General features: G+C 52.3%; 2 protein-coding genes across 4 annotated transcripts; both read right to left on the reverse strand.

Moving 5' to 3' along the window:
- Nucleotides 1-7,189: 7,189 nt before the first annotated feature.
- Nucleotides 7,190-74,558, reverse strand: MLLT1 (MLLT1 super elongation complex subunit). 2 transcript variants are annotated; one of them, XM_041762066.1, is made up of 12 exons: nucleotides 74,346-74,558; nucleotides 65,200-65,380; nucleotides 57,585-57,667; nucleotides 27,852-27,995; nucleotides 24,024-24,149; nucleotides 19,450-20,004; nucleotides 15,246-15,333; nucleotides 13,329-13,437; nucleotides 11,005-11,104; nucleotides 10,550-10,621; nucleotides 10,277-10,348; nucleotides 7,190-9,994 (listed from the first exon to the last, which is right to left on the reverse strand). In XM_041762066.1, exons 1-12 carry the CDS (start codon nucleotides 74,355-74,357, stop codon nucleotides 9,866-9,868), a joined length of 1,671 nt encoding a protein of 556 aa, XP_041618000.1. In that variant the 5' UTR covers nucleotides 74,358-74,558; the 3' UTR covers nucleotides 7,190-9,865. The 2 variants fall into 2 exon arrangements, with proteins under 2 accessions (XP_041618000.1, XP_041618001.1); XM_041762067.1 differs by lacking the exon at nucleotides 24,024-24,149.
- Nucleotides 74,559-82,465: 7,907 nt separating this feature from the next.
- ACER1 (alkaline ceramidase 1) lies at nucleotides 82,466-101,184 on the reverse strand. 2 transcript variants are annotated; one of them, XM_041763929.1, is made up of 6 exons: nucleotides 101,035-101,184; nucleotides 87,968-88,077; nucleotides 87,747-87,888; nucleotides 86,784-86,921; nucleotides 83,796-83,933; nucleotides 82,466-83,512 (listed from the first exon to the last, which is right to left on the reverse strand). In XM_041763929.1, the coding sequence occupies exons 1-6, from the start codon at nucleotides 101,175-101,177 to the stop codon at nucleotides 83,347-83,349; spliced, it is 837 nt and encodes a 278-aa protein (XP_041619863.1). In that variant the 5' UTR covers nucleotides 101,178-101,184; the 3' UTR covers nucleotides 82,466-83,346. The 2 variants fall into 2 exon arrangements, with proteins under 2 accessions (XP_041619863.1, XP_041619864.1); XM_041763930.1 differs by having other exon boundaries at nucleotides 87,968-88,082.
- Between the last annotated feature and the right edge of the window lie 504 nt (nucleotides 101,185-101,688).

Below are 101,688 nucleotides of genomic sequence, written 5' to 3' on the forward strand. Positions count from 1 at the left end.
GGGCTGACCTTGAACCCCTGCTCCTTGGCCGGGTGCACGTGGTCACCCTACTCCGTTCTTCCCCCACCACGGAAGGCATATCCCAAGGAGTGAAAGCAAGTGAACCCACGTGGGGGGGGGGGGACCAGAGGCCCTTCCGATTCATTTTTTAATTTGCAAACTGTTTTTACTAATGGCCGATGATTTCGGACACCCTGGCCCCTCGGGGGAGAACACATTCACAGCTGCGGAGACATTACCCTCAAACTTAGCCCCTTGGTACAACAAACAGGAGTTCCTGGTCTCTGTGGGTCAGGAGTTTGGGAGCTGCTCCTGCGGCTGCACGGTCCTGGCTGGGAGGCCCTCACCGGCTCGCCCCCAAGCTGTGGGCCGGGGCGGCCTCATCCGAAAGCTCAACCAGGGCTGGAGGAGCCACTTAGAGGCGGGCTTCCTCCAAGGCTGCAAGCAAGAGGCCTCAGGTCCTTGGGGCTTTTTTTTTTTTTTTTTAAGATTTTATTTATTTATTCATTCATGAAACGCACACACACACAGAGGCAGAGACACGGACAGAGGGAGAAGCAGGCTTCCTGCGGGGAGCCCAAGGCGGACTCGATCCCGGGACCCTGGGATCATGCCTAGAGCCAAAGGCAGGCGCTCACCCGCTGAGCCACCCAGGCGTCCGCCCTCCTGGCTTTCAGCAGGAGGCTTTGCTTCTTGGCTACACCAACCCATCCATAGGGCCACTTAGGGGTCCCATGCCATGGCTGACGGCTCCCCCCCATATAGGAGACCCCAGGGAAGCCACACTCTCCTTTAGGACTAGGATGGCCAGATTCAGCAAATAAAATACAGGACACCCAGGGAATTTGAATTGCAAACAACCCTTTTTTTTCCTTAAGCATAAGTATATCCCTTGCAATAGCTGGGATATACTTACACTAATACAAAGATTTGTCATCGGAATATAACCAGGCATCTTATGTTTGATCTGACAACCCAATTATGACCTAACCTCAGAAGTGGCACTTTATTATTTCTGCCACATCCGACGGGTCAGGCCGTCCAGCCCTGCTATTGCCGCCACCGATGCACTGATTTATACCTTAGTTCAGCCCCTCCCCCATTTCCCAGGAGACTTAGCATGTTGAATAAAAAAGGACAAAACAGGGGACCTGGATGCGTCAGGGCCCTTTTGGTGTGCTGGCTCTCTCTCCTGCCCTCGGTCTTCTTAACCTGGGGCTCACCTCTCCGCCGACGACGCCGGGGTGACCATTTTCAAAGATAAAGCCAGACACCACTCAGAGCGATGGGGACCACACTCTGATTTTATCCACAACCGCTCCTGCAGTGAGAAGGGCCCAGAGTGACCCAACCTCCCCTTCGGTTTGGGTCGAGGGGTCAGGGCGGCCTCGAGGGGTCTGCGGGGGTAGGGGCGGCGGTGGGGGCCTGGGCGGCCTGGGAAGTGGCAGTTACGCAGAGCGGGAGGGCGGGAGCTGCACTAACCGAGCCCATCGGGGCCTGTAGGCTGGAGCTTCTCCGTGTTTGTGGCAGGAGGTGGAGGCCAGAGCACGCTGCCCTCCGTGGGGGGAGGGGGGCCCAGGCCTCCCAAAAGCACAGGAGGAGAGAGCCAGTTACCTCCCTGGATGTTTCCTTCGAGAGAGGAGCCGGTGCCGGGTGGTAGGTGCCGGGTGGTGGGTTTGCATCTCAAGGGCCAGAGAAAGGACTCATCCGCAAGCCTGCTAAAGTAGCTAGTAATGGGGTGGTTGAAGGGGCGGCTGGGAAAGTCCCCGGCAGCTTGGAGCTTTCCCAGGCAGGGGTGTCAGGGGGCCCCAGCCACCCGGGGAGGCGGCCGGAGCGTGCCGAAATGCTGACGTGTTCCCAAGTGTCTCCGTGGGAATGGATGAAAGGCTTTTCGCTCAGAGCCTGCAGTTCTCAAGACCCGGGCCGAGGGCTAGCGAGAGCAGGCCCAGGGTTTGGTCAGGGAGACCGCCCGCGTCGCCGTCCTTAGAGCGCCTTGGCTTTGGGGGGACGGGAGCGACTTTCAGCAGAGACCGGATGGAGAGCCAGGCACAAGGCACGGCGTCTCCTCAACCCCCAAACCCAGGGAGGCAAGGGCAGAGGGTGGACGGGCATGGAGGCTGAAGAGAGGACAGGGGACTCGGCCAGAGCCCTGGGCCGCCTGGGTGGCGGTATGTGGAGTGGCCAGCCCACGGCTCCGCGATGCTCTTCTGGGGAGCCCACTCGACGCGGGTCGGGTGGACACTGCGACGCCTGCTGGTGGTGCCCATCGCTGGGGTTAGAGCAGGGAGCCGGCCGGCAGGAAGCCCTGCCACTCGGGCGTCGGGCTTGCCATCAGAGCAGCCCTGGATGCTTCCAGAATAAGACAGCGGGGAGCCTCTCGATTTTCCATTCTTCGTTGGGCACTTTGCTCGTTGCGGGAGCGTCTGACCGTGAACGAGGGGCTGGGCATGGGCTCTCACGGAGTGGGTCTCAGTTCCTGGCTGTTGCTGACAGAGCATCACAGGCCAGGGGCTTTAAAAAAGAAAATTAAATTAAAAAACGCACAGAAAAAAAAAAAAAACATTAAATAAAAATAAAAAACCTAAAAAAATAAAAAGCGCACAGAGCTTTAGTCTCAGTTCTGGAGGCTGCGAGATCAAGGTGTCCCTTGACTCGGCCGTGGGCGGCAGGGCCTCTTCCTGGCTCGTTGCGGCCGGCCGGCTTGTCTCCGTGTCTGCACGCCGGGGAGGGACAGCAAGCCCCCTCTGGCGCCGCCTCCTAAAGGACATCAGTCCCACCACGAAGTTCCCTCTCTTGGGACCTCACCCAAACCCAACCATCTCCAGATACCAACCCATTGGGGCTCAGGGATTTTTTTTGGGGGGGGAGGTGACCCAGTTCAGTGCATGCAGGCTGCGTCCTGGGTGTGGGCCAGGCTGGCACTGAGGCCCTGCCCTGAGCCTCCAGACAGCCCGAGGAGAAAGCAGGCAAGGCCCCGGGGCGGGGTCCAGGTGCCTGGCTGGGAATCTCCAGCTGTGAGAGGTGAAGCTCCAGCCCGCTCCCCCCCAACCCCCCCCAACCCCCCTGGGGGGGGGGTCAAGGAAACACGCCGGGGGAGGAGGCAGGTAGATGCCTCATCCTTGCCTGGGTTGTACGGTTTCCTCTCCTGCCCAGGTACCTTCCACGGCAACCAGCTGCACCGAAAGGTGTCTTGAGTTTATCTGCCTCTTGCCTTGTCCCCTCTGCTCACCTGTGGGCTCCCTGCCAGCTTGGCTCCAGGTCAGGGCGGGCAGAGCCTTCCCTCAGCCTAGGGGAGCACACCCCCTTTCCCTTCTGCATCTGCCCCCTGCTGCAGATCTGCAGGGTTCTGGAAGGCCTAGGATCTGAGCAGTCGGGTGCCTGGTGGAGGAGGAGCACGGAGCGGGGGCGCCCCTATGCCAGGGGGCATCTCTACCCGGAGTGTCTGTGACACCCCTTCCCTGTCACTGTCCCCAGCTGTGGGAAGTCCCTCCCCAGCACCCACACCAAGATGCAGAGCGAAGACGAGGAGGGCATTGGGGACATCCACATCTGGGGCCGGAACATCTTCATGGGGTATCTCAACGACGAGGAGAACACCCAGGAGAAGATTGATGTCCACGGCTGGCTGCACACGGGGGACCTGGGGTTTTTGGACACCGACGAATTCCTCTACATCATGGGCAACGCCAGAGGTGAGCCAGACAGGGCTGCCAGGTGCTGCCTCCGACCAGGCCCCACAGGGCTGCTGTGGACAGCGGTGCAGGTTGCACACAGCACAATGACGGGGGGTGGACTAAAGTCCCGCTTGGAGGAGGGCCGGGGAGGGGGGGGGACGCCCTTGGTGCGCCTGAGCTCTGCTTCTGTGGTTTTGGAACACCAAGGGGTGGTCCGGGCTCCAGGAGAGCGGACGTGATATGGCTTTTCAGGACCGCAGCCCCGCTCCCTTTCCCCAACGCAGACATCATCACCCTCAGTTCGGGGGAGAGGATCAACCCGAACCCCATCGAGGCGCGGGTGAAGAGGCACATTCCCATCGTGCGCTACGTCGTGGTGGTGGGTCAGGACGCGCCCTACCTGTGCGCCCTGCTCACGCTGAAGGTACCTCACGGCTGGCCTGGAGCCTTGTGGCCGCCCGGGGGCCTGCCGGCCGGGTTCAGGACAGGAAGCCAAGCCCGGGGACGGGACGGGCCGGGTCCCTGGGGGAGAGGCTCCTGGCCTGTCTCTAGAGAAATGCAGCTGGACCGGAGCCCGGCCCTCCCAGCCCCTCGGACGCAGGGACGTGTAGGGCGACTGTCCCCAGGCTGGGCCTGTTTTCTCATTTGCGCCATTGGGGGCGGGGGGGGGGGGGATGAGGGGTGGGGGGATGGGGACCTGGCCCTTCTGCGGGGGAGGGTCGAGAAGACAGTGACCCAGGAGGGCGAGCCCCAGCCTGGGGAGCTGGGCTTGGGAGTGGGCGCGGGGACAGTCTGCCAGCTGCCAGCCCCATTGCCCCCCAATGTCAGTGCCAAGTCAACACGGACACAGGGGAGCCCCGGAACGCGCTGACCAGTGAGGCGGTGGCTTTCTGCCGGCACCTCAGGAGCCAGTCCACCAGGCTGTCGGACATCATTTACGACGGAGACCCAGTGGTGCTGGAGTTCATCAGTCAGGGGATCGACGCCGCCAACGCGGAGGTCAGCTCAGACAGCGCCAAGATCGTCAAGTGGACCATCCTCCAGACGGACTTCTCCATGGTTGGAGGGGAGCTGGGTGAGCTGGGGCGGCGGGGGGGCAGCCGGCACCCAAGTCCCTGGCCAGCTCATTAAGGGCTGGGATCCCAGCACCCCTGAGGAATGCGGCAGGTCCTAGCGCAGGAAGGAGAGTGTCAGGGCGCTCTGGGAGGGGCCTATTGTACCTCCTCCTTGGGCCCCCCCATCCAAGCCGCCCTCTGTTCTGGCACTGGGTGCCCCCCGTACCCTTAGGATGGATCAGACCCACTAACATCTCATCCTGTGGTGAGGGGGGCCCCTGCGGGGGAGTGGGGACAAGAGGAGGCCCCACCTTGGACCTGATTCTCTTACAGGGGCCACCACCAAATTGAAGAGGGCCGTGGTGGCCAAGATCTACCAAACTGAAATTGAGAGATTTTACGAGGAGGACGAGGAGTCCTAGCAGCCAGGAGAGGCCCCGGGCTTCCTGCTTGGTCACGGGGCTTTGATCCCCCTCCCTCCATCCCCCTATCAGGGATGATTGGGGATGATCGGGATGATCAGAGGATGGAGGAGCTGATTGTAGAGGGAGGGAAGCTGCTCTGAGCGCCAAGTGCCCATCGGGTGGTTTTAACTAAGATGCCCCCCCTCTATGGGGCAGTGTTTTAGATTTAAAGGTAAAAGGGTAATAAATAAGGGTAATAAAATGTGGTTTTGCTAAAGCAGTGGTTCTTACCCAGTGACCCTGCACCCCCCAGGACACATGTGGTGATGTCTGGGGGCAGTTTTGGTTGTCCCCACCAAGGCAGGCAGGTGCTACTGGCAGCTGGTGGGGGGACCCCACAGGGAGCCAGCAGCACTTCCCACACCATGAAAAACTGCCCGGCCACAAAATGTCAATGGTGCCGAGATGGGTGAGGGGTTTCTCTCTGCAGGCTCTGGGAAAGTAAAAAACGGGGCTCATGATGCTCATAGGCTTCTTCAGTTTGAAAACTATAGACACGCTAACGGCGCAGGCACGTCCCCCCCCCAGCTGTTTGCGGGCACGCGGAGACGACGGCTGGGGGTTCTCTGGGAACCCACCTAAACGCCAGCTAAGGCACTTTTTTTTTTTTTTTTTAATTAAAATGAAACCAAAAATGTTAACGGGAAACTTCAGAACGAGATAAAGGGAATGTTCTAGAACTCGAGCTGATGAGGTTATGTGGGAAAGCAAACACACACATGCATCTGGGGACATTCTAAAAAGGGGACGATAATTAACAAAGGGGGGGACTGGTTCTACCGGATAATACAGAAATTACAAAGCAGCAGTAATTGAAAGCTCAGCGATGGGGCATCAGTAATAGATGCACAGAGGAGAGGAGCCGGCACAGAAAAAAAACAACAACAAACCCACATGTGTGCAGGAGTTGAGTGGCCTTTCACGTAAGTGGGGGAAGCACAGGTTCGCCCGTGACCGTGACCGTAACTGCGGACGGAGCCCCTCGGGTGGCTGGGCCCTGCCTCTCCGTAGGGTGGCCTCCAGACAGAGCAAACCGGAAGGTGAGAAGAAGGGAGAGAAAGACAAACTGCTGGAAGCAGCCGGGAGAGAACTTGTGAAACGCAGGTGGTCCTCGGCAAGGAATAAGCCCCCGCCGGGGGGCAACGGCCTGATAGAGACACAAGGCTTCCGCGTGGTGAGGGACGCTGTGCTCAAGGGCCTGATAGAGACACAAGGCTTCCGCGTGGTGAGGGACACTGTGCACAGCACACCGAGGGCCACGTCCATGCTCCATGAGGAGCCCCAGAAAGGTGGGGGGAGGCCAGAGCAGGGCTGGAGGGGTGAGGCGAGCTGGACATCCCCACCCTCCAGGGCTCGCGAAGGGCTGGGTCCTTGGCCCCAGGTGGGCCTTCCCCACATGGTGGGGCTCCGGCAGCCCTGGGCACCCCTCTGGACCCTCCCTCCCTCGCTCCCTGCCGCGGGGGCTCAGATCAGACTCTGCCCCGCAGGACTTGCACAATCTTCCCCTGGTAGGAGAGATGGGGCAGGGGAGTAGAGGTTTTGCCCAAGCCGAGAAGAAAGGCTCCGGGGACGCCGGTGGGGCCAGCTGTCCCGTTCTGCCACTCGGGAGTCCACAGCAAAGCCCTCGGCAGACCAACCAGCTCTCAGCAAAGGAGCACTTCCACGGGTTTCCACCTATCTTGCCCTCTATCACCCCCCCCCCCCCCCCCCCGTTCCCCCATCTTGTGAAGTCAGGCTCCTTTTTCAACTCCAACCTTGCGGCCTGCTTCCAAGGAAACAACACACCATCAAAAAGAGGACCCGAGACCAAACTGTCCACCAGGTTCCTCTCGGGGTTCTAGGCCTGCCGTCCCTGTTCCTCCAGGATGCCAACCTTGCTCACGTGCCCCCGTCCCCGACTCCTGCTGCCCAGACCTGACGCCCGCCCTTCCCCCCCTTTCCTGGTGGTTCAGGGATGAGCCAGGCGGACGCATGAGGGAGACTCCACACGTAGGTCTGCTTTCCCATCTGACTTTATTTCACTTTTTTTTTTCTATAAAACTCCTCCATAATTTCACAATTTAACAAAAAGTTTAAAATCCAGGACAGAAACAATCCTGTAACTTATTACAAACACGATTCTCCTTTATTCCTTTTATCCAGGAGTTGGTCTCGGGCCGATGAGTGTCCTAGTTCCTAGTGAGACACATTCTTTGTAAAAACCCTTATGGGTAAAAAAGGTATTCGATACCTTTTGCTTTCAGGTGTCGGTTTACGTTTTGTTCAGGAGATAGCAAAACACAGGGATTTGCACTGGGGGCAGGGGGCTTAACACTAAACACGCGGCAATCACAAAGTGCCGGCCCCTTCCTATGGAAGTGTCCCCAGAGCCCTCGGAGGCCCAGCTGCCGGGCAGCTGGGGGGCGGGGCGGGGGAGCAGCTGGGAATGCTGCGGTCAGGGCCCTGGTTGCCTGGTGCGTCCATCAGGTGATCGCGGGGCCAGCACTGGGCCCAGAGCAGCCCTGGGGGACAGCGCTGGGGCCTTCTGGCCAGAGGAGGTAACTGAGAAATGGGTTGGTGCTTCCGAAGGCCCCAGAAACAGCAGGGGGGGCCAGACGCTGCTGCTCCTGAGGGCAGGCCAAGGCCTGGCCTTCCTCCAGCTGCTCCCTGGGCACAGCCCGGCTCCAGAGCAGAGCGCTGCCCAAGTCGCCGTGTGGAGCTCAGGAGGGCCTGAGGCCCTTCCCAGGAGATGCTCCCGAGGGGGAAGGACCAGCTCAGGCTCCTGGCCATGGCCCCCAGCAGCCCTCTGTGCACGGAGGGCTGGGCAGCTGCTGCCTTCCGTGTAGCCCATGTCAGGCCAGTTCCTTCTGTCCAATGTCTTAGAGTTTCCAGAGAAGAAAGATGCCCCACTTTGGAGTATTGTTGGCCTGCCTGGGGAAGGGGACGGTGACAGCACGGAGCCTGCCACACAGGCCTGCCCTCTTCCTAATACCTCAAGGCAGTGGGGTCAGGAGAGAATCGGAGCAGATGGCGAGGAGTCATGGAGGTTTCCTCTGAAAAGTTCTCGGGCCTTCCCAGCGAGTTCTGGGGATTTCACCAGGGAGGCTGAAGTTTGGGAAAGTCTTGGAGGCAGGATTCCCCAGGGAGTGTTTAGGGTCTGCCTGACAGACGGAATTGGAATCGGAGACACACACGACAGTTGGGAACCACAGGGAAGGGGAGCTTGGCACTCCCCGCATGGGAACTCATGAACTGGGGGGAGGAGAGGCCCTCTGACAGTGGGCTGGGGGGAGAGGGTGAGCCCACCTCCGGGCCTGTCCTTTCCCCACATCTCCTTCAGGGCAAAGGTTGGTGGGGGGGCAGGGGGAGCCTTGAGTCGAGATCTGGGGAAAAGAGGCTGAGCAAACAGGGTCCCAGCCCCGAGGAGCCCCACCCAAGGTGGGCTCACGCCATGAGGACATCCTGGCTGAGAAGGAGGAGGAACCAGTTTGGCCCTTGGAGAGTCTCAGGCATGCGAGGAGTTGGGTCTCTGGACTGGCGTGACTCGCAGGGGTGGGAGGGCCGAGCCTAAACCAGAGACAGGTGTGCCCAGAAAGGCCTGCCACTGGCTGGGCCCTGGCACAAGGGGCTGGCTCTGAGTCCTGACGCTCCTCAAAAAAACTCCACAAACTATCCCGTCTTATTTGGCAAAAGCTCATTTTTTCAAAGTTCGAAGACTCCAACAACAGAGGGGAGGAAGAGGATCCTATGGAAGGAGAAAGAGGACGAGCCGTGGGGGGCGACACACGTCATGGCCTGTGGCTGGTGAAGGCCAGGAGGTCTGCTCCTGGAGGTGGCCCCCAGTCTGACCAGGCGCCAAGTGCGTGGCAGCCCCTGGGTGCCTGAGGACCTGCTGCCCCATCGTAGTGTTCACTGGCCCTGGGCAGGGCCCTCCGCGCCCCGGGACGACGAGAGCATCCTGGGAACCACAGAGGGACGATTCCTCCACTCGCCTGGAGAGGGCCGGTGGTGCTCCAGCTCGGCCTCCAGCCCAAGGACAAGACCAGTGGAAACATCTTAACCTAAAAGTCCCGCCTTACTCACCCCCCACCCCCCACGTGCACTGCTGCCACGGAAACGCACACCCAGAAACCGCTCTGGTACCTACAGTGCATACACAAGTACACTAGAGAGAACTATACAGACAGAGTCCCAGCACAGTGAGAGCCCGCCGAGGCGCTGCGGCCCTCTGCGCTCCTGGGGCACAGTGGGGGAGGGGGGTGTGAACCGTTTGGGAAGGCTGGAGGCAGTGCCCTGGCTGCTCAGAGAGGCCGGGGCAGTGAAACCAAGCCTCATGCCCCGCCGTGGAGCAAGGCCCCCACTGCCGGCCACATTTCCTCCCCTTCTGAAGTGAGGCCTGGTGCTGCCTTCAACACCAGCTGCTTTCCAAGGGGGGCTCAGGTGACGGCCCCTGAGTACTGGGGAGCAGTGGCGCTGGCCTGCCCCCCCTCAGCCTCAGGGCTCCCGGTGAGGTGGTGGGGAGGGCGGGCTGGGAGCCGACGAGGAAAGTGCAGCTGGCCGTGTGGGCCGAGGACAGGGCGGTCACTAAGGCAGTGCTGCGGGTGGGTAAGTCGAGAGAGAAGAAGGAAGGCGGGGCCCGGACGCGGCCTCCTGGGGCCCCAGCAGCGGAGAGGGCCCGGCACCCGGCCCAGGGTCATGTGGCCACGGCCTCCAGGTAGCTCTGCAGCTTACGCACGGTGGTCTCGTCCAGAGAGAAGAGATCAAAGTCGAAGGTGGTGTTGGTGACGTTGAAGTGGCCGGTCTCCTCGATCAGGTTGACGATCTAGAAGGTGGTGGCAGGGTGGCTTCAGGAGCAGGGCGAAGGTCTAGGGCCGCCCTCTCCCACCATCGGGGAGGGGAGGGGAGGGGAGGGGAGGGGAGGGGAGGGGAGGGGAGGGGAGGGGAAGGGGAAGGGGAGGGGCCGAGGAGGGAGGGGGAGGGGAGGAATTCCTGGCTTGGCAGCCAGGGGTCCAGCAGCGGCAGAACAACACCCCCCCTCAGCCAGGCCCCCTCAGGGGTGGAGGGCAGGGTGGGGGGGCACAGAGGGGCGGGGCGGGGCCAGTACCTGTTGCAGCACGTTGCGCTCCCGCAGCGCCATCAGCCTCCGGTGCAGTTCCACCAGCTCGTCGGTGTAGGCCTGGGGGCGAGGCTGCGCTCAGCGCTCAGCGCTCAGCGCAGGCCTCCGCCCCGCCCCGCCCCGTCCCCGGCCCGTCCCCGCCCGTGGGGCCCACCCGTCCTTGGCTCAGGGCCCTGGGAAACAGGAAGGCAGTCCAGCTGGGGGGGGGCGCGGGGGGGGGCAGGGTTCCCTCCCACCACCTGCCCAGTCCAAGCCCGCCACCTTGTCGTAGGTGCCCCTCTTGAGGATCTTCTCAGGTTTGCTGCAGGACTCGGGGCTCCTCCGGCCTGATGCCTGCAGGGCAAACCCGGGTCTGCTCGGTGCTCTCCCCAGAGTCCCCTCCCCCGTGCCCCCTGCCCGCAGGAGGCTCTCCCACCCCTCCAGGGCCATTTGCCCTAAGCCCTGGACTGCCTGTTCTCCCTCCTCTGATGATGACTCCAAAGGCGGCCCATCCTGGGGAGCAGAGACCTCTCTGGGGCCTGGGGAGCGGGGGGCAAGCCTCCCTCTGCCCCCACCATCAGCCTCAAACTTTGGAGAACTACAGCCCAGGATCAGAGCAAGGCCCATCCCTCAGCCCTGCCTCCAGGACATGAGGGCAAAGGCCTGACCACCCAAGAGATCTCCTCCTCCTCCTCCTCCTCCCCACCCAGGGGCCACCTGTGCAGCCCCCAGCTTACCTTGCTGTTGGGTGGGGGTGGTTTCTTGGAGGGAGGGGGCTCTCGGCTGGGCAGGCAGGAGTCAGCGCTGTTGTCACTCTCACTGTCACTGAAGCTCAACCTGAACACAGAACACAGCACCCTGTCAGGCCTCCACCACCTGCTGCTCCAGGGACCTGCGGTCTTGGCTCCTGCCCTGTGGGAGGCCACATGTTCTGCGCTTCCCTGGACCTCAGGAGACCAACCTCACCCAGTTATAGGCAGCTACTGCCAACCGAAGGCAGCTCTGCTTTCAAGGCACAGAGCCCCAAGGGCAGCTCGCTGACACCCGGAGAGGCTCAGGGGGGACCCCTAGGGCAGGGCTCCTGGGTCAGAACACAACCCACTGGCACTACCTCAGCTCTGCTGCCGGTGACCTCGTAGGTGGAGCTGCCTGTGGAATTTGCCCAGAGCCAACCGTAGCTCCCACCTGACCTGACGCACTCTGGATGGACAGCAGGCTTCCAGGAGGCACACTGGGCACCCTGTCCCCGGGAACAAGCGTCCACACTCTCTCAGAAGCAGAAGAAAGGGCATGATGGCTCAGAATCCCTGGCACACATGAACCTATAGCCACGTCTCTCTCCCTACGTCTGCACAGAACATTCCAGCCTGCTGCCTTCAGCATTCTCCAGAGAGTCTCGAAGCACAGTAAGCAGGTGTGGAGGGAGCTCATCCGTGGGCCAGCCACACACAACACCCTTGGGAAGTCTCTGTCCAGGGCCCCCAGACCCTGAGGACACTGTAGGCTTGACCTAGTGAGGAGCCCCCACAGCCGTGGCTTCCCGACTCATCTACCATGCCATATCCGCCTCCTGCTTTCTCCCACCGGAAACAGGCCTCCCCACGGAACACAGTGCCAGAAGCACTGCGGCACACGTGGCAGCCAGGACCTCAGCCCTGGGGGCTCTGGTCTCACTCCCCCGAGGTCAGGGCTGCCCTGTCCTCAGGGGGGTTTCTCCCTCGAGCAGTATCAGTCCCCAGGGCCTGCTGTCTTCGGGGCAGAGGCTGCTCTCCGCAGCTCCCGCAGCTCCCGCAGCTGCAGGTCATGGGGCTGGGGGGGGGGGCAGGGGGAGACCAGGCAGGGGGGCAGTCTCTGCGTTGCCCGGGTAGCACTATAGCATCATCCAGGCCCACACATGGCCCCGGTGCCCACACACCCTTCTCTTTCCCCGTCTCTGTGGGCCCACCGGGCAGCAGATCCCCAGAAACAGGATGAGGTGGGGTTCTCTCAGCTTATCCCAAGCAGCCAGTGTGGCCCCCACCCTGGCGCCCCCACCTCCCACATCTACCCCTGGAAAGGACACTGAAGACGCTCATGCACATCTGGTCCCTGTGCTACTCTGGAAGCCACTCAGGGTGGGACCCACGTGCGTTAGTGCCCTCAGCCCCCCGCTCCCAGGACCCATCACAACCCACACTGAACACTGCCAGCATCACACTGGGCAGGGCAGGAAACACAGCAGTCACCTCTGCCCCGGGACAGTCCCGATCCCCGCTGGCCCACGCCCCAGCTTCCCCTACCTAGAGGGTGGGTGCTGGCAAATGCAAAAGCCTGTTTAAAGACTCCCTCAGCGGCAGCTCTCAGGACGCGGATCTAACCACCATGGCTAATGCAGCCCCGACGCCCAGCCTATTTTAAAGGGGAGCTGCTAAGATCCCCAGATCTTGGCCTCGTAGGAAGGAGGAGCTGTATTAAGACGGGACCACTGACTCCCAGGTCAGCCCTGTCTGCAGACCTGGAGTGAGGCCGACATTTGCTCTGGGCTGGAGACTAAGGCTCGGGGCAGGGGGTGGGGGGCTCCCAGGCTCTGGGGGTGCCCAAAGGAGGAGCCTCAGCTCGCCCTGCTGAGGTCAGAACAGACGTCACCTTCCCCAAGCCGGTGGGCAGCCACTGCAGCTCCCCATGCTGGGGTGTCTGCAGGGCCCTATGCCACACTTATGGGTGAGGGGGAAGAGGAAGCAGTCCCCTGGCCCAGAAGCAGAGGCACAAGCACTCCTCCCCCCATATATCCTTGACCAAGACTGGCCCTCGGGCTGCCACGCATGTCTCACTCCCTTCTCAGATGGCAATTGCACTTCTTTCCCTGAACACCCTGGGCCCTTCCTGCCAGCCAGCCACCTGAAGAGCCTCAGCTTCATGAAACTGAGAGAGCATGCAGCCCCCAGGTGCGCCTTGGGTGTCCCAAGGACACTCCCACCCTGGCCTTGCTGCCTCGAAGCCCCACAACCGCAGCACAGGCAGGCAAGAGCCACCCTAGTTCACCCCCACGCCCGCCCACCTCTCTCCCCACCGGCCCAGGCACCTGGAATCCCTCCCAGCATTCGTCTTGCCAGAGGCCTCCTCGCCTGATGAAGAGTCGTCCTCATCGGATTCCTCAGACTGCAGGTCCTCCACCATGGAGCGCAGGGGTCCTGGGGAGGACAGTGACAGAGGGAGGGAAGGGGAGAGAAGCCAGATCAGGGCTCTGCCTGGACCCTACCGGTTTCCCTGCACGCCCAGGGCTACACGGAGCTTCCTGAAACCATGGCCCCCCAAACACACCCATGCAAACCTGCCTCAGAGGTCCCTCTGGCCAGGGTAAAGACTGCCACCCACCTCCTAAGGGGGCCGCTGGCTCCCCAGCCCCCTACCTTCCTGGCCCTGCTCGCAGGCCTCTGGCACCTGGCCCTGCTCGCGGGTCTCTGGCCCCTGGACCTGCTCCAGGGCCTCTGGCCCCTGGCCTGTAACAGGACTGCAGGGCCCCTCCATTGCCCAGGCCGATGGGGCAGCCCTCGTCTGCTCTGGGTGCAGGGAGCACAGCCTCTGCCTAGAGCCACGGCAAGCCAGCTCTGGCCAGGGAGGGCGAGGCAGCCAGCCCTGGGGGCTACAGAACCCTCCTGGGCAGACTGCACCCCTGTTCCGGGCTGCCCAGCCCCTTAGCAACCCCCTCCGCTGCTCTGGGCCAACCGTCCTCTCCTCTCTCCAGAGGCTCACAGTTCCAGTCCCCTACAGACGGCATCTTGGTTTATATTCCTGTTACCAAGGCAACAGAGGGACACAAAGCCCTCAATTACCTTGGTCACATGATCCTGCTTGGGCAGGTTCCCCCTCCCTTCCCCGTAGATAAGAACCCTTGGAGAGAGTGTGGGCTTTGAGCATCCCATCCCCCATTCCCCTCAGCGACTGCTGTCTGAATTCCAGGCCAGACCCTCCCCCACCCCCCATCCCCCCCACCCCCGCACATGCTCCAGTCCCCAGCTCTCCCAACCCTTGATTCTAGGCTGTGGGGGCAGGAGAATCTTGGCCCAAGCCACCAGAAGAAATGCTTCCGGTTTGAGGGTGGGCCCCTAGCTGCCCTTTCACACCAGCAGTCGGCAGGCAGGGGCCCCCTGAGGCCCACACAGCACCTAAGGAAGGCCCTCCCTGCTCTGAGGTGGCCAAGTGGCCTTTATGGCTTCTCCCCATGAGATATGCAGGGAAAAGACAGAAATGCAGACTGCTGGGCTCTGAGCCTGAGTGTCAGCCAAACATGCAGCAAGAGCAGAGCATTCCTGCCCCATCCCAGGAGAGATCTGGTGGGGTGGTGGTCGGTGGGGATGGGGGTGAAGATAGAGTGTGGCTGGGTGAGGAAGGGGATGGGGGTGGGAGTGAGGATGGGGTGAAGACTACGGGAGGGGTGAGGTGAGGATGGGGTGACGGGCAGGCAGAGGAAATGAAGCCTCTATCTGCTGGGGGGGGGGGGGGGCGGTGCTGGCAAGGAGGGTATTGGACCAGGCCTGGGCTTCTCTCCAGAGGCCCCACACACACAGCCAAACCTGAGGGCCCAGGAGACTGATACCAAAAAAACAAAAGACCACCAGAAAGAGCAGCACTTCTCATACCCGGCTGGAGATCAGCTGACCTGCTTCTGTTTCGCTAATACAGACTCCCTGAGCTTCCACAGACCTATGGACATGGGTCTCTGTCCAGGGCCAGGCTGCCCCACCCTTCCTGTCATCTATGACCTGCTGTCCCCAGCCCCTAGTAAGGCATCCAAGAACGGTTAGAGCAGGGGCAGCAGCATTCGGACTTGGAGTGTGCTGACGCCCGGGCAGGGAGTAAGCCCCCCTGCAAGTCAACCCCATGAAGACAGTCGTGAAGCTCTTTGATTGGAGCCCAGATCAGAACACTCCCCAGGAGCTGTGACTCTGTCCCCCCCATCCCCCCACCCCACCCCTACCCCCCGCTTTGCACCACGCACCTTGACTGTGGTTCTGGGAAGGCTCGAAGTCCGAATCCGAACTGGAGTCGGAGCTGGAGCTGGAGTTGGATGGGCTCGACTGGGCAGACTTCAGCCCGGGGCAATGCGGATGGGCAGGGCAGGGGAGAGAAAACAAGAATACTCTTTCAGTCCGGAGAAAAGGAGCAGACACTAAATGCCCTCTGGCCGCAGGAACACCTGGCCGGTCTCTGCCCAGATCCCGATTTAAAGGGTCACTGGAGCGCCAGATGCCAGCACCCCTGGCCTAAAGCTCATACAAACTCTGGGTGCATGGGCTGCCTGGCCTCCAGCTCCCCCTGGGTCCCAGGACACCAGCCAGCCTGCACAACGTCACGAAGGACTTTTCTTTTTCCACTGAGAGACTTGAATTTCCTAGCAGTTCCAGGACAAGCTGCATACCACACGTTCAATCTGTCCATACGCCTGGACAGGAGGACAGGAAACTAGTCAAGCTCTTGATGCAGGGCAGGGGGCAGCACCTCTGTGGCTGCCCATCTGTTGGTGGGTCCTGCCCTCCTCTGGTGACAGCACGTGCTGGCTGATGTGGGCAGCGGTGCTGCAGGGTACAGCTGAAGGGCCTAGACAGGAAGGGTGGGTGCAGAGACCCAGGTGCTCACAGCCCATCCCAAGGCCAAGGGAGGACCGAAAGCTGTCTCCCTGCCATGTGCTATCATCCACCAGGTGCCTGAGGTCATGATGAGCATGTGTGCACATGACAAGCAGGTGAGGACAGGGCAGACTGGAGCCTGCCCATGGTGTGCACAGCCAGTCACGCCCACCCCCTTTCTCTTCCTGCAGCCAGCCGCCCCAACTCAGCCACCAGGGGGCAGTAAAACCCAAACGGGGACACCAGACGCTAGGACAGGGGAGGGCAGTGGTTAAGCTACCTGGGGCTCCACATCCTGTGGGGAACACGTGCACAAGGCAGGGACCTCTGGCAGAACAGAGGCAGAGTCTGCTCCTGGACCCTTGGTTTCTGCCAATAAGCTCCTCCAAAGGAGCAGTGCAGGAAGCCATGGGCCAGAGGCACAGGTTCCAAAGGGCAGAGGAGCAGAGTCTGCAGCTCAGGCGGGCTGCCTTGGCCCAGGGTGTGCTCCACGCACAGGGGACCCAGAAAGCTCATCCTCAGGATGGCCTGTCCAGTTCCCTCTGAAGCTTCAACACCGGGGACCCCCCTCACTGCCCCCATCAAAAGGAGGGAGGGGACCAGGAGACAGAGGCACCCTGCAGCGTCTGCTCAGGCCTGGCAGGTGCCGCACAAGAGAAGACCCTGGGAAGAGCCCCTGACCCCTCTGGGGCACAGGATAGCCCCTCTAGATGGTCTGTGGACCAAGGGCAGCGCCCGGCCTGCAGAAGGGGCCCCAGGGAGGCACACATCCTTCCTCACTCCATAGACCCACAGAGTGATCCAGGCTGCTGGCAAACAGACTTTTGGCCCAACGAGTTAAAGAAGTTTCTTCTCTATGGTTTACCATATCCTGCTGGAACCCAATGCAGGCCTTCCCAATGTACGTACCCCTGCTAATGCCCCCTATTCACCCACCGTCACGCTGGCAAATGATGTTCCCCAGAGAGCCCTCCCTGAGAAACCGGGCCTGAACTGTCATCAAACACCAACCACTGAAGAGGTGCCACACAGGCCAGTGTGACCCCCAATCCCCAACAATGGGCCTGGAGCCACATGGCCCCTCTGGCATGCAGACCCCAGAGTTCTTATGCTGGCCCAGGGGTGCTGGGTTCTGACCCTGGCTTTTTCAGTAGCCCCTCTGGGTTTAAGCCTCAGTTTCCCTAACAATAAAAGAGCATCTTGGCTGGCCTGGCCTCTGCTAAATGTGTGTGTGTGTCTGTACCAGAAGCTAGCACACCAAGGTCGAGGCCAACTGTGCCACTGACCTCTGGGGGCACAGAATTCAGACAGAACTGGGCTGGGGCATGGGTGGCAGGGGCCGTGAGGCAGACACAAAGTAGCAGGCCCAAGCACTAGACCAGGGGTGGCAGCAGTGCCTAGCAGGGAGACTCAGGTCAGCAGACTCTGGACATGGGGAGGCCTCAAGAGGCTGGCTTGGGCCCTGTATCAGAAGAGGCAAACACTGGCGTTGTTCCTGCCAAGCAGTGAGATGTGCTTCTCTGGAGGACCTGTCCCTCTTACTTCCACACCAATCCAAAAGGCAGCAGAAGGGAACCCAGAAATGGTTCCGGCCAAAAGAGCCTAGAGGAGATGTGGGTCAGAAAGTGCACAGGAGGTCACTGTGGGTGCTGCCTAAGTGTCCCAGTGCTCAGGCCACATGGAGTGTCCAGAAGGAGGGCAGAGGGCCACCTGGGCCATGACTAGATGGGAGCCACTGGCACAGAAACCCCACAGGCCAGAGACAACAGGAAAGCCACTGGAGCTGCTGGTGAGTTTGGCACAGGGACTGACAGGGAGCAGCCCAGCCACCTCTGAGGTCTCAGGGGACAGGCGACTTGACTCGGGGCCCACATGCAGTCAGAGCTCTCTGGTGGCAGTGCCTCAGGTGGCCTCCAGGGCTGATGGCCAGGGAAGCCGGTGTCTGGAAAGCTATCCGCCACCTCCACCACTGACATCTGTGCCTCACTGATGGCCCCAGGGTAGGCAACTGTTAGCGAGTCACTGTCTGGCATCCTGTTGGTGGTTTGGGTCTTAAATATGCATGGACCTCTTGTGGCTAAGCCTTACTGTTCAGAAGTCTCTCAGGACGCAGGCAGTGCTTCTAGAGTCAGGAGAAACCCCCAGGCTTCCTCGAGCAACTCCAGCCTCAGGACGCGGTGCTCAAGGTCACAGACACTGGCCATCCAGCCAGCCCACACTGAGCAACAGGCCCATGTGGAAGGAGTGTCTGAGCCTCCCGGGTGCTCACGATGATGGCCACACCAGGAAGGCCACGTGGACACCCAGAACAGGGCACACGTGCAGCTCAGGCAGGGAACCAGGGCAGAGACGTCCACCTCTTCCCAAGGCAGGTCCACCAGTCCTGGGCATAGAAAGGCCTTGCCTGAAAGCACCTGAGGTGAGAAAGAGGGCAGGAGCAGACGGAGGAGATGGAGGCCAGAACAAGTGGTGTCAGCACTGGAAGAACCTCCAGCCGCCCAGCAGGCTCCTGATACAGCCCCGGACTTCTAGGAGGCTTCCACAGATCAGGACAATCTCAGGGTCCTCCAAAGTCAGCGCAGACAGTGTCTCTGGCCGTGAAAAGGGCTGGCTGGGCACATGGCATCACCAGCCCCATGTGTCTCCCAAAGCCATTGGGGCATGCTGTCACCCCTAGCTGGCACCGTTGCCTCCAACTGTCTGCCCACGGAAGCCACGCACTCAAGACATTGGCGCTGCTGACGAACCACTTGTGGCTTCGTCTGAGGGAGCCACTTGCCAAGTTCCAGCGGAGCTCTGAGCAGCAACACCGCAGGCAAGGCTTCCGCCTCCAAAAGTGAACAAAGGTTTGGAAACACAAAAAGGCACTGTGGGCTGGGACTGGTGACACAGGTCGGGGGTCACTCAGCCACCCGTCCGGCCAAGCACCTGTTCTCTGACCCCTGGATGCCAAACGGCACCCTGAGATGGGGCTGCTACCTGAAGCCACAGGGAGGTCTGGCTCCCCGGGCAGCAGTCTGGCTACTGGCTGCTCTGTGGCTCAAGCCATCTCTAACAGCGACCCTCAGAACTGCCTGGAACCTCGGCTGCAGCAGGAGCCCTGCACCTCTCATGGTGACAGGATCCAGCTCCCAGGAGGGGTGGGGAGGCTCAGTGGCCTGCTGTAGCTCTCAGAGGAACGGGATGAAGATGCTATGGGATGCCCCGCTAGCAGAGGGAGTGAGTCCCCTGATGGACGGATCCTATGGTGGCCAGGGAAGGGGCAACGGTGACCCACGATCAGCCACCGAGACCCTGTCCTGTGTAGGGGGCTGTCCAAGGAAGAGGGCACTGACCCAAGTATCAATCTAGCACATTCTACCAAAACCATCCTTCCCTAAGCACCATCTCCAAAGTTTCCTGACACAAAGGGAAACTGAGGCTTAGTGAGGTATGGAGGTTCACCCAGAGCTACAAAGAACACTGAGGGCCCTGATCCCAGCCTCCTCGTCTAACCTTCGGGCCGACGAGGCTTCGAGCAGCTCAGAGGCAGGAGAGAGAGAACGAGGGGAAGGTGGGGGGAAGGAGCCACCTCACCTCAGTCTTGAAGGAGGCTTCGTCCTCTGAGTTGGACTCCTCCACTTCCGGGGGCTTTTTGATCTCCCTGGGCTCATTCTCAGCCTTGACTTTCTCCCCTTTGGCGCTGCCCTTGTCCTTGGCTGGCTTTTTGTCCGAGAAGGAGGAAGACGAGGTGCGGGGCGAGGTGCTGGGGGCACTCCTGGACCCCTTGGAGCTGCTCTTCTTCTGCTTTTTGGCGCTGGGCTTGGGTGAGTCGGCGGCGGCTGGCCGCTTGCTGGAAGACTTGGGCGGGGGTGGGGGCGGGGGCCCTCCCTTGGGGGACACGCTCTCCAGTTTGGTCTCCTTCAGGGCCATCTTGGGCTCCTTAAACGCGGCCTTGGCTGGTGGGGCCTTCTCTTCCTTGGGCGGCCGGCCTTCACCCAGCTTCCGTGTGGTGTCCTTGGTGCTCCTGGCCTGCTCGCGCTCTGGCTCCTTGGCTGGGGCCTTGCCCTCGGAGTCCTTCCGCGGCCGCTCCCGGTGCTCCTTGGCCGTCTTGTGGGTCTTGCAGGCCTTGCTGGTCTCCCTGCTGGCGTCCTGAAATGCCAGGGCAGGAGGGGGAGAAACACGGTCACATGGCATCTCGGGGTCGCCCTGCTCCGCCTCCCCCAACCCCTACAAAGTATAATCCACCTGATTCAGACTCAGCTAGAGAAAATCTTCCATAAAGCGAAAAAGTAAGGCAGCAGGTGAGAGTTTTAAATGGAGCTGTCCCTTTAAACTACTAGGAAGTGTCAGCAGGTCCCGGGCGACTGCAGGCTAAGATTCCCCTCTGAATTGAACTGACATTCCCTGAGGGATTCAAGAAGAGTACACGGTGAGTCAGATATGAGACAGGCAAGCCACATCTACCCACTCCCACTCCAACACCTTGCAGCTTCCCGGTGGCCCAGGGGAATGGAGGCTGCGTGTGGTGTTGGGGGGGGCCGGGGGGACTACCAGCAGGCCGGCCCCCCGTCTGTCCCACACAGAGCCTGCGTGCCTCTTGCCCGGTCACCCCCACCCCAGCCCCAGTGCACGCCCAGCACAGCTGTTCTTTGATCCCCACGGTCAGCATTTCTTGAGCACCTGCTGGGTTCCCAGGCACTGTGCAGAACAGCTCCTAGAACTGTCGGAATCAAAGCTACCTGGGCAGTGTTTCTAAAACACATGATTCTTGGGTCTCCACCTTGAAGTTCAGAGGGTTGACAGTGGCACCCAGACTTTGGCGTTGATCAGCCAGGTCATGGAGCTCCCTCTGGGGACAGAGGTAGAGATGGGCTGTGACCCAGGCTGCTGCAAAGGCTGGGTTGGGAACTCCAACTCTGCGTGCCTGTGCTTCTTCCCAACGAGGGCGGGACCACCTACCTCACTGAGCAAATGGTGCAGGGACTGGCAGGCTGGAAGCGCTCAACCAAGAGGGGGCTGCAGCCACTGCCACCCACTCCTAAGCAGCTGGTGCACCCTGCAGGCAGGAGCCCCGTCTGACACCTTGTTTGGGCTTCCTTCCTATGGACACCCCATCATCACCCTGTACATCCAGGCATGACAGGTGCCTGCTGTGGTCAGCTGCTGAGGGCTCTGTCCCTACTCAGTTGGCCAGGTGCACAGCTGGGCCCAGAGGCTCTCCAGACCAAAGCACACCAGGACACCAACAGAGCCAGACCAGATGGTGATCCGCACCACATAGGCAGGGGCTCCCGAGGCAGCCATGCTTCACCAGTTCACCCCAAGGGCCAAAGGGGCAGGCTGTAGGAGGGTGGAGAAGCCAGGAAAACCCCCAGCAGCCAGGCCCCTGCTGCTCTTACAGCCCAAACACAGAACCCTCCCAGCAAAGAGCCACAGGGACAGACGGCGCAGCCTTGACCACCTCTGATCCACTCAGGTCGCCGTCCTCTTGTAAATCCATAACCTATATCAATGCCAAATGTTCGGGCGCAGCTCACATGGCCCTGGGTTGCTGCCGCTTCCGTGGAGAAGCATCACTTGGGTGCCCAGGCCCCAGCTCTTACATTGCTGGAGCAGGGGTGGGGGAATGCTCACGCCATGAGCCCCCAGCAGCCCATCTAATGGGGCAGTCCCCTTGGGGCGAGTTTGCAGAATTAGAGCTCCATTCCCCAGCAAGCTGCTCTCCCAAGAAGCAAACTCCACGTACAATTCAGCCTCTTCTTGCATCGCCCATGTGCCCACTTGGGCTGCAGGAACTGGTCCAAGCTCCAAGAGGCAGGGCAAAGCACACCCAAGAGGCATGCTGGCCAAGGCCTTGGATGTGGTTCCCACTGCGCCATCCACTCCCCACCCGAACCCACCCCACCCTACCCCTGAGCCCTGGGGTCAAGCCAGCCTCCGCTGTTGCCCAGGGCCTGCAAAACTAGCAGCAGCCTTCGGAGCAGTGGCTCTTCACTTGGGGGTCTGCGCAGAGACCGCAGATCGCCGGCTCTCTGAATTCACAAGCTAACTTGAGCATAATGTAGATATTCCCAGGGGTAAGAACTCCTTGTAGTCCTATTCTCAAGCTGTTAATGACCTGAAAATAGCTAAAAACTGAGTTTTAGAGAAAGATCAACCAGGCCAAGAAGCCACCATCAGAGAGAGAATCAGGATGTCCCTGAAGCTACTTGTGGACAGTCCAGGGGAGCTGCCAGGCAGGGGCCAAAAGGAACAACCATTATGGGAGTGTGAGCCTCCAGGGGGTCCCGCCCCTCTCCCAAGAGGCTCCAATCCCTGCCTGCCCTGGTACCCACTAAGGACAGAACCATCAGGGAATATCCACCCAGGGCCTCGACAGCCAGACTCCCTAGCAGCCCCCAGGCCAGAGGGCTAGGCCCTGCAAGGACCCACCCCTTCTCTCCCAGCCCCCTCTGCCTGGAGCATGTGGCCTGGCCAATCAGACCTTTTGGCTCCAGGCTGCAGAGCGCCAATCTAGGAGAAAATAGCCGTTCCCAAAGGAAGGTCCTCAGCTGAAGGAAGAGGATGGTGCACAGGTTGCGCCGTCCAAGGAAAGCAGAATGAGACTGATGGCTCAGAAGCAGAAAAGTTTCTTGGAGAGGTATCAGCAGAGAAGAACCTGCCTTTCACTGCCTGAGAAACCCATGCAGGCACCTCCTCAGTCACTGCCTGGGTGGCTAGAGAGAAAGAGCCTGGGGCAGGGAAGGCGACAGAGAACCATGCCCACCCAACCCTCCCAAACCTGGCAGATATGCCCTTCTGGCTTGGGGGCTCCTGGGGATCTCAAAGACATTGGTGAGAGATGCCACAAGCAGCCTCGGCAGATGCAGCCCTATTGGCCACTGGGGTGTCTTTACCCAGGAGGGCATTTCCTCGTGGGGTCTGGGTGGCTTGCAAGTGACACGTACAGAAGAAATGTCAATTCCTACTCTTCCTATTCTGTAGAGTCCCAGAAAACTCTGGATGGCTGAGAGAGAAGGCACCAAGATCTCCAGCAAGAATTTTTCTTCCTTTTAACTTCCATATGGTTCAGGGAAGGACAGACCCAAGAGACTGGCATGGAGGAGACCCCCAGAGCTACACTCCGTACCTGGACTCTAACCACACGGGTCTGGAGAGCTCAAGTCAGACAAATCTGGGGATGTCAGAGACCCACTGGCCTTGCAGAAAATGCCAGAAAGACCCTGCCTGGGCGATGTGGCTTCTCCTCCAGTGCTGCTGCTGAGTAAAAAGCTGTTAAGACAGCCTGAGAGCTCAACCTGTCCCACCTGGGGTGGCCCAAGCCCACAACACCCAACAGGTGAGTGAAGCAAGAAAAACACAAAGATGAGAAGTGGATAAACTTGTGGGATCAGTGACTGGTGTATAAGCAGCTGCCTGGAGAGCCAGATGAGCTTGGCTCCGGGACACAGAGCCGTGTAGGCGGCTACAAGGGAACAGAACGCACACTCTCGAGTTTATATGTACACCAGGACACTATCTGAAAGGCTCCAGTGACCACTCCTTAACAGTTCAGAGAGAGGTCTCAGGAAGGCAGAGTGCTACCTGCCCAACAGGACTGAGACAAGATGACAAAAACGTTTCTTCTTGGGGGAAATGAGCCTTCTCACCACATCATCCCACTTGGCCCTTCCCCCCAATAAGCCTTCTATGCTGAGAGCTGTTCCCAAAGAAAAGAGGCCAAACCTGGAACAGCCCAGAGAGGAGGCACCCAGCCCTGGCAGATGGGGCATCCTGGCCATGCTCAGGAGGCCTGGGAGTTGGGCAGTCGTGGCTGTGGTGGAAACACTGTCCACGGCCCCCAACCATGTGAGACTCTCAGGGTCCTGTCTGAAGGGACCTAAGGCCCACTGACGTAATGGGAGCGGCGAGGATGGGGCAGGCTCTCTGGCCTTAAGAGGAAGAGGGAGAAGAGCCTGCAATCTCTTGGTTGCTTGTGCAATCCAGCAGGGGCCAACCCTCCTAACTGGCAGGGATCTGCCAGGTGGAGTGAAGAGCTCTAAGAGGAAGATGCCAAGGGAGCGAGTCTGGGAACGGAAGGTCCAGCTCTGTAGAGGGGTTGCCCTGAGCCCAGGACCCACCACTGGGCCCCAGTGCTCCCATGGGACTGGGCCTTCCGCCTCACTAACCTTGGAGCCGTGGGATGGTTTGGTCTTCTTGGGGTCAGAGAAGGCAGAGAGTGGAATTGTGGGTAACATGGGGTAGTCGGGGCTGGGCCTGGACACCGTTTCTGCTCCTTCGGGCATTACCATCACCTAGTGATAAAGAAGAGACAGGTGTTATCAGTGAGCAAGGAGGCAGGCTGGATTTCTGACCGGCAAGAGGAAGTCTGCCTGCAGGAGCTTGGCCAGAGGCTGGGGGAGGGGCAAGGGAGGACGTGAGCACCGTTTTTCCAGAAGAATCAAAGCATGTCCTCCATGAGAGGCTGGGTGCCGAGTGCTTGGAGCAAAGCGGGCTCGAGGTGGAGAGCGAAGAGAAGCCAGGGTCCCAGGATGGCTGGGCCCAGGTGTGGCCACACGGCCTCTGGGAGGAGAGCCTGGAGCGCGGCGGGCAGGAGGGCCAGGCCAGAAGACTCGCGGAGCGTGCCGAGAAGCACGAGAAGGCAGCTGTGGCCCAAGCTGACCTGCACGCTGCAGTTTAGAAGGACCAGAAGCACGGTTTGGAAAGGCGAGAGGCCAGCCAGACACCCACACTGGGCAGCCACGCGGCGGAGCGAGCAACTTCTGACGGCCGTGCGCAAGGGGGACTTTGCCGGGTCCCGCATTTCTGGGCGGTGTGGGGTAGAGGGGACTGAGCCCTCCTCTGCTCTCAAGCAGGTGAAGGTGACTGACTCTGCAGCATGGGAGGCAGAGGCAGGGCGGAACTGTGCGGGGGTGGGCGCAGCTCTCCGCAAAAGCCCAGCACGAGCCTGCGGGGAGGGCAGCGAGCGCCCCGCTTGGTTAGCCAACTGCTGCGAGGAAGAAGGGCCTGGGGTCCTGCCGGGAGGTGCTCCGGGGAGACACCTGCCAGGTCCAGCGCGGCTCCCCGGCTCCTGCCGCACCTGCTGAGGGAGAGAAGGCTTGGGGGCAAGCTGTCCAAATACTGACGTTACAGGTGAATATGACTAGCAGCCAGCCACTCAGAGGGAGCCTTCCAGACAGCAACGAGACAGAACAAAAGAATAAAGCGCACGGTTTAAAAAAAAAAAAAAAAAGGATGAAAAGGGGAAAAAAGCACTTAGCTCAGTAGAACAAGCACTGCTAATAACCTTGAGCCCCTGAGATTCCTTGAAAAGCCACACCCTTCCTCTGAGGAGGCTGGCATCAGGGGACAGCAGGGCTGAAAGCAGGGCAGTGAAGCCCCTCATGGCACCTCGACCCGCAGGCAGCAGAAGCCAGAGGTGCAGGTCGCTGCCCAGAGCCCATCCGAGCACAGCACTCCGCCCCACAGCGCCCAGAGCCCAGCCAGGCAGCCCAGACCTCGGGCAAAGCACCGCACTTGGGGCTCGCAAGGACTCGCAGGGCACGGAGAAGCCACGACAGGTCCCAACTCCTTCACTTGCTCTTCCTTCCACTCTCGCCTTCAGGCCTTCTCAATCCCCTCGAACTAAGGTCCTCGCCTGACCCGGCTCCAGGAGAACGCAGCTAATGCCTCTCCTGTCCCTCTTCCCCGCTACAACAGCCCTCTGCAAAAGGTAAAGTGAACCAGCGGATCTAACGCCACCTCCGCCGCAGTGCCTCACGGGGACCCATCACACCTGATGGGAATACAGACCCTCGGCCGCGGAAAGAGGGCTTCTACTGTGTGGCTCAGCTGCCAGTGGGGCAAAGCACGAGACACCATGCTGAGGAGACGGGCAGCTGCCCTCCTGAGGCTGGCCCCTGACCATCTAGCAGGGAGCAAAGCCGATGTGGTCACTGCTGAGGCAGCGCCTGAAGCTCCAGGGGACCGGCCAGCGGAGGGGCAGCACGGAAGGCAGGGCTCATCGACCTACGGGTCAGGTCGTGACTCCAGTTCTTCTAGCACCAACATCAATACGGGCGGGTCTGCAGTCATCTGCCACAAGATGGCAAATGCCAGCCCCACTGGGGACACTCCACTCCAGAACGGCAAGCGAGAACCACAAGTCACGTGTCGGCAGCTACTCTCCCATAAGGGTCTCAGGCTACTCCTAAGACGAGAGCGCTCTGCTCTGCTGTCATCCCACGGCGAGCCCCAAAGGGTGAAAGTTCCTGACCAACCAACCAGCTCTCTGGATAGCCCTCCCCACGGTGCAGAGCACCCAGCAGAGACCACTGTGCCTCACCCTCCCTCTCCTGCCTCCGGACGGGCCCTTCCCAAATGCTAACTGGACCGGCAATCCCAACCTCTCCCTCTCATCACCGCCTCCAGCCTCCACTTTTATATGCTTTGATGATGCACAGCGAGCCTTCATCTCTTCTTAGCAAAGAAACCCTCCTTACACAGGAGGCAGCAGGGGACAGCCCCTTGGTCCTGGAGCTCTGAGGAGAGGCCAGGAACAGAAGGCTAACTGCACGTGTGTCTCCCAAAGAAACGTGGGATACAGAACCTCTGAGTCACAAATGCTCTGGCAAATGTTGGGCAGCAGAAAGAAGGTGGAGGGGGATCCCTGGGTGGTGCAGCGGTCTGGCACCTGCCTTTGGCCCAGGGCGCGATCCTGGAGACCCGGGATCGAATCCCACGTTGGGCTCCCGGTGCATGGAGCCTGCTTCTCCCTCTGCCTATGTCTCTGCCTCTCTCTCTCTCTCTCTCTCTCTCTCTCTCTGTGTGTGTGTGTGACTATCATAAATTAAAAAAAAAAGAAAGAAAGAAAGAAAGAAAGAAGGTGGAGAAGCAGAGCTGGGGAGGACTGCGGACCCCAGCACCCCTCCCCACTTCCTTGGTTCTTCCAGAAGTCCCAGGCAAACTTCAGGACAAATATCTGTGTAAACGGATTCCAACACCTGTTTGTTCCCATCAGCCATCACATGCTAGGTTATAATCACAGGCTCACTGTGCATAGGGAACCTGACAAAACTTAACTGAATTTTCTACAACGAGTAAGTGACTGCCTTTATTTAAAAAAAAAAAATTTTAAATGTCAGAGGCCCAACTGAATAAGAAAGGACTACTCTGGAGGCCTAAAGAAGCTCAATGCCCACTCCCTATGTTGACTGGGGAGGTGGGTCTGCCCTACCACACACTCACACTCATGGCCCTGACCCGAATCCTCCTGGCTGGCACCCAGGCAAATGCTCAGTGGCACTGGGGCACAGTGGCACTGGTGGCACTGGGATGTCTTGTATCCTCGGCCTGGCCCTTCTTCAGCACAGGAGGTCCAGCCTACAGCCCAGCACCCCTCCTCCTCCACAGCCAGTCATGCCATCCACACCAAGCTGCCCCTGCTCCACTTCTGAACTCTGCTCCAGGCCCTCTGCCACCACACACGGATCCCCAGCCACACGACTCACTAAGAGGCCTAGGTTCTGAGAGCTGATGCTTTTGTCTAGCCTCACTAGGACAAAACCGCCAGGCAACGCGCATCATCAGGGAACCCCACAGAGAGCCACTGCTGTTTCCTCAGATGACGCAGCCCCAGCATAGCCTTGCCAATCCGGTTAAAAGCTGGCTCCTGCGCCTCGCCACGCTGACGGACTGGACTCACGCCCATTCCTCCCACCCCTCCTTCCCACGGAGGAAGCTGCTAATTAACCACAGTCAAGCAGGAAACTATGAGGACAACTAGTCACTAGTCATCAGCAGACAACGCCCCGGCACCTGCTCAGGACACCTGGGTCCTATGCGGTGCCACCAGGTGCCACCCGGGCCAGCTGCCCCTCTGGGTTGCTGGCACCCAATCAGTGCTGAAGAGATGTGCCTGGGAGCCCCTGAGGCCGCTCAGTACCAAGAGCCACGCAGGAGCCACGAGCAAGCTGCCAGCGCCCCCACAGCATCCACGCGAGCAGAGACACACTCACCCCGCCAGCCATCAGGAGCTTGTACCGGAACTCAATGGTGGGGTTGTTGAAGGTGAGCTTCTCACAGCGCAGGTGGTTCACAGGCGGGTTGCCCTCCAGGTTCAGGAACAGGTCATAGGTGAAGCACACCTTCCTCGGCTCCTCCTTCAACAAAGAAAATAAGGAAGTTCACCTCAGAGGGGCGGGCAGGAGCTGTGGGGACAGCCACGAGACTCTCCCCCATGCCAGGTCTCCATTTCTCTCCCCCTCAGCCCCTTACCTGCGTCTCTCGTGTGCCTCCTTCTCGTCTATTCCATTAGGATCCAAAACAAATTAACTTACTATTTGCATTGGACCCAGCAAAGCAGCCTCCACGAGAGAAACACAGATCATTAAGGCTGATGTTCTCAGACGGTTACTGGAAATATTCCTGCTGATGGCACAGACGGCCTGGTGCACACCCTCCCCTTCGACGGAGAGGCTGAGGCTTGAAGGCACGGCTGATCAGTGGCAGTACGGAGGTCTGAGCCCAGGCTCCGAGGCCTATGATTCCACAGTCTCCACCCCCTGTTCCCTTCCTGGAAGGGAGACAGCTTCAAAGACATCCAAATGGCCAACAAGCACACGAGAGATGCTCAACATCACTAATGATCAGGGAACGGCAAATCCAAACCACGACAACACCTCCCAGCCCTTAGTATGGGATTTTTTACAAAGTGAAAAATATCAAGTGGTGGTGAGGATGTGGAGAAGCTGGGGTCCCTATGCAAGGCTGCTGGAGTATGCCATCACCAGGGCAGTCACCCTAGAGTGCTGTCTGGGAGCTCCTTGACATGTTAAATATAGAGTAACCTATCCCATGCATCCCTCCTAATACGTAGCCAAGAAAAATGAAAACATATATTCACACAAAAACTTGTACATCCATGTCCATAGCACAGCATGGTTCACAATGGTCAAAGTCAGAGCAACCCCAGCATCCACTGATGGATGAACATAAGGTGTCTCTTGACCCACAGGCACATCACTTGGCTGCAAACAGGAGCGAGGCTCCCACATGCGCTGTCCCAAGGACAGACCCTGAACACACGACACTCAGGGAAGGAACCAGACACAGAAGGCCACGTGGCCTGTGATTCCACATATGTGACACGTCCAGTGTAGGCTTATCTGTGGACAAGAAGGGGGCTCCTGGGTGTCAGGAACTGGGGCCTAAGGATAAGGAATGACTGCTGATAGAGATGAGGTGGTTTTCTAGGGTGATGGAATATTCTAGAACTAAAAAACTAATAGCTACACAGCACTGTGAATGTACTAAAAAAACCACTGAATTTGTATGCTTTAAAAGGGAATTTTCTGGTACACAATTTTTTTAAAATGCTCTCCATCAGGAGAGAAAACCTTAGGAGTCGGGGTGCTGGTTAAGGGGCCCTCTCACTTCAGGATGGGGCAGTCAGGGGTAAGGAAGGAAGAGGGAAGCACAGAGCCTCCCACACAGGCATGCCCATATTCTTTTTTTACCACCCAGACCAGCAGGGTCACAGTCCTCGGGAGAGAAGGGAGTAGACATCAGGGCTGAGCCTGCATTCCTGCCACTCGGACTGCAGCCAGGAGCTCGGTTTGCCTCACCTTCCTCCTCCTCCATCACCCTAGCCAGCAGCTGCATGAGCCAAGCTGGGTTTTTTGAGCTCCAGTGAGTGAGTGATGCCTGGGATCAGTGTGGCTGTCCCTGTGTCTGCTTCTGAATAAAGGGGAAAGGAGTGGGGTCCTGTAGTTACACATGGACGACTCTGCCCACTCCACCCCCCCATCCACCCGCCATTCAGTCCATAGGTAGAAGATGCACCTGTGAGGTGAAAGAGTCATAGACTTTGCCTTCTGGGAGCCTCGAGTCCCGTGTGAGAGAAGACAAGTAAATAGGCCTTCCCAGGCCAATGCCAACCAGTGAGGTGATACTGGCCTCCCCCTCCCTCTAGCAGCCCTTGGGGTCAGCAAGAGTGGTTTCCACCCCTGACCCATTTAAACCAGACTTGGAGATGGATCCCCTGGCCCAAGGTGGACACATGGCCTAGTCTGAGTGATGAAGGGTAATGAGGTCAGCCTAAGGAGCGCTTTCCTTCCCAAGTCAAACATGAAGTGTAAGCAGAAAGGCTCAGCATCTCTCTTCTTCCTGCCTGGTTGGAAGGTCAGCAATCCCGGGAACAGAGTGGAGGAAAGCCACAAGGATCTCTGTTCCAGGCCATCAGCCAGCTGCTCTCCAACTTCTTGTTAAGGAAGAGAAAGGAGCCCCCTTAGTAAGCTTCTGTTACACCCTTGACTGTGGCTGATGCCTCTCCTCTGTGCCAACCTCATGGAGCCACCTGCCACAGTGGGGATGGGTCCCCACCAAACTGCGAAGCCCCTGGAGGCAGAAGTGGAGGGAATACTCCCCCCCACACACACATACTCAGGTGCTGGCCTAGGAAGGCGCTGCATTTTTGTCAAAAGAATGAAACATTAAGATGGATAAAAGAATGAAGGGATCCCTGGGTGGCGCATCGGTTTGGCGCCTGCCTTTGGCCCAGGGCGCGATCCTGGAGACCCGGGATCGAATCCCACATCGGGCTCCCAGTGCATGGAGCCTGCTTCTCCCTCTGCCTGTGTCTCTGCCTCTCTCTCTCTCTCTCTCTCTCTGTGACTATCATACATAAATAAATAAAAATTAAAAAAAAAAAAAAAGAATGAAACATTAAGATGGATAAGAGCAGACCATGACCCAACAGTGGGGGGTGAAGAGGTGGCCAGGAAGGTTCCCTGGAGTGGTTCCCTGGGTGGGAGGAAGCTGCACAGGCCACAGCACCATTTCTAGAGCCCGGAGAGTCCACATGGCTATAGTGAGAACAGGAGGCACAGTGGTAACAGCAGATGACCTGAAGAGATGGGCCTTGGCCACATCCTTAGGGACACAGGTGTCTACAGGGGGGTTGGGGCTCAGAAAGAACAAGCCCAGATTTGCGTCCCAGGAAGCAAACACCCTTTGGCCTGCAGGACGCCACTACTGGGGGCAGGGTTTGAACCTGGCCAATAAAGGAGTAAAAGCAAAACTAAATAAAACACCACAGCAAAAAAACAAAAACGCACATCAAGAATTTGTCCTGCCTTTCCACGAGGTAACCGCACAAGATACAAGAGGCAGACCGCTACAGATACAGATGTCGTCCGGCTAGTGCGTGCAGAAGGAATGAGAGCACCACGGTTCCGTTCCTCCTAACAGGTCAGTGAGCGGGGCTCTGTCCCTCAGCTACGGCCGACATCATAAACACAGGTCACAGACAAGGCCAACGTGCCACCTGCCACGGAGGACTTCATCTCCAGATTCAAGTTCAAACTGACCGAGAAGATACACATCAGAAGATAGTGCTAAACAACAAGCACTGCGGTACAAAAGCAACAAAAAAGCCGGGTGATACCAGCTTCTAAGGACAAATGATCCAGTTTCCTCAACAAGTAAAGCACAAAGAAAAGCACTGGTAGAGGGAGACTCTTCCCTTCTCTGCTCCTTTACACAGTGAAAGGAACTTACAAAACAAACTCACGAATCACAACGTGTTGGTCTTATCTAGATCTTGACTCAAACAGAAAAAAAAAAACTTTAAACGCTGACTAGATGTTAAGAATTGTTACTATTCAGGTACGATACTGGTATTATTATGATTTTATTATTACAAAGCAGTCCTCATCTTTTAGAGACATATTGTGAACTGGGGACACATGAAATTACAATGTCTAGGGTTTGCTCCAAAAAGACACAGGCCCGAGATGGCCCCGCTCGGCCAAGTGTGGTAAGTGCTGGAACCAGGGGATGGCTCCCGAGGGCTCATTACAGCACTCCGCCTACTTCTGTAGACATTTCACTACGTCCCTGGAAATTCTGCGAGTGGACACAGTGCCACGAGGGAGGAGCTCTGCTAAGGGAGCGTGTCAGGGAGGGGAGGGTGGCTGGGGCGCCAGCAGGAGGCAGGCCGGCAGCTGCACATCGCCGACGGCACCCGGTGAGCACGGGGCTACACCAGGCCGGGGGCTCACCTCTCACCAGCTGCCGGGCCTTGGTCACTAGGCCTGCCTTCTAATTCTAAGCCTCGGCTTCTTCAACTACGAGTGGGAGTATTTGATGAGACAAGGCAGTTAATCGCCTCAGCTTGGTGCCGTCAAGAAAGGGAAGCTATTGCTTTTACAGAAGGAGCTCTAGGCCACAGGAGGTCACCTGGGAGACCCGGCAGACAGATGGTGGCTGAAGCCACAGGATTCGGCAGCAGGAAAACAGTAGCTCACAGGGACGCTAGAAGGTTGCTCTACAGCTTGATCTCCTGAACACAACGGGTAGGGTGGAGTGGAATGGACAGGCTGGTGCCAAGCCTGGGGTGCCCAGCATTCAGCAGCATTCACCACGGTTGGCACTTTTCTAAGCACTTAACACACATAATGATGCCTTCACAGCCCGAAACAGGGGTGCTCTCACCTGCCCCATGTTGCAGATGAAGAAACCGAAATGGGCAGGTAAGCTGCGTGGTGCCACATAGCCAGTCAGCAATGAGTCAGGACTCGCTCTGGGTAGACTGTGTTCTCTGGAAGCCCTGACCCTTGGTGGAGAGCAGGAGGAGTCCTTTAGGACTCCCCAGAGCTAGGCACGGAGCACGTAGGCCGGGCAGGGGCCTTCCCCCGAACGCCCGCAGTGTGTCCTGCTCTCGTGACCTGGGATGGGCCACTGGCAGCTGGTGTGTGCATCACAGCACGCTGAAAACGGCTGATCAGAGCTCTCTCTGGATGAGACTTCCAGCCTGGGCGGCTTAGGAACCGCCGAGAGGGTGACACTCCCTGCCCAGGAACCCAGCCTGCTGCTCAGGAGATGCAGGCAGCACGGCAATGCCTCTAAGAGCCAGCAGCACATTCAGTGAGGAGCAGCCAAGGGTGTGCTAAGCCCACAGTCACAAGGGCAACATCCTTGTCACTCCAGCCAGACTCTACACATGCCACACTCTCCACAAAGGCAGCCGAAGCTGGCCTCAAACATTCTCAGTGCAGGCCATGGGCGGCCACCCCACTGTCCGGGATGCTGGCCACAGGCCAGCGTCTCTCTCCAGATTCAGCAAACTAAGAAGCAGAGGAACTGGCCAAACTGGTGCCAGCGCCCAAAGCTGACGGCACGTGGACTCATCCTCAGCTTTTGGGCAATCCAGGACATGGGAGCCCTGGCCAAGGCCCATGCCTGGCATGGGCCCACGTGAAGGCCAGTGGCCCAGAGCTGTGGGAGCAACTAGCCATACCTGTGGTTTCCGCTGCTGCCCCTCCGCCACCTTGGGCCCCACCCTCTTCTGCAGCTGGCAGGGCTGGCCCTGGAGGACCCTGAGGCTTACTGCCCCACCCTGGGTACAGCCAGACTCCTGGTGGCCCAGAACTCACCAGCTAAGGAGAGCCTCAGGGTTATATCCTTGCCATCTGGGCCCTGCCCACACTTCTCTTTTGGGGCCTGTTTGCCATTCTCCTCTTAGAAGGCCCCAGGGTTCAAAAAACAGTTAAACGTGAATCTGATCGTGGTCCTACATCTAACTGCCAGTTTAGAGGGCTGTAGTCAGCAACATCCCCACAGGACAAACCATACAGCTTCTTAAAATGCTTTGCAAGGGAGAGAAAGGGAGAGAGAGAAGGAAAGAGAGACAAGATTTAAAGAACCTTAAGAAATGCAGCAACCGGCAACAATGCACCAACCTTATCTGAATCCTGATTTAAACAAATTATTAAAAAGAAAAAAAATATATATATATATACACACACAAGCACACATACACACATGATAATATGAAAACTCTGATGTTACTGGATGTTTGATATTAAGAATTGTTCATTTATTAGTTCCCAGCTATAATGACACGGTGGTTAGATACTTTTAAAAAGAGGTTTATCGTTTATAAACACAGACTGAAATATTTACAGATTAAAAGACAGGATGTCTTGGACTTGCGCTTCAAAATAGTCCTGGGGCTAGAAATGAAAACAGCACTGTACTCAAGTGAGTAACTGCTAGAGTGGGGGGTAGGTGCTGTGCCGCACGGTCTGCTCCGCTACTCTACCGTGTATATTTTTCAACATTTGAAAGACTTTTAACGTACAGGATTGGCTCCACCCAGCCCTGCTCACAGCTCTGCACCTGAGTCTCTCCTGGTACCGGGGACAAGATGCAGACAGGACCTCTCAAGGAGCCCAGATGAGGCCAACAAAACTTTCTATCCCTGGATCCCCAGGGATCCTCCTTGGCCCCAAGGTGAATGCAGGTAGACATCTGCTTCAAGTAGCCACCTGGCCACCAGCACCACTTACAGAGCCCTCCCAGGGCCCGGTGCTGCATCACAGGCTTCACCTAGCACCTTACTTGGTGCTTGCCAGTGCTCTGGGAGTTAGTCACTGCTCTCCCCACATATCAGAGGGAAGAGGAAACTGAGGTTTAGTGGCATTTAATCACTGGCCAAGGCCACACAGAACCAACGAAGCTCAGGCCACCGAGCACATGGACCACAGCCTCCAGCATCTTCCTGTGGACCTGGCTACACCGCGCCTGGCTCTCAGTTCCCATGGTGCACCTGCTCAGGACTGCTCAGGACTGCAGCCAGGGTGACAAGGGACACTGCCCCCTGCCCAGGAGGGAAAGAGAGGAAGGGAAGCACTGCAGCCAACAAACACCACCAAATCTGAAATTCCACTTCCAGGATTCCAGAGGCTGAAGGAGGGTCACCAAAGCATTCCTGAAGTGAGAGGCCTAGCGATGCCCAGTGTCCCTCCCCAGGAAACGTCAGGGACTCTACAGCCAGTCTAAGCTAAGCAGTGTGCTACGCAGCTGCATAAAAAACGAGGTAGAGTTAAGGGGACTGCTGTGGGAGGTCCACAGATATTTGTTTAGAAATGCACCTCCCCCTTCCCTCCCTGTCTCTCACACACACACCCGCACAGAAAATAACTGCTTCTGGATGGACTTCACTAACTGCTTATAGTGTTCACTTCAGGGAGACAGACAGGAGAGGGGACTCTGATTCCTGCAGCCCACACCCATCACCTCTGTAGTTAGATGCAGAAAAATGACTTTAAAAGACTTAAGGGGGACACCTGGGTGGCTCAGTGGTTGAACATCTGCCTTTGATTCAGCTCCTGATCCCGGGGAGCCTGCTTCTCCCTCTATCTATGTCTCTGCCTCTCTCAGTATGTCTCTCATGAATAGACAGAATCTTTAAAAAGAAAAAAAAAAAAAAGGCTTAAGGAATACAGTGCAATGTGGGCTGAAAATCGTGGGCTCTGCAGTCCAAGACCTTCTGGATAGCAAAACAGCTTTGCCATCGACTCACTGTATGACCCTGGACAAGCCATTCCACCTCTCTGAGCCTCAATGAGAGGATGAAATAAAACCACAGGGTTCTGGGTGTACAAGGGAAGGGGGAAGGAGAGACTGTGGCTCTGACCAGTAAGGTGGCATCATTCTGGCCCTCCCCCTGCCCTCTCTACAACTGCTCTGCCACAATGAACCCAGGACAACTTCTCTCAATGTCCGAACCGAGGCTGCATGAGCCCACGGCTTGGCCCCAAGTGAGCACAGGGGTGAGCTACGGTTGACATTATGGCTTGTCCTGCCCTCCTCATCTGCACCCCTCCCTCACTTTGTGGGGTGACAGTGCAAATGACTCAGTTACATGATTCCCATCTTTACAGGAAACATATTATTCCGTCCAGAAAGATTCTCAGAGAAGCTGACTCCAGGCAGATTCTTCTATCCCCTTCTCAAGGAGCCCAGGAGAAGGCACTGGCTAGGGAGCCAAGCTGGAGGGTAGACTGTCCCTCCTGGTGTCCGGGGGTCAGGCTAAGTCTCTTCTCACGCACATTTGCTCTTTCCAGGTGCTTCTCTGCCCCTCTCCAGACACTGCCCTCTAGAAACCAGGGGTGCTTCTGGGGTCCCATATGGAGGAACAGAAGGATGCTACATTCTGCTACATAGCAGGCTGGCATTCACGCGGCTTGTCACAAGTTGGCAGCTCCCTGACCTTTCCCTGGGTCTCTTAGCACCACATCCCTTCCTGTTCTGGTTCCTCAGCAATCCCCCAGTTAGGGTTGGGCCCATGGGCTGCATCAACCAGCCAACTGTCCCTGTGCAGAGAAACTACCAGCAGCTGGCTCCGCAGAGGATGCCTGCCTCCTGAGCTCTGCAGAGCCCCAGAAGCTGACCCAGGTTCAGACAGAGCCAAAATGGTGGTGACCCTAGAAGGGACAAGCTACAAGAGGTGAACATGAGTTCCCCACCCAATCATTCCAGACTGGCTCTCACAGACCAAGCCTCAGCCTAAACTGAGAGCAGGTGGGAGAAGGTGTCACAGGCCAGGACCCTTTCCACTCCAGAGAGGGTGGGGAGGGGCAGAAGAGCACAGGGTTCCGTGGCCCTGGGGGCCCCACCAGCTTGTTGCCAATCCTACCACACTGTCTACATGGCTGCTTCCCCAAAACACAAGTCAGCCAAGATGTGTCCAAGAAGATGCCTCTGAGTAGGCTCGGAAGCTGGCAAGCACGGTTTTAACTCACTTTAAAACAAAACAAAACAAAACAAAACAAAAAAACCCCTTCCAAATAAAACCATGCAAACCTCCAAATCAAATGTACCAAAATGCCCCTCCTGTGACCTCAGATAATAGCATTTGAGTAAAGCCATGGAGAGTTAGTGACGGCTGGGGCTCACTGTCCAATAATAGCTTGTTATAGGGGGTGGGGGTGGAGGGCAGGAAGGATGTCTAATATTAGCAGCAAATAACCAAAACAAACTTTATACTTTACCACTTCTGAAAATTGGGCTATCTCTTAAAGTCAGCGTGCACACCTTTTCCTCCTCCCGGAGTGTGTTATTACTGTGATGGTACATCTCACCATGAAACAGCCAAGCTGCAAATTCAAAACCAAAATGTGCCCAGGCCAGCGTTCACTCCCTGACAAACACCCACAGGGTGCAGGCGGGGCCGCTGGCCTCAGGCCCGGGCACCATGAGAAATGAAAGAGCAGTTGCTTTGGGCGTAGAAAACCTCTTGTTCCCATTTCACAACTGATTCCCTTCTCTCCTCTTGGTTTTGCCAATCACTCCAAGCCAGAAACTCAGGACTACGAGAAGCCAGCTTGACTTTGAAAAGGAAAAAATCAGATCTAAGAGGATTCCCGGGGAAAATGAAGTCACATCAAACGACGCCTTAGATCTAGAACTACTGAGTCCAGCCGCTGGCCTCAGCTAATGACTCAAAACCAAACCACAACAGCAATTCCCATGCCAAGGTCAAAGTGCCATGAACACTAGCAGGTATATCATGGGGTTACCAACTGGCAAAACTGAAGGAGCTCGTAAGAACTGATCTTAGCCCAGAGAGGGAGGGGAGTGAGGGGTGCAGATCGCATCCTCAGGGGTCACACGCTCAGGGAGAGGCAGCAGCCCCCAGGTCCATCCCACACCTACTCACTATGCCCAAGACCAAACCCTGGAGCCTCCCTCCAATGAGGACACTTTAGGGCCCCAACTCCCCAACCCCACCTCCCATCTGGGACACAGACAAGTACTTCCTGTCGGGCAGCCACTGAATTACTTCCGGAAAACATTGAACCAGATATGCTCTGTAATGTGACCATGCCACCACAAAGCAATCTGGGATGGGCAGGAGATGAGTGCTTTGCTGGGGATTGTGGAGCCCTGGCCAGAGGCAGATGAACCCAGAGGCAGCAGAGGGATCAACCCTTCACCAAGGGTCTAACAGCACACCTACTCCCCACATACAGGTCTGAGAGGGCTTTTTATGAAGGAAGTGCTCCCTTTCCCATCAATGGCCAGCACACTCCAATGGCTTCCCAATGTGCCTGGGCTGAGTTGCCCTGCCAATCACCAGCCTCCCTTCTGAACCCAAGTGCCCCTGACTCGCCACCTACACAGTGTGGCTGCTTTCACCTAGAAGGGTGTCTCCTGGTCTTCTCCATCCCGCCGACTCCTACCCACCTGCACATCTCAGGGTAAACCTGGCTTCCTAAGGAAAGCCTTTCCTTACACATTTCCCCTCTCTTTCTGAATGAGTCCTCCATAATACCCTCACAGTATTAAGATAAAGATACTTGTATCCAAAATATATTGTCTTAAAACTCAAACAACAAGAAAACAACTAACCCAACTAACAACAACAACAAACCTCTAAAGTTCTGAACACTTCACCAAAGGAAATAAAGGAACTGCAGAGAAACACATGAAAAGATGCTGTCATTAGCCAACAGGTTAATGCATATCAAAACCTCATGATTTAGATTTAGTTTTTTTTTTTTTTAGATTTATTTATTTAGGGCAACCCCGGTGGCCCAGTGGTTTAGCGCCACCTTCAGCCCAGGGCGTGATCCAGGAGACCCAGGATCGAGTTCCACGTCAGGCTCCCTGCATGGAGCCTGCTTCTCCCTCTGCCTGTGTCTCTGCCTCTTTCTCTCTGTGTCTCTCATGAATAAATAAATAAAATCTTAAAAAAGAAAAGATTTATTTATTCATTCATGAGAGACACAGAGAGGCAGAGACACAGGCAGAGGAAGAAGCAGGCTCCATGCAGGGAGTCTGACATGGGACTCGATCCTGGGACTCTAGAATCACACCCTGGGCCAAAGGCAGGCGCCAAACCACTGAGCCACCCAGGGATCCCTAGGTTTAGGTTTAAGTTTAGGTTTAGGGATACCAGCTCACACCAACTGGGATGGCTAGAATGAAAAAAACAGGAAGTACTTGGCAAGAAGACAAGAGAAGCTGGAACCCTGTGTGCTGCTGGTGGGAATGTAAAATGGTACAGTTGCTACAGGAAAAAGTAGGGCAGTTCCTCAAAAAATTAAACAGAATTACCAGATGATCCAACAATTCCACTCCAACATATGTGGCCCCAAAGAAGTGAAAACATATGCACACAAAAACTTGCACACAAAATTGCTAAGAGTGGAAACAACCCAAACACTCATCAACGGATGAACAGATAAATGTGGTCCATTCACACGATGGAATGTATCCAGCCATAAAAAGGAATGAAGTACTGATGTGTGCCACAATGTGGATGAACTCTGCGAACATTACACAAAATAAAAGATGCCAGTCAGAAGAGGCCACACACTGTACAATTCCATTTTTTAAAAAAATACAATTCCATTTATATGAAAGGTTCAGAAGAGGTAAATCTATAGCTACAAAGTCAATTAGTGGTTGCCAGGGACTAGAAGGAGGGAGGAGGAGGAGTGACTGCTAATGGGGAGTTTCTTTGTGGGTGAAGGAATATTCTGGAATCAGTGGTGATGGTGGCACAACTCCGAATATGCTAAAAACCAACGGAATGTATATTTTCAATGTATGAATTACATGGTATGTGAATTAAATTCTCCATGAAGCTATTTTTTAAAAACGAGAGACATGACTATACAACCCCCCGGGGAGGTGCAAATGGAGAAGAGCGACCATCAGGCAAGAATGCAGAACAGCAGACAGCTGCTGGCACAGCCTAGAGAGCCAAGCACACCTGCTCCATGCCTCCAGCGACCCCGCCCAAACCGGGATTGTTACCCACGTGAACTGAAAACTTACGTTCATACAAAAACCCATACACAAATGTTTAGGGCAACTTTATTCATAATCCCCCAGAACTGGAAACAACTGCGATGCCCTTCAAGCCACGCACGGGTAAATGAACCACAGCGCAGCCGCAGATAAAAAGGAACAAGCAATACATTCAGGCAACAACACGGATGGATCTTCTGCGCATTTTGCCAAGTGACAGAAGCCACACACAAAGGGCTGCATGCCGTGCGGTTCCATTTATACGACGATCTGGAAAAGGCAAAACTCCAGGGATGGGAAACAGATGAGTGGTTCCAAGGGACCAACGGGGCAGGGGACTGACTTCAAAGGGCCGGCGTGAGGGGACGTGGGGGAGGACGGAAGTGATCCGCACGGCGCTGTGGTGGCAGATGCACAACCACATGTCGAAACCCGGAATTTCACTGAAAACAAACTCAAACAGCAATAACCACCACCAGACGGGCAGGAGGAGGGGTCCACAATGGAATGTAGACTGTGACGAATGGATCTAACCAGACCACAAACGCAGACCTAACCACACCGATAAGATGGAGCCACAGGGCTGTCATAAACGACCTAGGGAAGAAGCCGTGTTTTGGCTGGACACTGGGAGGCCCAAGACCAAGCAAGCGACACACGGACACTGTCCTCACGCTGGTAAATTTCCTTCTCCCAGGAAGTACCCGTCAGCAATTTGGAAACTACCTTCCCAGTCCGCTGGAGCTCAATAAGAGGGTCAGGTTTCTCCCTTCAGAGAAAGTTCAACTAAGCGATGGAGGAATGCTAGAAAAGACTTGTTGGTGCAGGACTGGAGGTGGAGGCACTGGCATGAGCTGATGTTCACTGTGATATACGCGCTGACAGATGGACGCAGAAAAAAACGCAGGCGGGGGCAGTGAGCACAGGTGACCCTTGACCAACGCAGGGGTTAAGGCTGCCGATCTCCTCTCACCCCCTGACCCCCCTCACCCCAGCAGTCCAAAATCTGCATATAAGCTTTTGGCGCCCCCAAAGCTTAACTACTAATAATAGCCTACTGTTGACTAGAAGCCTTACCAGCAATATAAACTGTAGATAAACACATCTTGTATGTTTTGTTATTATATACTGTATTCTTTAACAATGAAGCTAGAGAAAATAAAATGTTATTTAAAAAATCATAAGGAAGAAAAAAATACATTTACAGTTATAAGCAGTGTTTATCCAAAAATCCACATCAAAGTGGACCCACACAGTTTGAACCCATGCCGTTCAAGGGTCAACTGTACACGTGCACATATCTCCCAGCTCTATCACAGGAGAGATCCAAAGGCAGTGATACCCTAGCAAAAAGCACACTTCACTCCCAGATCTTGGCTTTTATGTACCGTTGTTTAACAAAGGGGAGCAGGGCTCCTGTAGAATTGGCTGATTCTAGGGCCAGAGCAGGAAAACCCAAGACAAGCCTGAGAACCCTATGGTGCCCGAAAACCCATGGGGACATAACGAAAAGGCACAGGGGTTCCCCTGAAGGAGGTACCTCCATTGGTCAGAGTGAGATCAGTTGGAAAACAATAATAGGACTGGATTATAATCTAAAGGGAAAAAACAAATATCCATGAATCCATATTGATATAAATAAATGAATGAATAAGTATGTAAATGGGGAAGAAGGGACAAGTCTTCCTTACAGAAAAATTCCAATGAATAATGAAAGACATGAAGGAAATGGAAATCATCATCAACACCACTGATGGATTGCTGAAATATATACCAGATGAAAACTGAAAAAGAAACAGGTTAACTGCATAGTTTCAAAGTATCTCCTTCAAATAGATACTAGTCACCATGGTGGTTTGAACCATGCCCACCAGGATGTGAAGCTGAATTTCTCTCTGCCTGAGTGTGGGCTGGACTTGAGTTACTTCTAATAACTGGAAAGAGATAAATACTAACAACAGTGGGGAGGCCTGGCAGGCAGCAGGTTAACAAAGGGATGGAGGTTAACAACCTTAGTAACAGGTGGAGTTAATATCAAGTCCTGCCTAGTATGATGTGATGGGGGGGTGCTCTTCACCTCTGTGGTCTTATCAAAATCTGCAATCCTATATAATCATGAGAAAACACCAAACAAACCCAAGTTGAAGGGCATTCTTCAAAATGCGTGGCTAGTGTTTTTTTTTAAATGTCAGAGTCAGAAAAGACAAGGAAAAGCAGAGAAACTGTCACAGACTGAAGGAGGCAAAAGAGACATGATGCTAAATGCAATGTAGGATCCTAAAGTAGATCCCAGAACCGAAACAGAACACTAGGAAATGGGGAAATCCAAAGTCTGTTAAAGTCTATAAATCTGAATTAATACTGTGTGCTGTGGTCATATAAACATTACAGAAGCAGGATGTGGAGAATATGAGGACCCTGCACAGTCTGCAACTGTGTTTCTAAAATTATTTCAAAATTAAAAATCTACCAAAAAAAATCTTGACTATAAGACAGTCCATACTTGACTATTAATGAAAGACCTTTATGTACATCTGGAGCAACTTGAGGTTTTTTTTTTTTTCTTAAGATTTTTATTTATTTATTTATTCATGAGAGACACACACACAGAGAGAGAGGCAGAGACACAGGTAGAAGGAGAAGCAGGCTCCATGGAGGGAGCCTGATGTGGGACTCGATCCCGGGTCTCCAGGATCAGGCCCTGGGCTGAAGGCAGCGCTAAACCGCTGAGCCACCTGGGCTGCCCCACAACTTGAGTTTGTAAATCTACTTCTTCAAATGTGAATTTCATGGAATCTAAATACAGATCAAATCTGCCTGATAAAATTTCGTGTCCACATTGAGATGATTCAGTAAGTGTGATTACACATACCAAATTTCCAATACTTAATATGAAAAAAGAATATAAAATATCTCAGGAATTTGAAAATACTGATTGCATGTTGACCCAATGTTTTAGAGATAGTGGGCTAAGTTACATTATTAAAATTAATTTCACCTGTTTCTTTTTTGACCTTTCTAAATGTGGCTACTAAAAACAATTTTTAAAAAAAGATTTTATTTATTTATTCATGAGAGACACACACACACACAGAGAGAGAGAGAAAGAGAGAGAGAGAGAGAGGCCGAGACATAGGCAGAGAGAGAAGCAGGCTCCTCTCAAGGAGCCCGAAGTGAGACTCAATCCTGGGACCCCAGGATCACGCCCTGGACCAAAGACAAGTTAGGCACTTGAACCGCTGAGTCACCCAGGCGTTCTGACTAAAAACACTTTAATTACATGGGGGGCTTAAATATTTCTACCGGACAGCCAGCATATGCAATGTAATTCATACGCTGGAACAGGAAGGGCTTCCAATGCATCTGGCCACTTCGAGGACAACATGCAGATATACAGGGAGCATTTCAGCAAAACTCCACTTACTTTCTTGGTCCTAGGACACCAAGTTCCAAACACACTGCCTTTGTCCTGAGTGGCCCTAGCATACTGGTCTAGTTCACTTTCCACAGGAATAAATCAGCCATAGCTCAAACGGGCTTCTGGGTCAACATGTTATCAAGGGCATCTGGATGCCCCTCAATGACCCTGAACTCCCTACTCAAGGATGTTCACGTTATACATTCATTCTGTCCAATAATGTGTTTTGCTGTCAGTGTTTAAAAACAGGGACCTATTCAGGGGCACTTGGGTGGCTCAGTGATTGAGCATCTGCCTCTGGCTCAGATTATGATCCTGGGGTCCTGGGATCAAGTCCTGCATCAGGTTCCCCACAGGGAGCCTGCTTCGTCCTCTGCCTATGTCTCTGCCTCTCTCTCTGTGTCTCTCATGAATAAATAAAATCTTCAAAAAATATATAAAAATAACAATAAAAAAAATACAGGGACCTATCCAGAATTCATACAACTCAACAACAAAAAGACTACTCAATTAAAAACTGGGCAGAAGCCCCGAATACATGTTTTTTCAGAGAAGATCTGTGACTGGCCAACGAGCACATGAAAAGACGCTTGGCATAATCAGTCACTTTGGAAATGCAATTCAAAGCCACAATGAGATACCACTTCACACCCACTAGGATGGCTATGGTTGAAAAAAAACTAATAAGTAAAAAAAGGAAGGAAGTGCTGGCAAGGATGTAGAGGAAACGAGCCCTCACACACTGCTGGCAGGAATGTAAAAACAGTTCAGCGACCCTGGAAAATAGTTTGGTGGTCCCTTAAAGAGTTAAGCATAGAGGGGACGCCTGGCTGGCTCAGTCAGAAGAGCATGTGACTCCTGATCATGGGGTCATGAGTTCAAGCCCCACATTGGGTATTGAGATGACTAAAAAAAAAAGAAAGAGAAAAAAAGAAAAAAAAAAAAGTTAAACACAGAAATACCATGACACACCAATTCCACTCCTAGGAATCCACCCAAAGAGAGTGAAGACTGGTATTCAGACAAGCACACGCACATACATGTTCATGGCAGCAGACGATTCATGACGGCCAAAAGCTGCCAACAGCTCAAATGTCCATTGGCTGTGCCACATCCATGCCATGGAATGTTACTCAGGCACGAAGAAGGACAGTATGATATATGCTACAATGAGGATGAACTCAGAAATGTTCCACCAAGTGAAAGGAGCCAGACACCAAGGTAACATGAGGAATAAGTGCTCAACGGGCATAGCCTTTCTTTTTGGGCTGAAGAAAATATTCTGGAACTAGATACAGGTGGTGGTTGTGTAACACTGTGAATGCACTAAAATGCCACTGAACTGTTCACTTAAAACTGGTTAATTTTCTGTTCTAGGAATTTCACCTCAGTCTTTAAAAAGGTTGGGGGGGGGGGGCACCATACAGCAGTCGTGTCACAAGACTTCTTGACGTACACAGCTGCCCCTCTAGAATCCATCTGGTCCATCCATTCATTCATTCCACAAATATTTACCCAGGGCCATCTCTGTGCTGGAGGCCAGGACAGCCAAGAGCGTGACTGACGGACGGGGTGCTGCCCTCGAGAGCTAACATTCTAGTGGCAGAAACAGACATCACACAAATCAACACAAACACATTTAAGTTCCAAGGAAAAGCAAAAAGCACAGTGTTCCAGGAGAGAGAAGGGAAGACCAGACTCCGAGAGGAAGGGGAGGGCAGACCTCTCCTGGCTTTCCTCCGTCCTCACTGGGGAGTCTGGGGCAGGTTAATGTCCCTCATCCGTCATTTTCCTGCCTGTAAAATGGGACCGACCCCATTGTGGGGCTGTGTGAGGATCATGAGGGATGACACAGCCCTTGGCCTAGGTTATCATTAAATGCTCGTTTCCTAAAGATAAAATGATCTGAAGTATGGCAATATTAAAAAAAATCCCATAATCATCTCAATAAATGTAGAAAAGAATACTGGACATAATTCAATGCTCTTTTTTGATGAAAAACAACACTCAGCAAACTAGAAACAGAAGGAAACTATCTCAACATAATAAAAGCCACATATAGAAAATCCACAGCCAACACCACACTCAAGGGGGAAAGATGGAGCCCTTTTCCTCCAAGATCAGCAACAAGGCGGGATGCCTCTCACCATTTGTATTTAACACAGTGCTGGAAGTCATGGTCAGAGTGCGAGGCAAGAAAAAGAAAAGATAAAACAAAAGCATCTAAATTGGAAAGGAAAAAGCAAAATTATCTGTTAGCAGATGATATCCTCTTTTTTTAAAAAAAAAAAAGATTTTATTTGTTTATTCATGAGAGACACAGAGAGAGACAGAGACACAGGCAGAGGGAGAAGCAGGCTCCATGCAGGGAGCCCGACGTGGGACTCAATCCAGGGACCCTGGGATCACAGCCTGAGCCGAAGGCAGATGTTCAACCACTGAGCCCACCCAGGCGTCCCAGATATCCTCTTATATGTAGAAGACCCTAAGACACACCACACACACACACACACACACACACACACACACACACACACAAACTGTTCAAACAAATAAATCAGCAAAGTTATGGGATACAAAATCAACATAAAAAATCAACTGCATTTCTATATGCTAACAAGGAACAAAGTGAGAACAAATCCACTTACAATAGCATCAAAAAGAGTAAAATACTTAGGAATTAACCAAGGAGGTAAAAGATTTGTACAATAAAAACTACAAAACACTGCTGAAAGAAATGAAAAAAAGACAGAAATGGAAAGACATCCATATTTGTGGACTGGAAGGCTTCATATCGTTAATATTTCAACACTGATATATAGAAGCAGAAAAATGTTCACCATGAGCCTGGAAGGCTGACCTATAGACTGCATAGTTCTGGTAAGGATCAGATACATGCCGGTTGCTACATTCTTCAAGGGGCTCATGACTGCCTCTACATCTCACCGATAGTTAACGTTGAACTGAGTGATAAGCACCAGAGAAATCTTGCGAAAGTAGTTTTTCAAGTAGAAATTTGAAGAAAACATTTATGACCTAATACTCCTTGCCCATCCCTTCCCCCTTCAGCACTAAGCATATAACCACCAGCTTTATACAACAAAAGTAGAGCCCCTTTCTGCCCATGGGTCTTGTCCCTGTGCTACTTACATAAACTAAGTTGCACCATACCCCGTCTCAGGAATTCTTTCTTGGCCATTGCACTCGGCAACCTTGCAACAGTACAGCTGTTGTGGAAAACAGCATGGTGGTTCTTCAGAATATTAAAAATAGATTTACCATATGTCCTAGTAATTGCATGTCTGGATATATACCCAAAAGAATTAAAGCAGGATCTCAAAGAGATACTTCTATGTTCATGTTCATAATGGCAGTGTTCACAGGAGCTAAAGCATGGAAGCAACCCAAGTGTCTCTAGATAGATAAATGGATAAGCAAAATGCGGTGGCTATATCCACGCAGTACTATTTTTAAAAGTACTCCTTTAAAAAAAGGAATGAGGCACTGACCCATGCTACAACATGGATGAACCCTGAGAACATGGCACTCAGCAGAGAGACCCAAATAACAAAGGACCAGCATTGTACGAAGTCCCTACAACAGGCAAGTTCACAGAGAAAGAAAGTAGAACAGAGGTTCCCAAGGGCAGGAGGAGGAGAGATTGTTTCATTGGCATGGTTTTATTTGGGATGATCAAAAAGCTCTAGAAATAGTAGTGATGGTTGCACAGTACTGTACATGTGCTTGATGCCATGGAGTTGTACATTTAAAAATGGCTAAAATGATAAGTATTATGTCACAGACACACACATCCTCACACACTACAAACTGGAAAAGGCAAAATCAATAAAATGGACTCCATCAAAACCAAGAACTTCTGTCCTTTGCAAGACAGTCCTGAGAGCCTAAGGAGACAAGCCACCAATTGAAAGTATTGTAAAGGACTAGTATCCAGAAATATAAAGAAATCTCCCAAATTCAGTAAGAAAACAGACAACTTAACTTTTAGAAAATGGCAGACACTCTGAACATTCAGACACTTCATTAGAGAGAATAACAAAGATGCATAGGAAAACACACTCATCGCCTTTAGTCATTACGGAAAAGTCCAGAACCAGATGGTTTCACTGGTAAACTCTACCAAACATTCAAAGAATTAACACCTTTCTACTCAAACTCTTCCGAAACCAAAAGAGGAAGGAATACTTCCTAACATATTCTAAGAAGCCAGCATTACTTCAATACCAAAGACATAAAAATCCACAAGAGAACAGGCCAATATTCCCTACAAATAAAGATTCCTCAAAGAAACACTAACTTTTAATATACTTAAGATTATATACATAACCATTATCTATCCCAGGAATGCAAGGGTGGTTCAATGTAAGAAAACCAATCAAAACATAATATGGCCACATTAATAAAACAAAAACAAGGGACGCCTCGGTGGCTCAGCAGTTGAGTTTCTGCCTTCATCTCAGGGCGTGATCCCAGGGTCCAGGGATCGAGTCCCACATCAGTCTCCCTGCAGGGAACCTGCATCTCCCTCTGCCTATGTCTCTGCCACTCTCTTTGTCTCTCATGAATAAATAGAAATCTTTAAAAAAAAAATAAAATAAAAATAAACAAAGGAAAACAACCCACATGATTATCTCAACAGAGGCAGAAAAAGAGTTCGCAAAAATGTAAGGCCCTTTCATGATGAAAACACACAGAAAGCTAGGAACAGAAGGGAGCTTCCTTAACCTGGAAAGGACAAACATGAAAAACCTACCATGAACACCATACTCAATGGCAAAAGACTGAAAACTCAGCCTTAAGCTTTAAAACTTAAGATGAGGAACAAGCTAAGGATGGGCAACTTCCACCATTACTATTCAATACTGTACTGGAAGTCCTAGCCAGAGCAATGAGGCAAGAGGGAGGAAAAGGAGGGAGGTGGGCATCCAAGTTGGAAAGGAAGAAGTAAAATTATGTCCACTTGCTGTCAGCATCTCACATGTAGAAAATCCCAAAGAAGCTACAAAAAAAATAAACAGGTTCAGTAAAGTTGCAAGCATAAGATCAACACACAAAAATCAGTTGTTTCTACATACCACCAACGAACAATCCAAGAAGGAAATTAAAACGATTCCACTTACAACAGCATGCAAAAGAATAAAATACCTAGGAATGAATTTAAACAAGAAGGTAAAAGACTTGTATACTGAAAAGTACAGAAAAATGCTGAAATTAAAGAAAACTTAATTAAATGGAAAGACTTCCCATGTTTGTGGATTGGAAGACTTAATATTGTCAGAAGAGTAATGTCTCCCAAGTGATTTACAGATTCAATGCAATCCATATCAAAATTCCAGTGGTCTTTTTTGCAAGAATGGAAGCCAAACATAAAACTCATATGGAATCACAGAGGCCTCAAAAAACCAAAACCCACATTAAAAAATAAACAAACAAAACCCCCACAAAATCAGAGAGCTGTCATTTCCTAATTTCAAAACTTCCTATAAAATTACAACAATCAAAATATGTCACAAAGACCAATGGAATAGAACTGAGAGTTCAGAAATAAACCCAAATATCTATGGCCACCTAATTTTGAACAAGAATGCTAAGACAACTCAACAAGAAGATTAGTCTCTCAAGCAAATGGTGCTGGGACAAACCAACAATCACATGCAAAAGAATGAATTGAGCCCCATCTGATGGCATTTATAGAAATTAACTCAAAATTATAAACTATCTAAATATAAGATGTAAAACTATAAAAGTAAACACAGGAAAAACATTCACAACTTTAGATTTGGCAATGGAGTCTGAGATTTTATACTCTTAAGTGTGAATAACAAACAAAAATAGATAAATTGAACTTCATAAAAATAAAAAATTTTTACACATAAAAGGACATAATCATAATCAGAATATGATAAAACAATCTATGGGATGGGAGAAAATATTTGTAAGTCACACATCTGGTAAGGGTTTACTATCCAGAACATATAAAGAACTCCTAACTCCACAACAAAAGTCCAATTAAAAACAATCCAATTAAAAAATAGACTTAGGAAGTATATAGCCATTTCTCCAAACAGGGTATACAAATGGCCAATAAGCCTGGGAAATGTTCACTATCATTGGTCTTTAAGGAAAAGTATATCGAAACCTCAATGAGATACCATTTCATACTCACTAGGAAGGCTATTAAAAAAAAAATTTTTTTTAAGATTTTTTTATTCCTGAGAGAGAGCGAGAGAGAGAGAGAGAGAGGCAGAGACACAGGCAGAGGGAGAAGCAGACTCCATACAAGGAGGCCAATGTGGGACTCAATCCTGGTACTCCAGGATCACGCCCCAGGCTGAAGGCAGGCGCTAAACCACTGAGCCATCCAGGCATCCCCCCCACCAATTTTTTTAATGGAAAATAACAAGCATCAAGATGTTTGTGGGAAATAGGGGCCCTTGTACATTGTTGGTGGGAATATAAAATGGTGCAGCCAGTATAGCAAATAGTTTGGCAGTTCCTCGTAAACGTTAAAGACAGAATTACCACATGACCCAGCAATTCCACTCCTAGGTACACACCCAAAAGAAATCAAAACTGGAACTCCAACACGTACATGGACAAGGATGCTTATAGCAGCACGATTCACAGTAGCAAATAAGCGGAAGCAGCCCACATGTCTACCAACAGATGAACGAATAAACAAATTATAGCGTAGATGATCCTCACTGTTCATGCATTCCATATTTGTAAATTTGGCTACTCACTAAAATGTATTTATAAACCGAAAATCAACACTTGTGGCTTTCACATTCGTTCACAGACATGCACGGAGGGGTGAAAACTTTGAGCTTCCCGACATGCTCGTACCCAGCTGACACAGAACACGGTGGAGCTCTGCCTTCCTGTCTCAGCTCTCAGGCTGTAAACAGTGACCTTCTCGTGGTCTGTTCAGTGCCATAGTTTTCATATTTTGTGCTTTTTGTTGGTGATTTTGCTGTCTGAAAGAGCCCCAGGAATGAAGCTGAAATGTTATGTAGGGCCTAAATACGGGACGGCTGTGAGGTGCCTTACAAAGAAAATCCGTTCGACAGGCGTGGTTCAGGCAGCTGGCCGTGAGTTCAGAGTTAATGAAGTCACAGTACACATTAAATACGGTGTCTGTAGACGAAAACACACGGAACACATGGCCACATATCAATCAGTCGACAAACATGGGACCAGAGGCTCCCAGGAGCCCAATCCTGCATTCCCTTCCCCTGGAAACAGTGGCTCAGTTGTCACTAATTCTGTGCTGATGGGGACGTTACAGAACATGACCCCTGTGACTAAGGGGAATGGCCTCTGTAGCCACCACACGCTGCAGTGTTACTCAGTCATAAGAAGAAATAGAGCATCGACACACGCTGCAAAGCAGGGGAACCTTGGAAAAACAACACTGAGTGAAAGCAGCCAGACACCAAAGGACACACATTGTACGGCTCCTTTAAGATGAAGTGTCTGGAATAGGCAAACCCATGGGAGAGAAAGCAGGTTTGAGGTTATCAGAAGGTGCGGGTGGGGACAATGGAGAGATGGAAAATTTTGACTTTAAAATGGTTAACTACATGGGATCCCTGGGGGGGCTCAGTAGTTTAGCACCTGCCTTCGGCCCAGAGCGTGATCCTGGAGTCCCAGGATCAAGTCCCACATTGGGCTCCCTGCATGGAGCCTGCTTCTCCCTCTGCCTGTGTCTCTGCCTCCCTCCCTTTCTCCCTCTCTCTGTCTCTCATGAGTAAATAAAATCTTAAAGGAAAAAAATAAAATAAAATGGTTAACTACAGGGATGCCTGGGTGGCTCAGCAGTTGAGCAGAGTCTGCCTTTGGCTAAGGTCATGATCCCAGGGTCCTGGGATCAAAGCCTACACCAGGCTCACCACAGGGAGCCTGCTTCTCCCTCTGTGTCTCTCATGAATAAATAATTAAAATCTTAAAAATAAAATAAAATAGTTAACTGTATGTGAATTTCACCTCTATCGGAAAAGACTTTATTTGATAACTGTGGTATCATAGAAAGACATTTGGGCTTTGTTCCTGGTTCCTGGCACAGATCTCCAAAACCTTTGGAATGTCCTGAGTGATGGGGCAGCTTTGGTTCTAAGGAAGCCCCTAGACAGGGGTGGTGGGATGGGGCTGGTTGCCAGAAAGACCAAGCCTTGATGAAAAGACTGAATCTTCCAGCCCCACCTCCCAACTTCCAGAGACGGGTGAGGGGCTGAAGGCTGTGACTCACCAATGCCCAGTGATCTTAATCAATCATGCCTATGTAATGAACCTCCATAAAAACCCCTAACCAATGGGGCCTGGAGAGCACCACGTTGGTGAATTCAGGAGGTGCTGGGAGGGTAGCATGCCATGGGAGAACACAGAAGCTCTACACCTCCAACCTCACACACCTCTTCCATATGGTCGTTCTTCAATTGTATCCCTTATAATCAACTATTAAGTAAAACGTTTGTCAGAGTTTTCCAGGCTTTTCTAGCAAATTATGTAACCTGAAGAGGGGAGAACTCATCAGTTAAAAATATGGAAGGCCTGGGCTTGCAACTGGCATTTCAAGTGGGGGCAGTTCTATGGGGCCGAGTCCTTAACCTCTGGGGCCTGTCCTAGCTGCAAATAGATAATGTCAGAATTGAATCTAATTGTAGGACACTCAACCAGTGTCTGCAGAGTCAAAGCTGGAGAAGTGGCCTTAGAAAGGACACCTCCCATTTGGGGTCAGAAGTGGTATAATAAAAATGCTCACTAATGCACATAATATTATTCTTGTAGTAAAACAAAGCTCCCCCCTCCCAGTCCAATTTTTTTCCCGTTGGGGTAAAGGAGTGCTTTATGTGTAAAAGAACATCCTGCCAACAGGTCAGACCGAGTGCGGCCTCACATAAGTACTACTGCCAAACACCACATCAAGTAGAATTCCTTCATTTTACAGACAATGCCATAGTCAGGGTCAGGAGAGGCTAAAAACCCCTCAGGCTTACACGAGAAAATGTCCTGTGCTTGAGAAAGTGTTTTTTTTTTTTTTTTTTTTTTTTCCTGTGGGCAGAGATCCACCCCACTCACCAGAAAAGCTAAAGGTCATCATCTTTCTTCATCTCTGGAACCCTGACCTCCTCTGGGCCTGTGGGCCTCAGAAGCTGCTGTCTCCACTCACCTTTCTTACGCAGATTAACCAGCAGGAGAGGACACCATCCCCACAGCAACAGTAATAACACACGCTTACCAAATGCTCCTAAGTGATGGGCACTGGGCCAAGTCCTTTGCCTTTCATCTCTCTGAGTCTTCCCACCAGCCCTGAAAACCCCATCTTGGAGACAGAGAAACTGAGGCCCAGGGAAGTAACCTGTCCACTCACTTCCCCCTCTGCCTACTGTGTCAAAGATCAACTTCCCTCACCTACAGCTGAAGAAGAACCAAATGCAACCCTTGCCTACAGTCAGGGTGGAAAAGCCATCAGGAGATCCATTCATAATGCCCCTGCTTCAACCAGTACTCTAAACCTACAGAAGCTCCTTTTGCAGTGAACTGGTGTTCACTTCCCCACAACTGTCTGATTTTCACAAAACTTCAAAAACAGGGACCTGCATTCAGACACTGGCCCTGTCCCCCAGATGTAAGCAAACACCAGGATTTGTGACCAGCGGAAGCCCTAGCTCATGCCTGTCTGGGGTATGTATGTAACAGGTGTACATACACAATCACAGGCTCTGCTGGCTCGAATCTCAGTTCTGCCAATTACTGCGTGGCCTTCACCAAGTGACCGGCTATCCAGGAGCTCCTTCCTCCAGAGACTGGGGAGATCAGCTCCCGCCAGGCCTCCTCTGGAGACTCAGTAAGCACCTGCTTAGCAGAGCACCTGGCCCAGGGCACACACCCCACAGGACCTGTGTGTGGCTGGACTCACAAGTCCCTGGCCCCTCCCACAGCAGGCCTGCCTTCCTGGGCTTTCCCAGTGCAGGGCCGCCCTCTAGAGCTCTGGGGGCAAAACCTCCTCCAGGAACAGAGGAGTCCAGCGTTTGTCCTGAGTAAGAACATGCTGCAGTTCTGCACTCAGGCTCACAGAGGCACTGCTGCCCCAGGCACATGAGCCTCTACAGGAATCGGTCAGACAAGTCAACACCCAGGAACAGGATCTCCCCCCCCCTTTTTTTTAAACAGAAAAAAACAGCTGTGCACCAACAGATTTCAAATGGAAACACGAGCCGAAATTTTAAAAACCTACGATACCTAAAATGAGAGAACCATACTGTTAAGTAAATTGTACCTCAAGAAACCAGACTCCAACAAAACCTCTTAACTTGAACCAGAGGCCACCCTGGATTGCTGGACACACAAGGGTGGTGAGCTGCACACATGCGCCCTCTAAAGGGGCACCTGGGGAAGTGGCGGCATGCCAGGGAGGGCAAAGAGCTGGGACTAGAAGCTCCAGGGGCACCAGGTCCGCCCTGCCCTTGCAACACACACACACACACACACACACACACACACACACACACGCCTGCTCACTCCAAGTAAGAAAGTCCAGGGATCCTGAAAGAGCACACAGGGATTTAGAACACCCTCAGAGGGGTCCTCTCTGCTTCCTCCTCGATGCCCCAGTATAGGTGAAGGCGCTGTGCCCAGGAGGGACAAGTCCTACGGCCAAAGGCTCACCAGGAATTCCCTTTGTTCCCCACCAGGGGCAGGACGGAGGGGTGGAACCTTGGGAAATCAGTATGGAAGTCCGGCTGCAGGGCTCAAGAGGGCACTACGAGACCCTGAGACCCAGTGGCCCAGGGTGGAGACCTTCCCTGTGGCTCCTCTAGGGGTGCACGGGTTGCATCTGCAAATTGGGTTTCATAACACCTGGGGCTTCTGCATGTGGCTGGCCTAGGTCTCCCCCACCGCACAAGGCTGAGAAGGGGGTCTCAATAAACAGCGCCAACCACGCCCACCCAAACACCCCCCAACACGTAGCCAGCCCCACAAAGCCACCTGCCAAGCCAGAGGACTGCAAAGGTCAGGCACTTGATTCTCCCTCCAAGAGCTCCCTGGCCACCCTCAGATACGTGGTATGACTGAGATTCGATACACACAGGGTAACTCAGCCTGGAGGGCCGCTCTCACGTGCAGTTCCCACGCAGACCAAAACATAAAAAGGGAGAGAAGCGCCTCTTCTCAGGGACAAGTGTTCTTAATCACTGAAATGATCTCCTGGCGTTGGGAGGTGAACTTCACTTCATGAAATCCCAGGTAGTGGACGTGCCAGAAGGGAGGAAATGCTGGGCCACCTCGGCTCTCCGCCAACCTGCTGTGTAAGCTGGAGCAGGAGACACTCTCTCTGGGGCTCAGTCCATAGCAATCTTGAGGGGCTTGGAGACACAGGGGCCTGGCTCCAGCCTCAAAATCAGAAAAAAATGCTGCTCTGGTAAACAACCTAAGTACCCACTGAAGGATAAATGGATCAAGAAAACGTGGCAAGCGCTCACACAAACAGCGGAATATTATTTGGCTTGGGGTTTGGGCCTTGGGAAATCTCAATGGGCTTGAAATTTTGAAGAAGAAAATCCTTCACAGATGAACCTGGAGAAATTATGCTAAGTGAAATAAGCCAGACAGAGAAAGACAGACACCAACTGTATCACTTATATGTGGGACCTAAAAAATAAAAAATTCTAGAAAGAGTAGAAAGTAGTTATCAGAGGCAGTGGGGAGAGGTTGGTGAAAGGCTGCAAATGTTCAGCTGTAGGTGAATAAGGTCTGAGGATCTGATGTGTAACATGGCGACTATAGCTCGTAATTTACCATTACCTGAGATTTGCTGAAAGAGTAGAGCTTAAGTGTTCCCCCCCACCCAACCCCCACCCAACAAAAGGTGGTAGATGTGTTAGTTGAAACAATGGCGAAAATCCTCTTACAAATATATGCAACTGCCAAATCACCACGTGCCGCACTTTAAATGTCTTATGATTTTGTCAGTTACACCTCAATGAAGCTAAAAACAAACAAAAAAACCCAACGCTTCTGTGTCCTGTAGTGACTGGCAGCCCCGATGGAGCAGTCCTTACAGGTGCCCACGAGCTCCCACAGAGCCCAGGGAAGACAGAAAGCAGCCCGTAGGCCCAGGTGGGGCTTCCAGCAGCGGACTCTGCAGGCGAGGTGAGGGGTGAGATGTTAAGGGCTGGGGCTGCTGCCTCCCTGCCCAACGCTGAGCACTACCCCTCCTCTAGAGGGTGAGCGCCCCAGAAGGCTCCGTGCGGCTCATGGGCAAGAAGCTGGAACAGAGTCTGGATGGTCCCCAAGACCCCTCCGAGCTGCCATGCCTTCTGTGGGGGTATGTGAAACTGAGCAGCATCCCCCAGCCGGCTGGAGAGGCCTGGGGCAGCGACAGCCACTAACAGAGGCCATAGAAACCACCACAGGACAGGTGCCAGCTAAGGCACAGGCATCAAGTGCTCCTGCCTCTTGCCAACATCTCGAGAGAAAACCTGGACAGCAGCAAGGGTCCCTGGGCCAGGAGAAAGGGCTCCACAAGCCAGTGCCACTGATGCAGCCATGCACAGCCTCTGTGCGGGACTTCCTCCCTTGGGCTCAGCCCCAGCCTCCTGTCAGGCCCTTAGGGGATACCAGGAAGCTGCATGGGTGCCACCAGTGCCCAGGTGGCTGCAAACACAGCTCCCAGTAGAAACAGGAAGGTCTGTGTGTCAGGGACCAGAGAGCAGACAGGTCTCAGGAAACACAAAGGCCTTGCTGGCCTGGGGGACCCCAAACTGCTTCTAAACCTCAAAGGAATGAATCTAGTTAACCCAGAGATGAGCTGTCCCACACCAGCTGCCCTCAGAACACCAGTGCACATGAATACCAAGAGCTTTCTGCAAATGGACTCAAGCTCCCCAGCCATCAGCAGGCTGCTTTTGTCCACTCCCAGCACAGGCTCCCCTCCAGGGAGCTAAGAGGCCAGTGACACCTGCCTAGAGACTCACCCCAGCAGGAGTCCCACCTCCACAGTCCCTACCCCCTCTTCCATGCTCCTGGAGCACTGAGAGGCCTCCCCAGGCTGGACTTCGGAAGACTGCCCTACTGCCTGCTGCAGGGCCCGGGCCCAGCCCCAGTCCCAGCAGGGTGGTCTCTCCTCTCCTCCTCTGCCCTTGCTGAAGAGACATGGAGCCTTTGCCCCACACACAGGCTGGCCTCCTCTTTCAAGAGTGGCCACTCCCTTGGCCTGGGGTCTTGTCCCCCAAAAGTCTCGGGATGATCCAGGCTTCTGTGACCTGGGCCCAAGACGGGCCACAGCCAAATCCCACTGAGTTATACCGGCGAAATGGCACTTGGCTCCCAGTAGGTTAGCACACCTGAGCACCATTCCCACAGGCCCTTGCTGCCTGGTGGTTTGCAGAAGAGCCAGGTATAAACAAGGGACTCATTAGGCAAGTGGTGGCATCGGCTGGCCTCCCAGGGAGCTCTCTCCTTCCTAAAACAAGGAAGAGCTGCCTACAGTCTAGCTGTGCCTATGGAAAAGCACATCTCTGAGCCAGGAAAGCTCACCATGGCCTCTTGGTGGCGCCTGTGAGGAGCAGAGGCAGGCTGCAGAAAGGCTCTTTTTTTTGTTTTTGTTTTATTTTAATCCCTGGGCTTTAAAAAAAAAAATGCTATGGTCTGAATGTGACCCGTAAAATTCCTTATGTGGAGTCCTAACTCCAGGAGGTGATGGAATGAGGAGGTGGGACCTCAGAAGGTGATCAGGTCCTGGGGATGGAGCCCTCTTAAATGGGATGAGTGTTATGGAAGAGACTGGGGCACCTGGGTGGCTCAGTCGGTTAAGCGTCTGCCTTTGACTCAGATCATAATCCCAGGGTCGAGTCAGGCTCCCTGCTCAGTGGGGAGCCTGCTTCTCCCTCTGTCCCTCTCCCCACTCATGTTTTTTTATTCTCTCTCAAATAAATTAACAGTAATAATAATAATAATAATAATACCCCACACAGACCTCATGAGGACAGAGCAAGTCTGTGACCCAGAGAGGGCCCTCCCCTGCTGAGTGGTCAAACTGATCTTGGGCGTCCCAGCCTCCAGAACTGTAAGCAGTAAATTTCTGTTGTTTATATAGCAGCCCAGACGAAATAAAACAACACATGTAAATATATATATACATTGTGTTTAAAAAAAACACATGGAAGAAAATAAAACAAAAACCCCTTACAATCCTACCACCCAGATTACCTTTTAACATTTTTGGTGGACCCAATCCCTTTTCTCTATGAATAATATACATAAGCTTACTTCTTTCACTCAACAATATTAACCCCCCCACCCCCACCCCCCCAGGTCATTGAAGGTTCTGTACAGATGCACCATAAACACATCTAATCACCGGCCTACCATTGGACGTTTACGTAATTCCTGCATCTTGGCCACTGCTCCTGGCCCGGTGACTAAGCCCCTGAGACCATCCACAGAACCTGGCCCTGTCGCGGCATGTCATGGCTGACACACACCTACAGGGCAACTGAGTGGGAGGCCATGTCCGCCTGCACTCCCCACCGCTGTCCCAGCAGGCCAGTTCCCCAGCCCCACCTTTCACAGGAGATGGACACCACACTCCGTGGAGCCAGCACACTACCCAATGTCTGCGCCGAGTGATTCCAACGTGCATCCCTGGCTCGACCTCCCCCTCTGTGAACCGTGTGTCCTTCTAACTGCTATTCCAGGATCCTACCTTGTTTTTGAAGTACACCTCGATGGGCATGATGAAGCCAGCGTAACCCGACTCCTCCACTTTGTAAGGGGGCTCCTTGCACACTAAAAAGAAAGGGAAAAATGCATCATCAGCTTCCCGCACATTCCAAGGCCCAGCCGCCAGCAGCAGTAAACTGGTGGCCCCTCCGTGCCTCTTCTCGGGGGCTCAGCTGGCCTCACAGGACTGGCTTTTCAGGAGGCCAGCTCCCCCTGGGAGTGTCGAATCCCATGGAATCCGAAGCACCGCAGGGCAGAGAAGGAGCAGAGCAGGAGAAAGGTGACCCCGCCACAGGAGGAAAGCCACTGAGGGGTGCAGGAAGGGGCCTGAGACTAGCTAAGACAGAGGAGCCACTGCCAGCCACAGGCCGCACAAGTTCAGCCAAATCAGGGCAGTGAGCATAACTCGGGTAAGGTGCCAGACCCTGTGGGGCCCCAGCACCCACAGCAGGGAGGACAGCATCCACTGCCTGCCACTGCTCAAATACTGGAACAGAGGCCCAGCTGGGTGCCAGTGACACAGACACGGGGAGATGGGAGATGGTGAGTCTCTGCTAGGACTCTCCGGGGTTCCATTTTAGTGCCTAACAAAGGCATTCCCAAGTGACTGAATGGAGACTTGTTAACCCCAGAGATTAAAAAAAAAAAAAAAAAAAAAAAAGAAAAAGTGAAACTGAAAAGAACAGCAAAGTACAAGTAAAATGACCTCTAGCAACCACGCCCTCCAGAATGAACCTCAATGTTTTGCTATGCATGCTGTCAGGAAGATACTGTTCTCCTGCCTGTTTTTTCTTTCTTTCTTTCTTTCTTTTTTTTAATAAATTTATTTTTTATTGGTGTTCAATTTACCAACATACAGAATAACACCCAGTGCTCATCCCGTCAAGTGCCCCCTCAGTGCCCGTCACCCATTCACCCCCACCCCTGTTCTCCTGCTTTTAAGAAAAATCAGAGACGCCTAGGTGGCTCAGCAGTTGAGCATCTGCCTTCAGTTCAGGTCGTGAATCTGGGGTCCTGGGATCGAGTCCCATATCGGGCTCCCTGCGAGAAGCCTGCTTCTCCCTCTGCCTATATCTCTGCCTCTCTCTCTCTCTCTCTGTCTCTCATAAATAAATAAAATCTTAAAAAAGAAAAAAAAGGGGATCCCTGGGTGGCTCAGCGGTTTAGCGCCTGCCTTTGGCCCAGGGCGCAATCCTGGAGTCCTGGGATCGAGTCCCACGTCAGGCTCCCGGCATGGAGCCTGCTTCTCCCTCCTCCTGTGTCTCTGCCTCTCTCTCTGTCTATGATAAATAAATAAATAAATCTTTAAAAAAAAAAAAAAAAAGAAAAAGAAAAATCAGAGCAGTACAAGTCAGCTCCCCTGGTCCTCCACCCCTCCCTCTCCAGAGGCAATCACTATTGGGAGACAGGAAAACATCCTGCCAATCATGAAAAACCATTAAGCACATGTCTGCACCAGTCAGGTAATTCTTAAGTGGGCCGGAAACTGCTGGAAAACAGTGCATGGAACATAATGAAAAAGGATTCTTACAAATTAAAATGGTGTAAGGTTTTTCTTTGAAAAAAATCTTTTCAGCTCTGAGGTACCTCATCCAGTATCACACGTTAAAGATCTCATGACTCTCATCTGTCCCAACAAAGCTGGCCAACAGGGTAGGTTTGGAATAACTAGGGACCTTCAAAGGCAGGGCCAGCTGAAAAGTCTTGTGCGGGACCCCAGTCTTCAAACCACAAGGGAGGAAGGGACCAGCTTGTGGCTCAGGCTGCAGGAGCCCCTCTGGTCTCATTGACCAGGGCAGTCTGGCGCCACAGGACAGCCACAGGGCTGTGAGCTGGCCTTGGCTCCTGGAACCTTGCCTGAGGCTCCCTCCACCCCATCCCACCCTCCCCAGCTGAAGACCCTGCTCCCTTCAAAGTTGAGCTGGAGGCCAGCTACCAGCTCCCCAGCGGTGCGCTCACTGGGCACTCTAGTTGCCAGTCCCCACACCCAGCCACAGCAAACACTTCCTGAGGGGGCAGGACCTCGTACACCGTTGGTATGTGAGACTTACTCAACTGGACTGACTTCCCCACCAGGTATCGGGGGAGGGGGAAAGGGGCTCCCAAAATAGCCCCAGGATATGCCATAGCACACAGCATAACCTCCTGGAGGCCAGTGGTGTCCCTGGCTGCCTCTGTCCAGCACCCTGAACACTGTTACCTGACATCAGGGAATATATGTGAGTTATTATTGCTACCAAATACAGCAGTAACTGCATCCATTCATCCACTCTGGCACTGTCTACATCTGGCAGTGTCAGGTGCCAGAGTGAGGACAGAGGAACAAGGACAGGCTTGGCTTACTCTGGATGTCACCACCCTCAGTCTGATGGTCAGCTCACGTAGAAGTAAGGAGCAGCCCTGCCTCCAGGACAACAAGCTGAGTCAACAGGTAGTAAACCCAGGTGGCCTAGGAACACTATCACAGGTGAGGTCAGCAGCCAATCTCTATTCCAGGCAGTGTCCTTCTGCTCCTCAGACATCCTCCTGTGGAGGCTGTGCACCCCAAACCACCTCCTATCCCCCCTTTTAAACCTGCATCTCTGAGCATCCCAGAGCTCAGGACCCAGGCTGCCCACCCCCTCCAAAGGATCCGAGGCCACCTTGACTCCTCCCTCTCCCAGCTCACCTGTTGGGAAGTGCTATCACATCTACCTCCAAAACACTTTGGGAAGCACCCACCGTCCCGACACCCTACGCCTCTGCTCCAGCCTAGACACCCTGCCTCTCAAATGTGTTACCACCCAGCACCTCACTGGCTACACTGCCTCAGGCTCGCTCCTGGGTATCTTCTGCAGAGGCAGCTGTAATGATCATTCTAAACTGTGAACCGGACCATGTCCCCAATGGTCCCCACTGCCTTCAGGACCAATCTCAAGCCCCTCAAGGGTGTTGCAAGGTGATTCGTCATGACCAGCCTCTTCTCTTGCCAGCCTGGCCTTGGGTCCTAGATCCAGCCACACTGATCCTCTCACATCACAGATCATTTCCTTCTGATGACCTCATCTTGAAATTGGGGGGTCCACTCCCTAAACCAGAAGCCCACTGGTCAACAAAACCTACCCTGCCTTACAAAGAGCTCTCAGTGAGGGTTCCCACCTGTAGGAAAGAGCCCAAAGAAACAGGAGAACACATGAGAACTTAGGGAAAAAAAACAACAAGCTAGAGCCAATGTCCTCAGATCCAAGATATGCCCAACAAATAAAAACAAAATATTTTAAAAAGGCCAGTTAGAGAGTAGGAAAAGGCTCTTGGATGTCAGACTACTTACAAAAGTGCTTTTATAACTCAAAAGAAAGACTAGAAAGTAAAGTTGAGGAAACCTCCCAGGACACAGTGCAAAAAGACACATTTTTTTTTTTAATTTTTATTTATTTATGATAGTCACAGAGAGAGAGAGAGAGGCAGAGACACAGGCGGAGGGAGAAGCAGGCTCCATGCACCGGGAGCCCGACGTGGGATTCGATCCCGGGTCTCCAGGATCGCGCCCTGGGCCAAAGGCAGGCGCCAAACCGCTGTGCCACCCAGGGATCCCAAAAAGACACATTTTTAAAGGAGAAGATGTAAAGAAACAATTCAAATTAAACAAATAATAACAACAGCTAATATTTATAAAGCACCAACTGTATGCCAGGCACTGTTCTTAAGCACTTTATACATATTAATGCATTATTCCTTAGGACAACCTTGAGACAGACAATTGCTTCTGTTTTACAAATGAAAAGATTTAAGCATGGGGGGGGGGGGGGGGCTAAGTAAGAAGCATCCCAGAAAGAAAAAAGAAAAAATAGAAAGAAATTGTCAAAGAAGTGGAAGAAAACTTTTCAGAGTTAAAAATGAAGCACACCAAACAGCAACATTAAGAACAACAAAAAGACCTCAGAGACAATGCTTATAAAAAATATCCTAGTGCTTCTAGAGAAAAGTAAACAAACTAAAGAGGTCATCTGCAGTACCATCAAAACCCAGAAGCATTGGATTCCTTGGAAGACAATGAAGCAGTATTTTAAAGTTCTCAGTGATAGCAAGTCTCAAACTAAAATATTATACCCAACCGAACTGTCAGTCAAGTAAGAGACCCAAATAAATGGCTCTCTCCAATGTACTAGAAGTCAGAATTTATTTCCCATGTGTCTCTCTTCAGAAATTGCTTAAATAATTAGTCTCTTGGGATATTACTTTAGAAATTCCTCTAGTAAAACAATAAGCCAAAACATAGGGTAATAGATAAATCCCCCAGGAGACCAATAAAGTCCCAGGATAATGGCTAAAGAGGTGGCTTTGACAGCTGTCAATCCTAATTAGAGAAGGAAGATAAAGAGAACCAGAAAGAAATATCCAGGAGGGGGAAGAAAAAAACTCCAAAACTCCACTAAATAAAGGAAATGATTGAGAGAATTTGAAAACAGTGAGGCTCTTCAGACATCAAAGAACACCACAAGGAAAAAAAAAAAAAAAAAGAACACCACAAGGAGAAAAAAAAAGAGAGAAGCAAATTACTTAAAGTTATAGCCCCAACGTGAGGCAAAGTAAATAGGAATAATTTTAACCAAGAAGGATTTAAAAGGACCCATTTGACCTTGACGTGACCTTGAGTATTCTCCTTTGGGTGGCCTGGAGCTCAGAGGGTGAATGAAATGCTGGCAACATGACCAGCCCAACAGGGAACAGAATCAACAGCACAGTTGGTTTCCAACTTCTAGAATTAACCCCTAATCTGGGAGCAGAAGTATAACCCCCAAAAGGAGGGGTGTAAGGTTCAAGGAAAGACAGGGGTGTTTAGGTCTTCTCTTTGAGGTGGAAAGTCACAAAGCATGGACAAAAGTTGACAAGGCTGGAAAAGCCATTCATTCACTCAATAAATATTTAGTAAGCACCTACTGTATCCTTTCAACACCAGGGTCACAGCAGCAAACTGCATATAGGAAGACATAAATCTCTCACTTGGGGGAGGAAGGAAGATGGACAAGATGAGTAACATGTATAATATGTTAAGATGGGGCTAAAGAGGGAAAAAAAAGAAAGAAAAGAAAAAGGCCATGAAGCATGTGGCATGTGGGTGGCTGAGCAAAGAAACCGGGAGTTAGAGCCAGCAGCAGCCAGAGGTCTTCCTCAAAGGGTGACGGGAGCCCCCGCTGGAGGAGGTCAGCAGGTTTGCCTCCTTGTTCAAAGTCACAAAGATAATCACTGAACACAAGTCACTCACCTACAAAACGAAAGAAGAGACGCTAGAGGGAGGGCTTAGGACAGGGCTTGGAAGTTAAAAACATGGTTTTAATTTGGAAAATCAAGAAATAAGTAGCAAATCTCCTTCCACTACTCAAAGACGTTGGGGAAGGAGACACCCAGAAAGGACTTGAGAGCCCAGGGCAGCAGGGCCAGTGTGAGACAGGAAGGGAAACTTCCTGCTCTCCACACTCCTGCTGGGTTTGTTGTGAGCACATGTTTGATTTAAAAAACATTTTTTAAGTACATCAAGTGTAATTTAAGAGAGACCTGTATGAAATTCACTCTCTCTTTAACCCAATCCATGTCTCATTGACAATTGGCAAGATGTGTGTCACCGACACGGTAGTGTTCACTATTCAGCACACTTGGGGCAGCTGCTCTCAGCATACAGGTGTCCGCATTCCCAGACTTCACAACCAGCATGCTTCAGCTATGGATCACACCTCTGCCCCCAAACTGACACATTCAGAGAGTGCCCCCCACTCACCACCCCATGTCTGAGGTACCTGGAAATCAGCGTGTGCTGCTTCCATGTGACCACAGCCGGCTATGGGGCCTCTCTGAACCTCAGTGAACACATCTACCTTGCAGGGATTCTGGGAGGCCCCAGGGCTGTCACAAACATGGCGCGTGGCAGACAGCAACTGCATGATACACACAAACTGCCATTTGTGTGTGTTACTTCTGGTGGCTACTTGGCTACCGGCCCAGGCAGGGTGGGGTGAGGACAAAGCTGGATGGAACCATCACCCTGGGGCCACCCCAGAGAGAAGGAGAGGAGATAGGTAAGGGCGACAGTGAAGAACTGGAGAGGAACATGCCAAAGGCAGCACAGAGGCCTCGCCCAGGACGGCGGCCTTGCCAGCAGGTGGATACCTCTGAGCAAATGGGCATCCCGGGTGCCCCAGCCCCCAGGCCAGTGTGCAGATCCTGCTTTAAAGCACAGGCTGTGCAGTGGGCCCTCTGGAGCCTGTCTTCCACTGTCAGGGCATTGGAGGGAGAACAAACAGGGACCCCGCACAGGAGAACTTAGCAGGAAGCACCCAGTAAGGGCTGCGGATTATTACTATTAAAAGTGCTTTACAGACATCTGCTGTTGTAGAAATCAGAGCTGCTCTCCTCCAGGACAGGAAGGAAGGAAGGAAGGAAGGAAGGAAGGAAGGAAGGAAGGAAGGAAAATGAGCCCAAGTAAAGACCCAAGGAAGAAGAAATAAGGGAAGGGAATAGCTGAGAGCTAATGGAAGAAACCGGAAGAAAAAGAAATGACTACCACACAGCTAGGAATCTCCAGTTGCTGTCCCTTGTGAACCAGAACTTTCTCCATGTGTAACAGACATCATTTCCCCACCAGACCACAAGCCACTTGCTGGCACAGGCACAGGCCCCCAGGGGATCCCACGCTGTGCTCCTGCTTCAGCCTGAGGCCATCCACGCCAGCCCCTGCTCAATCCCCATGGCCCCAAGGCCCCCAGCACTTGGGGTGGAGAGCTCAGAAGCCTCTCTCCCCGCCCTGAAGCACTTTTCCAGCAAAAAAAGTCCTTCTCTCCTTTATCAACACATCCATCCACGAAACCACTTACTAGACCCCTGTGAGGTGACACAGGTCACCTGGGAGACTCAATGGTAAGAAAAGCAGACACGGCCCCGGGCCCCAAAGAGCTAACAGGAAGGTCTCCAACTTCATTCCCAATTCCCCAGGAAGGATTCTGTGACCATCCCCCCCACACCTCTCCGCCCCATCAGACTACTGGGCCACAGGTAACGGAGACCTGTGCGGGGATATAGGTAGGAGGCACTTAGTGCTGCTCAACCGACAGTGGTCTGAGGGATGGAGCAGGGACGGAAGACACAGAAAACAAGACGGCAGGGAAATGAGAACCTTCATGCTTTTCGACCCAAATATCACGAATTCTTAAACCGGCATCTCTCATCAAATGTCGGCCCAATAAGCAATCTCCTGATTACTCACCAGGTGGGAGTAAGTGGCCCTTCCCACCCACGGGCCACTGGCTATGTTCTCTGGATGCCTCTCAGAGCCCAAGTCTAAACAATGACACAAGGCACAGTCACCAACTCCTTTGGGCTTTCCCTACAATGAGCTCTTCGGCTGAAGAAGCAGAATGGAGGGAGGAGAACCATTTTATGTTACCGTCGGAGAAGGGCTGCATCCTGGCTGGATACCTCCCTGCGAGCGTGGAGAGGGGTGCAAGCCAGCGGCTCAGAGTGCAGCCCGGCTGGTCCCGGGGAGGGGGTGGAAACAAGCCTTTCCAGGAATGATGAGACATGCGTTATGTCACAACACTCGGTCCCGCCGGGCTGGGGGCACTCACCTCGCTTGGGCTTGGGGAAGCTGTCATGCAGCCGGAAGACCACTTTCTCCACGAAGTGCTGGATTTCACATTGCTCGGGGCCACGGACAAACACCATCCAGTCGTGGGTGAACCCCTCTGTGGTGGGCTTCTTGCGCAGTTGGGCACGGTGTCCCAGCTCTAACTTGACCTGGACAGTGCACTGGAGGGAGACAGAGGCAGGCACAGGTCAATGAGGAGCCCAGAGCAGGGGACTGTGAGATGTCCCACCCCATCACCTACGGTCAACGCTGACCGCAGGAAATGAAGACTCACCACCAACACAGCCATGGGATTCCCAACCCACAGCTTCTAGTGGACCAGGCTCCATGTGAGCTGCTTGGCAGGCCCCCTCTCCCCAGCCTGCCCACTGGAGGCCCTGCACTTCCTCCCATCCTCCCCTTCATCCTCCATCCCAGTCAGACAATCTCCCCGCTGTCCCTCCAACAAGCCCTGCTCGTTCCTATCTCAGGGCCTTGGCATCTGTGGTTCCCTCAGCCTCAGGTGCTCTTTCCCTAGGCCTTTCCGGGGTTGGCTCCTTCCTGTCACTGAGGTCTCAGCTTGAATGTCACCTCCTCTGGGAAGACCCCTGGCCATGCAATATGAAAGCACCCACCACCACTCCCGTTACTCTGTGTCGCATCGTTATATCCTTAGCATCTGTCACTACTGGAGACCATCCTGCTCACAATCTGTTGGCTCTGCTCTGACGTCTGACTCTTGGGGGTGGCTCCTTGTCCAGAGCTGGAATCCTCACCAAGAGCTCTCTGAATACAACTCTCCCAGTGTGACCCAGAGGGCAGTTACTTCATTTTACAAATGAGGAAACTAAGGTCCCAGGATTGCGCTGCCAAGCCGCACACAGTCAGCTGGTAGGGAGCAGGGCCGGGATTCGAGGGCAAGTGTGTGTCCCCTGAGGGCCTGCTCCCTGAGCCCCTCTGCCATCTCCCCTCCCTGGTCAAGTCACCCAAGCTCCTCGATTAAAGCGTGTTCGCTCCTCTGCCCCATGGAATGCTTCTGGAGAACAGAGACCCTCGGGGTCACCAGAGACCACACAGACACTGGCTTTCAGTTTTAAAAGCAGAACGGTGGTTCATGGTGAGAACGGAGGCACCAGGAAGAAGCCACATGGGGACAGGTCCCAGGTGGACCCGCCGCCTCGGCAGTCGGGCTCCCTTCATTACACACGTGCGTGACGCTGTGCCTGAAATGGAACATAGCTCGTGCCAGTTCTACTCCAGTGAACACAAAGCCACAAAACTTTCAAGGCACTCACAACGCCTAGGTGGGCCAAAACCACTGACAGGGAACCCACTGTCAACATCCACTCGGGTCTGTAAGATCCTCCCCAGGCTTCTCATAGATACAGCCTGACACCTAGTATCAAATGCAAGAATGTTACAAAGAAAGCGGAGGCCAAGTGGACACTTGTTCCTAAGTGCTGAGGCAGCCAAGAGCAAGTTGCTGGGTAGCACAGCCCACACTTCCCCACAGAGCCCCCCCTCCAGGAGCCACCCTCCCCGCCACCCCCGCCAGACCGCCTGCTGTCCTTTGGACCCCCTTTCTCCCCAGCTGACCTTGTGTGTCCTCCTGCCTCTTCTGTGATTCCTCCCCCAGGGAGCAGACCCCACCACGGGCGTCCACCCTTCCTCCTCACCCTCAGGCACTGCCAGGAAAGAAGGACAGACACCAACTATGGCTCTGCTGGTCTGGCTTTCAGGGGCTCACCACTCCTTCAGAATAAAGTCCAAACCCTCAGCGCACCCCGCATTTCCCACCTGTTTCCTCAAGCCTGAAATGCTCATCCTTTTTCACTTTTTCAGTGTATTGAAGTCAGAGTGCGTCCTGCCATCCACATGTAGGTTTTACGTGCTGCGGTGCACATGCGCCCACGCACGCGCACACACAAACCATCCCCAAGCTGGTGGCATGCCTCAGAAGCTCCACTGGAGTCTGGGTACAATCCAGTCCACAGCACCCACTTCATCCCCACCCTGCTGCTCCTTGGCTGCTCACTGCTGCCTCCGCAGGGACCGCATCTAGCTCTTCCTTTTACTTCTGTCTTGGAACCACCATACACGAGGCGTCAATAATACCAGAGAGTTTAAACTAGAGAGCCCTCTTGGATCAGCACATTCTAAGTGGTACTTTCCAAGAGGGAAGGGCCAGCAAGGACACTGATAAGGACAGGGTGATCCCAGGATACGGAAGAGCTGGCAGGAGGCTCTACACACAGAGGGGGCAGTTGTGAGCCACGGGGTAGGCGATCCCCCAGCCGAGGATGGCAGCTGCTGTGGGGCTCCACAGGGAAAAGAGCAGGGATTCGGCGCACCCGTGGCCACCAGAGGGATGGGTGGGGATCAGGACGGAGCATTTAGATTCCACACAGCAGAAGTGACAGTCGATTGTAAGCAGATGATGGATGCAAGGAAACAGTATCTGAGGCAAAAATTCCCCGGCCATTGTATACAGTTTAACGCTGAAGGCAGAAAAAGGACAGACGGACAAACAACAAGACTGCACGGGGGCAACCAGAGGGAGTGGCTGGAAGAAGAGATTCAGTCGAGTCTGAAATGGGAGAACTGGCAGGACTTAAGAGTGGATGGAGGGGCGCCTGGCTGGCTCAGTCAGCAGAGCATGCGGCATGTGATCTCAGAGTCACAAGTTCGAGCCCCCCATTGGGTATAGAGATGACATGAGGGATAAGCTAACAATCTTAAAAAGAAAAAAAAAACAGTGAATAGAGGAGAGACAAGGAAGCTCACCCCAAGACCCAGGGCACTGGGACGCTGCTGATGCCGAGTGCTGGCGTGGAGGGGCAGCGGGGACAGGTGATGGGCTGCTCACGGGGAAACACCACACCAGAAGCTAGAGACGAGGGACTAAACATCTGGATAAACAAGTAATGCTCAAATCAAACACAAGCACCCGCCTGCAGAGCATTGCATATGGGCCACGTTCAACGTAAATGAACCTGAACGGTATTTTCGTTCCCCCGAGTGGACTGCAATCCCCAGATGCCCTTACACGCGGTACAGAAACTCTGCCTTGGTCGCCCACCTGTCTTCACACTGAGAAATCAGGGGACATTCCCTGGATTGCTGGGAGGGCTACAGGTGAACTAAATGCGTCTGACCACAACCATACACCGGCAAACGACTCTGACTTTTGGTTCTTCGGAGTTCGCCGCTGTGTCCTGGAGTCTGCTATTTACCACTCGGGCTGCCTTCCCAGCATTTCTGATGAGCTGGGGCTCCTACCCAGGGCACACAAGGGGCAGGGCAGTTATTGTGAAAGAATGGAAGACCACAGTTCCGTCGGAGAGGGAGAGAATGAAGTGCCAAAAAAACGCTCCAGAGGCCAAAGTAAACAGGAAGGTTGGGAAGCGGCGCTGGGTGATCTCGGCAGCTGGCAGACCGTGCCCACAGCTCTGCCCGGGCAGCATCTATGCCCCGGGGGCTGGCGCCAACTCAGCCTGGACACCCCCCAGCCCGGAGGGGCCACCGACAGCAGACGCTGCTGCTCTGGGGAGAGGAATGCTCCCCCGAATGCATGAATCTTTCAAGAAATAAAGATGGGGGAAATCACACAGATTCTGAGCCACTTAGAGAAGAAATCACTGATTCGGTAAGACATTTAAGCTACTTGAACTCGAGGCCAGCAAGAAACTGAGCCCTCGCCAGCTACTCTGACTTGTCAAGTCATGATAATTTATTAGCACAACTAAGCCAATTCCACGTTCACGGGTTCTGCCCCCCTCCTGCCTTCCTCCACCTGGACTCCTTCCCCACGCGTTAGAACCAAAGAATTGAAGTAAACCAGTTAACTTTTGCTCCAGGAAGGGTGTGTGGCTTTATAAAGAGGTTAACTGCCAGTTGGGTTAAGCTCTCAACCGTCTTGGAAGGAACGCATCTCACTTGTCCCGCCTGCTGCTTGGAGGCGGTCTGCGCAGACTCCAGGTAGGTGGCTGGAAGTAGCCCAGGGGACCCGGCCTGAGTACGTGCAATGTCCCAGCACCCTGGGAACCAGTTTGCCACCCACTCCCCCAACAAAAGCTGTGGACAAAGGGGCAACATTCCAGGCGTGCCCTGGAAAGAGTTAACTATTTTACTTCTGGGAAATCATCTGGAAGACCTGCAGATGTAGAGTGAGTAGCTCAAGGGCTCTGAGGGGAAAGGGGGGGGCAGGGGGGACAGTTAGGCTTGGCCTAAGGGCCTCAGCTGGGCACTGCTTCCTCCAGATCAACTGGAACCCAAGGGTGGTAATCCTAAGTCCTGCAAACCAGGCAAACGGTCCCTGGAGGGCACTTCCCAGGCCCTTCTTCACTGAATAGGAGAGATCCCCCCAAATGTGGACTCAAATGGCCAATACCTGGCAGAGTGAGCAAGGCTCCTTCCAATAGCTCCACTGCTTCAAAGGCCTGTCCTCATCAGATTCTTCCCACACGCCATGAACCCTACCCTCGGCCTCGGCCCCCAAAGGCAGGTCTTTAACAATGAGTTTATCTGTAAGAATTGCCCTGATTTCCCCTTGGGAATTCATACTTTACCAAGTGGTATAATTATGCCTGGAGTTTGGCTACTGTATCTAATTTCCTCAGATACAACAAATTCCCTCCCCTCCCAGGAGGAGAGAACACCGAAGAGCCTTTTCCCCTCATCGGCCTAGACTGGCGTGCCAAGTGCCACTGTGTCTGGCAGGGCTGCTGGCAACATGGTCCACACATACAGAAACGGGAGACGGTCCTGGCCCCACAGAGTGACAGCAACACACGACCAAATAAGACAGTCTTTGCAGAACTTTCTTCCCCCAGACCCAGCTCGAAACTCTCAAGAGCAGGCACTGGATCAGAACTTGAGAAAGATGGGAACACGATGGTTATCCCTCAGTGACAATCCTCTCAAGCAGAAGACTGCTCACCCAGAGGTGGGGACAGAGCCAAGGGACCTATCACAACCCCTGCATGAGGCCTTGGTCTTCTGAAGAGTGACACAGAGGGGGCTGCTGGCCAGCACCTGCACTCCTCATCTGGCCTCGTCCCTTAAGGCTCATGACAAAGGGACAAGAGGGGGCTCAATGAATGTCTCCTTGGAAACTCAAAAGATAAGTGTGCAGACCAGGAAGATATGCAAGGACACCCCCAATCCTCCGTTTTCGGGTTCCCAGGAATACTACCCTTACCAGCCTGCCTGGACAGGGTTCCTATTACATACGTGTATTTGCACACATGCCCACAGACAGGGAGATGGTGTACTGCCTATCACCAAAGTTCTCCGGGAAGCTGTGCTGGGAGATTTCTGAAAGAGCACAACCCTAATAAAGGCATCCATCTGCAGGCCAGGTGAGCCTGGTTACAAAGTGACCGGTCCCTAGTAACTTTTATGTAACCAACAGTTGGCAGAGCCAAGTGCAAAACTCCGAGTTGAGTTAGAAACTACGATGGATACGGGGCACCTGGGTGGCTCAGTCCCTTACTCTGTGAAGCGTCTGAGTCTTGGTTTCAGCTCAGGTCATGATCTCAGGGTCGTGGGATAGGGCCCTGCGCTCAGAGAGGAGTCTGCTGGACATTCTCCCTCTCCCTCTGCCCCCTCCCCCAGTTCACTCACTCACACCCATTCTCTCCCTCTAAAATACATAAAGGAATCTTAAAAAGAAAGAAAGAAAGAAACAGTGATGGACATAAAGGTAAACAGGATTCCAGTTCCTACCTCAAGTACTTTACAATGGATTATCTTTAGGACAAACCACTCGGTGGGTCAACTTTCCAGTGCTAGTCTCAGAGCTGAGAGGGGGAGAATCCTGTCAACCTGGAGTCAGCTTCTCCGCAAGGTTTGGGAAAAAGGACACAGTTTCCTAGAAATCCCACTTGGTCCTGACTCCTCTCGGGTCCCTCCTGAGCCTCCATTTCCCTATCTGTAAAATGGGTCATCACTATCAGAAACAAACCTCCTCTTCTGGAGCAACAGAGGATGGGCAACAGCAATGGGTCTCACATTTGAACTCGGGAGAACCTGCAAGTATCATTTCAAAGGCACAATTCAGTGGGACAGCTGCTCACCTCAGAGGACAGGCCCAACACTTCTGTGCACCACCCAGATGCTGACACCACCTAGGCCATCGCTCTGCCCAGAGACACTGTGCCCATCCTCCTTTCTCCATGTTCTCACCATCTGCTCAGTCTTTACTCAGGCCGATTCCTTCCACACCAACCCATGCCTCCAAGCCATGACCCCCCAAAACACAAACCCCACAGACAATGATCTGAAAGTACGAGATGGGGGTTGGGGGAATCAAATAGGTGGGTTACAATCAGGGCAAAGGGAACAAGAAAGACTTTTCCTGGTCACGTGGAAAGGATTTCAATGCTGAGAAGTTGGGAGCCCAGAGCTAAATGCAGGCCCCCTTCTTAGCCGAGCCTGAAAGTTCTAGAGAATACAGCAGGAAGGTAAAGAGAATCAAAGCCTTCCAAAGCAAGCGGGGCAAAGGGCCCTTAGGGGAAAGTCCTGTTGTTTCCCATCAGGCTGAGACATTTTACAGGTTTATGGCATTTCGGGGGAGAAAGGGAAAGCCAAGATTCTGGGGGATTCAAAGTGTTTTCCATGCACCAAAGTCATTCTGGAACACGCCCAGCCAACTCACCCACTTGGGTACAGGACACCATTCTCTCCTGTCTTCCCAGGGACTGTCACCTCCGTAAAGAAGGGATAGAGCTTCCAGGCCTCTCCCAGATTGGCAGAAAGGCGACCAGCAATAGAGAATCAGACCACAGAATGCCACATACTTTCCTTTGGGATCCGTTTCACTTGCGAATACTTCTGCAAGGATCTAGACTAGCACTGCCCCATGGAACTTTCTGCCGTGATGGAACTGTTGTCTCTCTGAGCTGCCCATTAAGGCAGCCAAGAGCTCAGTAGTGGTAAATGGGCACTTAAAATGTGGCTAGTGCCACTAAGAAACTGATTTTTTCATTCCGGTGCATCTGAATTTAAACAGCCACAGGTGCTAGCGGCTGCACACGGGGCAGTGGGGATCTCGCTCTCCCAGCCCGAGTGTCATCACCACCAGTCCACTCAAGCAAGACTCTTCTCTCCCTTGGTCACAGCCAACAATGCCACCTACCCCCACCATTCCACTGACATAAATGACAAGCACTCCGACAGCCAGGGCCCAGCAAATCATAGGGGGCCTACGATACCTCCTCAGTGGACTGGCAGGTGGGCGACAGGAAGGAGCCACATCCTATGCCTGCGTGATACCCAACAAGACTTTCCCGCAGCGGGGAGAGGGGCTTCAATGAGAGTGGACGCTGAAGGTATATTGTTTTCTTAACTCAGTACAGGCTGGAGGCAACGAGCTCTGTCCCTTCAAGGGAACTCACACCACGCTACAGAAATCCACCACTCAACAGCTGTAAACTCTACCCCAGTTCTCAAGAGAAAGGCCGCAATGATCCTGCACCACCATAGGTGACCAGGATGGGCAAGGGGAGGTCTCCTGCCCACGCGCCCCTGAAACCTCACAGTCACTCAGTTCCTTAGCAGACAGAGCCGCCTCAGTGGCGCCGGCAGCCAGGGACGCCCCAACCTGCCCTCGCTGACTACAGATTTCAGCTGCCACCCCCACTGCCCCACACCACGGCCCTTTCCTGGCCTCGCGCCCTTGGAAGCCAGGGGCAGTAGGCAAGGATGAAGAAATAATGACCCCGTATTGGGGGCCACAACAGTTCTGGGCTTGAGAGGGGAAGAATGAGGGTACTGAAAAGGAGGCTGTGCAGAGCTGGTGAAGGGGGGACTCCGGGTTTCCAGATGGAGGGGACGAGGCCATGGGGAGAGTTTACGGAGGCTGGGCAACCACCCTGGGTCTGGAGCAAGGCTCTAAGATGCTGGGGAAGGAAGGGATACGGGGTGGGCTCGGGGAGACGATGGTGGCTGAAAGCCAAAGCGTCAGGCTGGGGGATGCTGGGAGGAAGTGGGAGACCCTGAATGCAAGGAGAGAGGTACAGGGGGGGCTGGGGAAACTGCAGGTGTGTGGAGGGAAGCCAGCTGAGGGTGGAAGAGGCAGACCGAGACCTGGACTCAGAGGGAAAATGAGGGGGGAAATGTGAATCAGGCTTGCAGGGGCAACGAGGACCCAAGCTGAGGGGAGTGAGGCATCTGGTGTATGAAGGGCTTGGGGGCTCCAGGTGGGAGCACGAAATGCCCCCCCGCCCCATCACCCCGAGACGTCTGAAGGTGAAAGAGAGCCCCTTAGGCACTAGGGGCCGGGGGGCTGACCAGCTGGAAACCGGGGGAGGGGGTCAGAAGTGTCTGAGGAAGCAAGCCCACGTCCACAGCGTCCACAGCGTCCACAGCGGGGATGAGGCGCTGGGCTCCAGCCGGCCTGGGCCCCTGCGGGGAAAACCCCAGGCCCCAGCCCGAGTTCCAGGGGAAACGGTCCCCCAGGCTCAGGCAGTGGCAGGAGCGAGGGGGAGAGAATGGGGGACGAGGAGGCTTCGGGTGGGCCGAGGTCTGAGCAAGCGGGAGGCTGCACCGAGGTCCCAGGATTGGGGTGAGGAAGAGGCGGCGGCAGGCGCTGGTGCCGGGAGTGCGAGGGCACTCGGGGGCGCGGGGTCCCGGGCGCAAGGGAGACAGGCCCTGGCTGCAAAGGAGGGTGGCACGGGCCAGACGTGACGAGCCTGCGGGGTCCCGGGGGCGGCGGTGGGGCTCGCTGGGCCGGGCCGGAGCGCCCAGGGGAGCCTGCGGGGACGCTGGGCTGGGCTGGGGGCCCGGGGGGCTGGGGGCCCGAGGAGCGTCCCCGAGGGCGCGGGGCCGGAGGGGGGACCCCACGGGGTCGCCCCGGGGCGGGGGCGGGGGCGGCGGCGGCGGCGGGGGCGCGCGTCTCGGGGGCCCGGGGAAGCCCGCGGCGCCCCCGCCGGGCCGGGGTCGCGGGTGGGGGAGGGGCGCCCCCGCCCCGCAGGAAGGCCGGGGGAGCGGCGGGCGAGCACAAAGCGCGGCGGGCGGGAGCCGGGCGTAGGCGGGGAGGCCGGGACCCAGGAGGGCCCGAGGAGGGCCCGGCGGGCGGGCCGCGGGAGGGAGGGAGGGGACCGGGCGGGCGGCGGGCTGCGCTGGGGCGGCGCGGCCGCTCCTCACCTGATTGTCCATGGCTGGCGCCCCGCCCCGCCCCCGGGCCCCGCGTCGCTCGCCGCCGCCGCCGCTCAGCGCCGCCCCGCCGCCCTCATTGTCTGTCAGGCGCCGCCGCCGCCGCCGCTCCCGGCTGCCCGCCCGCCCGCCAGCCCCGCGGAACCGGAAACCACCGCCAGGCCGGGTCGCGCACCGACCGCGGGCCCCCGCCGCCGACTCTGGCCCGCCGCCCCGACTGACGGCCGCCTGGGCGAATCGGCGGCGCGGACGGCCGCCCGCGGGGCGGGACTTCCTGCCTGGCGGGGGCCTGCCGGGCTGCGGTCGGAGGGACGAAGCCCCCAGCCAATGGGAAGCCCGAGCCGGAGGGGCGGTGGGAGGGAGGGAGGGAGGCGCGAGGCGAGCCCGGCGGAGGGGAGCGCGAGGTGTGCGCCGCACGTGGAGGGGGGCGGGGGCGGGGCGCGCTGCCGCGCCTGCGCACTGCGGCCCGCAGGGGGCGCTGCCTCGTGGCCGCAGCCGGCCCGGGGGGCGGGCGGGGGCGGGGGCCTGAGCGCGACCGGGTCCCGCTGAGGTGGCGGCTCGAGCTCCGCGCTCTCGGGCCGGGAGCCCTGGGGACGCTTTTGTTTCCTGGCCCCGCCTGCGGCTACCGAGTCACGCACCGGGCTCGGGGCTCTGGAGCTGTAAATCTCCAGCGCTGGGTGTGCAGCGGGGAAGCCTGGTCGACTCGCTCGCTTCTCTCCCCCAGCCCCCGTACCCGCGAGTCTCAGTTTGCACATCTGCGACATGGGGACACTCGGTACCTTGCAGAGCAATAGTTCAGATTGACCGGAGCGGCACACACTTGAAATCTGCTACGCTAAAATGATGGGGGGAGTCTCGTTTTATCCGTGAGATTTGTAATGCTAAGGCCTCGGAAAAGGCATTTCTTCCTTTTACCCATGATCACAGAATTTCACAATTCGTGACCTTCGTGTAGGTGACATGGAGACCTATCGCTCCATCCTTTCCAGGATCTTGCAAGCCACCTGTCTCTCAGACAATAGGACTTCCGAGGGCGACTTGCAGACCCTTGTACAGTTATTTTTAAATTTTCTCTTAGGGTTGCATGGGGTCGTTTGCCTCCACTTCACATTTAAGTGTCGGCCAAGTATTCTTTAGGTAATCAGGGCGCTACTTCGTGCTGAAGAACAGCACCAGAAAATCCGTAACTTTGGAATGAGTAAGTCCGTGTACAATTCTGGAGAAGGCCAGCTGCTGTCATAGTAACACCGTACCTTTTGATGTAGGGCTGGGCATGCTGGGGGAAAGAAAAGGAGACCATGCTGAGAAAATAAGCAGCAATCTTAATGTGGCTGCAACTTTTTTAATATTAAAAAAAAAATCCCATAACTGGATGTAAGTAGATCAGTAGTAGCTCTAAGTGGTCCTTGAACCAGCAGGTTTGGCGTCACTTGGGAACATTATTCAAAATGCAAATTCTAGTCTCCCTTGATTTATGGAATCAGAAACTCTGGGGGCATGGCCTGCACCCAGAGGGATGGTTGAACTAGCCCTGCAGATGATAGTGACGCCTATTCAAATTTCAGAACCCACGGCCCCAGGTAAAGGGACAAAAATCGTACAGTGGAATATTATTCAGTCTTAAAAAGGAAGGACATCCTGACACCTGCTACCACATGGATGAACCTGGAGGACGTTATGCTCAGTGACGTCAGCCAGACACAAAAGGGCAAATCCTATGTGATTCTACTCATAGAAAGTCCCTAAGAGGAGTCTCATCCATAGAAACAAGGAGTAGGGATCCCTGGGTGGCGCAGCGGTTTGGCACCTGCCTTTGGCCCAGGGCGTGATCCTGGAGACCCGGGATCGAATCCCACGTTGGGCTCCCGGTGCATGGAGCCGGCTTCTCCCTCTGCCTGTGTCTCTGCCTCTCTCTCTCTCTGTGACTATCATAAATTAAAAAAAAAAAAAAAAGAAAGAAAGAAACAAGGAGTAGATGGTGGGAGCTAGATGCAGGCAGGGTGTGGAGAGTCGATATTTCATGGGGACAGAGCCCCCGGTTAAGGGATAGGAGAAAGTTCTGCAGATGGATGATGGTAATAGTTGTGCAACAGTGTGAGTGTGCTGGATGCCACTGAGCTGTGCACTTAAATGGTTATGATCATAAATTTTGTGATGGATATTTTTACCACAGTAAAAAAAGTGAATAGACTTCTTGACACTGTGAATATATAAATATCCATGGGTCCATAATAATAGTAAAACAACAGCAGAGCTCATTCATCACTTTCGAGAGTGACAACGGCATCAACTCCTTACTTACCATGTCTTTACAGCCTGAAACCAGCCCGGTAGACGAGGGAATGCCCTTTTCACAGAAAAACACCAGCCGATGATGTTGACAGGAGATAGCAAAATCACTATTTTGAAATCACTGATGAAACAACCATTGCAGACAACTGTCATCACTGGACGTTAAAGCTATTCACCGAAAGGTTACAGGGGACTAGACAGTTTCACATTCACCAAAGATCTTCCCTCAGATTGCATGCTAACCACAAAGAGGAAAAAAAAAAAAAAAGTCACTTTATCATGGAAGCATCATGCTGTCACCACCTTGGTACAGTGACCACTCTTAGCAACCAAGCAGTGGGACAAACAGAACGACCGGGGGCTCCTGCTAGGGGTGATGAGAAGTACACAGTCCCAGGAAGAAAATTCTCGCCCAAAACGTTTAACCTGAATCTGATCACACCTGTAGTCCTAATATCCGGCTGACAGGAAAGGCACAAATACAGAGGAGCATGGGAGGTAACAGCATAAGGAGTGGCCTGGCAAATCTAGAAGGTGGAATCTCAATAGCTTGGCTTCCTTGAGTCAGCAGGAGGGCAATGAGAGAAGAGACGACTGACTGCCCAGAGGTACAGGTGGTGGCATCACAACCTATTGCAATGCAGGCATCTCGTCATTGGACTTTGGGTTTTGAACAAACAAGTGGTGTCAACTGGGGAAATATGAATATGGACAATGGCAGGTGATATTTGAAAACGTATTGGGTTAGTTGTGATAATGAGATTATAGTTGTGTAGGAAAATATCCTTGTTTTTTGGAGATGCATGGGATTGGTTCAGGAGGACTTATGCATTATGGCTGCACGAATGCCAGCATACTAATTTGCCCTTAAAATACGTTCAGAGGGACGCCTGGGTGGCTCAGCGGTTGAGCGTCTGCCTTCAGCTCAGGAATGGTCCCAGGTCTGAGGATCGAGTCCCGCATGGGGCTCCCTTGGAGGAGCCTGCTTCTTCCTCTATGTCTCTGCCTCTCTCTGTGTGTCTCTTATGAATAAATAAATAAATAAAATCTTTAAAAAAGACGTTAATAAAAAAATAGAGGCAAAATAGAAGTAAAAGTGGCAAGTGTCAAATATCGTTAAATCTAGGTGATGGATACATCGAACCGAACCGTTCACCAAACTGTTCTTTATACTTATCTGTATGTGTGCATTTCTATAATGAAAAGCAAAAATTTTTAAAATGCATCCCCTGCCTGAAATAGAACTGCTGTATTCCTTCCTTCAGGAGGTCAACAGGGGGCTGCCCCATTTTCCCATTGGTGGTGGCCCTGTCATAGGCAACAGCTGCTATGTGCAAACTCGTGTTGTCTCATTTCATCCTCCCGATACTAGGAGGCAGGTGTTGTTGCTCCCGTTTCACAGGTGAAGAAACTGAGCCTCAGAGGTGAGTGAGTTTACCCCAAAGTTGCATGGTGAGTATAAGGCAGAGCCAGGAACATTCCCCATGAGACCTACCCTGACCATCCCATCTAATTCTATCCCCGCACCATAGCTCCCCAACCCTCGTGACCCTGCTCTAATTTTCCCTATATCCACAGCACTTATAACCTCCTAATATATACATATTTATTTATTGAGTCCATTCTCTATCTCCCCTCGATGGAATGGAAACTCCAAGAGGGAAGGGATCTTTATCTTGCCCACTGATGTATCCTGAGCACAGTGCCTGCCACAAAGTAGATGCTCAGTAAATGGTTGTGGCGTGGAAATGAAATAATACTGAATCACCTAGGAGGAGGTTAATTCCTTTTCATTTCTCTCCAGTCTTTCTAATTCCTTCAAGAAGAAAGTCTTGGCTTGGTGCTCATGTGTCTTAAACGCCTCCCTATCGCTCTCTAATCTACCTCAATGACGAGAGAAGAGACCTAGAGTTCAGAGCCCGGGACAGGTGATCCTATCTGGTGCCTGGACTTTGAAATCTCCTGATGATCTGAAAAAAAAAAAAAAAAAAAAAAAACCAGTGCCAGGAGCCTTGAAAGATCCCACCTTTAGAGATTCTGGTCGCACTAGTTTGGAAGAAGACAGAGACACTTTTTTTGTTTAAATTCAGCTGGGGGATTCTGACCTGAGGAAGGTGTTCAGGATCACTGAGCTGCGGTTCAGAACACTTTTTTGTTGTTGCTGTATCTAGTTTTCTGGCTATTTTTTTTTTTTTATCTATAACAAATGACTTCTTGAAGTGACACAATGTTTCCTATTTAAACACACCCGCGTGAGCAAAGGGAGTAGATTTAAAGAAAGACATAAAGTAAATAGTAATTGGAGCACTTGGCAAAATACATGATATTTGTTATCTCAATGTTGCAAACAATGAAAGTGACACACAGAGAGGCTACAAGTGGTGGCCCAAGTCCCAAGGCTAAGAAAAGTCACATTTTGAGCCTAGGGCGTCTGGCTCGCCCCCCTGGGGCCCAACTGCTGCTACATTAGGTCTCTATCGCCCCCTAGTGGTCCAGCTTATTTGCACCCAAGGGGAGGGTTTGGCATTTAATCTCCCCTACCTTTCACCTTGCGGATGGTTCAGCTCATCAAAATTTGGAGGGGAAACCTCTTTCTGATCTCCAGCGAGTTCCCTGCACCCACCAGTTTCTTGCTAGTGGTAAATGCACACACAACCACACATGGCAATACTGAATGTGACCAAGCTGGAGCAAAGCCCAGTGGCCAGCTGGAGTCCCACCCTAGATGAACGTCAACTCGGAGCAGATCTCGAATGTCACATTGAAGCATTTGACCCTTATCCCATAGGCACGAGGGAGCCACGAATGGTTCTGGGAGCTGACCGTTTGCTGCAAAAATATGTGCAACAAAGCATCTCCCCAGTAGAGGGCAGCACCCTAGACATTTGCTGTTTTCTCTGTGAAACAATCCCTGACCCCAATACTCCTCCCAGGACCAGTATGAGCCTGTAAGTCCCCTTTGTATGAATTAAGTGGCAGCCCTTCCGGGAGAATGCCAACTCATGACAGGGCACAAGGCTTGAGGGAGGACTTCAACCCCCACCCCCTCACTTGCCCCGCACCCCTCTCAGACCCCAGTTAGAGTGGGGCTCCCCAGTGGCAAGAGGAATCACATGTCCAAACCCGGCTGAGCAACGGATTGCATCTCTCCAGCTCTTGGGATCAGTTTAGTGGGGGTGGGGCATGACCTAAGACCAGCTGAAAATGACTCCAGGAGCTTTGTTAGTTGTGCAGAAATTCACGTAGCATAAAATTAACCATTAATTGCATTAAAGTGTACAACTCAGTGGTATTTAGAACATTCACCATGTTGTGTAACCACCACCTCTATTTAGTTCCAAGACATGAGGAAAGGAAACTCATTCCTATCAGCTGTCACTCCCCCTTCTCAGCCCCTGGCACCCACAAATCCACTTTCTGTCTCCATGGATTTCCCTGTGGCGGACGTTTCATGTAAATGAATTCACACACTATGAGATCTTTTGTGCCTTGTTCTCTCACCGAGCATCGTGTGTTCAGGGTCTATACACGTGGTAGCGTGTGCCAGTGTTTCACGCCTTGTTATAGCAGGATAATATTCCATTGTGTGGATACCACATTTGTTGAACAGTTCATCCATTGATAGACACATATGCTTCCCACCTTTTGACTCTTTTCAATGGTGTTTCTATAAACATTTCTGTACAAGTATTTGATAGAACACACATTTCCAACTCTTTGGGTATATATCTAGGAGCGGAATTGCCAGATCATACGGTAATTCTATGCTTAACTTTTTTTTTTAAGATTTTATTTATTTATTCATGAGAGACAGAGAGACAGAGACAGAGCGAGGCAGAGACACAGGCAGAGGGAGAAGCAGGCCCCATAGAGGGAGCCCGGTGTGGGACTCGATCCCGGGACTCCAGGATCACGCCCTGGGCCAAAGGCAGGTGCAAAACTGCTGAGCCACCCAGGCGTCCCAACCATGCTTAACTTTGAGGGTCTCCCAAACTGTTTCCCACGGTGGTTTAACCAATTTACGTTTCTATTAGCAATGTATAAAGATTCCAACTTCTCCACATTGTCTCCTATATCTTTATTTAAATTTATAGCCAACTTCATAGATATGAAATGCTTATCTCACGACTTTGATTTACATTTCCCTACTGACTATGACATTGAGCATGTGCACCTGGAGCTTTGGTGTATACTTTTCAACTTGGAAGAATGTAAAGCCTGGCAGCTGCCTCCCCCATGAGGTAGATCAGAGGGAGGGAGGGAGACTGACTCTGGTGACATCACCTGAAGCCTGGATCCACCCATATCTGCAGCTTGATCCTTAACTTCAAAAGTATATGTGCTGATTGTCCTTTTGTCATTTCAGCCAGCTGGAGCTGAACGTTTTATCCGCTGCCACAAAGAGTCCTCCCTGATGGTGACTGGGACTTACCAAGATCACATGGCTAGTTTGAATTAGACAAATATCCAGACCTCCTACCCACCTGCTGCCTCCATAGCCCAAGAGGGGCCTGAGAGGATGGGTCAGCACGGGCCAGGAGATAGGCATTGAGGACAAATTGTTGCTATGTACTTAGGGACAGAAGCAAGAGGGCGGGGGAGGGACAGGAAGCAGAGTTTCTCTATCTGCCCTTATCCCCACCGGAAGGTTTTAGAAAATCTCTTGGAAGTACAGCCCCTCTCCTCCACCCAAAACACCAAGATAACATTCTGCAGACAATTTTATGTTTTCAGAAACTCCCTCACTCTCTGCCTTGCCCTCCGCCCCCCTCTTCCCACCACGGTCCATCCTGGGGCCAGGGATGAAGAGCCTCCAGTTTCTAGAACAAGAAATTCAAAGGGAATTGGAAACAGTGGACCTGTGATCCGGATTCAATCCTACTGCTGACTAACTGTGGTACAAGGAGCTTTGGGGGAAGGATAGACCCGGTTCGAGTGCAGGCTGTGTGGTCCTAGGTAAGTTGCTTGCCCTCTCTGTGCCACATCTATAAAATGAGAATATTTGTGGTTATCTGATGAGTTGTGGGAGAGTATTAGGTTCAGCGGTGTGTGTCATGATCAGAGAGCACATGCTAGCCTCAATAAATATGAGTGGCCCTTCCTCTTTCAATTTCCGCATCTCTCCAGCTGGCCAGATAGGCTAGCCTCTACTCCTTTTGGAGTGACACACTTCAGGGGCCTAGATAACATGCCCTGACAATTCTCTTTTGCAAAGAATATCAAGTGGTCCATGGATACTAAACCTATCCCAGGCCCCCAGATTATGAATCTCTTACTCTACACTCTCCCTCATTTACTAAGCTCCAGCGAGAGTGTTCTTTCTCTCACACCAGTTCATCCACACCCTGGGACTTTCACACCTGCCATTCCCTCTCCCCAGAATGGTCTTGCCCAGCCAGCTCTCAGTATGGCTGGTCCCCTCTTGTCATTGAGGGTTCACCTGGAAAGTGCATTCCCCCACTGAGCACCCATTTGAAAAGGCTGCTTCCATGCCTCATGGTTCTCTAAAGCATCACCTGCTTTAATATTTTCGCAGGTATTAATGTCTGGAAGAGCCTTATTTGTCTTTTTATTTGTCTAACATGTGTCTCCTCATTAGATAGGGACACTGCATCCTTGTTGTCTTGCACCGCCAGTGGGTAGTGTCAGACATAGAGTAGGAACTCAATATGTATTTGTTGAAGAGGTGAATGAATGAATGAATGAATGAGTGGGAAAACAGATGACTGAGAGAATGATATAGGTGGAGAGAGGGAGGGGTTAAAGGATGAAGGAGCGATAAATTTAGATGTTCTCCAGACTCCATGATAAATGCTTTTTATACATATTTTATCCAAGCAAAAATCCCATGACGGGAGAAACATTTTCACATCACAGACTTATTACAGGTGCTTGAGCTTCAAAGGAGAGAACAATCACTTCCCCCAGATTATACAGCTGCAGAATGGTGGAGCAGGATTCGAGCTTACATCTGCTTAACCCCAAGCCCTGTGCTCTTAACCACCATGGAAATCATCCTCTTCTTGTTCTTGTTGAGGTGGTGTTGTTGTTGTTGTTGGGGTTTTTTTTTTAAATCATCTTCTTGTTCTCCTCTCACTTTAAGAGCTCACCCCTGCTCCCCTTCTGATACTCATGCCCCAACGACAGCCAGATTACCCAGTCTGGGCCTCCATGTTGCTTCACTGCCTACCAGTGAGGTGGCCCCATGAGACCCTGCAAGGTCTCCACACACATGAGTGAGTGCAGAATGAGGTGTCTGTTCTCTGGGATGCCCCTCAAGTCCCAGGGACATTGCATGGCCAAAGACAGGTCCAAAGGGTCTGGTAGTGACTGCCACTATTTATGAAGTGCCTGGGCACCAAGCCTCAGCCTGAAGTCCTTCCCAGTGGTTGCCAGGTCCTCACAGCACCTGGTGATCCAGCCTCACAAAGTGAACACAAAGGAAGAAATGAAAGAGAATAAGGACAGGTCGTGGATGGGGAGCTATGCCAGGCAGCTCCCCCAGGGTCATCAGATTGCTGCACAGAAGGCTCAGGAAGTCATCACTTGTCTTGGGGTGGGGCCATGCAGGACAAGGAGGACGGGGAAAGGGAGCTGAAGGAAAGAACCGTGAGTGCCTCTCAGATTCCTGATGCAGGGCTCCCTCCCCAAGATGCAGGTGAGTTGGCAGGTGCTTGGGTAGTCAAGGAACTAGCCGACATCAGCAGTTCTTGTTGTCACTGACTTCCACATAGGGCAGCCCCACAGGCCAAGTGTCCCGAGGCCAGTAGCGGACTTTGAGGGTGTGACCTGGCATCTCATACCTGGCGTCCACCAAGGCCATGGTAACCATGCCATAAGGAAAGGTGATGCTGATGAGCACATGCCTGTGGGGTGCAGGGAGAGGGTGGTGAGGGTGCAAGATGCCAGGATGCCCCTGAGCTAGCTTGATGCCCCCACCGTGGTTCTCCTCTCACTTCTTATGGATCCTGACCACCCAAAGGGACCTTTTGGATCAGACCCTTGATTGAAACCAGCCCCCCCACACACACACACACACAAGTCCCAATATCTGTGTGCTTCCCCTCTCTGCCCCCTGGTCCCTGCTCCAAGCCCTGGCATCTGAGATTTTCTGGTTCTGGGGCCCCATATCACTAGGCAAATGCTTACCAGATGCTATGCAGGTAAAAGAAATTGATCTGTTGCCAGAAACTGCAAAGCAAGCGGTCACTGATCCAGCTGGTCAACGCAAAAGCCCATAAAATTACGGAGACCTCCATTATATGCCGAAGCTCCTTATTGCTGGTCCTAGGGAGAGAAGATGAAGACCAGAGCCTGACTCAGGTAGCAGAGCCTGAAGGGGCTGATGGGAAATTCCTCCCTCCAAGGCCACGAGGCTGGGAGGAGGGAATGGCCAAGAGTACGAGAGGGAGAGGGCCTAATTTGTGAGTATTGCTAACATTTGCTGAGCACATATAGGATGCCACATGCAGTTCTGAAAGTTCTTCAGATTAAAAACTCAGTCCTCACAACAATGCCATCATTCTCATTTTGTAGATGAGAAAACAGGCATGTGAGATTAAGGTATGCTCCAGCCCCACCCAAGGTTACACAGCGAGTAAATGGCAGAGCCGGGGTCTGAACCAGGTTTGTCAGGCTGCAGATTTCTTAACCAATAAGCCCTCCCCTGTTTGTGTTTGGGGCTGTAAGTGTGTGCACACCTGTGAGGCAGTGGATGAGAATTCATGACTGTGTGGCTATGGGAATGTGCATGTCCGTGGGTGGGAGGGCAAATTCTCTGGAGGCCATGTCTTGGGACAACTCAATATCAGAATCCGTTTCTCTAAAAGCGGAGCTGACCCAGCATCCTTTAGGAAAGAGGCAATAATTCCTGTGTGCCCCAGAGTCTAAAATGGGATGGTTTGAACATCAAAAAACAATAATGAAAAAAAAAAATAATAATGAGTAGGGACTGGTGAAATATGAATATAGAGTCTGAGGATCTGGTTAACAGCATTGTTTCATCATCAATTTCCTCCTTTTGAGGTTGTTTTATGGTTACACAGGATGCTCCATTGGGAGGGGCTGGGGGAAGATGGATGAAGGATACCCAAGACTCTGCACTATTTTTGCAACTTGTCATGAGTCTGTAACTACTTCAAAATAAAAAAGTTGGGGATCCCTGGGTGGCTCAGTGGTTTAGCGCCTGCCTTCGGCCCAGAGCGTGATCCTGGGGTCCCGGGATCGAGTCCCCCATCAGGCTCCCTGCATGGAGCTTGCTTCTCCCTCTGCCTGTATCTCTGCCTCTCTCTCTCTCTCTCTCTCTCTCTCATGAATAAATAAATAAAATCTTTTAAAAAACAAAATAAAAAAGTTAAAAATATAGCACAGCGACTGCAATGAATTGAATCACTTCTGAGATATAAACATCTATGAGTTCATAATAATACTTGTTTTTTAATTTCATTGGTCCCTACTAGAGATGGCTAAGGCCCCAACTCATTACTCTGAAAATAGATCAATTAAGGGAAAGAATCAATTATCCATCCTGGCATTTCTGTGCCAACTGTATTTCCAGGTTGATGAGCGAAAGTCCTTGATGGAAGAACTCCAGGAAATCATTGCAAAAGAAATAATGGAATCTGCAAACCACGCTTTTGCAACCACTAATGAATGAATCTATGGATGGGAGCGGTGTGCCTGAATGGCTGCGGAAATCATTAGGTGAAAAGTCGGTAGAAAACTTTATAATAAAGGAAGGAAATGACACCATCTGAATCCACTGATCAACCTTAATAGCACTAACTGTGGAGCAACCACTCATTATGGGGTCCTAATGGCATGGAACAAGAAACGCCCAGCAGCACACATGAAATATTCTGGCCTCAAAATATGTAAACCTAAATCTAGATCTAACTATTGATTTTCAAGAAATTTTTAAAAATTAAACACACACACACACACACACAATGAAAGATACCACAGGAAACAGACCGCCAAACCTAGAATGTTCTCCAGGACAAATGATGGAGTTTCTGTTATCAAATCAGAGGCATGAAGATAGGGGAGAGAGGGTGAGACTGCTATGACAAAATTGATTGTGTTTGCATCCCAATTTCAACAAGACTGGTTGTAAGAAGGCATCTTGAGAAGCCGAGGCAACATTGGTGCAATCTGGGCATTGTCAACTTGATTAGCCCTGTGTGTGCCATGTCTTCCATCTGTCCCTCTAGATCCTTCTCTACCCCTCTCCATTCTGCCCTATGCCCCCAGGGAGGTGGGGTGCTGGGCTGTGTGGACTGAATCCAGGGCTCTCTTGTCCTTGGGCTTCCAATTAGATTAGCCAATGGTTTCTAGTTGGATTAGCCAATGGCTTCCAATTGGGTTGGCCATGGTTTCCAGTTGGGTTGGCCAATGGAGCACTCCTGCAAGAAACTAAAGGGTCAGGGAGGGGTATGGTTAGAATATTTATTTTCCTGGCCTCCTCCATGTGGGGTTGGCTCAGGGTAGCTGCAACCAGAAACTGGAGGTCACGGTTCTTGTTAAGGAGTCCCTTTCCACAGGACTCTCTCCTTCCAGACTCTTGTCATCACTCCCTCCCATCGCCCCCCACCCCAGGTCTCCTGATGGTCATAGGATCCCACTCTTATCAGCACAGTGGTTCTAAATGATCCCTAGTTATTTTCGTATACCTGCTCTTTCCTTTGTAAATAACCCTTTTATTCAGCTCCCCTCAAACGGCTCCATTTCAGAGACCTCTCTCTGTCCTGCCAGGACCTAGTATGGGTTAAAAAAATAATAATTCTTTATTTGGGAGAGTAAAATCCTGAAAAGTTAATGGATGCCAGTGTATGGAATCTTTGGGGGGTATGTATAATGCAGGTTGGCAAAATGCTGATGGTTTTCAGGACTGGTTAGTGGGCACACAGAGGTTTCTCGTTCAACAGTCTCTGCTTGTATGTATGTTTAGGGTTTCAGCCTTAGGTTCCAATCCTAACCCTGCCCCTTGTTAGTAGATGATCTTGGGGATGGGACATCCCTCCCTTAAGCCTGGAATCAATGAGAACTCTGTGCCTGAGACGTGGTATGTGAGGTGAGGGGACTGCTTGGAGGGGGATGGGAACCACCTTCCCAGGCAGGTCTGTAACCACCACCCACTTCTTATATTCCTGGAACACGATGTAGAGGATGTGCACAGCGATGCTGTTGAGGGCATATGCGTTGATCACGGGCCTCAGGAAGGACAGGAAGGTGCTGATCACAGTGGTGATGATGACAAAGCAGATGAAATGGGGCCTGGGAAAAGAAGGACTCAGTTGTGGGAGGGTAGCTGGGAGGGACCTGGGGGCTTCAGGCAGGGTCAGGAGATCTTGTGGCAGAGGTAGATGAGCAAAGGGAAGGGGTTCTAGGGAGCCCAACTGGACCCAGAAACAGGTCTTAAAGTTCCCAGGTGGGCTCATCAGAAGGGTCTGATGAAACATCCCAGGTAGGCCCAGGCAGGGTCTGAAGGGGGCCACAGGGGTGGGGGTGGGTAGGATGATGAGAGGGTCTCGGGGGCTTAGATCATGATCAGATCATAACAGATCACAACCCTGATCTGTTATGGGTTTCAGGGCTCAGGTGAGGTCAAACAAAGGATTTAGGGGAGATGAGTAAGATTAAGGAAGGGATTACAGAGGTCCCAGACACTATCAGGAGAGGGGTCCTGGAAGGCTCAGGTAGGTCAAATAGGGTCAGGAGAGAGATTCAGAGGGGTCTCAGGTCAAGAGAGGGGCCCAGGAGAATCCAAGAAAAATTACAGGGGGCTCAGGTGATAGGCTTAGGAGAGAGGTCTTTGGGGCCCAGGTAAGCTTAGGCATGGGTTCCTGGGACCCCCAGGTGGCTTTGGATATGTTCTGGAGAAGGTTCCACACTCTTTGGGTAGGATCAGGAGAGGATTTCCAGGGGTCTCAAGTCACTCAAAGGAGGAGTCTCTGGCAGCCAGTTAAGTCAGGTAGGGTCAGGGGAAAACCCTGGGGTGATCAGGTGAGGGTTTCCAAGGATCTCAAGTGGGCTCGGGGAGTGACCCTGGAGCCCAGATGGACTCTGGTAGGATCAACAGAGGACCAGCCCCCGCCCCACCTGTTCTCTCCTAGGAAAGTGGGAAAGTAGCAGCGGGGCATCCATATGCTGTAGCTACTGGCCAGCAGCCACAGGATAGCGATCTCATCCAGCAGCTGGCCCAGGAAGCTAAGCGTCATGTGGAAGTACATGGAGAACAGGCCTGGAGCAAGAGACAAAGGTAGGTGGTCAAAGGGGCTGTCCCCACCCCTACCACCCCACTGTCACAGACCCCCACCTACCTATGACCATGAAGAGGATGCAGATGATGTAAACATAGCGGGAGCGTTTCTGGGCATAGGGGTGCATCAGAAACATCATGAGAGGCCCAAAGATGAAGAAGGTGACATTGCTGAACTGGAAAAGAGGACATTGGGGACAGGGGGGGCGTTGTCAGAAGTGGAGGCAGAGCGGGGCTGCCCCTGTGTCCAAACCCTCAGTTATTAGCCAATTGGTCGACCTGTGCTCTTTCAGGCAATTAATCAACCCAGAGTTTGTCATTCTTTCAGTTGATCTTGGCAGTCTACCAGTCATCAATACATTCCATTCGTTGGAATAATCAATAATCCATCTGTTATTCTATGAGCCCATTCATTCATTCAGTGAGTATGGCAAAGACTATCTACTAACCTTCTGCGTACATTCACCCTCTTTTCCTTTTAGAAACAAGATAGAAATGTCAATGTCAATGAATCTATTACTTTTTTCTTTCTCAAATGTGAGCTACATTTATCAAGATTGACTGTTAGATATTGAAACTGAGAAATTTTCAAAACCCAGGACTATGCAAGCACATATTCCCTTGGCCATCTGAAAGATGATGTCATTACTCATCACAAAGCCACTAGAAGATTCCATCGTACCCTGGTGAGATCCTCAGAGTGGAAAAAGCACATACAATCTTTGTATTATTATGAAAGTAATTTTCACCTCGAGGAACTTCTGAAAGGCCTCAGAGACCTTGCGGTGTCCCTGGACATTATTACCAGGACCACTTCTCCATGAACAGCAAAGCCAAGTAGCTTGATAATGTTGAGCTGCTGAGTTAACATTCCAGAACCACCTACCTCTAGGCTTCCATTTCAAAAAATAATAAGATATTATTTTTTCTATTTAAGCTGTTTTTAGTGGGCTGTTTCATTTGAAACCAAAGCATCCCAGTTACGGGCTTCTGCATCCAAGTGACATGGGATTGGATCTATGCTCCCCGTCTCACTAACTGTGAGGAGTAAATTCAATGCTCTAACCTACCATATCTGCATTTGTGTCATATGCATAATGCCATTTGCCTTTTCATGTTGTTGACCCAGAGATCCCCAGGCCTCAGTAGTTTGTGAGTACAATTAAGGTGACAAGTACATTTGCAATCTTGATAAATGTAGCTCACATTTGAGAAAGAAAAAAGTAATAGATTCATTGACATTTCTATCTTGTTTCTAAAAGGAAAAGAGGGTGAATGTACAGAATTTCAAGGGTTCAGAGTCCCTGGCCACTGATACAGGACTTCAAAGTCCCCTCAGTGTTCCCCCCAGATATATCTGGACCATGGTGTGTCTCTCACATGAGCTCAGAAACAAGTGTCCTCGCAGTCATCTACCTGCCAACTTGAGGTCAGCCAGCTGGCTTACTCAATTACATCCTTCTCTCTCCAATAAAATCTTCCCCTTGTAAATGCCCCATCCCCCGTGTCCCATCTCAGAAAGTGAAGAAATAGTGCCCTGTTAACCAGGGCGCTCCGTTATTTCTCAGAACCTGAGTCTGAAGGATGCTGACTCAAAAATAAAGAGCACAAGGAAATGTAAGTCGAAACCACAATGAGCTATCACCTCATGCCAGTCAGAATGGCTGGTATTAAAAAAAAGAAGAAGAAGAAGAAATAACAGGTGTTGGGTAAGACTTTGGAGAAAAGGAAGCCCTCATGCACTGTTGGTGGGCATGCAAGTTCGTGTAGCCACTCTGAAGGTTCCTCAAAAAATTAGAAATATAAATATCATATGATCCAGTAATTCTGCTGCTGGGCATTTACTCCCCCCCCAAAAAAAAACCCCATTAATTTGTAAAGACATATTCACCTCTGTGTTTATTGAAGCTTTATTTACAACAGCCAATATATAAAATATAATATAATATAATATAATATAATATAATATAATATATACAATGGACTAGTAGTACTCAGCCATAAAAGGAATGAAATCTTGCCATTTGTGACAAAATGGAGGGACCTAGAGGGTATTTTGCCAAGTAAAATTGGTCAGAGAAAAACAAATACCATATGATTTCACTTAATATGTAGAATCTAAAAAACAAAACAAACGAGCAAACAAAAAGACAGAACAGACTTATAAATACAGAGAACAAACTGGTTGTTGCCAGAGGGGAAGGGGTGGGGGAATGGGTAAAACAGGCGAAGAGGTACAAACCTCCAGTTATAAAATAAACAAGTCAATGGGATGAAAAGTGCAGCATAGGGGGGATAGTCAGTAATATTATAGTAACATTTTATTGTGATAGATGGTGACTCCGCTTAATCGTAGAAAGCACTGTGTAATGTATATAATTGTCAAATCACTGTGTCACTGTGTTGTACACCTAAAACTAACATAATATTCTACGTCAACCATAATTTAATTTTGAAAAAATACAGAGCACAGTAGCGGGTGTGGGGAAACCATTTACCTGATACAAGGTCACCATCTAGGATGCTAGGTCCTGGGTATCAAGACAAGTTCCCAAGGCAGGAGTCCTTCCAGTTCTAGGGAAGCCCATGGCTCTCCTTGCGTGATGATGAACCAGCTCAAAGACCACAATTTGAGAACCTTTGGCAAACTGGTTCCGCAGCCCATGTTCCCACCCCATGTCCTTGCTTTCCGTATCATGGTGTCTGATGTCCACCAACGGACAATGTCGAACACATCTCTGGCACAGCCTAGGTCACAGTGGCCACCCAAGAACACACATGCCATGTCTGCATCCTGAGACCCAATCCCACTGGAGTAGACACCTACCCCAAACCGGGCCAATCTGATTTTCTTGGGAATTTGAAACGTGGAGCAGACACAGAGCCTGAGAGTCACCAAAATTGAGTTGCACCATTGTCAACTCTCTAAGGTCTTGGGGTATTGTCCCAGTGTTTAAGATATGGCAGCCGTCTTGCCACCACCACAGACAAGGCTGAGAACACAGGCAAATACTCAAGGGTGGTACCTGCCTTGTGCTGAATCCTACAGACCTATGTTGGATCCCAGCCCTCGCCAGCAACTCATCTCTCCATTTTCTAAGACACCTCAGTGCCTATCCAATGCATTCTTCCTGTTTGGTTTGGTTTTTGTTTTTTGTTTTTGCTTAAGCTAGCTTTCTAACGCTTGAATCCAGCAAAACCATCACCGTTGGCGTATGAGCTGGGTTTCTTTGGTAGCAAGCAACAACAACAACAACAAAAAAATGAACTTGTGAACTTACACCTTAAATAAAAAAATATGTGTGTAGTTATTTATTTTTCATTCAGTCATTTATTATGGGGAGCTCATCAATCCAAAGAATTGCAGAAGACAAGGACAACCAGAAATCAGAACAGCTCTGAGGCTCAAATGGACAATCTCTTCAGGGACCAACTTTGGGCATGAATGAATCCAGGCCCAAGATTCAAATTCTGGAGATGTTGCCTGGGCCACAGCCCCACCTAGGCCAGAAGATGGGGAGCACCTTGATTGACCATCCCATTGAGAACATAACCAGTAGGAGAGGGGCAGTTGGCTGCCATAGGGAAAATGGTGCCATGGATGCTGAATGGGAAAAATCCTAAACCAATCCGACGTTCCTTCTGCTTTCAAACAAATGCCAGCCCTTGGGTGTACTGAGCACAGCTGAAGATGCTGAGCCAACCAGTTTCCTGAACTCTGAACCCTCCATTTAAGATACATCTGCGATTCCCATAAATAAAATCCAAACTCTTAAACCTGCCTTGTAAACTCCCTCTATAACTCACCTCTCTCCACCTTTAACTTTATAGTCGAGGTGGAAGGGATAAGTCAGCTCCTCCAAATGAGCCATACTTTCTCTCACCCCTTAACCTCCAAAGGTTTCCACAGGCTGTTCCCACTGCCTGGAGCACTCTTTGTCCCCACTTACCCCTCTTCGCCAGGCCAACTGCTACTCCATCTTTCACCTGGGCATCACTTTTTGATAAAGCCCTCCCAATCCCCCAAGGGAGAGTCAGGTGGTCTTCTTTTGTGCCCGGTCCCTCTATCCTAACACTTGTCCAGCTGTCCTGAAACTGTCTCACTCTCCCCCTAAACCTGGCTTTGAGAACAGCCTCCATGTCTTCCCCGTCCTCCACTGTAACCTCAGGAACTGGAAATAGTAAGTGCTCAATAAACGTTTCCTGCTGACCAGATCTCAGAGCACGTTTATGTGCATCACCAGTCACACGCAAGAAAACACTCGACGGAAGGGCTTGTAGTTCTGCATAGAACCGGAAAGTTCTGGGTAGAAGGTGCTGTGACTGTTACTTTCTTATCTTTGGACAGCACAATTTTATAAGTATTGCTTTTAATACACACACACACACACACACACACACACACACACACAAGATCTGGCTTTCTAGTTCTTGTGTGGCCATGAGAAAACTGGATCTCGGAGAGGGAGAGTGACTTCTCTGAGGTTGCACAGCTCTGGGGGAGCTCCAAAGTTTGCTTTTACCCCCTGCCCGAAAAGACAAGAGGACTAGACCGGTGATGAGGAGGGGGCTTCCCTGCGCCCTGGCTGTGTGACCGAGTGTCTCTGGGTCTCCCTTTCCTGCAGCAGTAAAATGAAGGAGAATAATTAATGCTAGTGTGGAGGCTGTGCAGAGGCAATGCATGAGGCCAGGCATCGAAACACTACCTGGCCAGGGATGTGGTTCCAGCTCACAAGCAGCAAGGGTTACTGCTGCATTGTTGTTATGGGAGGAAATAGTGACAGGCTTATCCTTGCTCCCAGCTCGGAAGCCAGCTCAAGCAAGACAGAAATTTCTGATAACGCCCCAAGTGCACGCAGAATGAGGGCAAAGAAACGGGCGGAGCCTCTAATGAGCTCCAACTGGCTCCAGAGTCTCCGATAGCATCGGAGGCCGCCCCCTACCGGGGCCTCCCTCCCTGCCTCTGGGGCTGGGCCCCCACATTTCCCAACCACTGGCCCCACCTAGACTCTTCCAGGAGGGAGAGGCGCGTGCCCAGGATCACAGCTGGACTCTCTGGGTCCCAGCCCCAGGAGATGCCTTCGCTTTCATTCATTCATTCATTCACTCATTCATTCATTCATTTGCTTATCAATCATTCCTTCAGTATCTACTATTTTGCCCAAGGACCTCAGCAACGCCCCCTAACAAAGCCTTCACCAGTGTATCCAGTCAGGGTTTGGGAGACGTTCCGTGCCTCCTTTTCCTCCTCTGACTCCAAGCATCACAGTGAGGATTAGAGAGCCAAGTGCTACGGGGTCGGAGAGTTTTTGGTTTTTTTTTTAAGATTTTTAAAAATTATTTTTATTTATTCATGAGAGACAGAGAGGCAGAGACAGGCAAGGGAGAAGCAGGCTCCATGCAGGGAACCCGGTGTGGGACTCGACCCTGGGTCTCCAGGATTGCACCCTGGGCTGAAGGCAGGCGTTGAACCTCTGAGCCACCCAGGGTTCCCCAAGGGGTCGGAGAGTTTTGCTCACTGCTGTGAAACTCCGGCGTCTAAAGCAATGCCTGACACACAGTAGGTGCTCAGTAGAGAATAATGCATGCAGAGAAGACGTGTAAATAATGCATCCAGGGACGCCTGGGTGGCTCAGCGGTTGAGCGTCTGCCTTCAGCTCAGGGCGTGATCCCGGGGTCCTGGGATCGAGTCCCGCATCGGGCTCCCTGCATGGGGCCTGCTTCTCCCTCTGCCTGTGTCTCTGCCCCTCTCTCTGTGTCTCTCATGACTAAATAAATAAAATCTTTTAAAAAAATAATGCATCCATGAGCCTGGCACAGGTGCTGTACTGGCTGTGTACAGCAGGGTGCTGTTATTCTGGAAGAACTTGCCTTTTTGATCACCAGTACGCAGCAGAGTGTCTGGCAAATACATGTGGCTGAGTACCTTAGGTCTGGAAGAAGGAAAGGGGAGAAGGAAGGAATGGGGGAGGAAGGGAGGGGAAGAGGGAGGGAGGGAAGAAGGAAGAGAGGGAGGCAGATTGGCCTGAACTGACTGCCATTTCAGCTTTGGGAAAAGGCAGTGGGGGAACCCCTTTCTCATGTTCCCTGCCACCCCCCCACCCCACTGCTTCTCTCCCATCCACTGCTTCACTTGTGGATTTCATCCATCCATTCTTTTTTTTTTTTTTAAGATTTCATTTACTTATTCATGAAAGACACACAGAAAAGCAGAAGCACAGGCAGAGGGAGAAGCAGGCTCCCCATGGGGGAGCCTGATGTGGGACTCGATCCCAGGGCCCCAGGATCACGACCTGAGCCGAAGCCAGATGCTCAACCAGTGAGCCACCCAGGTGCCCTCATCCATTCATTCTTGACTCCTTTATTGTCCCTGTCCTCCCCACTGGCCGGTGACCTCCATGAGGATGACGCACACTGGTTTTATCCCTGGCTACGTCCCCAACACCCAGCTCTCTGGGCACGCAGTGGGCGCTCAAGAAAAATTTGCTGACTCAACCAAATCAAGGAACCTCGCCGAACATCCCCATGCCCTTTCTTCCCACCGCCAAAGCTGGAACTCCCACCACCCACACCTGGCTCTGTCACCTGTCCAGGACCCCCTCTACATCCACTCAACACATGCACGTGAGTGTTGGTGCAGGGCCCGGGGCACGGAGCTAGAGCACCAGCCTTACACCCTCCCCGAACAGGACTTACCTGCATGAATTAAAACACACATAATTAATTGTTAATCACTCAGTGACAGGGTGGCCTCACAACGCTGTGCTTAATTAAATGAGAGGCTCTGGGACCAGAGCGGCCCGGGCTTTAACTCTGGCACTTCCAGCATATGTGACTTTTGTGCACCTGCGATTTACACGCCATGCAACCCTGAAGAGGAAACATATACTCTCTGAGCCTTTATTCCCCATTTGTAAAATAGTGGAGAATAAGACTACCTGCTTCGTGAAATTACTGGGAGGATTACAGGAAGTGCTATTTGCTAAATAAAATGAACACCTTGGGATCCCCGGGTGACTCAGTGGTTTAGAGCCCGCCTTCAGCCCAGGGCATGATCCTGGAGTCCAGGGATCGAGTCCCACGTCAGGCTCCCTGCGTGGAGCCTGCGTCTCCCTCTGCCTGTGTCTGTGCCTCTCTCTCTGTGTGTCTCTCATTAATAAATAAATAAAATATTTTTTTAAAAAAAGAACACCTTAACACTTCCATGTCTCTGTGCTGTGTTTACCTCTAATAGTAGTAGCTTTGTTTATTCGATGCTTAGGATGTGTCAGGAACTGTAAGGTTTTTTTTTAAATTTTTTTTTCAATTGACATATAAATCCCATACATTTTCCCTTTTAAAGGGAAATTCACCCTTTTAAAGTGTGCAAGTCAGTGGGTTTCAGTGGCCTATTCGCAGAGTTGCAGGACCATCACATTTTTAAATTCCAGAACATTCTCATCACTCCAAAAAACAAACCCTGTCCCCATGAGCAGTCACTCCCCTGCTCCGCCCTCACCTCTCCGGACAACCACTAATCTGTTTCTTATCTCTACAGGTTTGGCTCTTCTGGGCATTTCATATGGATGGAATCTTTATAGTACGTGGCCTTGTGACTGGCTTCTCTCACCGAGAATCGTTTTCGAGGTTCATCTAAGGTGTGGCGTGTGTCAGCGCTTCCCTCCTGTTTATGGCTGAGTAGTAGTCCGTTGTGTGGATGAATGACAGGGTGTTTGTCCATTCACCCATGATGAGCATTTGGGGTGCCCAGTAGCTGTTTCATCCTCTCCGTGGCCCTGTGGGTTAATTACTATTAGCACCCATAGCTACTTCCTTCCAGAATAAGTACTCAGTAAATATTTGCTGAATAAATATGAATGAATGAATGAATGAATGAATGAACGAACAAACGTATGAATGAACGAGTCTTTCTTCCCTATACCACCTGCATGCTGTACTTTTGACTTTATTTTTTTTGTCTGTCTCCTCCACCCACCCCAGGACACCAGCCCTGTGAGGGCAGACGTTTTTGTTTGCTTTGGTCACCTCTGTGTCCCCAGAGCCTGAAACAGCGCCTGACTCAATCCATTCTTGTTGAATCATGAACGAGATGAAGGGGTCATTATCTCCTCAAATTGGACCTCCTGTCATCCCCAGAAGGCATTTTCTGAAGGAGTCTAGAAGTAGAGTGTCTGGGTGGCTCAGTGGTTGACCTTGGGCTCAGGTCATGATCCCTGGGTCCCAGGATCAAGGCCTGCATCGGGCTCCCTGCATGGAGCCTGCTTCTCCCTCTGCCTGTGTCTCTGCCTCTCTCTCTCTCATGAATAAATAAATAAAATCTAAAAAAAATAAAAGGAACTCATAGGACCTGCTACCACAGCCAGGGGCTCAGAGAGCATGCAGGTAAGAGAGGGACTGGGATCCCCACTCTGCTGAGGCCAGCAACAGGAATGCTCAATTGAAAAAGGGGGTGGGGAAAAAAAAAGAAAAACAGAGTGGGGAGGCTGTAGGAGGTAAGGGCATCGCACCCTACACCCCCACCCCCTCGCGTTCTGACCTCTCTGTCCCTCTTTGTATTCCTATGGTATCCCTCCCCCAGACTACCCTCACCACTGCACCTCTGCCTACGCAAAGGTTCCCCACTCCAGACATACCATCCCTTTGCTCTGTATCCAAGCATCTGAGGGGGAGCTTTTTGGAGAGGACCCGTTGATGCAGAGCTTTGGCAGGATCCCAGGAAAGAAATTCAGCAGCACAGCTGCCTCTCAGAGCCAGGGAGCCTTGACACTTCCTCTGCCACCACTCGAAACTCTCCTAAGTTGTCAGCGGCCCTGAACGAGGCCACACCTGGAGGCCACCAGGCCAATGCAAGCAGAAGCAAACTGGAGCAGCCCACACCTTGAGTTCTCCTCCATCCCACCTGACCAGGGCCTTCCCACACCCTTGACCTCTGTTCCTGTTGAATATGCCTTCGTGGCTCTCCAGGCTCATTTGTGAAAAGCAACCAGGTGCCCTGACCGCTGCCCACCTCATTGAGTCTTTGCTGTTCAAAAGTCACCCATGGCTCCCCAGTGCCTTCATCATGGAGCTCACGCTCCCCTGCCAGGCCTTCCTCACTTGGTCCCCAGAAGCCTCCTCCACTTTTCTCTCAGCCCTCATTTCTTCCTTCATAGGCAGCCCGAGCTCTGGCTTTAAGCCACCAACTGTTCCTTGGCCTGCGGTTCCCTGTCACCTCAAGACCTTTGCTCATGCTGGTCCGTTTGCTCCATATGCCTTAGAGAACATTTACTCGTCCTTTAAGCTTTGAGATTCTCTCCCCATTCAGCAAGCAGAGACCTCCTGTGCCGCCCCCAAGGCTCCCTCTTCCTATTCTGGCCCCTTTGCCCTCTCTCTGCCATCAGCTAACCATGAGGCTGGTCAGCTCTAATCCTAAACACCCCATTTCCTTATCCTGGGAGCACCAAGCCTCCCTTGGGACCCCCAGATCAATCAGCACGGGTTGATTCATGGCACTGATGTTGAATGAATGAATGAATGAATGAACCCAATGAGTCCATCAGTAAATATGGGGTATATTTCAAATACTCCGACCCAGTTCTCAAAGCTCGTTCATCTTCATCTCTTCTCATATTCTAGCCACAGAAACACACTTCCTCTCCCCAAACTGTACACCCTCTCTTTTACTTCCAAGGTGAGTACATCTGTATTCTCTCTTCTTCTACCCTTTTCTCGACTACTACCCTACTTGGCAAGCTTCTATTCATCTTTCTTTTTATTTTTATTTTTATTTATTTTTATTATTATTATTTTCTTCTATTCATCTTTCAAAACCCAAACCCTAGGTACCCTCCACTATGAAACTTGCCAACACCTGAGCTGAGTCCTCAAGTGCTGCCTTCTTCTTCACCCTGATCGTGTGGGGCTTGGCTCTGCCTCCCCCCACTCCAGACTAGCGAACCTTGAAAGCACTGAACTGAGAAAATAAAAGATTCTGCAGAGTGAAGAGACTCCCTAAACGGATCATGATGAAATCAATGAGAATCAATTTTTGAAAAAAATTCTTGCTAAGGGGGTGCCTGGGTGGCTCAGTTGTTTAGGTATCTGTCTGCCTTTGGCTCAAATCATGATCTCAGAGTCCTGGGATCAAGCCTCACGTCGGGCTTTCAGCTTAAAACCTTTAAAAAAAATTTTTTTTGCTACGAATTTTGTCTTCATTTACATACCTCGATCAAAAACATGCTTTTAAAGAGCTGCATAGGAACGCCTGGGTGGCTCAGTGGTTGAGTGTCTGCCTTTGGCTCAGGGTGTGATCCCGGGGTCTGGGGATCCAGTTCCACCTCGGGCTCCCTATGGGGAGCCTGCTTCTCCCTCTGCCTGTGTCTCTGCCTCTCTCCCTGTGTCTCTCATGAATAAACAAAATCTTTTAAAATAAAAAATAAAGAGTTGCATAGTATTTGACCAGAATATATTCAGCCCTACATAGGCTAGTGAAAATGTTATGGCTTCCTTTTTATGTATTCATTTATTTATTGCAATTATAAATGACTCAGACAGGACTTTACATATGAATTTTGTTTTCTATTGGGATTATCTCTTTGATGCAAGTGTCTGGAGGTGCAATGATGGAGTCGGATCAGAGGTGGTGCTATTTGTAAATCTATGTCTCAACACAACTTGACAAATTGCCCATGGGAAGGTGCAAAATACGAGTGTGCCCACATTCACTACAAAATAAATTCATTAAAAAAATAAAGTAAAATAAAATAAAAATAAATTCACTTTTAAATTACTGATTTGATAAAAAATTAAAAATAATAAATAAATAAATTAAAATAATTTTAAAAATTTAAAAAATTTTTAAAAATAAAAATAAATTAAAAAATAAAAATAAAATAAAATAATAAAAAAAATAAAAAATAAATAAATTACTGATTTGAGAGGCCAAAAAGATCTTATTGTTTTCTATTTGGCTGGTTATTTTATACATATATATATATATACACACATACACACACACATATACACACACATATAAAATTATATTATTCTAATATATATATAATTATATTAGAAGCTGACAAACTCTGGCCCCTGTGCCAAATCCACCCATTGTCTTGTTTTGTATGGCTCGTGAGCTAAGAGCGACATTTATAATTTTAAATGGCTGAAAAGATTAAAGCATATCTTGTGACATGTGAAAGTTAATGAAATGTGCATTTCAGTGTCCATAAATAAAGTTTTATTGGCACCCGGCCACCCTCATTTGTTCATAATCTGTGGCTGCTTTCCAGGTACAATGGTAGTGCTCAGTCATTTCCATACAGACTGTTTGGCCTGAACAGCCAAAAATAGTTAATATCTGGCCTTTGTAGCAAACGCTTGCCACCCCCTGAACTCTATGATTTATTAGCTCTAGTGATGGGTCTGAGATACTCAGAAGCGTCTGGAAGGAGAAAATCTCGGGGAGAGCCTTTGTAACATGGCTTGGGTGCAATTCCTCGTGCCCTGGTCTGTTTTGCAAGAGCCTGTTCAATAGGAGAGGAAATGTCCAAGTGTGTTCACACCAGGGAAAGGTAACTATTAATTTGCGAAACTTTTGTTTCTGTTTGATAAGTATCTGGAAATGCAGGTACTGGGTGATGATGATGTAGAAGTCTAGTATGTGTCATGACCATGTCTCCTGCAGAGTGCGTCTCCCAGTCGCTCAGCTTGCTGCATTTATAGACAGGCCCGAGGAGGGTTGAAGGGAAGGCTATTTTGCATGGTCATGTGCAGCTAGACGGGAGGCTCAGCCCAGGCCTAAGTCAGCCCTTTCTCGGTGCCTTCTGTGAGGACCCCCCGCCTCGGGGTGGGCTGCCAGAGAATCCAGAGAGCAGGGTCCCAGAACCTCACACCTCTTCTCCACCTCAGAGTTGAGCACGTTCATCCCTCTCCCATCATCAGGTGAGGGGACTGAGGACCAGAGTCAGTGTCTCTGTCAGGAGGAGCAAGAGCCGTGGAGATCACAAGGAACCCCTGAATCCTAAACCCCCACCTCCCCGCTCTGGAAAGCGGTGAGGTCAAGCAGGGCCAAAGCAGCCAGGCCAGCCCGAGACTGAACTCCTGCTGCCCCATCCCCCCAAAACAATCTCTTGGAAACCCCAAGTTCAAATTCTAGCTCTGAGTGTTGGGGTGACCCTTGGCATATCTTTCAGCCTCCCTGAAGGTCATTTCCTCACCTGGACAACAGGATGAACCCTATATGCCTAATTCTCAAAGTCAACGTGAAGATTAAACAAGGTTTTCCCTGTAAAATGTGTAGTACAACGCCTGCCACACACTAAGTGCTCAATTAAGGTATGTTTGCATCACTTGCCACTTACTGAGCACCCTCGCTCTGTGCAGGGTCCAGAGCAAAGCACATGGCCTCATCACCCACCATCCCACGGGCTCCAGGAAGGTAGGCAACCTGCCTCATGCACAGCAGTCTCCCCAGCACCCCGTACAGGGGTAGCACGGACACCTGCATCTTTGGCTGCTTTGCATCTTCCAGGTTTTGCTGAAATGCCAGTGCCAGTTAGGCATTTGGAGCCTTTCTAATATGGCCCCAATAGCAAGGGCTGGGGGAAGGATCACCCACAGTTGCTGGTATCCCCAGACTGGAGCGGTCCCCGGGACATGGGACTCTCAATGCTGAAACCAGGACAGGCCCCCGCAAACTGGAATGAGTTGGTCCACGTAGGCTGGGGATACAGCTGAGAACAAACTAGACACAGTCACCTCCCCCTGGAAGCCCTTCCTGATCCCACCACCACCACCACCACCACTGGCTCATGCCCTCCCTACTCCCCCAGGCTGCCTGTGCATCTCCCTTTGCGCCATCACCCTGGGTTGTGAATGCCTGGAGTCACAGCTTTGTCCTCCACTCCAGGAGGGCAGAGGCTGGCTGTTTTCCTGGGCCCTGCTGCATTTCCAAAACCTACCACGGAGCCCGATGCCAAATAAAGACCAACGAATGAATGAAAGCCAGCGCTCCTTGCCTAACAAACGAGCAAAAGCTCGGATGCGGTGAACACTGAGGCAGGCTCTCCCTGCGACCATGTGGAGAAGTCGGGCCTGCACCCCGGGCTGTTAGGACCGCCACCCCCGGCCCTCCGCCCTGGACCTCACCGTGTTGTAGAACTCGGCCACCAGCTCCGAGTGCTGAAAGTTACTCTCACACCAGTCCACCTCGGAACTCTGGTAGGCGAAGATGCTGGGCATCGTGATGCGGCACCCTCTGCCCGCTGGCTCAGTCTGGCAGAGAGGAGCATGAGAGCCTAGAAGGGCCCGGCCCAGGTGAGACAGGCAGAGGACAGCTGGTTGCCCCACGGCAGGCAGGCAGGTAGGCAGGCTGAGAGGAAAAACCTGCTGAACCACTCCCCGGTTGCACCAGGGCAGCCTCGCTGTGCGGTGGTGGCGGGGTGGCTGCCCTGGGCATAAGCAGAGGGGCTGGCATCATCCGGGGAGAGGGGGAGGATGGGGACTGGGGAGGTCAGGGAGCACGCCTCCCACCCCTACCCACTAGGAGTGGGAGTCAGGGGGACTGCTATCAGATTAGTAATAATGAATGAGCCCATTGAGAGGAGGATCCTGGCTAGCCCCATTTTACAGATGAGCAAACTGAGGCAGAAAGAGCAAAGTCACTGGCTGAGGGCATGCAAGGTGGTGAAAACAGGGAGTTGAGACCAGATTCCAGGCTCTTAACCATCAAGTCTACCTACCTCCACGCTGCCCAAGCTCCATGCCGCTACTTCCCACAGCAGGGGCAACAGTGGGTAGCAC

The sequence above is a fragment of the Vulpes lagopus genome, chromosome 7, assembly GCF_018345385.1.
Source record: "Vulpes lagopus strain Blue_001 chromosome 7, ASM1834538v1, whole genome shotgun sequence".
In the NCBI taxonomy this organism is placed as follows: domain Eukaryota; kingdom Metazoa; phylum Chordata; class Mammalia; order Carnivora; family Canidae; genus Vulpes; species Vulpes lagopus.

Coding starts and splice junctions, on each gene's coding strand:
- MLLT1 (XM_041762066.1), bottom strand. Junction 20,005..24,023: donor AACCATCCCACGGCTCCAAG/GTTAGTGAGGCG, acceptor CTGGCATTTCAG/GACGCCAGCAGGGAGACCAG. Junction 10,349..10,549: donor AGAGGGGCACCTACGACAAG/GTGGCGGGCTTG, acceptor CCTCGCCCCCAG/GCCTACACCGACGAGCTGGT.
- ACER1 (XM_041763929.1), bottom strand. CDS start 101,177: ATGCTCCTCTCTGCCAGACTGAGCCAGCGGGCAGAGGGTGCCGCATCA. Junction 87,889..87,967: donor CATCCTCTTCATGGTCATAG/GTAGGTGGGGGT, acceptor CTCTTGCTCCAG/GCCTGTTCTCCATGTACTTC. Junction 83,934..86,783: donor GTGTTCCAGGAATATAAGAA/GTGGGTGGTGGT, acceptor TTCTCTCCCTAG/GACCAGCAATAAGGAGCTTC.